The 144,179-nt window shown below is 34.1% G+C and overlaps 10 protein-coding genes and 2 pseudogenes across 10 annotated transcripts in view; 3 read left to right on the top strand and 9 right to left on the bottom strand.

The window, feature by feature from the left end:
• The window catches only part of LOC132607014 (uncharacterized), a 1,094-nt gene extending 911 nt beyond the window's left edge, over nt 1-183 (bottom strand). The window contains exon 1 of the mRNA XM_060320797.1: nt 1-183. This exon is cut by the window's left edge and continues 911 nt beyond it. The gene's annotated coding sequence lies outside the window, so the exon portion shown is untranslated.
• Nucleotides 184-14,645: 14,462 nt separating this feature from the next.
• Nucleotides 14,646-18,415, top strand: LOC132607012 (protein OCTOPUS-like). The gene is made up of 2 exons (XM_060320794.1): nt 14,646-16,804; nt 17,926-18,415. The coding sequence occupies exon 1, from the start codon at nt 14,934-14,936 to the stop codon at nt 16,794-16,796; it is 1,863 nt and encodes a 620-aa protein (XP_060176777.1). The 5' UTR covers nt 14,646-14,933; the 3' UTR covers nt 16,797-16,804; nt 17,926-18,415.
• Nucleotides 18,416-23,618: 5,203 nt separating this feature from the next.
• Nucleotides 23,619-25,247, bottom strand: LOC132607011 (uncharacterized). The gene is made up of 2 exons (XM_060320793.1): nt 24,783-25,247; nt 23,619-24,699 (listed from the first exon to the last, which is right to left on the bottom strand). Exons 1-2 carry the CDS (start codon nt 25,107-25,109, stop codon nt 24,256-24,258), a joined length of 771 nt encoding a protein of 256 aa, XP_060176776.1. The 5' UTR covers nt 25,110-25,247; the 3' UTR covers nt 23,619-24,255.
• A 10,546-nt stretch (nt 25,248-35,793) lies between these two features.
• Nucleotides 35,794-39,457, top strand: LOC132607008 (laccase-4-like). Its single transcript, XM_060320791.1, has 6 exons — nt 35,794-35,926; nt 36,927-37,078; nt 37,211-37,455; nt 37,594-37,722; nt 38,062-38,991; nt 39,111-39,457. Exons 1-6 carry the CDS (start codon nt 35,846-35,848, stop codon nt 39,239-39,241), a joined length of 1,668 nt encoding a protein of 555 aa, XP_060176774.1. The 5' UTR covers nt 35,794-35,845; the 3' UTR covers nt 39,242-39,457.
• Nucleotides 39,458-39,988: 531 nt separating this feature from the next.
• On the bottom strand, nt 39,989-46,118 carry LOC132607009 (sulfoquinovosyl transferase SQD2-like). The gene is made up of 11 exons (XM_060320792.1): nt 45,585-46,118; nt 43,930-43,996; nt 43,510-43,580; nt 43,211-43,328; nt 43,039-43,112; nt 42,792-42,847; nt 42,617-42,700; nt 42,355-42,442; nt 42,180-42,257; nt 41,945-42,001; nt 39,989-40,676 (listed from the first exon to the last, which is right to left on the bottom strand). Exons 1-11 carry the CDS (start codon nt 45,926-45,928, stop codon nt 40,187-40,189), a joined length of 1,527 nt encoding a protein of 508 aa, XP_060176775.1. The 5' UTR covers nt 45,929-46,118; the 3' UTR covers nt 39,989-40,186.
• A 21,261-nt stretch (nt 46,119-67,379) lies between these two features.
• Nucleotides 67,380-71,275, top strand: LOC132608251 (putative receptor-like protein kinase At3g47110). The gene is made up of 2 exons (XM_060322306.1): nt 67,380-70,038; nt 70,113-71,275. Exons 1-2 carry the CDS (start codon nt 67,380-67,382, stop codon nt 70,475-70,477), a joined length of 3,024 nt encoding a protein of 1,007 aa, XP_060178289.1. The 3' UTR covers nt 70,478-71,275.
• A 3,594-nt stretch (nt 71,276-74,869) lies between these two features.
• On the bottom strand, nt 74,870-78,142 carry LOC132607007 (E3 ubiquitin-protein ligase AIRP2). Its single transcript, XM_060320790.1, has 5 exons — nt 77,842-78,142; nt 76,987-77,137; nt 76,849-76,915; nt 76,236-76,470; nt 74,870-75,243 (listed from the first exon to the last, which is right to left on the bottom strand). The coding sequence occupies exons 1-5, from the start codon at nt 77,904-77,906 to the stop codon at nt 75,039-75,041; spliced, it is 723 nt and encodes a 240-aa protein (XP_060176773.1). The 5' UTR covers nt 77,907-78,142; the 3' UTR covers nt 74,870-75,038.
• Nucleotides 78,143-87,089: 8,947 nt separating this feature from the next.
• On the bottom strand, nt 87,090-92,028 carry LOC132608250 (probable disease resistance protein At1g61190; annotated as a pseudogene).
• A 6,480-nt stretch (nt 92,029-98,508) lies between these two features.
• Nucleotides 98,509-102,085, bottom strand: LOC132607006 (cis-prenyltransferase 4, chloroplastic-like). The gene is made up of 3 exons (XM_060320789.1): nt 101,593-102,085; nt 100,422-100,489; nt 98,509-99,282 (listed from the first exon to the last, which is right to left on the bottom strand). The coding sequence occupies exons 1-3, from the start codon at nt 101,998-102,000 to the stop codon at nt 98,835-98,837; spliced, it is 924 nt and encodes a 307-aa protein (XP_060176772.1). The 5' UTR covers nt 102,001-102,085; the 3' UTR covers nt 98,509-98,834.
• Nucleotides 102,086-113,752: 11,667 nt separating this feature from the next.
• LOC132608249 (uncharacterized) lies at nt 113,753-114,610 on the bottom strand. The gene has a single exon (XM_060322304.1). The coding sequence runs from the start codon at nt 114,608-114,610 to the stop codon at nt 113,753-113,755; it is 858 nt and encodes a 285-aa protein (XP_060178287.1).
• Nucleotides 114,611-114,727: 117 nt separating this feature from the next.
• LOC132607005 (cis-prenyltransferase 4, chloroplastic-like) lies at nt 114,728-121,736 on the bottom strand (annotated as a pseudogene).
• A 10,004-nt stretch (nt 121,737-131,740) lies between these two features.
• LOC132607004 (uncharacterized) lies at nt 131,741-136,186 on the bottom strand. Its single transcript, XM_060320788.1, has 7 exons — nt 136,043-136,186; nt 135,905-135,966; nt 133,981-134,114; nt 132,914-133,059; nt 132,672-132,743; nt 132,411-132,512; nt 131,741-132,328 (listed from the first exon to the last, which is right to left on the bottom strand). Exons 1-7 carry the CDS (start codon nt 136,101-136,103, stop codon nt 132,153-132,155), a joined length of 753 nt encoding a protein of 250 aa, XP_060176771.1. The 5' UTR covers nt 136,104-136,186; the 3' UTR covers nt 131,741-132,152.
• Nucleotides 136,187-144,179: the final 7,993 nt, after the last annotated feature.

Raw genomic sequence — 144,179 nt, 5'->3', positions numbered from 1 at the left:
GTTCTATCGCAATCTGAATTCCTACCAATTGTGAAGAGATTAAGTGGAAGGTTTCACCAGCAATTATAGTAATTCTGTAAATTAGATTTATCAAATTCTAGATGTGTGATGGCAAAGGGTTTTAGATTCTTTTTATTTCAAACAAAGAAGGAAAAAGAGTTTCTCTTGTTTTCTTCATGCAACAACATATGTTGTTTGTCCATATTTGGCCAATTATCCTTCATTTATCTTGTTTGTTCCATATTTGTCAAATTGTACATATTTCTGTTGGATACCTGCTATGTTGCCACTTCTCTTTAAGTTAAAAAATGAAAAGAAAGCACGAATAACTTGATTAATACATGTCAACAGCCATACGCTAATGCACGTGGATCCACTCAAATTTTTGGAGAGAAAAGGACCAAAATCATCCATAATGTTTGGGTTTGGATCAAAATCATACATATTCTTTCACATGGTGCACTAATAGTACATTATGTTTGCATAAGTGGTGCACTTTTAGTCACAATCCCAAATAAATTTAACGGAAAAAAACAAAACTGCCCCTGAACTTTTAGAAAAGGTATAAAAATACCCTTTATTCATCTATTTTGCTAAAACTACCCCTCAATTCAACTTTTTGAGAATTTATTCCCCTTGACTAACGGACAACACTAATTTTTTTTTAAAAAATAAATTAAATTGCACATGACATTTTATTACTGAAAAATTGATTTATTCTTTTAAAAAGAAATCTGAAAAATCGTTATTTGTAGAATAAGGAAAAATAATTTTTCAACATCCATTTCTTTAAAAAAACAAATGTAGTAAGCCTTTTATATATATATATATATATATATATAAAACAGAATTGGATTTTCATTAAAACATGTGGAATTTTTTTAAGTTTGGAAAAAAAAATTAACGGGTGGAAACCCCATTTCTTTTTTAGAAAATTCAATTTTTAAATCTGAAAAACTGATTGTTTTTTTAAGTAAAATGTGCAAAACTAATACTCCATAATTTTCTTCTAGATTTAAAAAAAGATAGTTTTCTGGTTTTTTTTTTAAACACAGTTTTTCCATAAAAAATTTAATTTTTTTCAGATTTTTATAAAAATCCAATTTTTCACATTTTGAAAAGAAAAAAAAATTAGTGTTGTCCGTTAGTCAAGGTTTTACTCGTTAAAAAAAAGTTTTCCAAATTTAAAAAAATTCCAAGGTTTCAGATTTCTTTTTAAAAGAATAAATCAATTTTTCAGTAATAAAATGTCATGTGCAATTTATTTATTTAAAAAAAATTAGTGTTGTCCGTTAGTCAAGGGGAATAAATTCTCAAAAAGTTGAATTGAGGGGTAGTTTTAGCAAAATAGATGAATAAAGGGTATTTTTATACCTTTTCTAAAAGTTCAGGGGCATTTTTGTTCTTTTCCGTTAATTTATTTGGGATTGTGATTAAAAGTGCACCACTTATGCAAACATAATGTACTATTAGTGCACCATGTGAAAGAATATGTATGATTTTGATCCAAACCCAAACATTATGGATGATTTTGGTCCTTTTCTCAATTTTTGGATCACATTTTATTTTCTTCTTTTAGAAGGAAATAGCCACCTTATTTTTAAGTTTAATTTTAACCATTGATTTGAACTCCTTCAGCAAATTAATCTACATTAAGCATAAGCTCCTTATATATTTACATGTTGCGAACTTGGTATAATAAGTACTTCCCTACTTGGTAGATAGGAGTATTCTTTACATATTGATTTGGACATCAACGGATAGTATTAGCCAATTGTTATATGGGATTGTCATTCACATTGGTCTTATTAGTACTTTTTGTTAATCAAGATTTTTATTAAAAAACTAAATGTTATTACAAACCAAGATTAGCCTAGGAAACATAGTTCCTATGATGTTTTTTTTTTCCAAACAGAGAAAACAAAGGGAGGAGGAGCAAGACGAGTCATTAGGCTCCCGAAAACATCTAGGCTACTCCCATTTTTAGCCAAAAGATCAGCAACTTCATTAGCCTTTCTGAACACGTGCTTCAGTGGTAGGTCTCCAGTTCTAGTCAATACGCATCTACAATCATCAACTAATTGCACTGGAGCGGGATTTATCATGTGCGCATCCGAAAGGTAGCGGCCGTGGATTCCTTGTTATCAAATGATAAAATCAATTATATTATAAACATGTTAATTAGCTCCTTGCAATCTGTTTCGATATCTAGATTCTAGGGGAAGAAGGTTTTTCCAGGGAAAGTTTCAGTCCATAAAACAGTGGTAGAGCTTTCATGAAATTGGTCGCGCATGTTTCAACTTGGTTTTAGAAGAAGCTAAATTTGTAAAATTATATAGAATGTGGCTATAACTTCAATGGAGACCCAGAAAATCAGCCATCCGTGCGCTACGCCTTTAAATTAGAGAGGTGGCCCAATTGTGATTAAGTGGACATGGTTTTTGCCTCGGAAAAACTGTAGGGAATTGCCCTTCTTTTGGGGTGGTCTTTAAATTTTGATGTCCTTAAGGAAAAACTAAAGTTATGCCGGAGGGGGCATAACTTTTCCTTAAGGAACTATGCCTTATAGGGCAGACTTTTAATAAAGGCATAACCAAAAGTATGCCTCATAAGGCAGAACTTTTCCTTAAGGCAAACTTTTAGTTATGCCTTAAGGAAAAGTTTCGCCTTATGGGGCATACTTTTAGTTATATTTTATGGGGCACACTTTTAGTTAAGGCATAACTAAAAGTATGCCCTATAAGGCGAAACTTTTCCTTAAGGCATAATTAAAAGTTTGCCTTGAAAAGTAAAAATAAAATAAAATATATATGTCTCAAGGCAAAGTCTGCCCCCTCCGGCATAACTTTAGTTTTTCCTTAAGGATTGTATGCCGGATCCGGCATACACTCCCCCCAGCCCTGCCTTGTAATTTTTTTATTTTATTTTATGCCTGAGCGGGGGTTCGAAACCAGAACTTCAGGTATCCAAGCGAAGGGCAAAACTTAAAGAACACAAATATGAGGGGCAAAATTTAAAGACCACCTCAAAAGAAGGGCAATCCGTGCAAAAAAATGAAAACTGCCTGACCATGAGAAACTTGTTAGGCCCATATTTTGGCTTAATGCAGCGAGCTTGCCATTCCGCCCAAACCATTGTCAAGCTAACCCAACAACTCATTCACTACAAAAAAAAAAAAAAAAAAAAAATTAGACCTTTTTGTTGTGACTAAAAGTCGCCACTAAAGGTCAACGAGAAAAATTCATATTGAACCTTCAAAAGATATCCCAAAACATGGATAATATGTGTATAATTAGTAAGTATACGTTGATTGAGCATTTAAAAAATAGCCCAAAACATGTATAATATGTGTATAATTAGTAAGTATACATTGATTATACATTTATTAAACACAAATTATACGACCCTAATACATTTTCTAAACACATACTGTTGGGATATATTGTATATAATAATGATACAGTTTCTATATAAGTATAATACATCTTCTATACAACAATGATGCAGTTTCTATACATATGCTGAAATTAGTTCAAGAAAGCTTACGAAATGAAATTATTTTAAAAAGGCTAAAAAATGTCCTTTAAGCCTCTGGGCCATCCGGTTCTCAATAGTTTGGGCCGGATTGTCATTTGTCTCTTTTTCCCTTTTTTCTGAATTCTGAAGTTTAATTTGCGAATGCAAAGCCCAACCAGGGAAGTGCTTATATTGGACACATTCTCTAATCCTACGTAACAGAAAAATATTTGGGGCAATTTGCAGGAATGTCCTTCGCTAGGGATGGTCTTTAATTTTTATCTCTCGCTTAATATTCTAAGGTCCTGGGTTTGAACCTAGGCTCAGTCAACAAAAAAAAAAAAAAAAAATTGCCTTAAGGCAAACTTTTACCCAAAATTAAGCCTTAAGCCAGAGGTTTGCAAAATTAAAATTCCAACAAAGGTTTTTTTTTTTTTCCCCAACTTATGCCTTGCGATTTTTTTTTAAATTTTTGACTGGGAGGGGGTTCAAACCCGAAACCAAGGGCTTTTAGCGAAGGACAAAAATTAAAGACCACCAATTTGAGGGACAAAAATTAAAGACCAGTCCTTTTGAGGGTATTTCGCGCAAAAAAAAATAAAAATATCTGCCCATTATTTTGTTATCGCAGTGAATAAATTCAACAACACTGGTATCCCACCATCTCGAAAAAGAAAGCTTTTCCAAATGAAAAGAACAAAAATATTTACCCTTACTTGTATAAAGCTTTTTTTTCTCTCACAAATGCTTTTGATCTCCAAGTCAAGTGGCCTCTACACTTTAGCTTGAGAAAGAAAAGTAAGAGTTTTGCTCTGTGCACATTATTAATTTTTTTCTTACAGTAAAAGGTTAAGTTAACCTACATTAATAGATAACTTTCGTATCGAGGATAACATGGTAATGTAAAAAATAGAGCAATTTATATTTATTATCATGTGTAAAATTACACTAATAGCGTCAAAATCATTTACACCAACAATATATATAATATAAACTCAGAACAGTAATTCTTAGGATCTGCCTTGGAACAATGAAAATCCTTAACAAGGTATGTATGCCTTTAATTTGACTGGCTTTACAACATGACAAACTCCGAATTCTTTCTTGGGATCCTTCACCTTATTACATGTATGGGTGTTTTACTTGGTTTTAGTCTATTATGATTGGGATCCCTACTAGTGGTGTCATAATTAGGCCTAATTTCATGATATTAGCCTACAACACAACCTTATGTAGAGCATCATTAATATAAACTATAAACTAGTCACCTCGTTATATCTATTTTGCTAGCACTAGGATTAGGATTGTGACAATGAAAAGGATAACTCAGTACACGAATAAATATTTCGTGTTCATGTAGGGGTCTGGAAAAGGCCACACCCTCAAAGGAGTGCATGTAATCTAACGTAGAAAGTCTATCCTGATGCGAGCATTAGTAGCGGACGACCCACGTCACTGATTATGACAATAAGAAAAGAAAAAAATTGCTAACCTACATCACAATGTTTATCGTCTTGAATCTGTCGAACAAACTTAAGTATATATAATGAACTAATCTACTATATAACATAGTATTAATTTACATCATATGTTGGTAATTCCCCGTACGTCTAGATGTACAAGCTGAACATACTTTTCATGAACCGTCGTTATAAAATCTAAAGAAATTTTACCATTGACATTTGACACCCATTATAAGCAACATCAAATGGGGGCATAAATTCCTCCAGGATACTAGAATAATGACTACATGACTTACCAAAACCTCCGTTGGTGTTTGTTTTTGTGCATATCTACCGGGGTCAATTGGTTTTGTAGTTTTTCATAAATTAGTTTTAGTTTTATGTATTCTTTACAAGAAATCTTCATTTTACACATAAGAAACTTGAAGAAAATCATTTTCTTTTATTCAAATTGTACGTGGTCATACAAGATCATTTCCTCTCTAACTAGCATGGCGGTGTATATGCTGGGCTGTCATTTAAAATCCTATATACGTACAAGTCCATAATACACAGTCCTGTTCTTGATTGTTAATTATTTGAGACGTGACGCTCAAAAAAGAAAAAAGAATTAGCTACAAAATTCGTCACTAAATGGCCTTAGCTTATAAAAAAAATTCGATAATCTATCGATAGTCCATCACTTAGTAAACAACAATTTTATTTATTTATTTAACAATAAAAGCTATTTATCGCTAATTCCAATTGTTTCTTAGTGTCGGCAATGGTGAAAGACTCCTGAAACTAAGAATTTTAGGTTCAAAGATGAAGGCTTTTTTTTTGTGTGTGTGTTAGGCTACCATTCGACAAGGTCACGTCCTATTGGTTGGTAGATTCTTCCTCACTGATTTATGCATATTTCTGTGCATGTGGGGTTGAAACAACTCTATTATTATGCTGTCCTTTTTTGCCTCCCCTTTTTATCTTTTAAATGATGGACTGCTCCTTCTTGCCATTTTTCATTCACCTCTCTTTATTTGTTTTATAAATTTAAGCAACTTAGTGGCAACCGAATTTTGACAAATATGATCAATCTAACAATTTCGATTACGTGTATTCTTAATCCTGAATAAAATGTAATAATACAAGACCTCAAACTTTAGATATGATATCACTTTAACTATGGTGATTAACTATATTTATTTCTCCTCAATTTACCATTTAACTATGATGTGTTATTGTAGTTTGATATAAACATTGAATTTGGATAAAACTAAGATTACCCGACCACAAAAAATATGGTCCAATATCTAAATATGGCAAGGGTAACAATAAAGACGAATTAGTATAATAATAAATTATGAAACACCATTATTCAACCTAATAATGAGTTCGACGAAATTTGTGGAAATTCCGATGCACGCCTGTCCAATTATTCCATCACTTTCTTATCCCATCCGAATCAAACTATAATATTATGTTAATATATTTCAAACCCTTCCAAAATTAGTGGGCAATTTTGGATCAACCTGACAGAATTAGTGCTATTGATTTTTCTTTTGGCTGAAATCTTCCATTAGATTCTGTGTTTATTACAATTTTCAATTTCCAAATATAATGTTTTTTTCAATTTCAATTAAATACTGTTCAAACACTTAGTGGGGAAATAATGTTTACATTCATACCCAAAAAAACTTATGTGGGATAGATGAAATACTTTCTCATTTAGCAAATTGAGTTTATGTATGCAAAAAGTTAGGGCCACGGAGCTCGTGACTTGATTAATCGATCGCAAAACAATCAAATTAGATTTGGAAATAAATGTTTTTTTCTTGATAAGACAATTGTAAATGATGAATTCCAGCTGCTAAATGGACAAAACCTAGTATGATGTTTACAAATGATGCGAATCTTTTTTCCTTAACATACCTAAAATTGCATGATTTCGTTTCGAAATTCCTTGTACTAAGCAGTTCAAGATTTTTTTTAATTTTTTTTTTTATTTCCCACTCGGTGTACCCGACTATATTCGGATTCGCGCCGCGTATGGCCCATTCGGGGAAAAGTGATCCATACCAAGAATTTTTCCATATTCAAGGCTAGAACCCGAAACCTCTAATTAAGGGAGGAGCAGCCCCATCCGCTACACCAAATCTTTTCATTAAGCAACATAATGCTCTGATTTGGACCAGAGCCAAATGGTAACAAGATACAAATATTATAGTTTTTCTGGGTTCAAATGGGCAGGTTGTGTTGTATTTGGGGATTAATATGGGCTAAATCATAAATTGGCGACTCGCCATATTATTTGGTGGAGATGAATTAGACCAAGATAAGCTAAACTTTGAGTCATGACTCAATCTGTCTAACTCTAATCATTTTTTCAATTTATTTACTTTTTCTTATTATTATTTATTAACTGATAAACTTTTTTCTTTGTTAGGACTAACATATAAAACGGAAAAGAGTTTTCTAAAAAAAATATTTTAATAAGTTATGTGTCATTTTGCACTTATATTTAAGCTCAAATTAAATCAATTTTCTCATGGGCTGACCCAAACAAACTCACCGTCGAAATATACCCAGCTCAACTCACTTCGGCGGTAGGACAGGTCATATTTTCATGGCTAATTTTATCACTCAGCTTTTTAATTAATAATTCAACCGGTATTTTTGCATTAGCTAATAATTTCAGTTAAATGATTATAATTAATCGCCATAATTAACACAAGTTGCATTTACACCCACTTAATTTCCCATGATTCCCTTCCATTAGCAGACGTCAAGATCAATTTAGGATGTCACTTTTGGCATCTTTTTGTTGTAATGTCATAGAATAAACAACAAGAAAAGAGAGCAGCTAAGACAGACAAATGTGAAAACTTTTTTGTGTCTATACAAATAATTTGTACTATTATTCTTCTGTAATAGAAAATGAAAAGAATTATGATGCATATGGTTGACGACAGAGATTCACTTTACGCTGCATGCATTCCATTATTATGTTATATGTACTAATAATAAGTTGATCCATACACCAACTTATACATTTTTAAAAATCAATACACACGTAAACTACTGTAAATCATGCACGCATTATTTATGTTATATGCATTTAATAGTGTTAATATTTTTTTTATACCAATAGTGAATTTTAATATGTGATTGCAAATTAGTTTATCATCTTTATCAGATTACCAATTATATATTGCATCCAGAGATTTACCTATAACTATGTTGACGACAGAGATTCACTTTACGCTGCATGCATTCCATTATTATGTTATATGTACTAATAATAAATTGATCCATACACCAACTTATACATTTTTAAAAACCAATACACACGTAAACTACTGTAAATCATGCACGCATTATTTATGTTATATGCATTTAATAGTGTTAATATTTTTTTTATACCAATAGTGAATTTTAATTTGTGATTGCAAATTAGTTTATCATCTTTATCAGATTACCAATTATATATTGCATCCAGAGATTAAACTATAACTATTGATCAGATTATGTAAATATTTTTTAAAACGCATTATAAAATAACTATCAAAACAAATTAGTTGATAAAACCTATTTTTTTACTACTTCATCCGTCCCAGTTAATGTGATACTCTTTATTTTTTAGTCCATACCATAAAATAATGATATCTTTTTATATTTAGTAACAATTTAATTTTGAAATGATTTGCAACCATGAAAATTCCTCCGACTTGTTTTACTAGCAATTGGTCATAGATTTTCGATCGGATTTTAAAAAAAAAATCTTCAAACACAAAAGACCATGAGATTTAATCAGATTGTGAAAATTTATCTTTAAAATATTTTCAAGTCCCAAAAACTGACTCAATCAGTTTCTGGGAGAAAATTTACTTCCACTTACAAAACTTCAATTTTTTTCCCAAGTAAAATATATGTCCAAACACAACTTCGAGTTCAAAAAATCACAACTTTGAAATTTTAAGTTTAAATTTTTAATTTTTAAATCTATAGCTAAATAGGAGCCTAGATTACAATTTTTTTATTTTTTATTTTTCTCTTAATTTCGTGATCAGTCAAACTACTTTATATAAATTGAGACGGAGAGAGTTTCTCCTATCGCAATTAAGGAGTGAGATCTTTGTCCTGTCTTCGAAAGATTTTAATTTGGGTTGGTGGAAATAAATTGTTTACAAAGTAGATTGGATTTAGCAGGTTTACTGGTCTATTTACTATTCCAAAAGCTGAAGGGCGACATATGAAATGTGTGCATGTCCCATCATCGTCATGGACTTTATCCGAGGCTGTCTAATTTCAGACTGTCTTTTGCCCCGCTATAAAATGTACGGATGTTGTTTAATATGGGTTAATACTTAAGTACTATTGTTGGTCCGTCTGTTATTGATATATTTTGATTTTAATTTTTATGATATCTGCCCTGCCTAAAGCAAAATCTTTATGAGAGGCCCTATAATGAGCATCATTGACAAAATAAGCAAGTAAATATAAGGAATGAAAAAAAAAAGAATTTGATTTTTTATATTAAAAAAACTGAATGAATTAATGAAATATTTATTTGCTACGATACTTGAGTGTTTGATTGCATCACAACTTAGATATAAGTAAGTGACTAACTAATGAATAGAGAAAAATAATTCTGCACAAAAGTAAAATAAGATTGACATAAAATTAGTTAGGTTAAATTTCCTCTGTCCCAATTATGTGACATCGCTCGACTAGGCACAAAGTTTAAAAAGAAAAGGAATACTTTTGAATTTGTGGTCTAAAACAAACTTTAAACATTTGTGTGGCTATAAATATTTTCATTAAGAGTTAAGGAGAATTTTAAAATTAAATTGTTTTTAGTTATAGAAAGATGACTCTTTTTTTGACAGAATAAAAAGAAAAATGTGTCACGTAAATTGAGATCGAAAGAGTAATAATTAGTGAGATGAAGAAATTAAGTTATTAAACATTAATATGAAAAAAAAGAAATAAATTCAATAATAAAAAATAATTTTATAAATTGTATAAGTACTATATATAGAGAAATAATAATTTTGGGGCCCTAATTTTTTTGGGCCTAAAGCAAGTGCTTCACAAGCTTTAGGGTCTAGCCGACACTGGCCCTAACATATTTGTCTTTTAATTAATCTTGATTTTTTTGCTTGTGAATAATTACAAATTTATCATGATTATCAATTATCTCATCTCTTAATTACTCATGTCTTATGTTACTATTACGCCATATTATATAGTACTATCTCTGTTTCAATTTATGTGATATACTTTTCTTTTAGTTATTTGTCCAAAAAAGAATGATATATTTCTATATTTAAAAATAATTTAACTTAAAAACTTACCCTTTTATCCTTAATGAAATGATTTACAATCACACAAATATCTATGACCTGTTTTAGACCACAAATTTCAAAAGTATTCATTTCTTTCTTAAACTTCGTGCATAGTCAAACTATATTACATAAATTGGGGCGGAGGGAGTAGTATAGTTCTAAAAATGGTCCAAATATAACATACTTCCTGCATAAAAGAGCCACAAACACTCAATTTAATCAATAGATTGTTAAATATGCTTATTTAGATAACACAAGGATTAAAATTGAAATTTATAGTAATAACCAAAAGAACTAAAAATATTATCATCCCTTGTTTAATCTTGTTTATTACTCCTAGAGGTGTACAAAGGAAACCGACAAACCGCACCAAATCGATAATCCGAATTAAACCGAGAAAAAAACCTGACTAGTGATTTGGTTTGGTTTTAAAAAAGAAAAACCCGACCACTATTGGTTTGGTTTGGTTTTAACTAAAAAAAAGTCAAATCGAATCAAACCAACCCGACATTACATTTTTAAATTTCAATTTTTTTATACATAAAAATATTTATTTATAATGTAATTTATAAATATTTTTTAAACTTTTTCATAATATTTTGTCTTTTAACATATTCTTTCACTTGGAATTAGAATTTTAAATGGTCCAATAAGTTTTATAGCTCATAGATCGTAGTAACTCAAATAAAACTCAATAAAAATCAAATCAATACTAATGCTAACAAAAAAAAAAAAAAATCTAACACTAGGAATGACAATAATGTTGTATATCTATTCTTTAGTTTTATATTGGTTTAGAAAATGAAAATACATAACTTAATTTTATTTTTTCTTTAATATATAGTCATGTAATTAGTACTTTTTATTTGTACTTATTTTAACATAACTTAGTACTTTTAGATTATGATCATTTTCTGTATGCCTTATAATTTAAACGTACTTATTATAGCGTGATTTAGTACTTTTAAATTATAATCATTTTATTTTATGCAATTTCATTACTTTTTTTTGTTGAATATTTTGGTACAAGGTCATCTCTCATCTCACATTTTGTGTTATTTTCTTAAAAAAATATCTTAATTAGATAGTTGTATCTTACTAGGACTAAAAAAATATTTGAAGTATAAGTTATATGTTTAGTATAAAGACTTTACTGGAAAAAAGCCGAAAAACCCGAAAAAATAAAGAAAACCCGAGGTTGAAAACCTGACTTTTGTTGGTTTGGTTTATAAATTTAAAAACCTGATGCAATTAATTTGGTTGGTCTTTAAAAAACCCGAAACCAACCCGGTTCATGTACACCCTACTCCGATATGGTTAATTCAGTACTGTTTGTCATTTCCCCCTGCTTTGGCACAGATTGTTGGGACAAACAAGTGTAACATAATAACCCACAAATGACATGAGAATTTGGTAGTACAAATTTACAGAATGCTGGAACTCAAAATGAGGTGTCAAACAAAAGGGTACACTTAAAAAGAGAAAACAAAAGGAAACTCCAAAACCAAGAAAAGAGAAAAAATTAGTATAGTATAGACAAAAGAAAAAGCAAAGAAAGCGAAAAGAGATGTGTTGGAGAGAAAACAAGTGAGACATTTCTCTATTACACATTCAGAAAGAGAAGAGAATAAAAAGAGAAAGAGAGAGGACTTAATTGTGTTGGCGTGATTTATTACTTTTGCTTTTTCCTCTCCAAAGGAATCTTTGAAAATCAAAAGCTTCTTCCCAAACACTAATAAAAGAAATCTTTCTATAATATTAAAAGAAAAAAAATAATACTCCCTCCGTTTCAATTTATGTGAACCCATTGGACTATGCACGACATTTAAAAAAGAGTGAAGATTTTTCAAACTTGTGGTATAAAATAAGTCTTGAATATTTGTATGACTGTAAATCACTTCATAAAGTGAATTTATTTTCAAATTAGGAAAGAGGTCATTCATTTTGGCATGAACTAAAAAGGAAATATGTTCACATAAATTGAAAAAGAGGGAGTAATATGTTTATTAGGAAAAGGACGTTTTTGACCCACGAAAGTAACATTAGGGACATTTTTTACCCAATTAGTAACGATATGAATATTTTCGGACCAAACTAAAATGAAGGATATTTTTATTTAATTTCGCATAAGTTAAAGTATTTTTAACCCTTTTCCGTTTTTTGTTAAAGGAAATCCATTCTACTCCTTGAAGTCATCTATTTGGATGAAAAGAAAAAGTGAAACTTTTGATTTGAGCACACATGTAGGCTTGTTTGGCAATATTTAGGCCCTTTAGTTTTAAAGTTTGTTAACTATTTCTCAAATATAGCAAAATTCTTCTTCTTTTATTTTTTTTATTTTTTTGCATAGAGTTAATTAGGAGTAAGACAAATTTAATGGACAGGATTTAACTGTAACTGAAATAATCTATGAGACGACATTAAAAGGGCACATTAAATAATGAAATTTATACTTATTAAATAGAGACAGAAAAAATCTTCTTCCGTGGAAAGCGTATGAGCATAGGCGATTAAATAAACAAAAGAGCATATGCGAGTATTCCTTCCCTCTTTATGTATTTTAATTTTTCTTCTTCTTAGTTTAGGAATTCTTTATAATTCCCTAAGTTCGTCCATTTACAAAAGAGAAAATGATAAATTTCACTCTGTAATACTCGTTTGTCCCAAAATATTTACAACATTTCATTTTTTAGAGTCAATTTTACAAATATTAATTACTATTTTAAGATGTATTTTTCATTATACGATATGAGAAAAATGTTAGTTAGTAATACTTTTCATATAGCTCTTAATTTTAACTTTAAAATAGTAAGTTAATCTAATATAATTTAACATTAAAGATTAATTAAAATAACTCTCGAGAAGTGAATGCGATCATACCAGTACGTAACTAGATCACATTGAAAAATTGAAGTTAAGCATGTTGGATGAGAGTAGTACTTGGATAGCTAATCTCCTAAGAAATCTTTGAGTTAACGGGAACTTAATGCGCGAACTGTTTTTTTTTTTAAACTCTCGAGAAGTAAAATGTTGATTATTTTGGAACAGATGGATTATTTGAAAATGAACAACTTTGACTTAATTATGCTTTGATCTAATATTATCATTATCGTTAGAAAAAAATCTCGTTTTACTTTTGATCTTTGAGTTTCAATTTAAGAGTAAGTTTATTATTCAAAAAAATTTCCTCGAAATCCATCATGATTCACTAATAAAACAGAAAAAACGGAGCACGAAATATAATATTGTAACGACAAGGCTACAAACGTTTGGTCAAACAAAATTATTAATTATAATATTTTGGACAAAAGATGAAAGAGTGTCCGTTGTGACTGTGAAGGAGGAAGAAGAGACAATATTTTTCATTCATTTTTTTTTTTTTTCTTAATACCTATATGGACCCTTAAACTTGACATGTTTTGTAAGATAGGCATATAAACTTACAAGGTGACCAGATAGACACTTAAACTTACTCAAAGTGTATTTTTCAAGTTTTCCAGTTGTTTTGAAAACAAAACTATATTTTTCAAACACTCACAATTTTCATGGCCAAACAAGCCCTAAATATATCACAAAATATTTTTTTTAAAATGCAAAAATAAGGCAAACGCATATACATGAGACTATAAATGTGCACTTAAACCAATAAATACTCGCTAATCGCAATTTTGCAGCTTTCAATTAACTCGGATTTTTTTTTTTACACTTGAATAATTAAAAACAATAACTTTAACCAATAAAAATCCTTAAAAAAAGAAATTTCAAATTAAGAAATTTCTTTTTTTTAAGAATTTTCTTCTCGGCTTTACAGTTTTCTTAATTTGAAATTTTTTTTTTTAAGGATTTTTATTGGTTAAAGTTATTGTTTTTTAATTATTCAAGTGTAAAAAAAAACCGAGTTAATTGAAAGCTGCAAAATTGCGATTAACGAGTATTTATTGGTTTAAGTGCACATTTATAGTCTCATGTATATGCGTTTGCCTTATTTTTGCATTTTAAAAAAAATATTTTGTGATATATTTAGGGCTTGTTTGGCCATGAAAATTGTGAGTGTTTGAAAAATATAGTTTTGTTTTCAAAACAACCGAAAAACTTGAAAAATACACTTTGAGTAAGTTTAAGTGTCTATCTGGTCACCTTGTAAGTTTATATGCCTATCTTACAAAACATGCCAAGTTTAAGGGTCTATCTAGATATTAAGCCTTTTTTTTTAATCTGGTATCCGATATTTATATTGAAACTCGAATATATCTGAATTCACGCCGCATCAAATTTAATTCAAGAGAAGTCCTTCTTTCAAAAATTTTTTAATACTCAAAGCTGGAACTATTTTTTCGTACCTCTGACTAAGAGAGAAGCCGCCCCCATCCAATTCACCGCATCTTTAGTGGTATTTCATTCTTCTTTTTCTCTGCTTTTCCCCTTCAATTCATTCCCTTCTTCTTTTCTGTCTCTACACTTTACCCACATTGTTAAGAAAATAAACCAAAACAAACCTTTCTCAAATTCTCTCAACTTCAACAACAAAAACTTGACAAATCACAATTGCCAAACAAACATTTTACTCTCTCTTTCACTTATAGAACATGAGCAAAGTAGTACCCATTGCACATTATTATTACTACCTGGTATGAATCCCACCACCACTACAACCGACCCAACACAACCACCACCTCCACCACTTCCACCACCACAACCACCTCGTTCTTCCTTCAGTTGTGACAAACACCCACATGAAGATTTCACTGGTTTTTGCCCTGAATGTCTCTTTGAACGCCTCACCACCTTAGATAATCCTTCCACTAACAACAACAACAACAATAACAACAACCCTTCTTCTTCTTCTCGTATCAAATCCCTTTTCTCCAAAACTAATCTCCCCCCTAGACCCACCACAAAACCCAGTTCTTTTTTCCCTGAACTTCGTCGTACTAAGTCATTTTCAGCTTCAAGAAACGAGGGGTTGAGCTTATTTGAGCCTCAACGTAAGTCTTGTGACGTTCGTGTTCGTAACACACTTTGGTCCTTGTTTTCTGAGACAAAAAACCCGCATCCTGAGGATAATAGTGGAGGCGGTTTTCTTGCTAATAATCCTGTTATCGAGTCTAAAGAAGAAGAAGAAGACGAACAAGTCAATGTGGTGGTGAATGAAATAACTGAAGAAATAACTGAAGAGTTTCAGTCCCCTTTGGAAAACAGTTCTGGCGGACAGGTCATCAGTTCAGAAATTGTGGAAGAAGAAGTGGTGAATGGTGATATATTAATGCCAATGAAAGATCATATAGATCTCGATTCCCAAGCGAAAAAGCCTTCAAGGGATTTGAAGGAAATTGCAGGAAGTTTCTTATCTGCAGCATCTGTTTTCAGCAAGAAATGGCATCACTGGAGACGAAAACAAAAGGCGAAAAAACGAAACAATTGTGAGAATTCATCTACATTGTCATTGGAAAAACCCACCATTTCAAGAAAATTCAGGGAAACACAGTCAGAGATTGCTGATTATGGGTTTGGAAGAAGGTCTTGCGATACTGAACCTCGATTTTCTCTCGATATTGGGAGGATTAGTATCGATGATCCGAGGTATTCTTTCGATGAGCCTCGAGCTTCTTGTGATGTGCATTTCATGGGAAGGAACATTCCTAGGGTGCCACCTATGGTTTCAGTGATAGAAGATGCACCAGTAGTTGCACAAGTTCAACGGGCTGATGACCAAATTCCGGTTGAAGAATCGCCTGTTTCAGCGAATTGTATTGGTGAGGAAACTGATTTGCCTGGAGGGTCTGCTCAAACTAGGGACTATTATTTGGATTCGTCTTCGAGGCGAAGGAAGAGTCTTGATAGATCTAACTCAATTAGGAAAACAGCTGCAGCTGTAGTGGCAGAAATTGATGAGATGAAAGCAGTGTCTAATGCTAAAGTTCAGCCTGAAAGGGATTTGAATTCGATTTCGGTTTCAAATCCCAATTCTTTAAGGGATGATTACTCAGAGACTTTTGAGTTGACAGGTTTTAAGGATAGTAGTGGTTCCGGGATTGGAAATGGGGAACGAAAAGGATCGAAAAAGTCAAAGAAGTGGGCTTGGAATATATGGGGTTTTATACATAAGAAAGGTAATGGAAACAAAGATGAGGAAGATGACAGGTATAGTAGATCGAACGGGGTGGAGAGGTCGTTTTCAGGATCTTGGAGAAATGGTGATTTAAGAGGGGGTCTTAATAGGAATATGTTTAGGAGTAATAGCAGTGTTAGTTGGAGAAACTCAACTAATATTGGTGGATCTTTTGGAACTGTGAGGAATCTTGGAATTGATACTAATGGTAATAGTAAAAAGAAAGATGATTTTGTGTTGGAGAGGAATCGGAGTGCAAGGTATTCGCCTAATCATGTAGATAACGGGTTCTTGCGGTTCCATTTTGCTCCTATGAGAGGCAGCCGGAGAGGTTTACCAGCTCAAAATAGGTCAAATGGGAGGAGCGTACTTCGCCTGTACTAAGATACGAGGTCCTTGGTGTTTCTTTCGTTTAAATGTTAATTTTGTCGCATTTGTTATTAAATCACTTGTGTCATTGTATTTTTTGTCATCAGAATGCTTCCTGGACTTATTCTAATATAGTGACATGAAAATGTCTTTTCTCTGTGATGTCTATCTGATTTTCTTTGTCATTTCATTCTCAATAAACCAGCTTTATGTCTTAGTTGGGTAGGATTATTGTATCTGTACATGCTTGTTTTGAAGTTGGTAATCTTTCTTCTTGTCTTTTACTTCTTTTTATTCCTTTTGCTGATTAAGTAAGTTAGTCAATTTTACCTCCTTAATTCCATGTTCCTTTTTGACAATAGTTCCAAAACGGAAAAATGGTGACTCAACTCTCATATTTAGCAGTATGACAGCTAAGGATCTGTAATCTCACTTGATTCCAGTTTCATGGTACTTCAGTTGTCTACTTATATTTGTCTTCTAATTAATTTTATGTTTGAATCTCTTCTCCACATATTTTTATCAGTCAGGAAAAGGCGATCTTGTCCTTGAAGATACGCCCATACTTGATGTTATTATATCTTGAAAACTTTTACTCTTATGAAAACCTGAGAATCCACCTTCATGAGTAAATCAACTATACTCAGATGTAAAATCTGATTTGACTGTCGTAACAATTACCTGATTTTACAAAAATTATCAGCTAACTTATTGAGATTCTGGGTACACGGAACTGCAAGCTATTTGGAGTTGTCGCATTGATCATTGCGATTCTGCCTAATACGAGTGTCGTACTTACTCAGTCTGTAGATTACCTTGATACCAGCCTTCCCTTTACAGTTGTGATTTCATGATTGTTGCTTGTTTGAGTTCATTATTGTGTGTTGGTCGTTGTTGATAACTCTTTGCAAGAGTAGTCCTTGTCAAGGAAACAAAACATAGTGGATCACCCACCCAAAAAAGAAAGAACAATTATGTGGTCGATCAAATGATCTGATAATTTTTTTGACTCTGTTACTTTCTAGGTAAAAGCAAAGTCACATAGGTGGTGTTCTTTTTGAAATGAAGTTTTATTGTTCCCTGTTTGTACCTCATTGGAACTGACCGTTGTTTTGTTTCCTCATTATATTTCCATTTAATCCAGGAATGCGATTTAAGGCTTTAGACGTACTGCAAGTCGCTCATCTTTCTTGGTAACAAGGGTGAGAATGAAGTCAGTCCTGTTGTTGGTTAGAAGCTCTGTCGTAATTCAGTCAGAGAAGGTTGGAAGAAATCCAGTTTCCCTTGGTTGTTCCTGGAGATCTGAACTTGCCGGAGAGCATTGGATGACAAAGAATCAGATTCCTTAGTTTGAAAAGACTGTTGTCTACACTGCTGAAGTTTCGAATAGAGACTGAGTAGAAATCCTGAATCTTTCTTCCTTCTACTGTAGCATTATACATAAACGTTTCACTCAATTGGTATATGTAGTGCAATCCCTTCATTGTTCAGAGGATATGAGTTTGGTCCGTTATATAGCTTTACAGCTTAATACTTGATTGGGGTCTGTATCTTTCGATGGGTTATTGGTTAAATGTAAAAGTGATAAATTGGTGTGGCAATGAAAAGTCTTACTAGTATTATTTGTCATCTTAGATGATCATTCTCTCTTGAACAGACTCTTCTGCCATGGTATCTTGTGTTTCCCAGCTATAGATAATGCCACTCCCGCATATGAGTTTTACAGCAGTATAGAATTGAACACTTTTAGAATTGAAAGACTTTTCTGTCTTGAAGAAACTGAAAGTTTTGCCGGGAGTTTCGAAGTTAATACACGACTTTGAGCCCAAGAGTGTGGCTTAGTGGTAGATGAATAAGGACAAAATCATGGGAAATCTTTATATCCTAGCGAAGATAAACGTCAGGTTATTTTTCTTTTTCTTTCTATTTATCTAAGCCTGGGTGAGAATTATTATCTGGTGCATGCATTGGTAGAAAGTAGCAAGTATTTGGTGAAATAGTTGAGGTGCGAACAAACTAGCCTATATATCACTGTTATCAGACTTTATGAATATTCTTTTACATATCTCGTCTGTGTTAAAAAAGAAAACGTTCCACATATGTATTAACCAAGCTTCAGTCTTTGAGAAGTTCCTTCAAATGATTCATCATATACTTACTGCAATCCTTCTTCTTTATTCTTGATGTCACCGTAGAGAAACTAGCCTAGACATCATTGTTATCGGACTTTATGCATGTTTTTTTACTTGTTTGATTTGTTCCAAAAAGAAAAAAAAAACTTGTTATTCGTGTATTAGCCAAGCTTCAGTCTCTAAGCGAAGTTCCTTCAAATGATTCATCATATACTTGCCACAATTCTCCTCCTTTAATCGTGAGTAGCGGTATGCTATCAGAATAAATTTCAAAGGGTTTTAAGTTGAGAGAATATGAAACTGAAGTATACAATTTATTCTTACACTAAGCACGCGACAATATAATAGTCTTGAATTAGGTAAATATCGTAATTACATTAGCTCTATGTTCATTTTTCAGAGAACATAAATGGACAAAGTAATGATTATATGTCACACAGTGAGGTGTTTTCCTCATCCTAATGGGAAATCAAAGGAATCAAAACGGCCCGCTCCAAATAATGTTCTAGCTGGGATACTCAAGTAAAAGTCTCAATGATCAAAGTATGCTTTTGCCATCAAAGTCAAAAAGTAACAAAATTAAAGAACAAATATTTTACTTCATGCCATCCTCATTTAATTCAATAGTCCGTAGTACTAAGTCTAAGAAAAGATGAAAAAAAAAGATGATGTAACAGGATAGGCTCGAAATCCTATGGAATGTCGACTTTTCAACCCATTAAAACCTCCTCTTTAGTGGAAATGGTTGGCAAAGATTTTCTTGAAAACATTAGGGATTTGCCTTCTCCTTTTCACCGGTCACTAGGGATATATTCATTCCGGATAAAAACGAGTCTCCACTAAATCATTTGCACACCTTTTAAAATAATGCGATTTCTACAAAAATAGATTATTTGATTTAACTACTCTTAATTAAATAAGTCTTGAGATTTGATCATCTAGCATTTACTAAGAGTAAATCTGAAAAGAAGATTAATTCTTTTTTGATTTAATAAGTGAACACTCTTTTTAACAAAAATAAAAGGGTCAAAGTAAACACTTTTTTTTAATCCGCAGGAAGTATGTTGTACTGTGTGGGGTCTGCATAACACATGGAAATCTTACTGCTATTTTCTTATATTTTTTTTATTATCAACAGGACTTCATTATAGTAAGTGATTTATGCGGCTACATCTAATTATTTACTCCCTCCATATCAATTAATTTGACGTAGTTTCCTTTTTGGTCCCTTCTAGAAAAAAAATATTCTGTCCGTCCCAATTTATGTGATATGTTTGACTGGATACAAAGTTTAAAAATAAGACTTTTGAAACTTGTGATTGCAGATGCATAAATTTTATTGAGTTAAATTCATGCAATATTTGGATTAAATCCATGATCATTGGGTTGAACAATTAATTTGGACTATACAATTAAATAAGTATTTATTAAATTCAAGCCCAATATCCATTTCATCTTGAGGCCCAAAACTCATGCTACCTATCAAGTAACATGGCATCCCAGTCAAATTCAAGACCAACAAAATGATGTGGCAATCCCGGTCAAATACAAGAAACAATAAAAAATCGCCAAGTGTCTAAAATGACATGTCTTGGTCAATCACAAGCAACCTTATTACATAGCATTTGTGATAAGCTTGATGAGTGAAATGAGCCAATCAGAATGAGGCAAGAGAGCTCATATACACTTGGGTTTTCCACTCCCTACAACTATAATAGGGGGTTGGGATTCAAGAAGCATCAGAGAAAGCATCAACAATATTACGTAGTTCTATCAACAACATTACGTAGTTCTTCAAAGGAGTGTTCAACGGAGTTCTGCCTGGAGATCAACCGAAACGATAAAGTACTACTCGACATTCCTAGCGATGGAAATACCTCTCTAGGAGGTCCAAATCATCCTGCAATTCGAGAATACGCTATCGAAGGCCCTCGAATCACGTAAAAGTTTAGGAGAGAAGAATCAAGAGGACAACAGAATTGTAATCACAAGATTCATCAATAAAATTACATTTTTCTTTTATTTTTTATTTCAGTTAATTTTCAATACTTGATAATTTGTTCGAACAGTGATCACAAGCCATAGATATTTATGTGGCTAGAAATCATCTCATTAAGGGTAAAATAGAGAGCTTTAAGTGAAATATTAGTAAAGATAAAAAGATGTCATTCATTTTTGAACCGACTAAAAAGAAATGTCACATATGGGACAGAGGAAGTATCATATTTTCTTATTTTAGAAAAAAAAATACTGTTTAATTTATCATGTTATGTTCAATGAGATGAATTATAATTACATAAATATTTATACCTTACCAGCCCAGCCAATAGAAATTCGCTCTTAGGAAGACTTTTACTCATAGGCAAGAATATTGTGAGAAAGATATAACTTTTTCTTATTTCTTTCAATTGTTTACAGGATGAATTATAATGTCTCAATTTTAGAATATAGACATACATTGATGAATATACCCAAGAGTGGTGGATTTACGAATATTATTGATTATTATATCATGAAAAAGTGTGTGAGTCACAACTTAATTATATTATTTTCCGTTGTTACGTAATGTCACACGTCAACAATGTGTATTAACATGTAAAAAGATTATGGAGTATTAACTAACTTGAGAATTGTTGCAATGAATTTGAATTCAAATTATACAGGATATAGATAGGTAAAGAGATGGAGATTTGATTATGTGTGAAGAAATGGAGGTAAAATAATTTGCTTTAGTTAGTTTTGAGTATTAGATAAGTTCTGAGGCAATTTGGTAGGGGTGACAACAGTTGACAAGGGGGTCATATGTGTAGCCAAATGTTTATGTATAATGACATACTCAGTGGTTTATGTCGGTGTGGCAAGTTTAACGAGGAATTGGAGCTTTGGGATAGGATGGAAAAATATGAGCAAAATATGGATTTGTTCACTTGTAGTTCCTTGATTCATTTGTGGGACGTTGAGGGGATTGAAAAGATCATTGAGAATGCTATTACTTGATGTAGTGGCATATAATGCATACTCAATGGCTGTTGTAAGGTTGGGAAGATTAAAGTGTTTTGAGGTGCAACAGCCGACGGACTGTGTGAGAATTGATATCTGAACAAGGCTTTAAATCTTTTGAGATATGAAAATGATGGAGGAAAAATGGATTCTTCGGCATATTCATCTAATTAGTAGGTTACACAGAGAAGGAAAACTGAAGTAACTTTATGCTGGATTTGATGTCAAAACAGGGAACTAAACTATATTCAGCTTACAATGACCTAACCAATGGCTTTGTCCAAGCTTCTAAAATTGAGGATGCAATCAGATTGTTTGGTGACATGAACGCTAAGAGTTGCTGACCCACTGTTGTCACCTATAATATACTGGTAGAGTTTTTACGAGATTTGGTGATTGTAGTGGTATCAGATATAGCTTGTTATAGGATGGTCCTTGCCAAAGCAAAAAACCAGACATGATCCTCAACGTGGTTGAGCCAAGTTGTTAGCAAAGGTTACAAACCTGATCTATAATTCATGACCTTTGCTCTCATGGCAAACTTCTGGATGTTTTATACCTGTTTCTGAACATGTGCAGTGGAACTGTAACCCGAATATCATCATTCATCACACCCTTATGGAGTGGTTTAATAAAACGAGAGATTTCAAAGGCTTAAGGAGTTTCATCTCTCATTTTAAGAGGCAGGCTTCAGCCAGATATCCTTTGTTACATATTATGCTTAACGGCCTTCGTTCTTGCCATAGAATGTCAGTCGCCGTTTTTTTTTTTAATTAAATGATGCCCTTAGCAGGAAGATCTTCCCAACTGCAGTCAGAGGGTATATACAGTTATTTATGTCAGTTAATTCCCAGACCAGGAAACCAATCCAACTATCGATGCATGGAATACACTTTGTAAGGCTATCAGATTAAAATAAAGAAGCTATCAGATGATTCTTTTTGCAAGTAAGAAGCTTTCAGGTTCTGGTTTTACTCTTTGTTCTTTATTAACCCAGGTTTGCTTTATCTGAAGTTGATATTGGGATTCACAATATAGTGAGAGAAACATTGTTTCTTGGTTGGAGGATTGCCATTTTATGCTTAGTATGAAGGGAAATTTGTCTGACAATACCACGATTCCTGCTTTAAACCGTGAGAGAAATCTCCTTTCACCTCAGGTGATTATATCATTAGATGCCGTGCTATATTGGTCGGAGTTATGCTGTAACTATCATGCATGGGTTTCTGTTATGTGCTTCTTGTTTTTCTAAAAACATTTACAAGTTCAAGAGAGCTAGTATCCTTGCAATTTTCATGTGTTTGAGAATTTTCCTGAAAGATTGGACTTTAAAGATGTTAAATTCACCAAGTCAGAGCACCAGATAATATGATTTCATGGGTACTGTATCTTGACTATAACTCCTCCCTCCTCCTAATAGGCTCATTTCCGCTTTTTTGTAGGAATGTCTGCTAAATATGTCGTAAAAGTTAATCTAAATGTGTAGTTAGGACAGGTACAGTAAAGGGGACACACAAATTTCATCAACAGTGTTAGACTTTTCATGTGAATGGCATATGATAATATAAAGGTACTGCAATTGTCTTTGGATTTCCTAATAACTGCATAATTTGGAAAACCAGAAACAGGCGGATTCAGGATTATAAGATTATGGGTTCCTACAACAATATCAAGTTAAGATACAATAATAACAGGACCAACGGACTGGGTTTCCGAGCTATGTATTCTAATATATTTAATGTACTTTTTAACACAAATACATGGTGTACGGAGAAGTTACTGGGTTCACATGAACCCGTAACTATTGCACTACATTTGCCCCTGCCAGAAAGTATCTGTCATCTAGATGACCTGATCATCGGTCTGATGGAATGGCATGTTTGACGTGCCGAAAAATGCCAAGGAGCTGATTATTTTTGTTTCCTTAAAGACATATGTACTCTGTTCTGAAATTTTCCCTTGGTTGATACTCTTGAGTGTTCTGAATAAGAATCTTTCCATAGCCTTTCCTCTTAGACTTGGGGATTCTTGAGGGATGGTGTGCTTCTCCAGATCACATCTACTATTTTTTTTTCATGTTAACACTGATAACTAAAGAAATGTAGTAGATCCAAATCTGGTGTCCTACAACTTCTGTAGTCTCTACAATTCAGCAGGTATCATTCCGTTGATGACATAAAGCATCCGATACATATCCAACTTTGGTGGCTGCAGTATTGTCACCAAACATGCATGATGCAAGATAAAAATTGGCATGATATATCAGCCTCAAGTAATGAGATTTTATTATGGGGTTATAACTCGTTCTACAATACTAGTGCTTTTCTGTAAAAGAGAGGATTTCACTTTTTGTCTTCTTTGGATTTCTGTTTTCCCTCCAGTCCTGTTCCTGATAAAACACTCTGCTCATAGATGACTTGAGAAAGCAAACACACCAAAATAATCCCAAGAACTGCACCTTTTCTCCAATCAGAAGGTGAAGAGATGAAAACATCTGCAATCCCAATTACTACAAGGCCTATAAATGCAAGGTAAACATTCCTTCTAGTCTTTGATCCAGCATTTTCTCTACTAAGTTGCTTAATCTTCTCCATCTCCTCCTTAGCTTTTGCTTTGTCCAGAGGTCGTCTTTGCCTTAAGCTCTTAAAGAAAAGCCATTCATTTCTTCCCTCCTCCATTTGGCCTTCAAATTCTTCCAACTTCTTTTCATTCTCTTCTATCTCCTGTTTGTTCAATCCTACTGATTCTTCAAAAACTTGCATTTGGTTCTCTATATTTCCCATTATCTGCTCAACAAAGAAACAAAAATAAAATAAAATAAACAACTGTGTTATTCAGATATTGAAATCCAATGTCTATATTAACAGACCCTTGCACCAGCTTCATCTAGTTCTTTGAGGGCATTTTCACCAATCTGGTCCATTTCAGTATTGGCTTGTTCAGCAAACTGTGTTAGATATGCAGATCTTTCATCTAAGTATTCGGTTAAACGAACTTTCTGTGTTTGAAGCAGAACAATTGTGGCAAGCAATTCTTGCTGACGGGTATCTCCTTTAGGTGTAGGATTATCTGAATCTGAATTTCTTGACTTGCATAAGGAAATGAAGGTCTTTTTCCTCTTAAAATGGCTTGTTTTATTAAAAGAAGCCTGTTGGTTAGGTGTCAAAGAGGAATGAATAGATTTTAGATGGATCATTCTTTGAAATTTGCACAAAATTTGGGTTAGGAAGAAGAGTGTGGAGAGCAAAAGATTAGTGGACAATGAGAGAGATGCAATGAAAGAACTTTGGAACCTCTGATTAAAACCACATTATCCATTTCATTTTTCTTTTTTTGAGAAAGAGAAGTGAATTGGTCATTATTTTTGGTGGTCCTTGTGGGCCTTAAAGAAATTTCAAGCTTATGCATTCCTCTTTCTTACATCCTTAATCTGAAAAGGAAAACTTTTTTTTTGGGGTTGCAAATATGTATGTTGCATAAAAAAGGGAGCTTAATTCAATAGGGTATTATATTGTATATATGCACTTGACAAATGAGAATAGTTTTATATCTTACTCTTTTTCTTTCAACTCCTATCAATAGTAGTATCCTTGGTAGTTTTATTTCACAATAAATGTTGTTTTCTTTAAGCTTTATTGTTGTTCTTGTTGGTAGGCCTCGAATGAGTGGAGCCAGTGATTTTAGAAATTCCAACAAAGTTTAGATCATTATAAGTGATGATTTGGTGTGTATGAAGAATCTTATTTTGGTTATGATAAATTATAGTATATCATAAAACCTTACTTGGGTTCAATTTTAATTAGGTCGACGCTAAATTTTTCCCATGATTATGAACTTCAGTCGGAATATTAGAGTAACGTAAATATTACTATGTCTAGTAGATAGCATAGCATTGCTCATTGTTTGTTTAATTCTCAAATGTAATGTTTTAAGTTTTTATCCAATTTACAAAATTTAAAATTGCTGTTAAGTTGGTGACTGGTCTGAAAACTAATCTCGCAAATTCGGACCGTCTTCTACTATTAAAAAAATAGGTGTTCAATAATTAATTAGAAAAATTACAAATTTTATTGTAGAAACTTTTTGAATATTATTTTACATGAGCATCTTTTACATACACTGGTTTCTATGAATGCGCGTTGCACATTAATATTTTAACATCGATATTTAGTTGATTATAATTGCACGTATATACACAGTTAATCAATAATTTGTCTTGAAGATTCATTTTTTATAATAATTATAATTATAATTTTAATTATTATTTGTTAACAAAATTTTGGGTTATTTGATAACAAAATTTTTCGCTTTCAACGTAGTTCCACTTAGATTACATAATAACTCAAAGTAATAGTTTCTTGTGTGCAATCAAGTTATCCGATATTGCAAAGGAAGAGTCCTGAACTAACTTAAACTTTTAAAAACAAAGTACATTACCGACTTAGTTGCTTAACACCGTAGGATTAGTTGATCTTTAATTCTTCTACCTTCCTCATAAATTCTTTTCGGTTGATGTCACAAATTAAAACCGTCCAATAACTAATAAACTAATATCTTCCTCTTCAAGTCCTCCTATTGAAATTAGCTCGATCGGAATCAATCTCGAATATACGGAAGAAGCAAAAGCGCATGATCATATTATTAAGGAAAAAAAAATAACTAACAAACATTGTATATAGTTCCACTAACTCTTTAAATTTAGAGCCGTATTTTAGTAGTTAGCGTCCCTTTACAATTCAATCTTTAAATCAACATATCTCCCTTTCAACTTCCAACCATGCCTACATACATATAAAGATTCTCAATTTAACATATAAAGACAACAACAACAACAACAACAACCCAGTGAAATCCCACAACGTGGGGTCTGGGGAGGGTAGAGTGTACGCAGACCTTACTCCTACCAAGGTAGGATGGCTGTTTCCGAGAGACCCTCGACTCAATAAAAACATAAAAAGAGGTCAGATACGGCTAAGAGATTCAAAGCGATATGGAAATGAAGTAACGCAAGCAACACAGATAACATAGAATAATCAAAGCACAGGAAATAACAGATAATAGCATAATAGCATAAATTAGAGCACAAGAAATTATACTACGATAATGCGACTATTAATAAGGCAGGGTAATGAGACTATCTACTAGCCTTCTACCCTAATATGGGTCCTCCAAACCCTCCTATCTAAGGTCATGTCCTCGGTAAGCTGTAACTGCGCCATGTCGTGTCAATTTAACATATAAAGAGTGAACAAAATATCAACCAACTTGCATATAAATAAAGCAAGATAAAAAAAATAAAAATTAAATAAAAAATTGTTATCTCCTCGGTGTATAAGTGGCTTTTACAATGAAAACTCTTCGTTTAGTATAAGGGATAAGGATAAATAATCTCGGGATTATATTTGAGATGAATTGATCCCATGTTTGGTTGGGATAAAATGGTGGTATAACTAATCCCGGGATTAGTTATCCAGGGATTGTAGTGTTATTTTATCCCTGTGAGATAGTGGAAGAACTAATCTCGGGATGACTAATCCCAGAATAAGTTATCCTGGGATAACTTGTTTCCAACCAAACGACCCCTAATATATAGAGATAATATGTGTTTGATGCGGGATTGACATGATATATTCAATAACACATGCAATTCGGTTGATTAATGTTAATTGAACACTACATCCCGTTAAAGTTTAAATGATCCTATTGTTAGTTGGTTTCAGGTTCCTACTATTTATTTATTAAATGTTACAATTATATCCAATGCGGAACTAACTTTTTTGACAAGTAATTAAATAGTTAAGGTATAAAAGTCGTTCAATATTTTGAAGGATATTTTGGTCGACCAACATTTATATTCATGCTTTAATAATAACTAGTCTCCGGAACGTGCGTGGCACGTTTATCCCAAAATCGTTAATATAGAATTTGTACATATTTTTTAAAGTTCTTTGAGCTATAAAATTGAAATCAAAACATATTAAAATGGTAACAACTTGTAAGCTGAAGTTAGAAAATATTGTAAAGCAGAATGCAGAAGATTTTAAATTTGATGACACAAACGATGCTTACCAATTTCTCATGCATGCCTAATGTTTACCAGTACTGTAACTCATGGGAAGTTCACTGTTTCCTTCGAGATGTACGGCAATCCAAGACTTAGGAGAGGTACCACATGTAGCATTTTATATTTGCCCTGTGAACAATGTTTAGACAAATTCAAAACGTTATCGGACATAAACATAAGAAAACACGGAAATAGTTAGCAGTAGAATTTTTTTAAATAAATAAACAATTGTCCTAGTGGTTTATGCTTTTCCAATTTGGTCTGGCTTTTGTATCTTTAAAATGGTATAGTCTGGAGGAATAGTTCACTTAGTTTCGGAAGAGAGCTTACTCGTCTTTTAAATTGAGGGATGCAGGGATGTGAAGGGGTGTTAATTCTGAAATGTCGTAAACTGAGGGCCGTTACTCGTTTAAAGAGCATACTAAGGAGGATAGATATGCAAGAGACTTAACTATTTATCTACAAGGAAATGCTTTTTTCACGATTTTGTGTTCATCAAGGGAAAAATGGTATACCAAATTTATTGCAGTATAATTTTATCATTAATTAATTGAAATATAAGTTTAATTCTTTACTTAAAAATCTGAGGGCTGTCAAGTTTAGCTAGTTGAACCTTCAGAGAACCAAATGTAGTACAATGCCATAAATATACAGAGAAAAAGGACTTGAATTTTGCTCTTTCTAATTCCCTACACTACTTTAACTTAATGATAAGATTGTAACCATTGTCTTTTCATTTGCTTTCATGTTTGACCGACCAGATTTTTCTGAACTCATAATAATGATAGGTATTGAGGAGACTTAATTGCATAATTATTAGTTGCGAATACTAATAGCAATGTGCCTACTTTAATATGTTGTTTTAATTTTATTTTTTAGTAATATGTGTAATTTCATCTTTGTACAAAAATGTTGCTATAGTAATTTTTGCTTGAAGGATAAAAAAAACCGTTTAACTTTTGAAAGGTATTATCGTAATCCAACTTCCAACTATGGGGCTTCTTCCACTTTTAGTATATTATGATAAGGCCAAACTCATTGACAAACACCTGTGGTCGTCCACTTCTTTCACTTGAGCACCTAAAGTCACCCTTATTCCATTTAGACACTTCAGGTGGGTCATTCCTATTCCACTTAGACACTTTTTACACCGTTATCGGAGCAAAACCAACACCAAAGGGGGCGCCACCTCATTGCACATCCAACCAGGCCAAAAGCCCCAATTTTTAATGGTCAAAACTCCACGAATTTACAAATTAGTGAATTTACAATTAAAATGAATTAGCACAATTTAATTGAGTTGGCACAATTTAAATGAGCTGGCACAATTTAATTGGCCACTTAATCCACCTAGATGATAGTTTACCTACCTATTGTATGCATAAGCTTTGGTTCAGATCGTTACGCTTCGTTATAAAAATTAGGTCACTTGACAATCGACGTAGATTCTCATCATTAGTTTCACTTGACAAAATCAACTAGATAAGTTTGTTAATGATACATCGAGTATATGCTAACTAAGTAAGCTAAGAACTATCAGTTAGTGTAGATTTTACGGCACAAAAATCTTAAACTATTATATTGGAATACCTAATCTAACGAAAATAGCCTAATTTTCACTTGATATTACGTACGTCGACAATGACGAATAAACCATCTCTCTTTTGTTTTCTTTCGTTTTTGATAATTCTTTTCACATTATACCAGAAATATACAAACATATATCAAGAAATTCTGTGATGTTAATTACCTTGTGAAAGTGCTCTATCCTACGTGAAAGTGAAACATAGTCTATCGTTTACTAGAGATCAATTATTCCTCGATTACTTTCTTTTTTATACAGACACAACCAGTTTCCTTCTTATAGTTCCTTTTTCTTTTGTGGTTCTTTTCCCTTTATTTTAAGAGGCAGGAGGGAGGTAGATATACAAGGTATGATACGTGTCACGCCCCGAATCATGGCCTGGGCGTAACACGGCATTCGGGCCTTGCTTGCATGTGTCCGAGCGAACCTCATGGCTTGCTTGTCAACATGGGCATCAAAACAATATAATCTATATGATGCAATTTAAATGAATCATGAAAATGTAATTTGCGGAATAAAGTGTTGAAATTATCTCATAGCATGAAATATCATGAAAACATAATAGTCTGCAAACATGAAAGCACAACTGACTCGGTGAACTAACATCTGTCTATGAAACCTCTAAAACATTTCTGAATACTAACTACCAGGACATGGCCTGGACTACCATAAACTGAATACTAATGCAGACTCTATGTTGAACCCCGAGAGAAGTGGGGCTCACCAATAAGCGGATAACTGAAGTGATCCTACTGCGCAGATGTATGCTCCTGAAAACCGATATCTGCACCATGAAGTGCAGGCCCTGAGCAAAAGGGACGTTAGTACATGGTGAATAGTACTAGTATGTAAAACCTGCTGAAATGAAGAACATGGCACAACATAGGTATAGGAGATGAACTGAAACTGAATGTAACTTGAACATGAGCATGAAACTTGAGTAAAGTCTGAAAACAGTAAATCAATGGAAATACATGTATGTAAAACTGCTTGTAACGTGGGGAACGCTATAGTGTAACCGACAACATGATTCTGGTACTTGCGTCCTACCAGCAGAGCACTCACACCCTGCTAGGGATATGAGATTTAAGTAATAATAAGCATGTAAGGATCCAAACTGCATAATGAAGGTGTTGCCTCCTTGCTGACAACCCTTATCCTACGGTGGCAACGTAGTTTCAGGCTATCTGAGCCTTCTCGGTTAACTAAGCAATTCCCAAAAACATGAACATGATATAGTTGGCTAAGAAGCCCATAATTTTCGTGAAATAACTTTTAAATAACTTGTAATCATGATTTTACGAAATAACTTGTAACATGGTTTCATGAAATATCTTGTAATATGGTTTCATCAGATAACTTGTCATAGTTGTCACACCCTAATCTTGATAGGGCATGATGGTCACCCGACCCCATACTCAAAGCCGAGCGAACCCCATTAGTTCTCGTTATGTTCATAACCTCACTGTACTCTTAAGTTACGAAATGAAATGCATAATGAAAACTTGTCAAAACCATTCTTTTCGTCGTTCTCAAATCAAGTAAGATCTGTAGTCATATGGAATTTGTAACATAATGCATAATGGTACGTCGGCTTGCAGAGCCGCTTACAAGACTGACATCCTATATATATGACTATGTCTGCAAAGTCTCTAACATGCTATATACCATAACGTAGATACTCTGACTCGGCAACACTCCGGAAAGAAATGGAGATCGTCAGTCCAGCTGGAACATCTCCCAGCAATATCCTCTACTCATCTGTATACACCTGCGTGGCATGAAACGCAGCCCCCGAAGAAAAGGGGGTCAGTACGGAATATGTACTGAGCATGTAAGGCATGAAATGCAATTAGGTAGATCATAACTGAAATAGAGATTCCAGGAGACAAGTATGATAATCAAGAAATCGCTGTACCTGTGCATTACAAAACAAAATCATGCATATCATTATCATATACCGTACCCGGACCATTATGAGACTCGGTGGATAAAATCATGTCATCATGTTAGCATACTATCATATCATCATGTATATATATACCGTACCCGGCCCTCTAGTGAGGGACTCGGTGAATAAAGTCATCATATGCCCTCCTGGCCGCCATAACATATCATCATCTCATCATATCATCATGTCATCATATATATATATATACCGTACCCGGCCCTCTAGTGAGGGACTCAGTGAATGATGCAGTGGCACTGTGCACGATAACATACCCGGCCCGGGACTCGGTGAAAGAAGTATTGACAGCATGCACGAGCAGAGTAGTGAGAAACCATATGCATATAAATCAATTTTTAGGACTCAATAGGTAAGTACACTAATCGACACTTGAAGGATCATAAACACGTTTCGAGTCAATCTGGGTTAGCGTAAGAAAGTTATGGACATTATTCACTACAGAAACCTCTACGAACGTTTCAAAGCAATCCGAGACCGCCTATGAAAGTTAGGGACATTAATCCTTATAGAACCCTTTTGGGAACAGAAACTCTTTATGCATTGCTCGTTATTCAATCATACAATAAGCTTGACTATACTAAGTATGCTCATGTCAAGAAGTGAATAAGAATCATAAACAAGCTCGGAATTAAAGAATATAGTTACCCCAAGGTGCGTGTCATACCTTACTTAGCTCTAGGACATGCCAAAAGAAAGAAAGGGTAAGCCTTACATACCTTGTCCGCTTCCTAAGCTAATCCGAACTTAAGTCTCGGCTTTCCCAAGATCTTTACCCTTTCACTTCTCAACTTGGTTAGGGTTGGTAAATTGCACAAATGAATGCTTTGCTTGCTCCAACAACTACTCCACGTTAATAAGGGCCTTCCAATTGGTTGAAATGCTAGAAGAAAATTATTTTTCTTGATCAATTTTTATGGCATCAATTTTGCTAGCCATGGCCGAATGCCTCTATATTTTTCTTGAAGTTTCTTGAATTGTGAAGATGATGAATATGCCTTGCTTTGGTCATCACTTATCTATATATATACATGGCTCCTACAAATATAAAGTGGACACATGCCCCCACTCATGGCTTGAGTTAATTGGCCAAGCCATGGGTGGGACCCACTTAAGCCACACGGCCATGGTGGCTTTCATGACCATTTTTTTATTTTTTCCCTTTTTACCCCTAGCCTTTCTCAATATTTCCATACCACTAATAACCAACTTGTGTATTAAAATAAAATCGGAAGGAAAATAATAGCCTTGCCCTTAACTTATCGCGATTATCTTGAAACATCCGAATGTACAAAATACGGGATATAACAATAGTCTTGCAAACATGTTCTTGATTCATGAGTAATAACAATAGTTCATAATTATATATATATATATATATATATATATATATATATATATATATATATATATATAATTGACTTGAAAACATGCTTGTAACTTGCTACATAAAATCATAAAGTTTCATATAAACATAATGAGAACACATGAGGAAGAATTCATGGATTAAGCTAGGGTTCCTAATAACCGTAATGGAAGATTAGGAATACAATAACGAATATAGATACAAAATTCATGTACATAAATACATAAATACGGGCTACCAATATGTTGGGTTTAATGCCCTAGGGTTTGAACTTCATGGATATCAAGAAACGGAGAATGGGGAAGAACGTAGAGATTCCCACATGTGGATGGAAGTTCTACATACCTTAATTGCTCCAAAACTTGAATTAGAGACTTGAGGTTTGAAAAAGATTTCCTAAATTTGATTCTTGAACCTTGAGATGGGTTTTCTTGAAAACCCTAGATTAGGAACAATAATTTCTTGCTTAGATTATTAGGATATATGTTAGAATTGAGTTGGAATAATTAGAATGGGCTTACCTTGGTGTTCTTGATGATGGAGGAGGGTAGGAGGTCGTTCTAGGGCTTGAAGGAATGAAAAATAATGATTTGAACTGATATGGACGAATATATACTGTTCTGAAAAATTAAATTTTTGGCCCAGTTAAATATTGGCCGTATTTTGAAATACGGTCCGTAATTTGAAATACGGACTGCACTGCGTCTCTTCAGTAAAATGGTCATAACTCTTTGTACAGATGTCCGTTTGACCCCCATAATATACTGTTGGAAAGGTATTTCAAAGCTATACAACTTTCATCAAGGAAGTTTTCCCAAATTCCAAATAAATTTTGAAATACGGGACGTATTTTGAAATACGATCCGTATTTAACCATATGACATCCAACTGCCAAATTCCAGAATGCTCAGAAATCCTTGATAACAATTTACGACTTGAATTACGGGCCGTATACTGAAATACGGTCACTGTTCATGGGCGTAAACCACCATCTTACAACTGAAGAGGAAATTTCCAATTCCCACATTCTTTATTTGGTTTTCTAAGTCTAGGATCATGGTCAAAGCTTAGGTTAAAGGTACGGGGTGTTACAATACGGGTTCAACTTAATTTAGTAGCATTGGTCTAAATTCCGTACATGTGTTAAAATATTCAGTAAATATGTATTGTTATTGTATTAACTTTTAAATACATGACTCAAATAATAAGTGAATTAAGTAACATGATGAGCCCATAAAATTTAAATCCTAATCCGCCATGGGATACGTATCTGAAGGGTGGGTAGAAGGAGCAAAGAGGGATGACAACTTATAAGCTAATGGGACCCATGGTTTGGGTTAATCTTAGCTTTGAAACAATGTATAATGTATCATATTCTGTGTAGGCTAGCTAATGGTAAGTGATCTAAACCATGAAAACAATGTAACAACTACATTTTACCACCTTTAGTAGGTACCAGATAGCTGTTAGCATCCAATTTTCAAAGTTAATTCGAACGTGTATTTTGTTTTTCTTTCTTTGGGTTGAGAAAATGATGATTTGCTAATTTAGTCATTTGAGATGATAACTAACAAATCAGGTTCAGGTATATTATTTTGTAAAATAAAACTTGTAGGGAACTTGAACAGGTCTCTATTATTCTTTCACTTTTAGCCTCTGTATTGTATATCATGATCTTCAAAAGAAGCTTTTGTATTAATACAATATGTTAATATGAAAAAAGTATTTTTCAAAGCTGCCTCATGCAAAGGACGAGGCCTATAGGCAAAGTCTCCACGTAAGGTATAACTCCTAGATCCTTTTTATAGAAAAAACAATTTTCTACTTTATAATTTTGTTGTCTTGCTGCTTACATTTTTTTTCTTTGTAAACATATTATATTCAAACTACGGGAAGAAAATAATATGCTCTATTATGGGAATTTTGTTATAATTAATTTCTCTGCCTCCACTCTTGTGTTATTACTCCCTTTCAGTGCTTAAAACACTGGCTTCATCTTTACTAAATCACTGATATTATTTGTGTTTCAAGTCTGCCGATACTAAGTCTAAAAAATTTCTTGCATTCTGTCGCGCGCGTTGTATCTCCTCGTTCTTCTTGAGATAAGATAAAAGACTAGATATGGCATCCAATCGGCAATCTTTAAATTGTTAGAGAGATAGCGTGCACTTTTATTTATTTAATCATACTATATATGTTTCAATAACTTGTCACAATATTATTTTCTATTTCGAATTTCAGAGAAAAAAAAAGACATATTGATAGAAAATACATTTTGGACATAAGTGAACCCCAAAACTATATTATGAGTTGATCAGAATTGTCCAAGATCATATAAAGAAATCAATCACATTTATAACCAATGTGGGACTCAACTACCCCCACACACCGAGGAACAAATATCTAGAGTGCGGACAAAACAATATGTGGGTCCAAAAAGATTAAAAAGATGAATTTTGAATCTAACTCAAATCGAAAGGTAGCTCATGAGATGATGAAGATTGTCCAAGAATCATTACAGAAATTAATCCAGTTTCATCCAAGGCAGCTCATGTTTCAGATGCATCAGAGATTACTTTTAGATATTCATTTATTTGGTTGCATTAAGATAAGTAATATAATCAATGAAGGAATTAATCAGGTACTGAAAAATGAATTTCTTTTTTAAGTTTAGAGTACACAAGAAAATACAGTCTCTCAACAGCTTAACATGGGGTCCACTTAATAAACTTTATGTAACATGCAAGAAATTGGCTAAGAGAAGTTTCATTGTTGCTGATGAAGTAGAAGGAGAGGAATCACCAATATCCATCATTACCTAACTAAAGAAAAATGACAGACCAGCAAATTAAATCAAAGGGCATTTTCACCTATATATACTTTGCGTTGGCAGGTCACAAATTCAGAATGCAGCAATTCTAAAACACATAATAGAACTATCAAAAGGCAAAATGGAGACTTGGCTTCGAATTTTCACCCTCTTGGCTTGCCTATATCCAGCTTTGGGCATTACTCGCCATTACAAGTTCAATGTAAGTAGTGCTAATAACTACTATTTCGTTTTTCTCTTATATATATATTTTAAAGCTAAGAAGCACCCTTGTGCTATAAAAGAACAATGAACATTTTTAGTCATGTTATTATAGCTTCAAGAGACAACCAACTTAATTAATAACGTATCGATACCATAAAGAAATCATTAAATTCTTCTTCTAATTAGGAAGTTTTGTCTTCCTCTTTTTATTCCGGTTCTTGGGGAAAAGAAGAGAAGATAATACTTCTAAAGTTTTTCTGCATTTCCATCCACAATTAAGGATTGAACTGTCAGAAAACGTTGCAGTAAGTACTCCCTCTGTTCTAATTTATGTTGCACTTTTCACTATCAGAGATTCAAACTGCATGAACTTTGACTAACATTTTAAGATGTATTTCTTCATCAAATTGATATGAGAAACGTTACAACTTATAGTACTTTTCATGTAATTTTCAAATATATAAATTTAATGTTAAAATATTGAGTTAGTCTAAATCAATTTAGCTTCAAAATTTAGTAAAATTGACTCTCGAAAAGTGAAAAATGTCACATAAATTAGAACAGAAGGAGTATTAATTTAGAAAAGTTCGAAAGGTTAAGTAGATGTCTTAAACGACAAGCCCATGCAAATAAGGTAAGAGTAAATTCCAATAAGCAACGTAGTTAGAATGAGAGGGGGAAAAAAATATTAAAATACGACATTGTTATAATAAAACAAATTGGTGGAAGCCAAGACATGCAGAAATCATTACTTTTAAGGCATCCGAAAGTGAAGCAAATGAGCCACTTTCCTATAAAAATGAACAAGTTATATTTTTCAATTTAACTTATATAAACCATTCATAGTAAGGAGATTAATAACTTGAAAAAATAACAAAAGTAGCTTGTTACAACATTTTTAATATAGTGGTCGCGAACAATTTGAATATATCTAAATTAAATCCTATAGTATATTGTTTTTCTCCGTTTCCTTAATTAGGATCTGGTTGGTGTTCCAGGTGGTAACGAGGAACATGAGTCGCCTATGTTCGAGCAAGCCCATTGTCACCGTTAATGGAAAGTTCCCAGGACCCACAATCTATGCTAGAGAAGATGATAGAGTGCTTATCAGAGTTGTTAACCATGTCAAATATAATGTCTCTATCCATTGGTAAGTTAAATAATTATAGATTTTTTACCATGCATGATGCAACGAACTACGTACCTTCATTCATTAGCTACCTTAAAAATCAAGATTTTCAAGGTATTCACAAATCCTGGATGCCCTTTGACTTAATTACAGGCATGGTATCAGACAACTTAGAAGTGGTTGGGCAGATGGTCCAGCATATATCACACAGTGTCCGATTCAACCAGGCCAAAGCTACATGTACAATTTCACAATTACCGGCCAAAGGGGTACACTCTTTTGGCATGCTCATATTTTGTGGCTAAGGGCTACTGTCCATGGTGCTATTGTCGTCCTGCCTAAACGTGGTGTGCCATATCCATTTCCCAAACCCAACCATGAAGCTGTGGTTGTTTTAGGTGAACATATATACTATTTCACTTATCAATAATTTGATAGTCAATATTTGATATCCACAACGTTCTCTTCGTTGAAAAATTAGATAATGAAGTAAGTTCAGCCAAGGGATAATTGAAAATTTTAATGATGTAATGCAGGTGAATGGTGGAAATCTGACACTGAAGCTGTGATCAACGAAGCTCTAAGTTCAGGATTAGCCCCTAATGTCTCCGACGCTCACACAATCAATGGTCATCCAGGACCTGTTTCCAATTGTCCGACCCAAGGTAATACTTATAGGTCTTTCCTTTAATTTATATGGCAGTGTTTGACGAGACACAAAATTGAAGCTGGAAATAAAGACTTTTGTCACATACTAAAGTATAATTATAATTAGAACTTGTCATCTTAAATATATCATGCATTTCTTGCGGATATCAGCATGTTATTTAGGCAAAATGAGAAGTTTAACTTTAAAGAGTCTTCAAATATAGAAAAGTGTCATTTTTCTAGACTTAAAAAAAGAATGTCATATACAATGTGATAGGGGGAGTATTATTTTGTCTAGATAGCTTGTGCTACATGATAGTACTACAAATTTGATTTTTGGACCATATATTATGCAGGTGGATACACATTAAGTGTTGCTCCTGGAAAAACATACATGTTACGAGTGATCAACGCTGGACTTAATGAAGAACTCTTCTTTAAAATTGCTGGCCACAAACTGACAGTAGTTGAAGTCGACGCCACTTACGTTAAACCCTTCAAAACCGACACAATTGTAGTATCCCCAGGCCAAACCACAAATGTTATAGTCAAAGCTGATAAAAGTTTCGGAAAATACATGGTTGCTGTTTCTCCCTTCATGGACGCCCCTATCGCGGTCGACAACGTGACAGCCACTGCCACGTTGCACTATTCGGGGGCACTAGGAAGTGCCCCCATGACCCTCACTTGGGCCCCACCCAAAAATGCCACTTCAATAGCCAACAATTTTCTCGATTCTCTTAGAAGCCTCAATTCGAAAAAATACCCTGCTAAAGTTCCAAAAAATGTAGATCATTCGTTGTTTTTCACGGTCGGACTCGGAGTCAATCCGTGTCCGTCCTGTAAACCGGCTAATGGAAGCCGAGTTGTCGCTAGTATAAATAATGTTACATTTGTAATGCCAACTACCGCACTTTTACAAGCGCATTTCTTTGGCATAAAAGGCGTATTCACAACGGATTTTCCAGCGAATCCGCCGTTCGTTTTCAACTATACGGGTACAGTACCACCTGCAAACTTGGCTACGACAAACGGTACCAGAGTTTATCGGTTGCCTTATAATGCAACAGTTCAATTAGTTATGCAGGATACTGGAATTATAGCCCCTGAGAACCATCCAATCCATTTGCATGGCTTCAATTTCTTTGTAGTTGGTAAAGGAGTAGGGAATTTCAATTCCAAAACGGACCCTAAGAATTTTAATCTTGTTGATCCTGTTGAAAGGAATACAATTGGTGTGCCTTCTGGAGGATGGGTCGCCATAAGATTCCGTGCAGACAATCCAGGTACGTCCTCTTCTTGAGATTAACTTCTACGCACTGACAGTGAAAAAGTTATTTCTACAAGCAGGTCACTTATAATGTAATTATTGATAATTTTATTTATTTTGTGCATGACGTTGCAGGAGTTTGGTTTATGCATTGCCATCTAGAGATACACACAACATGGGGATTGAAAATGGCTTTCCTTGTAGACAATGGAAAGGGTCCTAATGAGTCACTTTTGCCACCTCCAAAGGATCTACCAAAATGCTAAAATAATGGTGAAAATCAGTTAGAGTGCAAAAAAAGCTGCACCATCCAATTTGCGAAAGAAGAGTAGTGGGGCTTTTGTTGTATTCATTTTGTTGAGTGAAAAGTAGTGGGGAAACTTTGCTCAAGCAAACTTCAATAATTATATTTGTGTTGTATACACTTTTTGTTGTCGTTGTTCACAGTCGTTTGAGAAATGGATTGTTTCTTTTATCTCTTATTCTCTTGTTTTCGCTCCCAATATAGTTCACACAGCTTGACTGTTTCTCGATCATGAGTTTTTTTCCCGGGGCTTAAACCACCCAGTTTTTTTGCAATCCGCTCACTCGACTAATCTGAATTTGTATCTGAGTTTTTGCCTGACTTCAGTCACTGGATGCTATGAGTTACTTCATCTCTCCATTTCTAACATCTCCATTTATTTTACACGTGATTATAGCAAACGAAAGTCCTTTTCAAATTTCTGTCTTTTGATCTTTTCGCCCTTGTCCATTTAACATCCATGGAGAAAGCTTGTCTTCTGTACAGTGCCATATCCATACTGTAGATAACTTGGATAGAGATTCGTAACATCTCAAAGATTACCACTGGCGTACGCAAAACTTTACATAACTGGTGTCAGACTATTGTCACAATTCGTCTTGTAAGTGAGTTTACGTCTGAGACTCTGGTGTCGTTAAGCTCCCATTAGTTCTATTATCGAACTTCTTTCACATCAAGCTGGACTTTTGAGTTTAGAAGAAGATAATAGTAGCATACAATAGTTTCTTTATCATTTATATGACGCATGCAAGGGCTTTTCAGGTCAATATTTGCAAAGACATGACAACTGCAGCAGGAGACTATATTTGCTGGCCAATATTTTACATCATGTAAGCAATGAGAGAATTAAGCACCTTCCTAAGCATAAAAACTATACTATTACAAATAAATCTGAGAAATACATCACCTACAGTACTTCTGATGCCTGGAGCCTACGCTTGAACAACCATTGAAATGGTCTCGCCAACTGTGCTCTCTTCTTCCTCCAGAACCAAATGGCTGCATTATACTGCTCATTACGAATTTTTCTTGTGGCAGCCTTCCAATCATACTTCTCCATTTCTGCACGTGCAGCCCGGCCAATAGTTTCTCTCAATTCAGCATCGTGCAATAGTGGCTCCAGTTTGCTCAAGCAGTCGTCAAGATCCCCAGGATTAAACAGATATCCAGTTTTTCCCTGCTGATCATCAGGAATTATATCTGGAATTCCTCCAGCACGGGCAGCCAAAACAGGAAGTCCTGATGACATGGCCTCCAAAACGACGAATCCAAGTGTCTCAGACTCTGACGGCATAACGAAAATATCTCCACTGGCATATGCCTGAGAAAGCTCCTCCCCTAGTAACATACCTGTGAACACTACAGGCATGCCAGAGAACATTTTCTCCAACTCCTCCCTACAACAAGTGATGAAATGAATAATTTGGAGTTCAATCTTTTATAGGAACACTATATTACACCTCTTTTTGATGTAGGCAAAGAGGGGGTATATATTCTTATAAAATAGCAACGCATTCCGATGTCCACATTCTCAATCGATCAATACATTTGACAGTAGAGTATTCTCACACACCAATGATGTCCATTCGAGATGGGCTGCAGACAATGCATTTGAAGACAATTTAACTTCCAACACACATTTTTACTTATAAGATTTTCAGACACTTTTACTTCCATGATTTCCGTATCCAAGTCAGTGAGCACTTTTCGTTGAGAATTCCTTGTTCCCTTTTGTGTGAATGGCAGATTTCAGTGACGAAGAGAAAAGTCTTATTCTCTGTTCATTTGAAAGGGGAATGGATGTCTTGTTGAGAGTGATTATGGAAGAACCTTTTCATAGAGGAGAGTGATAGGCCGGTTTGAAAAGCAAGCTTGAAAATAAATGGAGAGGCCATTCATTCACAGAAGAACAAGTGGTCACTGATCACTCGTATTATATGATTTATCACACAGCCCATTATATCCAAATGACCCATGTCCCAATATTGGGGTTCAAATCCAATATTTTTTTTTGAAATGACAAAAAGAAGAAAAAACTATTGGATTTGTGCCCCAAGATTGGGACATAGGGTTTCAAATCCAATAGTTCTTGCCAAAGAGGTAGAAAATTTAATCTAGACAAAGGAGAGTTAATGTGATTTGACCTTAAGAGACCTCGAGTTCCAACATGGTAACAAATGAATGGTAATGTTTAACTAAGAAATGATAATGCTTAACTGATGAACTCTACCAATAATTCAGCAACTCCTACATGACAATTGGGATATAAATGTTGCTATTGTTTTAAATTCAGGATTCTGCTATAGTAAGACCTTACCTACTAAAGTAAAAGTCGATAAATGTTCAGTGGGATTATCAGGTAGCATAGTGTTTTCCTGATTTTTGTCTCTTATTCACCACAGAAGCTAAGCAAAATTTCTAGCAATACAGATCAAGAACAGTGAAATATAACTAGTGTCTAGTCATGACTCTTTTCACACAAGATCCTCACCGGTAATCTTCTTCATAGACTTGACAGCCTATTATTATCAGAAGAAAAAAAAAAGACAATCGACAGCTTATTATGCATGACACTAGATAAAAAAAATCTTTTACAGTGACATGCTGGTAAATGGTCCTGTTAAAATTCTGAAAGTCAAAAGGTAAAATTGCTACTGCAACTCACCTATATGGCCCATCTCCAATAAAAGCTATGCGAGCTTCTGGAAGTCTATCCATTAACCTGTTCCAAAGTCATGTTGAAATGTCAAGTGCAAGTTACCAGAACCTTCATTCAACTTCATAACCACTCAGTTTCATTGATACAACTTTTGCCCTTAATTTGAGGATCATTTACCTGGCCACACATTAGCCAAAAGTGCAAAGTCTTATTCTTTCTCATTAACAAAGAGAGGCAATACCTTTTGAGGAAATCCAAATTCTTCTCGACTCCAAGTCGTCCAACATGGACTATCAATGGTTTATCAGGTTCCCCGTTGCTGATCATGAAGAGCAAAAGGAGAAAGGAAAAAGAATTATCAATAAGCATTAAGGTTGTTTACAAAGTGGATGGATTCTTCGGCAGGAAGCTCCAACCTCAGTCTTAGTCGCATTTCATGAGATCGATACCGGGGGTGAAAGCTCTCAGAATCAACACCCTTATTCCACAGCCGTATTTTGTTAGCTGACAAATAAGCAAAAGAGAGGAACAGTCAGCAACTTTGAGCAGAGCATTAGCAGCTAAAAGAAGCCTAGTGGGAGTACGCATCTAAGACCAACAAAAACTGCTTTGACAGAACAGAGAAGACAATACTGTTTTTGCCTTTCCTAATTAGTAAAGTGCATTTCGGTCTTTTACCTGCTGTTACCCGATAAGCTTTCAGATCCTTCGCAATAGCAGCAGATGGCACCAGTGTAAGATCAGCAGCTCTATGTAGAAACTCTGATAAGCAGCAGTATGTCTTAATTAGTATACAGAGCTGGAGACCTGAGAGAGAATAGCTACTGCAGAAGAGAATGCTCTGCTAACATACTTATAACCATCCACATAGGTTGCACCAACCAACTAAAGGTATATCTAGGTATGTACCTGCAAAACAAGAACCAGGATCAGCGAAGAGCCCTTAATTAATATAAAGTGCTTGAAGAAGCCTCAGAAAACCCTTCATGTTACTCATCAGGAAGATCAACAGAGGAAAAGCCTTTGCTTCTTGAATCACGTAATTTACAGAAGCTATCAAATTCCCATCTGGAGACAAGATATTCAGAAGTGTGACTTACACAGGCACATGCGTGTGATAAGACATCACTATCGGCACACATAACAGTTTTGCAATGATAAGAGCACCAAATACCTAACAATAGGAAAAAAAATTAGAACCACCTTAAGCTCCTTGAAGCAACAAGACAAACATCACTGCACCACTGAAAGCAGGAGGAAAGAGCAACTCACCATTATACCAGGAGATGATGCATGTATGATGTCAGGTTTGAATCGTGCTACTTCTGAAATTATTCTTGGGCTGAGAGCGAGTGACAGCGGCACCTTTTGGTACCACGGCAAGGGAAAACTGCAAATAAAGTAAGCAAATTTTTCTTAAAGAACTAGCCAATTACCATACATGGAGAATATTTCATCGTCATGCACCCTTAAACATCACTGATTTTGCTAAGTTTGCGACAGACAGAATTGAGTGAATTTATAGAGTAAACGTGAAAAAGGAATATATGAAAGGAAGTATAATCTGCAACCTTCGTGATCCAATCAACTTTGCTCCATAAAACTCTTCAGGTACTCCTTCATGCGTTGTCACAACCATAACCTGTACGACAAAATTAACAGAGGATTATAAATGGCCAAACATCAGGTGTAAATCTTCAATTCTTAGCCCGTGTAGTCTATATGGCTAAGAAGCATTTATTACGGTTAGTCCCTATGAAAGACTGTTAGAATAACTGTTTCTAGGCATGTGCAGACAAAGCATATCAAAATTGCTTGAAATTAGTTCAGGGGAACAGAACTAGTAGAGGTCAAGATTGTAAAATTGATGTTATCAGCTCAAACATATCAATTTTGTTGCTCGACACATGGCATAGCAGTAAGTTAAGAAGATCAAAAGAACAACAACAGCTATCAGTAATCAACAACACTCTTGTCAGCAACGATTATACCTCGTCCCCCATTTCACGGAGATATCTTATAAAATTCTGGAACCGGTTCTTATAGCCGGATACATACCTGCACATTTCACAAAGGAAAATGGTGGTTATGACAAAATGTAAGCCCAATCGAGTAAAAATATAATTGTTGTAAGGTCTCGTTCAGATGATGCACATGAATTTTGATCAGAAGTCAAAACTAGGTCAGGATTTGTTTTTCTGGAAATCTCAACCTTTGTTCTCTAAATTTACTGATCAAAGCTGATTCCATAATCTACAATATTACGTCAACGGAGTCCCCAGCTAAGAACATCTCCGACTCCCAAAATTAAAGGATGACAGTGTTGCTTCTAAGTGCCACTGAGCAATAAAGACGGAAAATTGTAATAAAAGCGGGAATTCTTCTGAAGTGTATCTAAGGTTGAAAGGTGTCTGATTGGACAGAGCTTTATTTGTTTTGCGAGGCAGATATGAAATTGACATTCCCAAATACTACGAGGAACCATTAAAGAAGAATGCAGGAATAACAAAGACTTAAATGCAGCTCAGAATTATAAAAAAAAAAAAAAAAAAAAAAAAAGGTTCCAACACTGAAGTGGTAATGATTGTAAAAAAACAAGTTTTGAGATTGTGATTGACCATGCACATTGCTACAACTAATAAGCATATACGACTTCCCTTTAGTGAAGACATTTCATAGAATCATAGGTCTTTCCCTTAGGTCTAGGCTAAGCATTAACATAAATCCTTTCTTACAGGCTATTCAAGGTCTATTGGCTCCAATTCCATGTCTTTAGCACGAGAGATTTGTTCCAAAAGCATAAGTTGATCAAGTCTACATTCCATAGGATGAAAAAGAGAACTTATGCTAAGAATCATTATCTACTTTACAGATTCTGGCATATAACTGAAGATGTGAAGACCAAACAGATAACTTATGGAAAGTCAGTAAACACTTTTGACAGCAAAAGTTCCTTAAAAGTCTGGACAAGAATCAACAAAACCACATACCAAAGTAGATTGAATATATGATAAAATTGAATTCATTAAAATTAACATGAACGGAGTTCACATACATTAACAATAATGCTGCAAATTAACAGTGTATATAGGAAATGTCGCAAAAATACTCCTCAAATACAACTCATATAACACATTACCAAAGCTTTTAGTTACAGGAGAAACAAATTACTTATTCGTTATCACATAAGTAGTATACAACAATAACAACAACAACATATCCAGTGTAATCCCACAAGTGAAGTTTGGGGAGGGGAGGATGTACGCAGACCTTACCCCTACCTTTGCGAGATAGAGAGGTTGTTTCTAATAGACCCTCGGCTCAAAAGAAATGTAACCGACACAGGATTGTAAGAACAATGAGACAACAAATAAGTACAGGTTGGTGAAAAAAGAAACTACGCGATACCTAAATCATACAACTACAACACACAGCTACCGACTAACCTTCTACCCTAATCCTCGACCTCCATAAGTAACATCAGTCAGTATATATGAATAGGGAGAAAGAACTTAAACCTAATGGATCAATCAAACTTAATTCACCAAACAGAAAGAGCAAAAACCACAGTTTAGTGATTAACGCCAACAACATTGCAGTTTATGTCCAAATTATAAGATTATAAAAGTGGAGAAAAAAGACTCACGAAAAAGGAGAAGGTTCAACAAAGATAGCAATACGTCTAGGCTTTGAAGTTACTTCAGATTCAACCAAAAGAGAAGGACCCTCTTCTTCTTCTTCTCTATACTCTTTATCTCCCATTTTGGTAGCTGCAATTAAGGGTCTTTTCTTGAATTTCCCACTAATTGTGGGCCTTTCTTGCTGCAAAAAATTAACTTGTGTACATATTAAGCTAATGGGGTTTGTTCTTGAAGTACAAAAGTAAGAGAATTCATGAAAACTTGTGGCTACTGAAACAAAAGAAGTAGTAGATGAAGAGGAAGAAGAAGAGATAATACTAGGATTTATAAAGAGAGAAGAGGCGGTCATGGTGAGTTTTTTGGATAATGATTTGTTAAATATATTTGAATTTGATTAGCTGAGATGAGAAAGCAGACAAGTGTGGAGTTTTTAAAGAGAGACACCATGGAAGGGGGTAGTGGATATTCTTTTACACTATGAGTGAAATATGGAATAATTGGAGAGTATATGCCACAAATTTCACAAGGCGCTAATAAACATTATTGGTCCTCATTCATAGGGTCATTTTCATATTATTGAAGTTTTCAAGATTTGGCTGTTGCTTGCAAATGTGTTAAACATTTCTGCTGTGTTATAAGTTTTTGAACTTAGAGTTTTTAACACAAGAAACAGTGAAGAACCCGTTTGGCCTGGCTGAATTCAACTAAGAATCTGTTTGGATTTAGCTGAATTAAAAGCGCTTAAAAATACTTTTTTATTTTATACAAATATTATAAAAGAGCTTAAAAATTATTTTGGCTTAAAAACATCTAAAATAAAGGAAAATTTTCACAAATGACTATACTTTGGGGTTCTTTTAGGCATAGCTACACTTTTGCTAATTACATTTCGTACCTACATTAACATGCATTCAAATTCGGCTATTTTCCAATTCACCTGTATTTCAGTGTATTCAATTCGGTTGTATTCAAACAACATAAGTGCAAAAAAACATAGGGCTATTCAGTTGTATTCAAGTTCACTGTATTTATTTGTATACAAAAAGATCTCCTTCAAAATACTTGCGAAAAATACATAAGAAACACTGAATTTTACACTAAAAAAATAACGAATATACTAAAAAACATTAAGATCTGAGATACAAGAAATAAGATACACTCAGATCTGAGATACAAGCAATAAGATACGCTCAGATCTGAGATACAAGCAATAAAATACGCTCAGATAAAAAATACACCGCCGACAACGGCGACAATATGCTATAGCTATGTCGCCGCGTCTGCCCCTGCTTGTCGTCGTCTCTGTCGTCCAGTAAGGATCCAACCAGAAACCATTTCTTTCTATATATTCAACATAAATACAAATACATCTCAAGCAACAACAATGATGAATCTCCAGCCGACAACTTCCAAACTTTTGATATCCGGCAAACATGTCACCGAAGAATACACTAAGATCTGAGAAATACACTCAAATCCTCCGTGGAGGGCAGTACCAAGGCTGGCGGTTATAGTGGTACAGAGGCGAAAGTGGCGAAGATGGTGGGGGAGGAAGGGGCGGAAGTGCCGGGCGCGGTTGAAGAGGAGTGTTGCTGTATTAGTTATCTCGTGTAATTGAAACACAACATTTAGCTAGCAAATGTAATTAAAGTAAAGTGTAATTACTAAATGTAAATACCTCTTATATGTTCTCTACAGTCTACACCACATAAATTTCCCTAAAATAAGTCAATCCAAACAGACTCTATGTCCTTAAATTTATTTACAAAAAAAGTACTTCCTCGGTCTCGAAAAAGATTGTCTTGATTCATTACGAGGGTCAAATTGATCAAAATTGGGGTGAATTCAGACATAGAATTTTTAATTTAAAAATAAAACAAAAATTACATATTCAAAATCTGCATAAAAAGTACTATAAGTCACAATAGTTAACAATTCAAAATATTTAGAAAGTATTAGAAAACAATATGGTAAAAAAAGTCCAAATATTAACTAAGACATTATGTTTGGGATGGAGGAGTATAAAATTTAAATATACTTTTTACATAAAAATGACAAATACTGAAAATAAAATATCTATTTTTATCTCAAATTTTTTCCTAACAAATTGTAGAAATATGATGTTAGCGAAATGAAAAGGGATCAATCAGTCGGCTGCCTACACAGGATGTGGTCGCATTGTCCATACCCCCCCCCCCCCCCCCCACCCTCTCATGCAAAAGGACAACCAAGTTCATTACAACTACACCCCAAATATTTTATTTCTATTCTCTTAACAAAAAAGAAACATGAAGATTAGCTCCATTTTGCAACAGCACCTCTGATAATTACTCTCTCCGTTCACTTTTACTTATCAACTATGGACTTTGCACATTTCTTAAAAAGTAATAAATGAAGTGTGTAATTTACCATGAAACCCATATTAATTAGTGCATATTTTTAATGGACTTGAAAGACGATTTGGAAAGAGTAATTAATACTATGGGTAAAATAGGAAAAAAGAAATTATCGTCTCTTAAAATGCTAAAAGTGGTAAGTAAAAGTAAAAATTTATTTTTAATATACAGTCAGACCTCTCTATAACGGCAGCCGCATATAAAAGCACCTCTCTATAACAACCAATTTTTTTTTTCGGAACCCATTTTTTATGTTATATTTTACTTCTCTATAACAGCATTTCACCTATAACAGCAACAACCAACTTTATATAACAGCATTTCACCTATAACAGCAACAACCAACTTTATAACAGTATGCTCTTTGTAAAATTACCCCCCATATAACAACTATCTTCTTTTTTTGGTAATATAATAATTAACCATCTTTATAAAAATAGAATATCATGATTGTTATACCCTATTTTAACCGAAGCCAAAATAATTTACAACATTCGATAATTTCGGGGTTAATTAAAGTTAGGGAGTCGCCACCTAATTATTTATGGTGAATTAGGACGCCTAAAATTCATTAAAATTATTTTTTAAAGTTAACTCCTTTTTAAGGTCTACGAAACTTAAAATTCTAGGTAAGAGTTCAATTAGTCTAAAGGAAAGGTATTAGGCATCCTTTAAGACCCATTAATAATGATTAACCGACCGGACTTATGTTAATTAGTTAAGGTTAAAAATGTGGATGTGACTCTGTATCACAATCCTACAAGCTCAATTCTCTCTTAGTGCAGGTTCTTTATAGTGCCAACAAGAACTTAAATTTCTTAAAATCTCCAACTTGGGTCTCTCTATTTTGTCTTAACTGAATTGCAGAAAATCCATGGTCAAAGTGTCAATTAATTCACCCCCAATAAACAGCATTGTTGTGTGTATTCCTCTTTATGGACTCTTGGTCATTACTACTTGTCTAGTACCATAATAAGCAGAAGTGCTATTACTATAGATTACTTAAGTCTCTCATAGTTCAATTCAACCAACGAGAATTAGACAGAGCCTTACTACTGCCTCTTGTTGTTCATCTATCAGTCAAGTCTGAAAATGCTATGACTAAATAAAATCGATTGTTAGTTTTATTGTTCACCAAATACCACACAAGCAAATAGAGCAAACAACCCAACAAAACGGAACAAGTTAATGGAACATTTAGCTGAGTGTCAATGCTTTCTGTATAACCCATGCAGCCCGAACATGGAAGGGAAAACAGGGGTGTCACAGCAGCCTATGGCAAGTGGTAAGCTTAGGCCTTAAACACGTCAACTGTCTGTCTAAGAGACACGGCGATTCGTCACAGAGAGGACAGCAGCAATAAGCAACATTATCTCATGAATGTGGCAGCTAGGTTGTCGAGGCAACTCGAGGATATTTGGGATTCGAAATTCCCAGTTCATGCAAAGAAAGAGGATGAAAAGGATTAGAAAGAAAACCTGATTAAAGTAATTATGGAGGATAAAGAAGAAAGTTAAAGAACTTATGCCGAACAAATTCAAAAATATTACATTCACTATAACATCAACAATCTGAAGAAACAAGCAAATTCCAATATTGAACACAACCAGCTACAACAGATGTGAGAGGTGCAAAAACTTATGGGATATGATCGAATGAGAAATAGGTAGGAAAAATAGATAAGGGAAATGTATGCAAACAATTGAACTACCACGATAGACAAAGAAAGATGTATGCAAACAGTAGGCAAAATAAAGATATGCATTGTTACGATATAAAGAAAGATGTATGCAAACAGTAGGCAAAATAAAGATATGCAAACAGTGCACAAACCAACAGTTTTGTTTATCTGATAAGCAATCTCGACACGCTAAACTATTCTAATTCAAGCAGCCAAGCAGATAAGTATTGAAATTAACATAAACACCAGTGAAGAACCCAAACAGAGATGAAACTGGTCAAGATTGCCTAAAACTAAACCGTGACTCTGAGAGAATAGCGAAAACGAAGGAGAAGCGATATTCCTTTTTGTAAGTGCAATGAACTAAGGAAAATGCATTGACTCGAATGGAATTAGTCTTATACATACAAACAAATAATCTCCTTTATACCCAAGACTTATCATGAAGGAACCTGAACATAACAGTCCATTTCTGTCCCTGATTTTAACTAATACTTCAAACAGTCATGAAATAAAGGAGCAGGTTCATGATTTGCGAAAAAAAAAAGGGAATTTGGACAGCCATCATGTTTAACTACATATTCCGAACTGATCTATTCAAAACCAACATATAATCACAGAACCAAACAAAGACTGAAGCAAGAAAAGTAAATAAAGGGAAAGGATTGGAAGGTTGTTATTATTTTCTACACACTGACATTGCAAACAGCCTCATTTCTATGTCAAGCTTAAATTATGAACTATAGAAAATCTCCCCATACAAGATTACTTAATCACAGTTGAAATTAGCCCTGCTGAGGCATAATGCAATATCTGGTCACATTGACCCAGCTTAACACAGTTTAAACCAAATTAACACTTATATGATATAAGCTATCACTAGTTATATTAATATCTCCTTCTATTAGCCATCCATAAAGGTCTTAACTGCAAAAGGTCTGAGGTTTAAGCTCACTCTTCTCTCATAACGACCTAAATCAACCGAGCGTGTTGCTAATGTATTAACAACCACCAACAAGATTCATATTAATCTATCTAGTCATGAATGAGGAAAACTAAAACTATCAATATTAGCAGCTAACCACAGCAATGCTAAACCGAACCTAGTGCACTACTAATCCTTTGAATCTAAACTAAGTGCAAAGCTAAAGATTGCGCATAATTAAACCTACTCAAATGGAGCACATAAAGGATATGAAATGCTACCCTATTAAACTGCAAAACCCGAATTAAATTAAGACATGAACATACAAACATCATAAAAACCAAAACCAAAACCAAACTAACTAATCCTGAGCATGCATAATACTACAAGTCATAAACTGAGATTCAACCAACCGAAACAAACATGTGTGAACACATAACTACTTCGTAAGTATACCCGACAGTATAGGGATGGAAAAAAATGTTGATTTTTTAAAGAGATCAAGGTGGCTGAAAAAAAAAAAAGAACCCGAAAACAGAATCGAATTTGAACAAATCCCAAATTTAAAGTAGTGGTGGAAAGATAGAAATGTTGAGTGTGGTAAAGTATTCGGTGGTTCCAAAAACGCCCCCCTTCACTGAATACTTAAGAGTGATATTTATATGTGTAGTGACTAGGGTTTCGATTTTGGGCGGGATGTCGAAATTGAGTCGAAGTTTTTTTTGCTAATCTGAACGTTGGAGTCCTTTCACGTGCTTGCTTCAGATTTTTGCCCGAAGTGGACCGAAATCCTGTGGTCTTTTGAGGACCTGTTGTGTTCTGAAACGAGAAAAGGGATCCTCTGCCATTTCAACGACAGAACAAAGATGTGAGGACAAATTTTACTTGGAAATGGAAACGAGATTAGGTTTTTCTAGAAATGGAGAGGGAAGGAAGAGGAGTGAGGCGTGAAGAAGACGACAAGGTCGGCTGGGCTGTTCTTTTGTTCGTTTAGGGTTGAATAGATTTTAAAAGAATTGGGCCGGGTCGGGTGGAAGGCAAGTGTGGGCTGGTCGGGTGAGTTATTAAGGGGTAATGGGCTGATCGTTTGGGAATAATGTGGGCTGAAATTGTTGATCCTTCCTCTTCTATTTAATTATTTTTTGGGTTTCTAATTTAATAATTAGTACAATATATACTATGATAATTAGTGATTAATATGTAGAAAATAAAGGACTTGATAAAGTATAATTAATTTAACGAGCACAAAATCCGAAAATAAAATGATGAAGAACCATTTTGAAATTTGTGATAAAGTAATGCTAGTAATGTTGAAAATAAAAGTAACGATATTAATAGTAGTAGCAATAAAAATAATAGTGAAAATAAAGTGTTTAGCTCGTCAATAAATTTAGAAGCCCAAGGAAATACATTGGCATAATGGAGGGACGAAATTAGGTGTCAACAATGATTACCAATAATAAGTGTAGAGATTTTGACCAAATATTTGATCATTTAATACACTATTAAAATAAAAAAATATTATATGAATATATATATATATATATTTTCATCATTAAACGATTTTCTTTCGTTATACAAAGTGTGATTAAGCTTAGAATTTGGCATTAGATTTTATGCATCTTTTTTGCCTATAACAGCGAAATGTTATTTAAATGTCAATGCTGTTATAGGTGTATAACAATCATTCTCTATAACACCTGAAAATTTTCGAACCCAATGATACCGTTATAAAGAGGTTTGGCTGTAATGAACAAGTATAAGTGAACGGAGGGAGTACAATAATTTCGCATCAAACATTTTGCAATCTCCAAAAAAGGAAAGAAGAGAAAAGAAAAACATTTCAGTCTCTTCATCTTTCAACTATGATTGATATGCTGTTAATGCATTGGTCGTATTAATTAGTCAAGTCTATTATTGTTTCCATCTTTTTCTGATAACATGCGAAAATAATAATATAGCCTATCAAGATTGACATTTTTCAAAAGTATCATTCAAATCGTTTTAAATGTCTCTACCCCATCTAGTTAGGTTCGTTGAAAAATGAGCATTTTGTATCATGAGGTATATGCTTCTTTCTATAAATTCAGACAATCATTAATTCTTTGCTATTACAACTGTTTTAGAGCGCTTTCTTGTACTTGAAACTAACCTTTTCTGTAGCACGCAAAACCATGAAGATATCCACTTGAGTTTATAGTCAGGTTTTTTATATTTTTCCTCGTAACCGCGTTGAGGTCCGACTAATTCGAATTCGCATACTCCAACCCGAGATCTATGATAAAGGATGGAGGAAAATCCATCAACCACACTCTCAATTCAAAATCCCCCCCCCCCCCCCCCCCCCAACCAATTCGTTTAAACCAAATGCATTAGCCCATTATTGCCTTATTAAATCAGAGTTTATGGTTCATGTAGAATTTTATTTTATTTTACAAACACGATAAATGTTGATATAGTACGTAAAAGACCAACAAGGATTATGGTGTAGCGACTGGTACTATTCCATTATTAAATAGGAGGTCTCGAATTCGAGCTCCCTTGGGTGGTATCGAACACCGGATGAGAAACCAAAAAAAGATATAGTACATAAAAGAGTTGCCATATGGTATGTCAGTCAATATCTACAAATTAAAAGAACAAATTTAAACAAAAGATAGACGTTGGTTCTGTTAGAAAAATAGGTTTCAGAAGTAGGGACGCTTTGATAGAGTAATCTCTATCCTTAAGGAATTTAAACCTCCACTTAGTTAGTGAAGGAAGGGATGGTGGTAGAATTCCTTCAGGATTTTACAAAGCCTCTGAAATTCGAATTCGAGCAATTAATTCGAATTTTCCACAACAACAGAATGTTGTGATTTGTAGTTGAAGCAATAGAGAGGAGAACAGAAAGTCTGTAATTGTCCATCTATTTTGAAACAGTACCAAGTATTTGTTGGGTTTTAGTTAAGTTGAATGGGAAATATTTCTGAAAAGATGCAACTAAACTGAAAAGTGCACCTTTTCACTAAACCAGACCAATGGCTATATAAATCTGTTCAGTCCTTCAGATATTCCTTACGAATTTTCTAATTTCTCCTCTCTTCTTCTTCTTTCACATCATTAAAATTCTTGTGTGATTTACTGCCGTCGAGTGAGTTCGCCGTTCACCGGGGTTTGAGGTACCGCCACGCTGGTGAGTTAATTTGTTCTATCTTGGGAGGATATATTTCGTAACCTCGGGTACTTGAGGTGAATAATTTCCTTAAGGAAACACTGTGAATTCAGTGGGCTCGAATTTATTTTCCTTTCTTTTCAGATTATATTTTAGATTGTTTCCTCTCTTTCCAGATTCAGTTTTAAATTATTTTTTGAATACTGATTAACAACAGTCATAAGGAAATTAGTAATTTTATATATTATGTATTCTGTTAATCTACTAGAATCTCACTCTTTTGACAAAGAAGAAAGTAATTTTTTTATGAAATAAAAGTACTCTTTTCTGAGTTATAAAAGTATTCCTTCAGATTTAAAATTATTTTTTCTGTGATTTCTACCCCGGTTTTGGCGACTAAACCTTGATAACACTGGAGAAGAAAATTACTCATTTCAAGAAGAAGAAAGTTATTCTTTTCAGAAGAGGAAAAAGTACTATTTTCAGAGGAAAAAAAAACTTTTCAGAGATTAAAAAAAAAAGTACTATTTTCATAAGATAAAACAATACTCTTTTTGGAGACTAAAACCTTTATGGTTTTCTACTCCCCTGTTTGGAGATTAAAATCTGTGTGACTTTCCACTCCAAGTTACTATTCAGTTTTAAAAAGATAAAAACTTTACCGATTTAGTAACTTTTAACTGGCTTGAAGATATAAAATCTTCGCTGGTTGTTTATTCGGTTTGAAGATAAAAAAACCTCACCGTTTTATTAAATTTACTTGTGTATTCGGTTTGAAGATATAAAAACTTCGTCGTTTTATTAGAAGCAATATCGTGTTGTCTGCAATGATAAGACAACGAATCATATTAGATAAGAAGATTTCTTGGTGGCCAGATTCGCATGATTTATCTGTATCGTGAGAAATCTTTTCTTGATTGATGATTTTGGAATAAATATGATCGTTGAAAAGGGATCATGGATAACAAAGTTGTGTACAAAATTTCCACCCTTTTCATTCCATTATTGTCATGGAATTAGCTTTGCTCTGTCATTACAGTTTTAGGATGTATAATTCTTGTGAAAAAATGTGTCTTGGAAATTGACGGGGCTTGTCCTGTATGTTGCTAAGAATATAAGTGAAAAAAATCTTATGTGTGGCATCTAGAAAAGAAAATATAAGCAAGAATTAAACACATAGAGTGGGTACCTGAGTAAAGGTTGAAGCCCTCATATTGTTCTACACTTCTATTAGTGTAAAATGGTTTCACTGTTACAAAAGACGTAGTTAAATCTGAATTCAATGTGCGTCAATTGAAAGTTAAACCAACGAGAGGCACCTGTCCATGATTATTAAGAAAACTAGTTAACTTGACCGCGCTTCGCGCGGTAATTGAATACATCATTGAACTTTAAAATAGTAAAACGTTAAAATATCATGTAAAAACAAAAAATCTTAATGTTCTTTTTATCTTCAAATACTAAACAGATTAATATAGGTGAAACTATTCTCTATTTCTTTTATTTAAAAAAGCATTTAAAAGGACAAAAGAATCAAGAAAATATGATCTTTTTATGTGTATATATGGTTAAATACAATGTTTTTTTTACTGTGTACATTTGATATGTGCATATAAGTATTAAAAAAAAATTGTCGTATCATTAGAGATTAAATTTTAGAGCTTTCGGAATTTTATCTTCATTTAAAATTTAAAGAAAAAATTAAAGATAAAGACGAATGAAATTTACACTTTTCATTCTTTTTCCATCTTCCTTCCTTTCTTATGTCCTTATATAGCAGTTCATTTCTCGATTAAAAAATGGCTATTTTAAATTCATTCTCCTCTTCTTCCCTTATCTTCTTGTCTCCTTTAATAAACAACCACCTTTTGCTCTAAAATAATTTCATTAAATATATTAAAAATATTGTGAATTCCAAAATGTACATATTTCTCTTGAAAGTTACTCCTAAAAATTTAATGCGCACATCAAAAACACAAAGTAAAGAGAATCCGTAGGAGTTAATGTTTAGATAGAAATCTCCAGCTTCATGCTCTAGAAGTATCTTAACGTTTATTCACCTGAATTAATTTTAACATTAGAATCAGTAAAAAAAAAAAACATAGCCGAGAATAAAAAGATAGCAAGAAAATAAAAGAATATGAAAAAACAAAAGAAGAATAGTTAATTGAGAAATGATATAAGATGAGAGATAGGTGATTAAAAGGAGTTACAGAACTAAAATGACATAAATGTTTAACTCAATATAAAAACCACGATTGAAGAAAAATAATTCCGTTCCAAATTAATACAGCATTGATTATACATTAATTTCAAGAAATGGAGGAAGAAAGAAGTAGAAGGAGGAGAGTAATGGAGAGATTAAAGGAAACGATAAGTTATTGGTAATAACTCTTTAATTGAGCAATTGTAAAGAAATAGGAATATCTGCTTTTGAATATGCACCAAACTTCATTTTACAACATCTCTTTTAATACTCTTTTTCATTAATAAATTTGCTCAAGAAATGGATCTTACACTTCCCCTCTAATCTTTTTCCATTTACAAAAAATTAAAGATACATCCAAAAAAGGAATGAAGATATATTAGAACGCAAATTGGAAAAATAGTAGTCTAAAAAGAAGTAGGCCATACCTTGCTTCTGGTGGAGTAAAATGAATATTGCAATCTCCATATTGTCAGTGGTGTTAAAGTAACCATTTCATGCAAATATCATACGACAAAAAATGAAACATGAAAGAAATAATTCATATTACTATTATGTAAGAATTCAAATAATACAATACACGTACGTATATGTAAATTAAAACATTAAAATATTTAAATTGAAACACTATGTCTCCTGATTATGCTTATTGTTACCGGATGACTTGCATTTGTTTCATCAAAATAGCACATTGGGGAAGACTTCAAACATAAAGCAAAAGAAAAACACGAAGCAATAGGATATGATCAGATTCTCAATAAATTGGGACTGAAAACATGATATGAAACACCAATGAGCACTATCTTAATTAGTCGGTATTTATAATAGAACACTAAATGTGAATTTATGAGAATAGAGAAAAATGGGGAGGTGAAAAGGTATCTAACTGATATGCAATTGTAATGATCATTGAAATGTAATAAATAGGTTAATACAACGTGGGAGAGGTTTTTGGTAATTCAATTAGTTAGGAAATTATTGTGTTATTTTATATAGAGAAATGGAGGGGAAAATGTCAAAAAAAGGAGAAAAAAGAAAAATAGGAATGGTGGTCATAGAGAGGTGCCACATCACCTTATCTATGCCTAGCTTTATATTATATATAGATTCAGGGATAAGGATAATACAATTCCATCGCAATAAGTAGATTAGAATAAACAAAAACAAAGCAGTTGCCAAGAAGGAAGGGTGAAAATAAGGTTCTACTTCTTTACTTTGTTCATTCTTTAATGTTCTACTCTTTATGATTTATGAAATTCAGATTTTATAAATGTTAGGGTAGATATTTATTAGTTGATGATCTTAAAGTATATTTTACTTGCGTGCCATAAAATTAATAAGTTGGTATATGATATGGTAGCGTGCTCAAAGTGTGTAGAATATTATTTTCAAGGTAGTAAAACATGAATTAAGCTTACATTAATACTTGTAAGTATTTCTTGAGATCAAGAAAATAATATGTATATATTATTTTGGGTCAAAATAAATTTCTCTGGAAATCCTTTGTAAAATAAATTATTTTTGTTTTGGGTGTATGCTAAATTTTGAAATCTGTCCAGAATTATTTGTTACGATGAAGAAAAAAATCTTCTTTGATTCCTAGAAAGTCACTATCTTTGTAGTTATTGAGAATATATATATTGATAGAATATTTCACCACATGTGAAGAAAGGGATACGTGATGGAAAAAATGGAATATGTCTGACAAAATTGCCGCGGCAACTAAAAGCTAAATGGACAATAGACATTTTGTCCATACTTAGGTTAAAACTATCATCTCAATTAAGTATGTTGATAGTGGGTAATATATTTTTTATCTATTCCAAATGTGTCAGTGTGAAGGGTATTTTGACCATGTCGAATGAAAAATATATCATGCAATTTTTAGCAAAATTTGGTGACTTTATAACAAGTTTCTGCCTTACTTTTATATGGGTAATATAAGAATTTTCTGAATCTTTTTGATAAAATAGAAAGGTTGAATTATAGTTGGCAGAACCATAAAAAAAAAAAAAAAATGATGGCCTCATGCCCTAGTTGGCAGAACCATAAAAAGAAATGATGGCCTAAATGCTTTTAGCAATTGATTTAATTGTTCCAATTTGGCAAGTTGTTGTTTTGACATTTGAAACTGGAGAACTCTGTCACGTCATTCTTGCATATCATCTTGCAAATGAAATCACTCACGAGATAAGACACTTCAAAGGAATTGTTAAAACCACAAGCCACATTAGGTAATAAGAAAATTGTTTTATGTCGTACTTTGTCTTGTATAATTGCAGGATAATTGAAGTGGCTTGATGGAAATAAAAGTTGCGTGTTTTGTGATGCTTTCTGGAGGAAAAAAAATGTTTGGCACCAGTTAAGAATGATTGCTTAGCGTGAAGCTTGGTTAATAAGATTCTAACGTCAAAATATTTGAGGGCATTTTTTTTATATGCATGTTGACTTAGAATCATTAATGTGCATTTTGATTTGATGCTATGGAGAGAAATTCTTCATATGCCCTTTAATTTTGAGTTGCCCAAGAATAGAGTACTTAATTGTTCATTTTTTTGCACGGATTGCCCTTCTTTTGGGGTGGTCTTTAAATTTTGCCCCTCATATTTGTGGTCTTTATATTTTGCCCTTCGCTTGGATACCTGAGGTTCTGGGTTCGAACCCCCGCTCAGGCATAAAATAAAAAAATAATTTCGCAAGGCAGGGCTGGGGGGAGTGTATGCCGGATCCGGCATAAAGTCCTTACGGAAAAACTAAAGTTATGTCGGAGGGGGCATAACTTTTCCTCAAGGCATAGTTTAGTTATGCCTTATGGGGCAAAACTTTTCCTTAAGGAACTATGCCTTATGGGGCAGACTTTTAATTAAGGCATAACCAAAAGTATGCCCCATAAGGCATAACTTTTTCTTAAGGTATAGACTTTGCTTTATAAGGCAAACTTTTAGTTATGCCTTAAGGAAAAATTCCGCCTTATGTGGCATACTATAAAAGTTTGCCCATTAAAAGTATGCCCCCATCGGCATAAAATTGTGAAGGAATTACCAAAGTTATGTCGGACCCGGCATACTTATGCCAAGTCTGCCCATAAGGCATAAGTATGCCGGGTCCGGCATAAGTTTGGTAATTCCTTAACAAGTTTATGCCGGTGGGAGCATACTTTTAATGGGCAAACTTTTATGCCGGACCCGGCATAAACTTGTGAAGGAATTACCAAAGTTATGCCGGACTCGGAATACTTATGCCAAGTCTGCCCATAAGGCATAAGTATGCCGGGTCTGGCATAACTTTGGTAATTCCTTCACAAGTGTATGTCGATGGGGGCATAGTGAAATTTAAACTCTGCCTTGCGAATTTTTTTGTAAAATTTTGACTGTGTGGGGGTTCGAACCTGGAACTCATGAGGTTTAGCCGAAGGGCAAAATTTAAAGATTTTAAATATGAGGGACAAAATTTAAAGACCACCCCAAAAGAAGGGCAATTCGCAGAATTGCCCTTAATTATTTGAAATGTGGGGGCTTCCTGACTTATGATAAAGTCAATATTAAACTGAGTGTTTAATTTGGAATAACAAGAAATATGAAAAATGATGGCATTTTTGTATATTACAGCAAACGAACATAATCTTTAGTGAATTTTTGATGTGGTGGTCATTAAGATTAACTAGTACCAAATTGATAATTTGTTATATACTTGTTCAGAAAAGTTATGTTCTTTCATGAAAGGGTGTCATTAGAAAATATCGTGACTTTTCATGAAAATATGTGTCTATTGAAATACAATTATATGTATTGACATGGATGTTGGTGAAAGGCTACTCATTGTCTATTGTTTGATAATTATGACGTTCAATTAATCATTGATAAAATGAATATCTTGTTAATAAGTTCTTGTTTCCCTGTAGAACTTGTGGGGGGAAGCTATCCTTATGATTACCAAAATACTCAATCGAGTGCCTATAGAAAACACAATTTATTCCATATGAAAATGGAAAGCCAACTTGAATTACTTCAGAGTGTGGGGGTGTTTGGCTAAAGTGCAAGTTCCTAAACTTAATAGGATAAGAATTGAACCGAAAACTATTAATTGTGTTTTCGTACGATATGCCACCAATAGTAAAGGATATTGGTTTCTGGTTCACAAATCATAAAACTTCGATAGAATCAGAAAATGTTGACTTATTGACTATATTGTATTATGTCAACCCCACAATATATGTCCTTTGTGGTACTGACCTGGTATGTCTTTTGTGGTATTGATATGCTAGTTAGTGAAATATTCACATAACTCGTTCCGTCTTGGTAAGGACTAGTTGTTCGAACTACTAATTTGATGAGATTGATCGTATGTCTTTCATTATAGGCCGTGTTCATTAATTTCGTGAACGGATGTCACTTGAAAGGTTGTGACTTTTCATAATAAAATGTATATGTTGAGAGACAACTCTTTGAAAAGACAAGACGGTTCATTGAATGTAGAAATTCATTGGTTTATAAATCGAAGAACCAATTGATGATAATGATAAAAATCGGCAATAGCTTGAATTTTCACATTGGTGAATGTGCTATTAGTTGGATATTTGAAGAAGTAGACTTACAAGAAGTGGAATGGTTGAGAAATATATATATTCTTAAAAGGTTGTGGCCACAACTGATGTCAACCATCCACAAATATCATGATGTCACTTTAAGTGTAGTCAGTGGTCTGCGATATATCCTATTTTATAAGTCTTATTTTGCAGTATAATAAATATCCCACGGTTATTGAGGGGTATAATGATGCAATTGAATCATCGGGTTAGCCAAAATAAAATCCACAAGTGGATATGTTGTTACCATTGGTGGAGGAGAAATGTCTTGGAAGTCTTCCAAACAAACTTGTATCGCCTGCTCCACAATGTAGTCTAAGTTCATAGCTTTAGACATGATCGGTGAAGAAGCTGAATGCCTCCGAAATTTCTTGAAAGATTTTTCATTCTGGCCCAAACCATTGGTACCAATATGCATACATTGCTATAGCCAAGTAGCAATAGGAAGGGCAGGGAGCATTATGTATAATGGGAAATCTCGTCACATACGACGGAGACAAAATACCATTTGAAAACTACTCTCTAGTGGAGTTATCACTATTGACAATGTAAAGTCTAGAGATAACGTCACGGATCCGCTTACAAAAAGCTTAACTAGAGAAGTAGTTGAAAGATCATTGAAGGGAATGGGTTTAAGGCTTAGGACAAGTCATCATAGTGGTAACTCTGCCTAGCAGACTGGAGATTTCAAGAGCTAGGTTCAAAGAGATCAAACAAAGTTATGAATGACGGTTCGACATTGTCAAATAACTCAATCCATTCTCGTGATGAAGATAATGTTCAGGAACAAGGATACAACATTAAGGCTTTTTAACGAGTTAATAAAGCTTAAGTTGTTTAATGGTTTCTAAGTTTGGCAGGTATGACCAAATAGTGTATCTACGTGATGACACGTTTTAGAAATCACCTATGTGAGTGTGAAGTGTAAGCCGCTTCAAAGAGAATGATAGAAAAAACCCATTCTCTATACGCTCATGAAACCAGGCGGTGTTCATGGCTGAAACGAACACAACCGTGAGAATCATAGACGGTAAAGGGTTGATTGTGTGACATGTGGTTGTCTAGGTATACGCCAAACCTTGACGGTTCAAAGATATCAAATCTACCTATTGACCGAGTATATCCGACATATGTTCACTACGGAAAGTTCAAAGGGAAACCTACTTATCCAGATGCAATTAATCCTTGCTTGTAAATCACACACTTGTCCGTGCATTCCTTTTTCTTATAGTCATTCCCCATTCATGTGGGGGATTGTTGGGTTTTAGTTAAGTTGAATGGGAAATATTTCTGAAAAGAATGCAACTAAACTGAATAGTTGCAACTTTTGAGTTGCACCTTTTCACTAAATTAGACCAATGGCTATATAAATCTGTTCAATCCTTCAGATATTCCTTACGAATTTTCTGATTTCTCCTCTCTTCTTCTTCTTGCACATCATTATAATTCTTGTGTGATTTACTGCCGTCGAGTGAGTTCGCCGTTCACCAGGGTTTGAGGTACCGCTATGCTGGTGAGTTAATTTGTTCTATCTTGGGAGGATATATTTTATAATCTCGGGTACTTGAGGGGAATAATTTCCTTAAGGAAACACTGTGAATTCAGTGTGCTCGAATTTATTTTCCTTTCTTTTCAAATTATGTTTTAGATTGTTTCCTCTCTTTCCAGATTCAGTTTTAAATTATTTTCTGAATACAAATTAACAACAGTATTTATAATACCTTAGGAATCTATTTGCAACCGAAACATTTGTTCAAAGAGACTTTTCGTAATAGATACATCTTTTAGAGTGACTTTTTTTTTTTTCTGAAAAGAGTGACTTTTTACTCCGAAAAAAGTTACTTTCTTTTCTGTGAAAAGAGTGACTTTATTTTCTGAAAAAAATAATTTTCTTCCTTCTGAGCTAACCATCAACACTAACTAATATAACAGGTTTAGTGCTAAAATTAACCCCTTCATGTTACTTGGCTGGCATAACAATACACAAGCCAATTGGTAAAAGATTGTTAAAAATCTTACAGAAAATACTTGAACGCGAACCTTGTTGGAAAATACTTGATCACGAACCTTGCAGCAAAAAATTCTTCATAGCTTGAAGCATGTCAATTAAGATACTGTCCTTAAGGATATTTCACCTAGTATGGATGTATCCCTCGGGATTCAACAAGCTCTTATAGTACAAAATTAGGAGTCAAAACTAATAAAGATTTCACAAAGTAGAAAATCCAGCACAATATAATATAGAAGGAAGAATATGTTTTTATATATATCTCATGCTTTTCTGTCATCTACCTACAAAAGACAAAGATAATATATATAGTACTTGAATTGGACCTCTGTTACCTTTAGAACGTTTCAACTCTCAACATTAAAATATAATTAATAATAATAATAGCCATTATGGCTATTCAACTTACTGTTATCCATTAGTATTCAAAGCATTTACTTGTCTGTTACAGTTGCAAAACTTAAAAATTCAAAGATTAAGTCAAATAGTCTCTTAAGCATTAAAGCTGATATAATATTATAAAATAATTAGCCTATTAAAGAGTCATTAATATAGTATTAAAATGGTGAATAAAAATATTTCTTTTGTATTAAAGCCAATAAAACGTTAGAAATAGTCCTTATTATTTTTGAGATATTAAATAGAAAATAATATTTTTCTAACAATCCCCCATATATCTCAAAAATAATAAAATAAATAAAATAAGAAGTTTTGTTGGGTTTCACATATGAGTATCATGCGTCGAATCTAGTGTTTCGTAGATTATGAACCAGACCTAGATAAAACAAGATTAAACTTATAGAAAAATTGGTGAAGTTTAAAACTTCTATGAACTAAGAATCTTTTGTAAGCCTAGCGTGTTACTTTATCACATTATACTCGCACAATCTTTGTCGTTATCGCAGTTTTGCACTAAGAGGCCATGTGCGTGTCCTGGTATTCATGAGTGCTCTAGAAATCCGTCACAATTTCATAGGAGCGGCACCACTCCACACTAATATAGGTTCAATCATCAAGTGTATTCTGCAGAGCAATACACCACCTGTAAAGAATATGAATTGGATTAAGAGTTTAACTCAACCTCACTTTGTCTTGCAGTATTGCACTATATTCACACACCATAGGAAGATACATAATTTAATAGTGCACGTTTGATCAACTAATGACTTGTAATTACCCATATGAACCTAATTCATGGGATCTCCAATCACATAGGTTGAGTTATCATCATTGTTAATCTTCACAGATGACAAAAGTCTCATTCCCCTCGATGTTTCTTTTAGTCTTGTGAATGGGCCAAATTCACCTCAGACCTCACAAAATTCATGGAAATAATTTCATCTCACAACAACGTTGTTTTATCACTTTGTGTCTTAACCAACTCTATTTTATTGATAATTGAAAATTTTATTTTTCTCACACAGCTAATGCTGCTTGGCAACCACAATATGTAGTCATGTTGCTTTCATCTCAACCTTAATACTCACTAAGAGGTATCTCAGTCTCATGACCAGCCAACTTCAAACCATAAACTCATATTTCATTATGGTGTACTTGACTGATTTTCATATTATTACACCCCCACAATTAGTAAACTCATAATCACTTATGAATTTTGAGATCCACTTAGCATCATTGTACCCGTCTCTAGTACAACAAATATTAATTCATCATAATACTTTATCATCAGTCGCTTCTCTCCAGAATAATACACCAAGAGGGGAAATAACACCATAATATAATTTAGGATCACTATCAACAAGATAAGTATTAAAAATCTCCACCAAATTATTTTTCTATATTGTACTTTTTCTTTTCCAAAAATTCTCACTTTCAACATCATTTTGAACAACCAAACCACGAAAAATATTATCACTTTTAAAAAAAATTATTCTCTCAACATAACTCTAGTAAGAAAGCATAACTCCCACTTTTTCAAAAATTTAAGATAGGGAAATAATATTTTTATAACTCATAAAAAGTATTACAAATTTCTCATAACACATTTCACCTTATAAATAACAAGCTAATAATATAACTCACCCAAATAATTATGTAGAATTTACTCACCCTATGACATCATCAACAAATATTTGAAGAAATTACAAATATAACAAACTAATAATATAACCTCACTCAAGTAATTATGTAGAACCAAAGTCTAACACTTAATCTTTCACATTAGCCCCTAGATTCGCTTGAAAAATGACCACAATAATTATATTATCTGCTTACTTAAATTTATTTACTTAGCAGAATTATCATTTTTCCAAATCTTCTTCGACATATGAAAGCAACACAAACTTAACTTCCACTCAACTGTCTCATACTTATAGAAAAAGAAACATGTCAATATTCGGCTATTTCTTCACGCAATAATTGACCAAGCAGATAACTTTCATAACCTAATCTTTGTCACGTTTAGGGGTATAATGGCTTAATTAGCCAAACACAAAATCATAATTAATTTCATTGAAAATTTTATTATCGACTTTGGTCAATACACAACAATATGGTCGGAATACTTTTTCTTAAGATGTATGCCCAAAGGAAGAGGACTTCACTTTTTATATAGATGAAAATGTCTTCACTGTATGGCTGTGGAATCCCAACGCATATCTCTAGATAAATGCCAATAAAAGGCTAATAGTTAATACCATTAAAGAATAGATCTGATGAAGAGTAGGCATGTTGGGAGCAAATAATGGTTTCGACATAGTAATTGTCATAATGACAATTTAAAGAATTTAAGAATCAATAGTTAATGTTTATTACAAAAGTAACTGTAGATATTAGGAAATAATAGTAGTTCTTTTCGAGATATCATATTATTTTTCAACAATCCCCCTCATATCTCAAAAAGAATAATAAGGAATAGAATGAAATAAGAAATTTATGGTTTGAAGTTGGCTGGTAATACGACTAAGAGCCCATTTGGATTGGCTTATAAGTTGCTTATAAGCTGTTCAGCTTTTTTGAGTGTTTGGCTGACCAGCTTGAAGTCATTTTGTGCTTAAAATAAGCTCAAAAAAATAATTTGGCCCATTTGATTTAGCTTATCTAAAGCAGCTTATAAGCTGAAAACAGCTTATAAGCTAAAATAATAAGTTAGACTACTCAACTTATTTTTTTTAGCTTATAAGCTGTTTGCAGCTTATAGGCATAAACCCATCCAAACAGGCTCTAAGATACTTCTTAGTGAGTATTTAGGTTGAGATGAAACCAACGTGACTATATATTGTGGTTGCCAAGCAGCATTAGCTGTGTGAGAAAAATTAGACACTGTCCTTAAGGATATTTTACTCTCTATTCTTACGGAAAATTGAAAGAGTTAACTTAGTACAATCTGTCTAAATTTCAAGTACGCGTTTGCCAAAAATTGTATGTTAAACGTACTTTATAAGAGATAGATGAACTTGAGGTGATACATATTATAGTGTGCTGGGTTTTATTTCTGGTGAAATCTTTATTAGATTTTGGCTCCTAGTTTTGTACTAGAAGAGCTTGTTGAATCCTGAGGGATATACTCATACCGGGTGAAATATCCTTAAGATTGTTGAAAATCTTATGAAAAATACTTGAACACAATACTTGATCACGAACCTTGCAGCAGGAAATTCTTCATAGCTTGAGGCATGTCAACTAAGACACTGTCCTTAAGGATATTTCACCCAGTATGGGGGTATTCCCAGGATTCAACAAGCTCTTCTAGTACAAAACTAGGAGCTAAAAACTAATAAAGATTCAACAAGTTCTTCTAGTATAAAATTAGGAGCCAAAAACTAATAAAGATTTCACAAAGTAGAAAATCCAGCATAATATAATATAGAAGGAAGAATATGTTTTTATATATATCTCATGCTTTTCTGTCATCTACCTACAAAAGACAAAGATAATATATATAGTACTTGAATTGGACCTCTGTTACGTTTAGAACGTTTCAACTCTCAACATTAAAATATAATTAATAATAATAATAATAGCCATTATGGCTATTCAACTTCCTGTTAGCCAGTAGTATTCAAAGAATTTACTTGTCTGTTACAGTTGCAAAACTTAAAAATTCAAAGGCTAATAGCCTGTTTGGTCAAGCTTCTAAAATAAGTTTTTTTTTTTTTTTTTTTTTTTTAAAAGTACTTTTAAAAAAAATACTTTTGGCGAAAAACAGTTTGTGTTTGGCCAATTAATTAAAAAAACACTTTTGAACAACAATTAGTGTTTGGCCAAGCTTTTAAAAAGTGTTTCTATTTGTATTTTTCTCAAAAGTACTTTTAAAAAAAGTGTTTTTGGGCAAAAATAGTTTTTTTTAGCTTCTGCTACTCGCCAGAAGCACTTATTTTCTCCTAAAAGCTTGGTCAAACACCTCACTTTTTTTCAAATAAGCACTTATTGAAAAAATAAGTACTTTTGGAAGGAAAATAAGCTTGGCCAAACAGGCTATCAGTCAAATAGTCTCTTAAGCATTAAAGCTGATATAATATTATAAAATAATTATCCTATTAAAGAGTCATTAATATAGTATTAAAATGGTGAATAAAAATATTTCTTTTGTATTAAAGCCAATAAAAGGTTAGAAATAGTTCTTATTATTTTTGAGATATTAAATAGAAAACAATATTTTTCTAACAAAGTTTTCATCGCTCTCAGAGTCTATACGTAGTTATCCAACAAATTAGCATTTATACCTGTTAGTTGGAAGTGTCCTGAAAATAATTGTATGATCATTCAGATTCTTAGAAAAGGAAAGCTTACATTCTGATGTTTTGTACTTTCTCCTCTTACAAGCTAGAAATAGCAACTGGCTAGTCTCTTACTAGTAGCTTTTTTATACAAAATTCCAAGACAATGGGCAATTCCATATGGCTTTTGTTATACTTCCAGTACTCAATTATTGTTTTTTCCATTGCAATCTCAGGTTTGGAATCAACTGATCAACTAGCACTACTAGACTTCAAAAGCAGAATAAGTGAGGATCCACTCCATGTCGTGGCTTCTTGGAATGATCATTCTTCCCATTTCTGCAACTGGACAGGTGTAACATGCAGCCCTTCCATTGGAAGAGTTACATTTCTTGATTTGAGTTCACGAGAACTCGTTGGCACCATTCCGGCTTCCATTGGCAATCTCAGTTTCCTTACAGGTATTGATCTTGGAAACAATAGCTTTCGTGGTGAAATTCCTCAACGAATCGGTCTCTTACTGCAGCTGCAACATCTCAATCTCAGTTTCAATTATTTTAGTGGAAATATTCCTGCCAATTTAACTTACTGCAAGGAACTTAGAGTACTTGATCTACGATTTAATGATCTTGTTGGGAAAATTGTGGGTCAACTCAGTTCTCTTTCAAAGCTGTATTTGTTAAAATTGAAAAGGAACTCTTTCACAGGAGGCATCCCACGTTGGTTAGGAAACATTTCATCTTTAGAGTTCCTTGACATTTCCAGTAATAGTCTACAAGGACCAATACCTCAGGAACTTGGCCGTCTAACGAATTTGAAAGTATTTCATGTGAACTCGAATGAATTAACTGGTACAATCCCTTCATCGATTTTCAATATTTCTTCCATCTACTATTTCTCTGTTACTCAAAATCTACTGCATGGACAACTTCCAGCAGATGTAGGCCTTACTCTTCCAAACCTTGAAGTATTCGCTGGTGCTGTCAACAGCTTCACCGGACCTATTCCTGTCTCATTGGCGAATGCTTCTAAGCTTACCGTGATTGATATTTCCCAAAATAAACTTATTGGAGATGTGCCAACTAGTTTTGGAAAGTTGAAAAAGTTGGTTAGGCTCAACTTTGAGGCGAACAGACTAGGAGGGAGGGGAAGTTATGAGGGCTTGAAATTTCTTGATTTCCTAACCAATTGTACAAATCTGATGGTACTGAGTTTTGCAACCAATAACTTTAGGGGAGAAGTGCCTTACTCAATCACTAATCTTTCGACTGTACTTGAGATATTTTCTCTAGGTTACAATAGGTTACATGGTACTCTTCCTGCTGGAGTAGGCAACCTTATTAGTTTGACCCTACTAGGAATGGACGGAAACTATCTAAATGGCAGTGTTCCTGAAGCTATAGGTAAACTTGAATATCTGCAAGTTCTCTATTTGAACAAAAATGCATTTTCAGGGAAGATACCATCCTCTATTGGTAACTTGACATGGTTAACTAGTCTATACCTACAAGAAAATAGACTAGAAGGAAGCATACCTCCAGAGTTGGGGAAGTGTAAGATTTTGTCAACACTAAACCTTACTAAGAATAATCTTGTTGGCTCCATACCGGAAGAGGTTGCAGGACTATCTTCGCTTTCAGTTTCCTTATCATTGGCAAGTAACTCTTTAACGGGATCCTTGCCAAAAGAACTTGGTCAGTTGATAAATCTCGAGGAATTGGATGTTTCACACAACAAATTTTCTGGTGAGATTCCAAGCACTCTCAGCAATTGCCTCCGCTTAGAGCGTGTAAATATTAGTAATAATCTCTTTCAAGGAAGTATTCCTCAATCCTTTACAAATTTAAAAGGATTAGGTAAGATAGATTTTTCACGGAACAATTTGTCAGGAAAAGTACCAGAGTTTCTTGGAAAGCTTCCATATCTCAGAAAACTGGACCTTTCATTCAATGAACTTGAAGGTGGGGTGCCAAAAGAAGGGATCTTTGCAAATACAAGCGCAATTTCTATCAAAGGAAACAATAGACTTTGTGGAGGTGCTCCCAGCTTACAGTTGCCTAAATGCTCCAAAGCTACCAAGCACCTTCATTCAAGAGTGTCGCTGGCTATTATTGTTCCTGTTGCATTGTCAGTTTTGATGCTATGTTCCTGTGCTGCTTATTACAGCCTCAGCAACTCAAGAAAGGAACACCCTTGGAATGATGGGCAGCTAGCACAGATACCAAGAACTACGTATCGAGAAATACTTAGAGCAACGGATGGTTTCTCTGAGGATAACTTGGTAGGTGCAGGAAGTTTTGGTTCAGTATACAAAGCGCATTTCCATGGTGATGATAAAATAATGGCAGTCAAAGTGTTGAACCTACAACAAAGAGGGGCCTTGAGGAGCTTCCTAGATGAATGCAGAGCTTTGAGAAATATAAGACATCGTAATCTTCTCAGAATCAAGACTGCTTGTTCGAGCATTGATCGCCAAGGTAATGACTTCAAATGCCTAGTTTTTGAGTTCATGACTAATGGCAACCTACATGATTGGTTGCATCCAGAAAATGATGATCAGCAACACCAAACCAAGAGGCTGACCTTTATCCAAAGACTAAACATTGTCATAGATGTTGCATCTGCACTTGACTATCTCCACAATCACTGCCCAACACCAATAGTTCATTGTGATCTAAAGCCAAGCAACATACTCCTCGATGAAGATATGTCTGCCCATGTTGGTGACTTTGGATTAGCAACATTTCTCCTTGACACATCGAGCAATTCTTGGAGTCATCAGATTTCCGCAGCACTAAAGGGTTCTATAGGTTACATCCCAACAGGTATGATGTCACTAGTTTACGTTTTATAGAAAGATGATATAGCAGTCTGCAGAAATTGAGTTAGTGCGTTGCAGAGTACGGATCAGGTGGCCAAGCATCCGCACTTGGAGATGTTTACAGCTTTGGAATAGTGTTGCTGGAAGTGTTCATCTGCAGAAGACCAACTGACACGATTTTTAACGAGAGTCTAAATCTTCACAAGTATGTTTCAATGGCTTTGCCTGAACATGTCATGGAGATTGCAGACCCTGTAATGCTCTTGGCAGAGGAAGAACAAAACATCAATCAAGATCAAGCACGAAGAATAGAAGAATGTCTGGTCTGGGTTTTGGAAATCGGGCTTACATGTTCTGCATCATCACCCAGAGAGAGAACGCCAATAGACACTGTTTTGAGCAAACTTCAAGCAATCAAGGAGTCCTTCCTTTCAAGGAGATGATAATATGAACAAGACACAACTAGTTGACGGACTAATAACTGTTTAATTTTTCATGTATCCTATATTAAAGCCTTGTTCCGAATAAGAGAATGCTACACACTGAACTAGTAGTATGCCCAGAAATAGAATAGGGAAAAATTACATGCCAATACCTTTGGTTGATCTCGTTTACAAAATAGCCAGCAATGTATAGGTTTAGTATATTTATTACTTAAAATATACACATATTATACTTATACCATACATATTATATACATATACTATGTGTATATTATATATATACACATTACACGTATAATATGCATATCAGAGACGAGAGTCTTTCGAAAACAGTCTCCCTACCTTTCAAGGTGAGGTAAGGTCTGCGTACACTCTACCCTTCCTAGACCCCACATTGTGGGATTCCACTGGGTACGTTGTTGTTGTAGTGTATAGGTTTTGTATATTTGAGCTATTGCCGGTAATTAAGTTTGACTGAAGGGACATTAATGAAAGTATCCAATTAGAATATTGCAGTGGCTAATCATATGGGTTACCTATCCCTTTTCATTAAAGTTGTTCTCCTGTTATGGTGTTTGATAGAGTTTATCCCATTAATCTAAAGAAGTTTGTCAACATATCTAAATTATTCTGATTCAAAACAGGCAAAAAACAGCACAATCTGATTACAAAATCCTATTTGGAACTCTCAAACCCGAAACTCTATAGGCAAGTAGGATAAAATAAATTAACTAATAAATAAATATTCTCCACCGTTTTTCAGCTATTACCAACTTTATTTCACATGAGAAAGCTAAATAAAATGGGCACAATCTAATACCTGAATAATGAAGGCTCTGCGTCATTAAGCAGATCTAGGGTCATTGACATGCATATTTGCCATAAGCATAAGAGAAATTTAAAGTTTGATAATGAGCGTGCGTGAACGGGCTTATAACTTATGGCTTATAAGCATCAGCCATAAGTTAGGAATCCTAACTTTGACTTTGGTTTATTTTTATTATTTTGACTTAAAAATAAATGCTTAAAAGTCAAGATGAGTATAAAGACGGTAGAGTGATGATGTGGGTCCTGTGTTAACGCATTTACCAATCTACACACCAGTTTATTTGTTGGGCTAAATGATCCAAAGATACTCTTAATATGGTGTGATATTGTCCGCTTTGGGTCATGTCCGTACAGTTTTGTTTAAGTGAAACTTACATAAATAGCTACTTTTTATTGGCTTCTAAGTAGATATAACTATAAAATGCAAAATTACCAAGCGTAGCTACTTTTTTTAAAAAATGCGTGTATGTCTGTTTTTTTTGTTTTAAAATATAGAGAAATACAGTGAACAGTAAACACGCTCCAGTGAAATCAGGAGCTATTTACGGAACAGATTTTTTGAAATACAAGGAAATACAAAATCGGGTTGAGTAAAAATAGATTATATTTTTGAAACAGATTCTTCTTTTTCTTTTTAAATGGTAAGTTAAATTAAATCAACCATATTTCACGCAATGCAAGGTAAGGCTGCATACAATATACCCTTGTGGTCCGGCCCTTTCCCAGACCCCCGCATATAGAGAGAGCTTAGTGCACCGGACTGCCCTTTTTTCATATTTCACGCATTCCATAACAGCTCACAAATCTCTCTCAACTTTTATCACAATCAAAACTTTTTGAATTCAAAAACCACTAAATATCTGAAAACTTCCAAATATAGAAAAATATACGCTGGAATACAACAAAATATGGTTAATTGTTTAAGAAATATAAAGTTGTAGTATGCGTATATACAATGGAATACAATAAAATATATCAGAAACTATTTCATAAATTAAAAATACAAAATGCAGAAATATATTGAAATACAGCGAAATACAAAAATCGTGAAAAAAAAGTGGAGTAAAAATAGGCTCTACACCAAAAAAAAGATAAATACGTTGAAATACAACGAAATAATACAATCAAATATACTGAAAAATTATATATATTGTTTGTTGATACACAGAAATACACTGAAATATACTGAAACATTTTATCAAACACTTGGTGGGCATGAAGCTCCACAACTCTCATCAATGGTGTTTCTACAACAACAACCTATTCTCTTGCTCCTAGATGATGCTACAATATCATATTGCTATAATCAATACTATCTTTCATCACTCATAAGATAAACAACACCACATGATTAGCAAACATAAGAAGGATTCTCCTCTTATTTCGTCCTATCCATGGAGATTTAGCAAACGAATTGTTATGACTGAGCTTCGACCATTGGTTGGAGATCCTCCACTGCTTTTCTTGTTGCCACTGGTGTATTTTTGCTTGGAGTATCAATATCCGCCATTAAAATGGAGAGTTAGAGCTTGTTGAAGATACTCTAATAATGGTTGAAAATATTTTTTTTAAAAAAAATTGAATGAAAAGTGAAGCTAAAGACGATGAAATTTATGAACAATTGAAGAGAAATACAACAAATAACATAACGAAAATTAGTTACCTGTAGAGATTGGGTAACTGATAAGGAAGAAGAAGAAGAAGAAGAAGAAGAAGAAATCGTGCTAATTATGGTGAAAAATAATAGGAGTAAAATACGGTTGTGAATTGAAAATGTGAGAGAAAAATATTTTTTTTAAAAAAGATTGTGGGTAAGTGGGAGAGAGGTACCTTATTTTTAGGGAAATACATTGCAGTTACAAAAACAAGTTATAGATGGTAATTTGATAAATAATTAAGCTACCAAAAATAATTAAAAAAAAGGTAGCTATTACTAATAAATAAGTCTTAGAGGTAGTTATGGACTGTAAATTTTTCTTTGTTCAAAAGGCCTCACATCAAATCTCCCCCTCGAACTAAGAAGCTATGGGTAAAGGTCGTAAACCGGCCTATAGACTGGCAAAGGCACTAAGCCGGACCCCATGCCACACTCCGTCATCTTCATACTCGTCCCGCCAAACCATTGACTCTGATATCAGTTATTGGGCTAAACTGTCCAAAGATACTCTTAATACGGTGTGATATCGTCCACTTTGAGCCATGCCCCCAGGGTTTTCCCCAAAAGGCCAACACCTTATAAGTAGCTATTTTTTCTTTTCAGCTACCAATGTGGTACTTTGTTTGCAACACCCAACATTATTAACTTACTTGTAGCTTAGAGACATATACGAAAAAAAATAGTGAACTTTGGTGGTCGTAAATACTCTGTTAAGCCCATGAGATGATGTGGACGATGATTTGCATGTTCATTACTGCCACTTGTGGGATTATACTGGGTATTGTTGTTGTTGTTGTTGTTGTTGCAAATAAAGTCCTAAATTGACAGTTGAAAAGTAGGAAAAGAGCTACATATAGGATGTGAAGCCTTTTGGAAGGAACCGTGCGAGCCGAACCCCACTTTTACTTCAATGATTAGATCTCCATAAGAGTGGTATACAATAGTGCTACTCTACGTTCTCATCTTAACAACTCTTTAGATTAATACATTTTTCTGCTTGCATTTACCTTTGTGCCTGATGATCTGCAGGTGAAAAGAGAGGAGGATGGCGATTGATAGTGTAGTCATCTTTCAGCTTTTCTGCCTGCAAATACCATATAGCACTAGATTTGGTTCTACCTCTGTTTTTTTTTTAACCAAGCCAAAAAACGGTCTTATACAAGGAATACACCAAAAGGTAAAGAATCTACAAAAGATGATTTTCTACAAATTCCAACCAATCCTCTATACAACATAGAACTTTCTGTTTACACCAAAAGAAAATAAGGGAGAGGAGACTACTCCTCAACTGAGAAAAACTTGACTCTACTCCTTCAAAAGCTCTCTTGTTTCTCCACATCAATGCAATCGGAACCACGTTCCAAGCCCTTCGTCTTCTCCTTCTTCTCCCGCTTTCCAACTGACCATCAACTCTTTCACAATTCTTGGCATTGTCCAGGGAGTGCGGAACCACCGAAACATATCCCATCACAATCTCATGGTAAGCCCGCAATGTAGAAGAAGATGGTCCACATCCTCCCCGTCTCCTTGCACATGTAACACCAACCGACCGATGCAGACAACCTTCCACTTCCTAAAACTTTCTGCCATCAAAATCACCCCGTCTCTGCTGGATTGTAAATTTTTAAAATTGGTGCTGTGGACTTAGGTGGATTGGCTTCTCCTTTACTCTGTTCAGAAAATAGAGTTGCACATACATCTTTATAGAATATCTTCTTGCACTTGCTTGATAACCTGTCTGAACTACGATTTCTTACCTAGTTCAGTGTTACAGTTGACATTTTTGCTCCAACTGTTATCGATCATTCACGGAAATGTTAAAAGCATGAGAAAAGTTTCTTCTGGTCTTGTACATCAATCGAACTATATAGCCACAACAAAGCAGAAAGAAAGCAGGAAAACGAAAAAGGCAAATGAAATGCTTCCTTAAGAATGCGAAAAATATGGTGCACATATCTAGACTTGCTGGCAATGACCAACAAACTATACATATTTAACTGTTAAAAAAGAATTTATATACAAACAGAATGCCTTGTTTGTATGCACAACCTACCTAACCTATAGTATTCTTCATCACTAATGAGGCTGATAAGAGACAACTGTTGGATCCGGATAGACGACAGGCAATTTTTCGATGTACATGAGAAGCCTCTTCATATTTTCCCTTGTTATTGTGCACAAGTCTTTGATATCACATATGTTGGTGTATATCCAAAGTTCTCCAGAATCCACTCTTTTGAGACTATCTCGACAGAAAGGGCACGACTGAGATCGGGCACGCCTACAGCAACCACCAACATTGTTAGTTTATTCGAGTAGACAAGCTAATATAGAACATCAAAAATAGGAAAATTGTTTGCAGATGCAATGCAAGGGTCCTATTAGTAGAGCATAACAATAATTCTCCTGTTTTCCCTTCTGAATCCTCTGTTAATAAGCCCCAAGAAGGAGAACTTTCAGAGACCAATCAAAGAACAAATTCTCTTCACACCTAAGATTAAGACTTTGCACTGCAGGAAAATCTACCTTACTAGCTATGTTGCTCCGGCTCTCGAAAAGATGTTGTCGCACCCGTGATCCTCAAAAGATGCAATACTTTTGGAGGATCTGATACGCACATCTTTGAAGAGTACGAGGAACATAGCTTTACCAGAATCACCCTTTAAGACAAGCAGAATCGAATCAACAGACCACTTTGTCTCACCAAGAAATTCTTCAAGAGATGCTTTACCAATTTTACCTTGTTAATATAATTGCAGAACTTAGCCAGAAGCATATCAAGCCATGTGGTATTTAACCAAAGTGCAATTGTAAAACCCTTTTATACTTGTCCAAAATACTGCTAAAAGTAGGTACTTGATTTATTTATTTAAAACAAAAAAAAAAAAATCTTCAAAATGGCGCAGTCGGACCACAAAATCTTATGGGTGACAAAATTTGTGAGCATCTGCATACATTATATATCGTCCATCACTAAAGGCAGGTACATCAAGTAAGAGTATATTCAATCCACATGCTCAATCTACAAAGAAATTATGCAATGATTTGGCAGTTACACTAATTCAGAACCCAAAGCTTCCTGAACGATTAATTTTTATTTTTAGTTCCTTCCCTCGGAATACATAACATTGTATGCAGGGTGTTAGCTACACGCGAAGTCAAAAAGCAACAGAATCACAAAGATTGTTTAACATACTACTTTCTAAATAAAATACATCAGGCATGAAGTAACAGAAAGGTGGGAAATCTAACAAATTACAGAAGTTGGCTCACCAGTTTCTATAACACTTCATGCACAAAGAGTGATTGCAGGATGGTAAGACAACCTTCGTATCCATCTCCATGCAGATACCACATTCCTCCTCCCTCTCTATTTCGATTTCAGAAAGCTTACCTTTGTTCATCTCATCACCTTTTTTGAATTTGGTTGCGCATATCTCTCTCTGCTTCCTCTCATCAATTTCAGTGATTCCCCTTTGAAGTTGCAACAAAGAGGGAAATATCACACCTGTTCAATGACAACTCAATTCAATGAACTTCACACTTCTAAAAACTAAAGAAATTGAAATACCTTAGGACATATAAAACATACCCTCCGCCCAAAATATGTGTCACTTTTCGCTTCTCAAGAGTTAAAAGTATATAAACTTTGACCAACATTTTAAGATGTAATTTTTTACCATATTGATATGAGAAGAATTGCAACTTACAACTTATTGTACTTTTCGTATAGTTTTGAATATCTAAATCTTAAGTTTAAATTATTGAATCAATCTAATCCAATTTAGCTCAGAAAATTAGTCCAAATGACTCTCTGAAGAGAAACGTGACAACTATTTTAGGACAGAGGGAGTATAAAATAAGTAATTTGAGGAGACTAAATTACCATAGAACTGTTTTATACTAGCTTTTCTCTCATGAATATACATGCTTGTCTTACCATCCTCATAAGCCTGCAATAAACATCATAAGGAAGCTTTCGTGACCATGAGAGACGACGCAACAAGAAAAATGGGAAAATTACCTTATAAATAAGGATTCTAAGCAATCCTAGAGCACCAGCAAAGTGACAGTCAGTCCATTGGACAAGAAACAGAAAAAATTGAGCACAGGGACTGTATGATAGTCTCATCTGAAGGCTAGCGCCATCATATTCTCTTGGATAATCTGAAGCCCTGTATATCTCAAGAAAACCAGTCATGTCAAAATCTGCCAATTTTTTTTTTAATCGGAACAATCAAACAAAAAGGGCACAAAATTCTTATTTTCAGCTAACGGGGCGGAGGCAGAATTTCCATCTAAGGGGTTTTCATAATCTACCACATATACATAAAATAATTGGCCTTGTATTCCAGTGTGATTTTCTAGGGAAGGGGTCCAAAAGAACCTTTTTTTGCAAAACGGGCACAAAATTCTTATTTTCAGGGGAGGGCGTAACAGAAGATGCACAAAATACAAAATGGTTTTGCCTGCAATTCTAGTTTGCAGAAAATATCAACTAAAATACCAGTAGTACAAATGATGAATGTTCTTAACAATTAGATTTCAGAAGAATCAAGCTATGGGTCCCTGCTACTCTTATCCAATTAGTACTATCAACTTGTTTTCTATACTCCAGTTTATTATTGTGGATTTATTAGGAGAGCTAGTTCCAAAATTAGGAAGAATATGACAAGAAAAACCATACAGAGAAGAAATCAAGAAATCACTCCATGATCAGGCAAAATAATTCTGATTTTCCAGATTGATAAGAGGGGGATGGAAGAATAAAAGAAGGGTGTTAAATTGTTTAAATTAACACCTTTTGTCTGATTAGAAGAAAAAAAAATCAGGTATTATCAAGCAGATAGAAAAGGAGCAAGAATCAAAGAAGACATACAGAGTATTGGCATGTTGAATATCAGCTTCAAGTGCTTTAAGTGAATCTTTAAAAGACTTCCTCATCACCCTATCTTTAATTCCAATATTCCCATTCAACAACAACAACAACAACAAAAAAAAAAAAAAAAAAAAAAATCTAACACACTTGCAATAAATATCTCCAAGAAAGAAAAAAAAACAGAGTCTTGTAGGACTATGTTATGTTCTGTTTTGAGTGCAGAAACACGGGGAGCAAAAGTGTGAAGCGTTTTATTTGATGATCAAATATTGTTTTGTTTGGGAAAAGAATTCTGGAAAGTACTATTCGATCGACCTGATGGTGGGGGTTAGTTGGAGGGGGTGGGATTGGTGGGTCCCACAGACGCTGCTTATTACTCAAAAACTTTGGCTTGTACGGCACGCTTCTTCCACACTTGCTTAGAAGGAGTATATACAAATTATGTAGTGTGATAGGTTTTTGCGGAGAGTTTTCAAATCAAGAGCAACTAATTTAGCGATAATGAAGAATTTTGTTTAAAAAAATAAAAAAAGAGTCTGAAGTGTTATATGTGAAGACGAACTTTTAACCATATTTTCAAGATTCCTGCGGCTGCATTTTTAAAAATAAAAATAAAATATTCTTTAAACTATTTTTAACCAATAATAATTTTATGAAGATTAATTATGTGAAGAATACGGATCAAGTTTTATCAAGAAAATTCAGGCCAAAAGGGGAGATTTGTTAGGGTTTTGCCCTGATTTTCTTATCATATTTGAGTTTTACTTTTCGGAAGGAAAGTCAAAGTATAACCATAATCCTTTTACTTTTCCTGAAAAAAAAATATAATTCTTTTGCATATTTGGCTAGTCATTTAGAGAGTTTTGCTTAAGGGGAGACTTATTCTCCCAATAGCTTTAGAATAGGTTTTATATTAGTTTTATCATATGTAGGTCAATTAGTCAAATTCATATCATATTATCAAATCTTTTTATAGTTTTTCATTATTGTTTGATTCATTGTCATTCAAGGTTTGCAATCGATAGCTTCTGCATGACGTTATATTATTTCAATCCCAACACATAGCTCAATCCCGATGCCAAGTGCATAGACATTCAATTTTAACGTTGTAATTTAATTTGTGCTTACTTTTTTTTTTTTTGGTGCATTTACTTCGGGTACTGTGTCTAAATTAATCTTGATAAAGTTTTTAAATTAATCTTGATAAAGTCTAACTTCAAATATCTGTCTGAAGTTTTATATAGTTGAACTTCAATAATATATGTCATTTTTACATGACTTCACCATTATATGACTAGAGTTCAAATTAAAACAATCTAAGTCAAGCAAAAATAACTTACAAAAATAACTAAAATTTAAACATTTATATTAACTAAAATTTAAACATTTTTATCTGAAATTGAGATAAAAATGGATGAATTTGTCAGTGGCACTAGCGCTGTCACCCCGACTTGTGAACTTTGCACAGTATGGGGGCTTTAGTGTTGCAACATTTGTTATAAGGATGTCATGAAGTGTGTATGGATGTTGAAGCAGCCATACGTGGAAGTACGCAATTTGTGTTGAAACAAGACAAGTATTCATGTAGCATAGGAAGAATCATGTACATGAACAAACGGCTCATAATGAAAGGGAGGACCATAAGCCACCGACATGAAAACGATGAAGAGACGGTTGCGGAATCAGAATTTAATTAAGGGGATTCAAGAATATAAAGATGTAGATAAATGAAGAAGTTAAAGGGGTTCAACATCTATTATATATATATAAAATAATTTTCACCTTCTACATATACTGAATTGTTTTTTGCGAAGGGGACTTTTTCACTACAATTACATACATACAATAGATGGTCATGAGATCTGAAAAATAAAATTAGAATGGATTGACAGCCTTCCCTTCTTTAGTAAGGTTCGAAAGTAGTCTAAGTAACATCACCACAACATTCTTAACCAAATCAATTTAAAAAAAAAAAAAACCATGTGAAGAGGTCTTAACGTGTTCTTCCTTTCAATATGACAAGTGTCACCTTCTTCTCCTGCTACGCCAACATCTGTCTCTTCTTTCTAAGGAGGGAACAACAAATTAAAGTCTAGCATGGGACAACGGTTTAATTAAGAGCCCGTTTGGATTGGCTTATAAGTTGCTCATAAGTTGCTTATAAGCTGTTTTCAGTTTTTTTGAGTGTTTGGCTGGCCAGCTTAAAGTTATTTTGTGCTTAAAATAAGCTCAAAAAAATAATTAAACCCATTTGACTTAGCTTATCTAAAGCAGCTTATAAGCTGAAAACAACTTATAAGACAAAAAAAATAAGTTAGACTACCCCAACTTATTTTTTTTAGCTTATAAGCTGTTTGCAGCTTATAGGCATAAGCCCATCCAAACAGGCTCTAAATGTTATTCCCCCGGTTTTATTTTTGTTTGATTATCTTTTTATTGAACGTATATAGATTTTTTTATAAACAATGTCAATATTTAAATAAATTATAATGAAAAGTAATAAAATTTTATATATTTACATTTAATATTTTTATTTTACTTATTATTTATATATAAATTTTATAAAAAAAGTTTGACGAAGCGGCGTTCTGTTGCATTGGATGGGGCAAAGTGTAGCTCCTCCTCCATTTTTCAAAAAGAAGAATACATCTTATATTTTTTAATGGGAAATTTTATAATTATACAATAATGATATTTTAAAAAGTTTTTTAAAAAAAATTAATCATACAAATACTATGGCATGTTAAAAATTACAAAAATAAGAGTTTTCCTTTCTTTATTATATTTTATGTCGAGTATAACAAGCAAAGTAAATGGAGGGATTACTTTTTTGTTTTTGTTTATAGCATCATTAGATTAGATATAGAGTTTTAAAATATAAAACCAACTTCTTTTATATAACAAAAATATCGTTAAAACTCGTGATGTGGAATATGTCAAAAAATTATTTAATAAAGCTAGTCATTTTACACATGAAATGGAAAGTTCAAAGTAATACGATTTTTTAAGGGGAAAAAAGTATTATGATTTTTAAATATAAAGAGAGTTGGGAACATATAAAAACAAAAAAAGTGCGATATACAATGAAACAAAATGATTATTACTTGCTAAACAGGTAAAGTTACAAATTCTATTTTCTTGTTTTTCTCACCCTGGAGACAAGTGTAACTCACTCCAAATGTTAGGCAAATGTCTTTTCATTTTCTAAGACCTAACAGTAATTGCTTGTATCGTACTTGAAAAATCTAATTAGAATTCCTTGTTGACTAAAAGTCAAAATGTGTACTTAATTGTCGGTGAAATGTTTCTTTCCAGCATAAGATTATAAGATAAGGCTCATAAATCCCCGGCTCACAAACGCACAGCAAGAACTAAATCTAATAGTACAATTTATTTATTTATTTATTGTAGGAAAATAATGTGTCCCTCTCTTATGTGCTAACTAGATGGCTTAGCACGGGCTCAACACTTCAGATTATAGTGTATCTATGTAAATATAGTTGTGTTTAGATAGTGATAATATATATATGTGTGTACTATATTCAAAATACGATTAATATAACATTGTAGTTTGTACTCTGTATCTAAAACTTTATTTTATTCGTGTTTGCTTCGAAAATTTATTAATATTTTTTAAAAGAGAAGACTTATTTAAAAGAAAACTATTTTTCTCTCTTTGAGATAAAATAATAGCAATATTTAAGCATCAGTTGACACTTTCAATTTTAATTCGATTAATTTAAAAGTGTAAAATACTTATTATTTTTTATCAAATTTTGATTTGGATAATTCTAATTCAAATTATTAAATTAATTTTACATGTTTGAAACGAAACAAAGTAGAAATTAATTTTCTATTTAAACGAAACAAAGTAGAAATTCTCGGTTTACCCCATTTTACTTGTCATGTTGTCTTTTGCATGGTTTTTTAAGGAAACGTGAATTAGAAATATAATTTAACTAATTTACCTTATTCATTATTGATCTTCATTTGATATTAATCTCTTTTCACATTTATTAGAGTAAGAATAAAAATAAAAAAGTAATTAAATTGTATCTTATTTTTTAAATATATATATATATATATTTTAAGTATATTTATTTTAGTAAACATAACAAATAAATGACATAGCGGAATAGCAAATACAACAATTAAATATTTTGAAGAAAAGTAATAATATGAGGTTAATGTTTTTTGCTGTGCAATAATTTCATTTGCTCTCACTAATAGGTTAATATGCATGTGACAATGAATTCATTATTATTGACTTGATGGGGATACTTTGAGAATTACATGAATATTGTTTGATTTTTTAGTATATGGGGTGTACATTTTTTTTTTTGACGTTGCCTTTTTTCTTTCTTTTTTAATATTGGGTCCATCTTTTTTTTTCAAGAGTTTGGAGAGGGTGGAGTCCACTTTTTTTTCATGAGTTTGGGGAGGGTGGGGTCCAGTTTTTTTTTTTTTTTAAGAGTGACTGTCGACGAAGCATGGGTAAACCGATGCTTCTATATAATAGAAAAATAGAAATATAATAAAGTATTTTCTAAGCATTTGGTTTTTAACATCGTTTGTTTTATTAATATGGGATTCAATTTTATTTTTTTAATATTGCTTGATTCTGTTAATATAGGATCTACTTTTTTTTTCCTGTGAGTTTAGATGTGGTGGGTTCCACTTTTTTTTTTTTTTTTTAATACTGGTTGGTGTTTAATATGAGGCTCATAATTTTTTTTAACATTGTTTGTTTTTTTAATATGGGATTCACTTTTTTTTTTTAATATTGCTTGATTTTGTTAATATGGGGTCCATTTTTTTTTCCCGTGAGTTTGGATGTGGTGGGTTCCACTTTTTTTTTTTAATACTGGTTGGTGTTTAATATGGGACCCATATTTTTTTTTAATATTAGTTGTTGTTTAATATATATGGGGCCCACAATTTTTTTTGCTTGATTCTGTTAATATGAGTTCAATTTTTTTTTCCCGTGAGTTTGGATGTGGTGGGTTCTACTTTTTTTTCTTCTCCCTTTTTTTTAATACTGGTTGGTGTTTAATATGGGGCCCACATTTTTTTTTTAACATTGTTTGTTTTTTAATATGAGATTCACTTTTTTTTTAATATTCCTTGATTTTGTTAATATGGGGTCCACTTTTTTTTTCCCGTGAGTTTGGATGTGGTGGGTTTCACTTTTTTTTTTAATACTGGTTGGTGTTTAATATGGGGCCCACAATGTTTTTTAATATTAGTTGTTGTTTAATATATATGGGGCCCACAATTTTTTTTTACTTGATTCTGTTAATATGGGGTTCACTTTTTTTTTCCCGGGAGTTTGGATGTGGTGGGTTCCACTTTTTTTTCTTCTCCCTTTTTTTATTACTTGTTGGTGTTTAATATGGGACCCACAATTTTTTTTTAATATGAGATTTACTTTTTTTTTAATATTGCTTGATTTTGTTAATATGGGGTCCGCTTTTTTTTTAATACTGGTTGGTGTTTAATATGGGGCCCACATTTTTTTTATGGGCCTGTTTAATATGGGGCCCAAATTTTTTTTATAGGGCCCACAATTTTTTTTTTAACATTGTTTGTTTTTTTAATATGGGATTCACCTTTTTTTTAATATTGCTTGATTTTATTAATATGGGGTCCACTTTTTTTTTCTCATGAGTTTGGATATGGTGGGTTTCACTTTTATTTTTTAATACTGGTTGATGTTTAATATGAGGCTCACAATTTTTTTTTTAATATTAGTTGTTGTTTAATATATATGATGCCCACATTTTTTTTATGGGCCTGTTTAATATGGGGCCCAATTTTTTTTTTTTTTTGGATGACGACGGATGACGAAAAGGGACACCAACTGATGCTTCTATATAGTACGACGACGGATGACGAAAAGGGGCACCAACTGGTGCTTCTATATAGTAGTAAAAACATTAATAAAGGAAGAACAAATTAGAAGGAAAGTCGAATCTATAGCTACATAGAACAAGTTTTTTGAGTAAATTCAGTTGGACCACCGGGCTTAGATAGTTAGATGTTAGTTTCTTTTTTTTTTACAACATTTATCAAATTATGAAGATAATTCCTATTTTTGATTTATCTACTTATTTTTTAGGTGAGGAAAATCTTAAAATGGGATTCCGAATCCCAAACATACTCATGTGTCTCAACCTGGCTGCTGCCTTGTCATGTAGCTAAAAATAAATAAAACGGCTTTAATTTATATATACGTATGGACACTCTTAATAATATTTAAATAATTTGTAATTTAATTGATTATTTGAGTCGAGGGTCTATCGAAAACAACTTCTCTGCCTGTCAAGGTAGGAATAAGATATGCGCACACTTTACCCTCCTCAGACCTCCAGTTGTAAGATTACACTGAATATGTTGTTGTTGTAATTTAATTGTTCATAGACATTTTTACTCTACTTTTTGAAATGATTATATCAGATTTGGTAAACTTAATTTCAAATAAAACGTATCAAGCAGAATAGAAAAAGACAGAATGAGGAGACGTGAATCAGATCCCAACAATGGGGATGGGGCCGGGAACGTTACGTTAGCCGCCGATGTCCCCATTTCTTTGTTAATTCTCTATGGCTCATTCTAGATTTAGCTATAATTTTTTCTCTTTTAATTTTTCATTCGGTGTTAGTTATTTATATTAAAGCCCAATTAAATAAAAAATTGTGCATTTCAGGTCTCATTTACGAGGATATCACTCTCAACAGAATTTTTTTCATATTCAGGAGCTCGTCCTGAAAATTTCCCTCCAACACTTTATCATTTTCAATTACGTAGATTTATGACTTTTTTTTTTATTGACCATTCATATATTAAATAGTATTTGTAAAATAAATAAATATTTTCAATTGTGCACCATATATTAGTTTTTATATAAGAAATCATATACTATCTAATAAAAAAAAGTCTCTATAGTACAATACCTAAGTTATAATCCCTGCATTTCTAACTCCCATTTTATAATCTCTGCACTTCTAACTCCCATATTATAATCCCAACATTTTTTACTCCCATATTATTATCCTATGTTAGATTTTTCGCATTATAATTCGTATGTTAATAATTCATGCATTATAATCTATGAATAACTTACTTCCAAACAAAATCGCCCCTTAGAGATAAATTTGATTAAGCGGTAAAAATATTTAAGCCGTACAGTCTATCAGCCAACTACAAGGTGGAAAATATTATATTAACCCCAACTTTTTTCATTTGGTGGTCCATGGTAGATATTGTCAACTTGATTACACTGCATGTACTAATTTTTGCTCGTCTCCAATCCAGAAGCAACATCATTGAGCCGACCATCTTCACTAAAGAAGAAAAAAAATAAAGCAATATAACTAATGATGTATAGCATCATTTTTTAATTAATAATGTCTATTTTTTAATGGATTACACTATCATTTAATTAGTAGTCGGACCAAATATGATTGGTTGTGTATGACAATGACATAACAACTTAATTTAGAGAAACATTCAACTTCAGTATCCGTGAAGTAATGAACAACCCATTTCTTGGGCAACTAACCTATCTAAAGTTGATGGTTTTTAAGAAACTACTGAAAAGATAATATAATTACTTTTGCATTTTTCATTCCTCTTGTTGATATATCATGAGATGAAAACTACAAAAAAATCGTTCAATGCTTAAACATTTACATGTTGTTCTTATAAAAATCAAGTGTAGTTGTTTACATTAGAACCCCACGAGGTGATCGTTTAATTCTAGCTCTAGGTACATAAATTATCTCAAGAGACTCGTAATGGGTTAGCCAGTTCACTTGTACAAAAGATGAAAAAAATAACTCTTGCCACTTAAATTAATAAAAATTACTTTTTTATAACCGAGAAATTCACAAGGAACAATGACACATGATATTTGGTGGATAATGACTTTGCTCACCTACAGTAAAGTTCAAATTGTGACATACATCTAATCCACATGAGTTGCGCCAGTACCTCTAGACTAAAGCCATGGGTATAATAGTGTACTTTAAAAAGGAATTAGTTACTTCTTTTGAAAGAGTAAGGAATTACTTAAGTAAGTTGACCCTTTTATCCAATAAATTGAGAACTGCGGGGTGGCCTTTAAACTAAAGTAGTTGGACAATATCCCTATAAACACCTTTTAAAATTTCACCTCTAGGTGCTAAGAGGCTAAATCTAAATTTAAAGTTTATGGATTCTAAATTTTGGTATATGATCTATAGCTCATTTTAGGTACTAGATTCGCAATTAAACATTTACACAAATTCAATGAATTTCCTAATACAAAATTTATTGAGTTTGGCCGAACCTATACCTAATTATCGTAGCTCTTCCCCTAGAGGTGGCCCTTTATGAGCAATTTAAGGGACTAAAAATGGCAGCAAATTGTTGAAGTTAAGGATTTGGTATCGGAATGCTTATATACCAGGCTAAGGAAGTATGTCATGAAAGGAAGAGGATCATGCAGTTAATCTTGGAGTGCTTCTACTTGTTAGTTTCTGCATCTCACTAATTATGTGTCAATTGTTCCTCATCGACTAAAGAAAGAAAAGTTAATGGGTTTATAGGCTAGACTAGTCTTTGTTGACCTCTCTCTTTTGATCTATAACACTCATTGAATGAAGAGAAATTTGCATAAATAGCTACCTTTTATAAGCTTCTAATAATATATAGCTATAAGTTTGGTAATTACAAACGCTAGCTACCTTTAATGTCCCAGCGCCTGTATTTCATCGTTTTGAAATACAGCAAAATACAAATGTCCTAGCGACCGTATTTCAGCGTTTTGAAATGCAGCGAAATACAAAAATCATGAAACACAGACCGTAGCTACCTTTTATGTTGTTTCGACTGTATTTCCGTGTCTTTAAATACATGTATCGAGTGGACTAAATCTTTTAAATACACGAACGAGTTGTGTATTTCATTGTATTTATATACTGATAATCCTTTTGTTTTGGCTGTATTTCAATGTATTTGGATATATTATTCAGTTGTATCAACCTTATCCCATGTCACGTGTATTTGACTGAGCTGTACATTTTATTGTATTTATATATTGACCGGTGTCTGTTCTCCGTCCCCTAATTATCTATTTTCCATAACTAGATTCTCCATTTATCACAATCATTCATCACATGATATGCAAAAAAGAATTTTATTTTGATTAGGGTCTTTAATCAAAATGCATCAAATTATCCACGCATTTTCAGACAAGGAATTAAGATTCGCTTGAGAAACTGAAACGACACCTGCATTATTCCCCTTATTATGGCAGACTTTGAGTTCAGAGTGATACTTTGGGAACATCTGAGACTAGCTAGGCACGAGATTTGTGAGATCCTTTTAACAGTGAGACGATTACCACTAGCTTCCACCATCACCAGCTTCAGACTCGTCACCATCACTAGTTTCTTTTGTTCGTGGAAACAGAGATTGTTAAAGAACAGAGATGAACAGCTTAGTAAGTTCAATTACTTGAAAGATTAGTGAGTACACTGATGATTTATTTTTGTAATGGGAAATATTTGGGCAAGTAAAAGAAAGTTGCTTAACTATCTGAGTGTTACTATTTACAAGTGAAAAGGAAAAGATAGCTGTATTAATGTATCACAAGTATAGTGAGTTATGCAGCGGCACAAGACAAACCTTCAAATTAAAGATCTTCTGTATCGCTTTATTGAAGATCATCTTTCACCTCAGCTTTTCTGATTGTTTTTTCTACAAACAGCCATTCCAGACTTGGCGTACTCACAGATTCCAGGACAAATATCTTCATTTTAGGGCAGTGACAAATCTCCACTTTGCTAAGAAATGGAAATTCTAAAAGATGCGTAGTCAGAAAAAAGTGCCTGAGATTCGGTATCTTGATAAGCTCCAGGTTCTGGCTCATTAGTCATTTTTTCTCGTATTCCTCTTTTGTGATCACTTCTTCAATTGATGAAAGTATCTTATCTTTAGTATTCGGAGATTCAGAACCCCTTGGACCACTGATGAGGACATCAAGTTTCTCAAATTGCCAACCCACTTATCTCCAATTTTTCATGTGTGCTGAAGAAGCCAGTTGGAAGTTGGTAAGAGCATAAAGCAGTTATGCTGCAGCATTATTGAGTTTTAACTGTTCTAGGTTGGGACAAGAAAACTGAAAATTTTGAAGGCCTTGCATTTTTATAAGGAATGAAAACTCAATATATCTTCAATTACAACTAGGAAAAAAACAAAACCATATCTTATCCTGTAACATGAAGTAAATAACTAAAACACGAAAGGATGGAATTAGAACTAACATGATTTTCAAAATTTTAATTCTTAAAAACACTGCAATTACAAACTTAAAAGAACAAGTTCTATGATACATCGTAGCAGACACATACCTTTTCATCAAAAAGAGGACTTGCGTCCGTGGAAGAGCTGCTTTTGTTGGGTGTAGGCCAGTAATTCTCGAACTGAGGTAAGTCGATGAAGTGCGTGATTTGTAACTGAGGGAATTCAATGCCCTCAACAATGTCATTGCAAAAGTGAGTGAGGCATTTCAGAAATTCAAGGTGCATCTCATATAAATTGGGAACTTGATTACTTGGACCATCTTCCCTTCCGGTTCGATATATGTCCTCCGAGAGATTTCCTCATCATCAGGGAAAGATATTGTCAGGTCTTCAAGTTTTGACGAACTCCCAGAGAAGGACAGACGAAAGAGGTACTGTAGCTATCACACTCTCTTACGTCTTGTCTTTCGAGTTTGGAAACAGAATACTATTCTGACAGCAGATCCGCAATAAATTCGTCATTGAGAACAGACCCTTTATAACAAGCCGTCCAAGTTTCACAAAGAACACTCTGCTTATTCCTCATTCCAAAACCCTAACATAATTAGATCAGTCAATTTTCCTATCTCCGCTGGCAGCAACTTCAAATGAGAATCTCTAATGCTGAGAATTTCTACAGTGACAAGTTCGCCAATGTCGGATATGTCATTTAACCTTAAATTAATCAGAAATGGCATCCTCAGATTTGACAACAACCTAACCGGTGCTAGAAAAAGCAAAATGGGCTACCCATATCTGGCCACCTCAGACTTAAGACATTGAGTTTACTCATTCCAACAAAAAAGTCATCCTGTAATTTGAATGGCTTTTAAGAGTGTTAACATTAGAAACTCAACCTTGGGAACAATATTGCTTTAGTACAAAGCTCATCAAGTCATTTTGCTACAACTGAAATGTGAGTGTATTGTTCGTAAGCAGTTATTCTTGGAAGCTCTTCAGAGTTTACATCATGACTAACCATAAAGACATGCTTGCCCACAGACGCAATTGATATAGCCACGTCATGAACCACATCATGCATTTTGACATAATCTTCGAGGAAGCCTTCGGATAACAAGAAACGATCTTCGAATGCTTCTAACAGATGACAAACCCTTTTTCTTGCTTCTTCTAAATTTTCAATTTCTGAAAAGATGCCAAGCCCCATTCCCATATCTAAGTAATTCTTTAGGACAAAATATTACTATCTTCCTCGAACAAGGAACAAAGCAAAAAAAGGTACCGAACATCATCACTTTCCAAGCAATTATAGCTTAGCTTCAGAGATTGATAAACTTTTGTGTGCACTCCTGGGATATTTTTTGATGCAGATCTTTGTAATTGTTTAAGGGCATCCTCCCGTGAAGTCTTGCTTTTACACTTTAGCACTCCTGCAATCGTAATAATTGCAAGCGCCAATCCTTTGCATTCTTTCGCAACATCTTTTGCTGTGTAAGAAAGAATGTTAACTGAATTAGCAGCTTTCTGCCTAAAAAGAATCCATGTCTCATTTTCAGATAAGGTTCCAACTTCCATGATCTTTTGAGCCTCCATTGTTTCATAAACATTTGGAGACGCGTTGTCAATGTCACTTTGCACCGATGGTTGTGATTGCGATCACTGGGAATTCCTAGTCTCTTTAGATCAAAAGCCTCCCAAACATCATCCAAGATTACAAAGACGACATGGTCCTGACCCGTTAAACTTGACCACAGCTAATCTCCACGACTCCACAAATTGTCCCCTTCTAATCTCAAACCCATTCCTCCAGCGATCTCAACCTGAATTCTTTTCAAGTCTGGTTTCTGAGTGACAGTTACTATGACAACCTCATCGAACAACCTTTCTTGTTTCATCCTTTGTCAGATTTTCTCAACCAGTGCTGTCTTTCCAACAACTTCCATACCACATATCCCAATTATAATAACACTATCCTCTCTCAAAGCTTCCATGGCCTCTTCCTCTTTCAATTTTCTGGATTCAAACTCCTAGTCATTATTACTAGGTATAGCTTCAATTTTGATTGCAGGTGGTGCAGGATAGGAGACAGCATACTCTGTTCCTTCAGTTTGAATATCGATCACATCCGGTTCAATTCTCTTAGCTCTCCTGCTCAGCAAGGATCGTGACTTCAAGTTTGGACACCAACCATAGAAGCAACCCCTTTCAACCTCAATTCTACCTCGCATTACACCTGCCACATCTGCAGTAGTCGCATTAAAATTAGTTATCCAAGCTTCAACATTGGGTGAAATGACTTTTAAGTTTCTCCCGGCACCTCCACTCCTAGCTGCACTCCAATTCAAGTTTGTAAAGTCTGTAGCAAACAAATATAAGACTCAAAGTTTGTGACTGTAAAATTACATAAATTTTTAACTACTTGTGAATTGTAATATGTATGAAAACTTGTTTGTAAATATTTGATCGAGAATAGTTATTGGTATCTCCGAAATAGAAAGCACAAAAATTAGGTCAAGTTGGGCGGGTTAGATAATGACTCATTTAATGATTCAGCCTATTTTTTTTTATGACATGGGAACCCGCAGCCGCTACCCTTCGGGTGCGCACAGGGTAAACCCAGCTTCTATGCAATAGCTCGCAAACCATACAGAAGAGGTAACCCGCACTAGGCAAGCCCGGTGCAACGAGCTCGGCCTAGAAGGCAAATTCCCTACTGTCGTAGGCAGGGGGTTTCGAACTTGAGAACTTCATTATGAAAGCCCCATGCTCAACCAACTGAGCCACCCTTGTGGGTTGATTCAACTCATTTTGACCTGCCTAAGTTCACCCAAACCGTCCTTTTTCCACCCCTAAAGGGTACTAATATAGCGGTTCTATTTCGTATGAATCTTAATTTTCATGTGTATCAAGATTCCCTTTTAGTAGCTTGTTTAACTTGCAATTTACAAATAAGAAATCTCACCTAATAACAAATAATCAAATCAACATAATTAGTCGTCAGGGTGTAAACATTCTTAACAACTTCAAGGCTCGGAACTGCCTTCAGGCTACAGTTTGCAGCCCAACATGTTTTCATAATGCACAAAAAAAAAAAAAAAAAAAAAGTGTGGGCCAAGTGGATGGGGTAACACAATCAGCATTCAGGTAAGCAATAAAAACGGAGCGGCCAGATGCCCAGGCTTCAAAAAAGTTGAGATGTTTCTTGCTACCTGAAGTCATAAGGCTTGTGCAAGAAAGGCAAGCTTTTGGAGGATCCGACACAAACACGTCCGTATTTTTTAAGAGTCCGAGCAATATAGCAAGTGCGAAAATCCACTAAAAGTTTCAACAAACATTAAATTCTTAATCCAATTTCAAAAGTACAATGAGTTAAGTCCGAACGTTAAAAATTGAACTCATAAGGTTTGCAAAAGATCCTCTCTTCTACCAATCAACCATCATTACACTGTATATAGCATTAGATGTATCACTTGCTCACACTATGACATCAAATGCATCAAGAAATTGCAACTCTCATTAAGTTAGGAAATGTTTATTACTTGATAAAAAAAATTAAAAAAAAATTGAGGAAATGTAAAAGGGAACTAGACATAAACTAAGGAAAAATGATATTAAGAGCCTGTTTGGATGGACTTATTTATGCCTGTAAGCTGCAAACAGCTTATAAGCTGTTTTAGATAAGCTAAGTCAAATGGGCCCAATTATTTTTTTTAACTTATTTTAAGCACAAAATGACTTTAAGCTGGTCAGCCAAACACTCAAAAAAATTGAAAAAAACTTATAAGCAACTTATAAGCCAATCCAAACGGGCTCTAAGTAGCTTATCTTCCCTCATTTCCAGTCTATACCAGTTGTTTGTGACCATCCCAGATGCTTGGCGGTCAGGTGTATGAGATACCATATTTACCACCTTAGTAGCAAGTCATCTTGCCTCATGTGGAGTCCGGAACCAAAATGCCCCCAAAAATGCCATTTTGAATCAAAATACCTCAACAAAAAAAATGTTACAAAAGTACCTTTAGCGCAGTAAAATACTGCGCTATAGCACTTCACGGAGACGGAGCCGTTAAGTGCTATAGCGCAGTATTTCACTGCGCTATGCAAATGCTTCTCTCACCTATAGCGCAGTAAAATACTGCGCTATAGGACCCAACTAAAACCCCGTCGGGTTCCACCACTGGTCCCTCCAGTGGCAAAAAAAAATTGAAAAACGCCATTGGAGGCGATACCAAGGTGGTCCCCACATCCAAAAACGACATTTTCTATTAAATTTCGTCCGGAAAGTTTAGATTCTCGGTATATTCAAGTCAAGGAGCAAGATTCTAAGCTCGAATTTTGGAAAAAAGAGGCATACAACTCGATTAAAATAACTCTACAAAAAATCTTCGATTAAGGTTTTCTACTATGAACTTTTGTTATTATTTTGTTATATACATTATATTCTAAGCATGCTTAACATTTAATCCTTACTATTTTCCAAAAAAGTTCTTGTTCGGACTAGGCAGTGGCTTTTGCCACTATTCCGATTTTTGTTTTTGTTTAATTCATTATTTGTTAAATGTTTATGAATTGTTAATTTGTTAAATGTTTATGAATTGTTAATTTGTTATATGTTTATGAGTTGTTAATTTGTTAATTATTTATGAATTGTTAATGAATTATTATTTTGTTAATTGATTATGAATTTATTAGTTGTTAAATATTGTTTATGAATTGAAAGAAGTTGATTGGTAATGAATTATTATGTTGTTAACACTTTGTTTGGATGATTGTTATGTATTGTTTTGACATTTATCGTATTGTGTTGTATTGTATAGGACCAAATCAGTGGTTACATAAAATAGGACCTTTCGTCGTTACATAACAATAAAATTAAAGTAACAATCAAAGCAAACATTTTATTTAAACTAACAATATAATATAATACAATAGGTAACAACCATCCAAACAAGTTGTAAATGATTATGAAATGTTAATCTATATAATTTTAAAAGCGTGAATATATATGTTAAATAAAAAAAGATTATCTTAAAAAGAATAGTTAAAGTTCTTTTTTTCATAAATACATAAGCTAACGAAAAAAATGTAAAGTTTGTAGGAAAATATGTGGTCGACGAATATACTCTTTTAGTTTAATTTTATCGTAGTTGTGTTGGCTATTTGGTCAACTAAAAATATATCACATATTCAAAATAGAGTTCCAAACAAATATTACTGCTGAATTTCGATTCCCAAACTAATTAACTTAACAAGTTTTTGCCATCACATAATTCAAAAGTAATTAACTTAAAAATCTTTGTCATCACATATGTGTCCTTACTATCACAAATTAAATTTACTGCATATCCCATGTTAATTATTCACAAGATATAATACTACATAATTCACATATTCCCTACAAATTATTAATTAGTTAATATAATTTATCTTTCATTTCAAGAATAATGACTAATTTAGTTTGTACAGACCGGACTCTTTCATGGATCTGAATGTTCCCCCTGCGCCCGATGCTCACCCGGGGCCCGCTGTTCACCCCGGCCCGCTGATAGATTAGTATTGTCTTTGCAAGACAATCATAGGTCAGAGTTATTATGGGCCGGTACTATAGGGATATCTACTAGGCTCCGTCCCCGTAGGCTGTAGAGAGCTTGGGCTCTTTTACGCGAGCACCCCCCACACCCTCGCGTGTTGGAGATATTGTCTCGGGGCGGCATCTACCGTTGCGTGTCCGTTGGTCGGGTACAGCATGATTGGGCGCTCATCACGGCCATGGTTGAGCGGTGGAGGCCAGAGACACATACTTTCCATATTCGCACTGGTGAGGCCACGATTACACTTCAGGATGTGGAGGTCCTCTTTGGATTGTGGGTAGATGGAGAGCCACTACACACTCGGTACGAGCCTCCTCCTGGTCAGACATGGGAGAAAGAGTTGACTAGGCTCACCCACTTCGTGCCTGATGCCGAGGGCCAGATTTCGGGACAGAGTCGGGTTAAGATTAGTGCACTCTGCACTTATTTGGAGGGTCTGGATCCGGTTGACGACGGCACCCCGCAGGACGATGTTGATCGTCATGCCCGTTTGTACCTGCTTATTATATCCGGGGGCATCTTGTTCCCGAACTCATCGGGTGCTTTTGTCAGCTTACGTTATTTAGTTTTCTTGGAGCATCTGGACCGCCTGGGAGACTACAGCTGGGGTGGTGCTGTTTTGGCGTATCTTTACAGATGCCTGTGCCGAGCGTCTGTTGGTGTTGTCAGAGATGTGTGTGGATTTTTCGCTCTTCTCCACGTAATATTTTAAGTGTGCCTTCCTTTAATGTAGACAAACCTCTTGAAATGACGACTTAAAAATCGTATTTTCTAATATCGCTTACAGTTATGGGCGTGGGAGAGGATGCTGCCTTTTCAGCCCGTACCTAGGCATCACCTCTAGATTGACATGCCTTATGCGAGGAGGTGGACAGTTGGTTTTGATCGGGATGTGGATACGCACCACAGTATTCTTCCATTCCGGGACTAGCTTGATCACATGACGGATAATGAGGTAAAACTACTTAAATTTACATTAATAATTTAATTAAACGTCTTTTCTACTTGGTGATCACTGGTTTGTATTTATATGTTATGCAACTATTTATATGGATGCCGTACGCTGCTATATTAGATGGTTTGCCGCCCTTCTGTAGAGCAGGTCAGGGGTTTGGAGGTCGCGGTGTCCATTGATACACCTGGACATTGTAGAGGATCACATGCCCGAGTGTGTCTTACGACAGTTTGGGCATACACAGAGTATACCCCTTGATGTCCGTCATGAGCTCCGACACTACCAGCGGGACGATCGGGCTGCCGTTGATGATGATTTTCTAGCTTTCATGGATGTCCAGCTCCACCATTGGGAGAACAGGTTGGGCACTTTAGCGGTGGTCGGTCATTTGACTCCCATTGAGCATTACATGCGCTGGTATCATCAGATCACACGCCGATTGATTGGCAACCCAGCTTTGCGTCCCCCTAGGGATGTAGGATACTCAGCACTCGCGGGGCAGTACGAGGCATTAGTAAGTTTATCGTATTTAGATTTATTTAATTGCATTAATTGTTACGTTTTAAAAATAAGCTTTTTTTTTTTCTGTTAAACACAAATGCAGCTGGTGGCCGTACAGCATTTACGCATCTTGGGGTTAGAGCATATGCCTTACCCTGGGCTTGCGGGGCTTGTCGCGGAGATGGTACGACAAGCAGGCGAGATTAGGCGCAGGGAGGAGCCTGTTCCTGAGGCTGAGTATCAGGCAGCGCCAGGAGGAGGACCGGGTGCTCCCAGAGGAGGAGGCCGTGCTGGCAGAGGACGCCGTGCTGCCGGAGGACGCCGTGCGTGTAGAGGACGCGGCGCTGCTACTAGAGGACCTGGTGGTGGAGGACACCATCTGGTAGATGAGGCGGATGAGGCCGATCCCATTCCAGAGGGCGTTCACCGTCTAGTCCATCCGCAGTCGTTCCAGGCCGGTGGCAGCTCACCTGGGGACTCACCTACGTTTACGCTGGCGCTCTTACTTGCTGAGATACCCGGGTTTTCATCACAGCCGAGCCAGAATGCATACATGGAGGAGCGTGATAACGTTGATTGGGCGGCGTTACGCGCTTCATTAGCTGATGAGCGGCCTGTGAGGAATTTAGAGGGAGCCAGGATTCTTGACTTCGATGAGTTTTTGATCCCGGTTAGTATTTAAAATACTTATTTGTTCCTTTAAAATTATTTATTTTAAATATATATATATATATATATATATATATATATATATATATATATATATATATATATATATATGTTACTCATTATTTAGTAATATTTTATATTTTAGGATTCGGCGCCAGCGGGTCCACCAGAGCCACCCACTCAGGTGTTTTCTCATGGGTCTACCGAGCCAGCGGTGTCTTCCCATATGACTACTGAGCCACAGGTAAGCTTTTTATTAAAATTTGTTTTATTCAATATAAGGTGAATATTTAATATACGTATTTGATTATTTAAAGTACTTATTTTAAATATGTATGTTAGTTATTATTTCGTTTTTTTTTTCATATTTTAGGATTCGGCGCCAGTGGGTCCACAGGAGCTACCCATTCAGGAGCATTCTCATCAGCCTGCCGAGGCAGAGGTGTCTTCTCATGAGACTACTGAGGCGCATGTAAGTTTTTTACTTAAAACTAATTTTATTCAATATAAGGTAAATATTTATTTAATTTTTATAACCTTTACTTGGACTTCAAACAACATCTCGTCCAGGAGACTACCTCATATTCACCACCACACCCATCTCAGGAGCCTACAAACCCATCTCAGGAGCCTACTCAAGCGCCCGTTGACACACAGGTTTGATTAAATAAATAACGTTAATGTATTCAATATAAATAAGAAATGGTACTAATTATTATATATTTTTACATTCATCCTTCGGCGCCCGCGGTGGCAACTCCTGTCGAGGAAGAGGTCGAGTTTCCAGACCTAGCTCAGCCTGAGGTTCTGAGCGTGCCAACGGGATTAGATCCCAAGAAAAAACACGTTCTAGTTAAGGGCGCAAGGGCTAGGGGAAGAGGAGATGATCATAACTTGGAGCGCCCGGTTATTAAGAGGAAAAAGGGCGATGAAGACGATGGCGAGGGTGGTGGGGATGGTATGAGCCTTAGGCCTAGGGATAGTCTCCGGCATACTACATGTGGGACCCATCCTTGATAGTGTATATACATTAGTGTTGTACAATTTATCGTAAATATTATATATTTTTTTGCATATTTATAAATATTATCTTAGTCTTTATTATTGTTTATAGTTTCACATCCTAAATTGATAATAAAAAAATGTGACACATTCGAAATAAAGTTAAGCATTAATTTAAAAATAAGACGAAACCCTAAAAGATAAATAACTTAAAGCTAATGACTACAAGTCTTCAAATAAAAAAGGATTTCGAGCACTTTTCAACCACTAAAACGACAATCCAAAGTATTGCGTATTCTTGATGTGTTGAGCCTATTTTATTAATTGTACAAATATAACTAGAGTTCTATATAAAATATTGAAGCTCCGGAATCTCAAAGCATGCTTAATATACGGCTAAACTACGTAAAAAAGATAAATTACGTAAAAAGGAGTGAAAATGTAATGTTTTGGAAAATGGCGGAGTCCTAAAGCGCAGTATTTTACTGCGCTATAGGTGAGAGAAACATTTGTATAGCGCAGTAAAATACTGCGCTATAGCACTTAACGGCTCCGTCTCCGTGAAGTGCAATAGCGCAGTATTTTACTACGCTAAAGGTACTTTTGTAACATATTTTTTTGTTGGGGTATTTTGGTTCAAAATGATTTTTTTGGGGGCATTTTAGTTCCGGACTCCCTCATGTGCTTGTTGGAGACATGATAGAGCTCTAATTGGCTACTAGATGAAATGTCTCACAGCTGTCAATTTGCAGGATCATGAGAGACGTGCAACCCAATGGACGAGAAAAATCCAAACCACAAAAGGTTTGCTTTGATTACTCTCAGAAAAATTCCAGGCCATATAAGTTTTCTTTGATGACTCTTCTTAGCTTATTAACATCAAACAAGTTGGGTATTCACCTATAGTAATATCTCAACATCACTTCAATCCAGGTGCTCAATGATAAATGAATAGTGGACTTCTCAAAATTACCGGCTGCTCTTGAGCTAGTTTGCTCGGATCCTCTAAAAATGTTGTTGCATCCGTATTGGATCTTAGAAAATGCATTATAGGATCCAACACGGGTGCGTCATTAAATTTGGAGAATCCGAGCAACATAGCTCTAAGTGTCCTGTAGTTGAATGGAAGAACTTGTCTTATTCCAATAGGTAAGCAATGTATAAATACATTACATTGGGCGCTAATTAAGAAAAGAAATAAAGAAGGATTCCCATAAATCTGCTACCTAAATACAGAGGCAGATTCCGAATATCAAAAGGATGGGTGCACTAATATGAAAAGGCGGATCTAGAATTTACATTAATTTGACATGATTAACCTATAGGTTCTTACCATTAACTCATTACACTTTTGAAATTATGGGTTTAAATTTAAATTGCTTTACAATTTTAGTGATTTTCATATAAATATCTTACTCCACATCGAAATCCGATAATGTTGGGATCAGTTGAACCGGTTGACAATATGTTACATCGTCCACTGCTACTAGGTTTAATATAGACATTTGATTTAATTACACAAAATTTTACGGTGTTAGTAGAATAGAGATTTTCAGTCAAAGTTGGGATTTTCAAAGAATAAATCAAACAAATAAAGAAGGAAAAAGAAAAAAAATACTCCCTGGGTCAATTCTAGAAAAAGAAAGAAAAAAATAACAAGACATGCATGGAATTTGAACCATCAATTTCACTTGTAGAGGTGCACCCACTATTTATTGCACCATAGAACACTTTGAGTTTGGGTGATACATATATATTGAAGTAATTTTGTACAAATATGACATTTCTATATATATGATCTAGGGAGAGGGGTATGGGTTCAGGTGAACCCATAGCCTCTGCCTAAATATGGCTATGTAGATTACTAAGAATAAAGTCTATATACATTTGTAACATACCCCAAACTTGTTTCTCAGAAGAACTGGCCTTCAACTGTCTTAATAAGATTTGTTCAGCCTCACAGTTAATCCAAAAGTTGAAGGCATAAAGCTAAGAACTCTGTCCACCATAGCGCCTCTGCCTTTGCTGAAAGGAACATAAAGCCTCCAAAAATTCGGCTTCTCCAAAATCAGGCCATTGTGAAAGAGAAAAGAAGAGTTCAGAGTAGGCCAACTGCCAGAGTAAGAAATTGCTAAGTCTTAGCTCCCCACTGGTCCTTATAAGTAAATCAGGACATGGGAAATCAATACAGTTTGTTTGTAATTCCTGCTCTACTAGGAGACTATTAATGTCTTGTGGTTCGATAATGCCATCCTTCACTTTTTGACCAATGGTTTGACAAGCTTGTACAACATCATACTGTCCACTATAGTTAACTGCAAGAACGAGGTGAAGTCGTGAATTTCCCTCAGTAGTCTTTGCAGCTTTATCTATTAAGTCCTGCAATGACTTGGGGAGCTTGCTGGAGTCTCCAATTATAGACATTCGAATCCCTGCTCTGTAGAAATCCAATAAAGCATATAAGGGAACTCCTTAGACCGTACAGAGTCAATAAAAATACCACAAAGTAAAAGCTCTAAGAAGAAAAAGAGGAGAGGTTATGCAAATATGTATATTTTGACAGTAGAGCAAATCAGATTTGGTTCCAATGAAATTGCAGTTATAAACATAATGAGCGTCTTAAGTCAAAGTTGTCGGTCAACCAGTCTAGCACGTTAAGCATTCATCTTGACAGTAACTTCAGCTAATTAATGATCTTACCAAAGCAATTGCACTAATAAAAGTCAGTTTTCAATCAGCCAGTCTTAACATGTTAAGTATTCGTCTCGACAACTAATTAATGATCTTAAAAAAGCAATAATATTGGGCTTTTGGCTGCTTGTGACTTGTGAGATAATACTGCAAATTGTAGTATAGCACATAACAAGAATTACTAAAGCCATAGCCTTATAAATCAAGCTTTGTGTACTAAGTGGTCATTTGGTTCACGGACTAGTTATATGATACTATTATAATGCAATGATGCTATGCATTGGAATAATAATGTAGGGTTTGTTATGCGGTGAAAAGTAATTTGGAGATTGTTTTGTCGGAATTGTATTGTTTTGTCGGAATTGTCTGCTTTAAGAGCATTTTCGTCTCAAGACATTTTTATCTTGCTAATACATTTTGATTGGTCCACATTCTATCACACATAAAATAAAAGAACCATGCAATTTGAGCAGAACTTTATACCGGAAGCAAATGTATTAGTTATGCAAGATTTCAACTAGTAATCAAGAGTTTTATGTTGCGAACCGAACGTTGTATGAGTTATAATGGAGAAATGTCTATTGGGATTAGTTCCCGTTATGCGTTATAGCATAGCATTAACAAACACATCGTTCGCGAGTGTTGACAAAAGACAACCTCAATTCAATATAAAAAAATACTACGAACATTTAGAGAACAGAGGTGAATTCAGGGTTTCAATTTTATGGGTTTTGACGTCAGAACTCTTTTTGCTAACTAGGTTCAAGATAGTTTATATATCACAAGTAGAAGATTTGGGTCTGCCAAACACGTATAAATTTGGGTAAATCCTCCCTTGTTAGAGAAACATAATTAAGAACGTTGATCAAGTGATAGGAAGTTTACCTGGCAAACTCTTCAAGTTCATTTGTCAGTCCTCTTTCGAACAAGCCCATCAAATAATCAACTTCCACCTATAACATAATCAACACAAAAGAAAAAAGATCAACAGCTAACACAAACAAAACCCAATATCACTAAGGGTGTGTTTGGTATGAAGGAAAACGTTTTCCCAGAAAATGTTTTCTTGGAAAACAAGTGCTTTCTTAATTAATTGGTACCCGTTTGGCCATGAGAATTTTTCACTTTTTCCAGGAATTTTTTATTTTATTTGGAAATCAGCGTTTAGCCATGAAAATTCCAAATACAACTTGAAGTTGTATTTGAAATTTGGAAAACACTTGTTTTCACTATCAGTCAGTATTATCAAAAGCGAAAGGCGCAAAAAAGTTCTAAGGTCAGTTGGGGCTTCAAGCACAAAGCGCAAATAAAGTGTGAGCTTTAATGAAAAAAGACGCAATGGTGCAAAATACAAATATATATATCTATGTTTAGCAGAGGCGGAGCCAGGATCCGAAGCTTATGGGTTCGGGGTTCAAATTCTTTAAAGTTATTGAGTTATTAATTAATTATTTGTACATATTTGACAAAAATTTTAATACAAATATATGGTTCGGACAAAAGCTACTGGGTTCGGCTGAATCCGCACCCAAAGGGCTGGCTCCGCCCCTGATGTTTAGTCCAAGACAAATAATAATAAGGATGAATAACAAATATGTGGACAAATAAACTGTAATAGCATTACGATAAAGTGAATTATCAATTATCTAGTGTCACCTCTTCGAGAGAGGCTCATTGACAAGGAAAAATATGTCTTATAGCTTTGATGATGACACTGAAGCGCACATAAAGCGAGGCAAAGCGCAACGCTCAACATGTTTTGAGCCTCGCTTCAGGGCAACACATTCAAACAACCAAATATTATCTGCAAAAACTATAACCAAACACAACTCCATCTTCAAATCCAACTTCAAAATTTAAAATAAAGTGAAAAAATAATAGGTTTTCATGACCAAACGCCTGACTTATTTTCTAGCGGTTGTTAAGTAAGCAAGAAAATGTTTTCCCTACAGGGAAGTCATATTTTTCAAAATATTTTGATATAGGAAAATTGAAAAAAGTACCAAACACACCCCAACACAACATTTAAAAAAGGGAACTTAGAGAGAGACATTACTTTAGGACGAGACCAATTCTCGGCGGAAAAGGCAAAGACAGTAAGAGCATTAATTCCCCATTTACAACACAACTCAACAAGTTTCCTAAGTGATCGAATACCCGCTTCATAACCTAATGCAACTGGCAATCCTTTCATTCTTGCCCACCTTCTATTCCCATCCATTATAACTGCCACGTGTTTTGGCATTAATTCTTTATTAAGTTCTGGAGGTAACGATACTTCCTCACTGTCAATCTTGCTAATTGCGGCGGCGTTTTGGGCAGAGCCATTAATATGTAAGGGTCTTTTTGTTGTAAAATTAGGGGAGATTAGAGGGTTAGTTACTATTATTGGTTTTGGTTGTTGGGAGTTAATTAATCGGGTGGGTGAAAGGAAGATTTGTTGGAGTTGAAGTGCCAAGGCCATTTTTGTCAAGGCCAAAAAAGGGCTATTTCTCGCAAAGTTTTAGATTTGGAGTTTGGAGGGAGATATGATATCTAAACTTAGGAGCGGCTTCGCTCCATTTAAATATGCTACAGTTTGTGAATTTTAAAGGTTAAGATTTAATTTGATTTTTTTCTCTATTATTGTGATTAAATTTTATTAGCGAAAAATTGAAAGAAATAAAAACAGAAAGCTAAAAAAATGATACTGTCACAACTCATGTCCCTTTCACAGGAAAGGAAAAAATCATTTCTTATCTCTTTATTTTCTGTTAGTTATTCTATGGATTGTTTATTTTAATAAAGGGAAAAGGATCAAATATACTTCTCTACTTTAGTTTAATAGTTAAATATACCCTCCGTTAGTCAAAGTAGATAAATATACCTCTTCCGTTAAGAAAATACACAAATATATCCCTCAGTTAATAGAATCCCCAATTCCACCATTAATTACCCGATTTAACTTTAAAAAACTCATGCCCAACCCATCCCAACCCGCAAATTAAATTCTTTCCACGCAAATATACCCACCACCACTGCAACCGACCCAACACAACCATCACCACCATTTCCACCACCACCGCCACCTATGTACATAGATCATTTAACCACGCATGCTTTTCCAACATCAAGAAATGTTTATTAAAAATATAGTATTATCATGAACAATAAAACACCACATGGACAAAGACATTCAATAAAATGATCAACAGAAGGGATGAAACTGTGGGCGAAAATTGGAATTTACGTGGACAATTGAGGATAGTACAAAATTTCCAGCCCTTGCATTAATTTTTTAATCAGATATTATGGAATTTTTTTGATTCAGAGATGAATTCATAAACATGATAATGGAAAATTTCCAAAACAAAAGGACAAATTCATGTCTAACGGGAAAAGAAGTTCATACACTTATCACTCATCAGCAAAATGACGAATTTTATCACAGACAAATCTAGGAAATTGAATCTTTCCACTATGCATCTGAAAGATAACATGACAGGTCTAAGAGGATTATAAATACTACACCAGATTGAAGAGCAACATAAGTTGCCATTTAGCACATCAGAGATCCAAAGGAAGGAAAAGGACGAAATATGATCAACCAAATGGGGGAGTACTAAACAATGATGGCTATAGTGGTGGTGGTTGTGTTGGGTCGGTTGTAGTGGCGGTGGGTATATTTGGATGAAAAGAATTTAATTTGCAGGTAAGGACAGGTCGGACATGGGTTTTTTTAAAGTTAAATCGGGTAATTAATGGTGGAATTGGGGATTCTATCAATTGAGGGGTATATTTGTGTACTTTCTTAACGGAAGGAGTATATTTATCTACTTTGACTAACGGAAGGGGTATATTTATCTATTTTGACTAACAGAGGGTATATTTAACTATTAAACTAAAATAGAGGGGTATATTTGACCCTTTTCCCTTTAATAAACAATGATTAGAAATGAGACAAACAATTAGTAATAGATACAATGTAGATAGCGGGTAGGGGTGTTTATGGGTCGGTTTGGATCGGTTTTGGGTTAAAATCAAAATCAAACCAATTTAGTCGGTTTTAAAATTATTAAAATCAAACCAAACCAAATAGATTACATATCCATCAGTATGGTTCAGTTTGGGTCGGTTTTTCGATTTTTAAGAAAATTAATGGTATTTCTCTCTTTCATGTTTTTTTTTTCCTACAATTAGAAGAGAATTTTCTATCATTTTCCAACTTATAATCTATTATTACCATTTGGGGTAGCTATAGTTTCTTGCATTATGAAAAAAATGTCTTAGGATTTATGGTTTAAATTAAGTGAATAAAATTTATAAGAAATACAAAAAAAAATCTCGTTAAATCTCATATAGTTGTTTCTTTGAATAAATGAGTTTGAATTCATAGATTTCTTTTTTAAAATCAGCATAAAGTTGATTAGCCTATTAGAGATAAAATAATCTTTTGCTTAAAAATTATATAAATTATTTAAAAGTATTTATAAAAACCAATATATTGTACATATATAATTATAAAAAATATGTATAAAATTTGTCGGTTTGGTTCGATTTTTTCTTCGGTTCGCTTTTAGTAAAACAAAACCAAACCAACCAAATATTATCAGTTTTTAAAAATTCAAAGCCAAACCAAACCTAACCTAAGTAAATATCAGTTTATTCAATCGGTTTGATTTTGATTTTCTGTTTCGATCGGTTTTTATCCAAACTGTGAACACCCCTAATAGCGGGTATCATCGACACTTAAATTTGACACATTTTAATTTGTGTAGATACTTAAACTTATGAGTGTTCTTATTGACCACTTTGAGTCGTTTGGTAGGAGGTATTAGAAAAAATAATGATGCATTAGTTTTATGCTGCATTAGTTTTATGTATTATTAATATCTTGTTTGGTACACCTTTTCAACCTATGCATAACTAAAGCAAGTATTAGTTACACATTCTGTTTGGTATTATCCTATGTATAACTAATACATAGTAAACTATGGTATTAGCAATGCAAGTGTTGTTAATGCATGCATAAGCATGATTAAGGACAAAATTGCCCTCAAAGTCCCTCACATAATACAACATGAAGGACATTTTTGTAAACAATCAATTTTTTAAAAAAGGATTACACAATGCATGTTATTTCTAATACAACAAACTAAACACTAAATAAGAAATAATGTCAGCATCACTAATACCAGTCTAACTAATAACAACATTACTAATACACTCTATTCAGCACTATTCTTATACACTCTATCAAACGATTTAATTACAGGAAACAAAAATTCATTCCAATGATCTCTAGCGACTTACAGGAAACAAAAATTCATTCCAATGATCTCTTTATTTTCCGTTAGTTATTTTATCAATTGATAACTTTAATAAATAATGATTATTTTCTATTTTTAAAACAATGAAATTTCTTTTTATGGCACATAAATTATTTATTCAAACTCAAAATAAGAAAAAAGCAACCCCTTCCTAAATAAGTGTAATCTCCTGATGATTAGAGTTAGCACAAATTTTTATTTAGACACCTAAATTTAGTTGACCATTTACACTACCCAAAATTTATATCAATTAGCGGAGGCGAATCTCTAGGTAAATAACTTCACTTTTAATTAAGTGCACTAAAACTTTTATAGCATGAATTTTAGATAATATATCGAGTTTAATCGGATTACCATGAATTCAGTGACTTTTTTTAATGCATAAATTTCCCCACTGCCAGTTAGGCACTTTCTCGTGGCAAAATGTTCACTCTCTTGGGGCACATAGAGCAGCTCAAAATGGTTATATTTAACCTCTTTTCTCTCTCTCTCTCTCTTTTTCGGCAGTGTTTAAGAAAAATTTCTTCTTTCTTTCTCTGGCCATGTGAACTTCCTCTCTCAATAAAAAAAAATCTTCAAAGCTTAAAAGGAAATTAAACTTGGGTCTAAACAATTTTCGTGGAACTCCAATTTTTGATAGTACATAATTTTAAAAAGGAAAATAAAAAAAAACGGGTGTGGTGGAGAAGATGCACAAAGTGAGGAAGTAATTCAGTTAATCATGTGGAAGGGATTGGGCAAATGGGTACAAATAAGACAAGGGGAAAGAGGAAGTTTCTTTCTTTCTTATTCAATTTTTGTTTTCTTTCTGAATTTTTTATTGGGTGTAAATTAAGATTATTTTTTTTTTCATTCGGAGAATGCTATTCTTGTTTTGTTTAGTACACCGATTCTAGAACAGTTTTCCCTTTTTCTTTTTTACTTAAAATTCATTGTTTAAAAGTAATTTTGGACACAAATGACACATGTCCTCACAATTCGACACTTTAAGCGATTGAATACAAACACCTTATATTTTTGGCTGATTTTTATCTAAAGAGCGTTTTGATTGGTATTTCAAGTAGTGTAAGTGATAAACAGAAACACACATAAATTTAGGTGTATAAATGAAAATTGTGTCAACTTTAAATGTCTCTCTGTGTATACAACCTTTATTTTGTGTTTTTTTTAATTATTACTTTATCATTAACGGGAACAATTTAACAATAATAATAGAGAATAAATAAAAAAGATCTCCCGTAAAGGAGAGGGTTGAGGCAAGGAGACCCCATGCCCCACTCGTATTTGTTCTAGTGATGAAGTACTTGTCTAGAGGACTAAAACTAATGAACGGTCAGTGGATTAATAGATTTTAAATATCACCCTATGTGTCAGCATAGTCAGCTAATGATTTAGTGATCTTCTGTAAAGGACAGGAGCAGCCTGTTAGAAGAGTTATGGAGGCATCCATGTAGCAGCTAGATGGAGGGCAATTGTCTATTATACTTGGAGGGCTAGGAATTGGAAAAATTTTAAACATCAAATTGTTCATACTGAGATGGCTTTGACACTGATAAAGAAGGAACTTATAGAGAGATTGCACCTGCTTAAGCATAGGAGAAAAGTTCATAGTTGTAATAGATTGAGGCTATTCTGTAATTAGTTTCTTCTGCCGCAGGCCTAATTTTTCCTCACAGCACCCTTCCTAGAGTTATGAGATTAGATACTCCCTTAGGTATGGTATTTGTTGGTTCTCTTTGTTGGTATGGTAATTTTTCCCGTTGATCACTAACAAAAAAATAAAAAAGATCTCATCCTTTAAGAGTTCCCACGAACACATTGTATGACCAGAGACCGAAGGAAGAGAGGGACGAGCACATGTACGAAGAGTTTCTTTCTGGACCGGAGGAATGTCTGGACCAAAGAGAGGGAAGATCCTCATTTGGTCCGGTTTCTCCATAGCCGAGTCGATCGTGGCCGTTGGTCCGTTTGAATCGTGGTCGTAGGTCCGGGAGATCCGTTGCGCGATTGCCACGCGTCGATAACGTCCTGCCATATTTAACTGTCAATCGTACAGGTGTCAGACCGTACGACCCACCTAATCCAACCTAATCCATTTTAGAGTTTTTCTTTATTTTTTAGGACCTCATGTTGTATGAAGCCCATGGAGCAATACTATAAATAGGGGTCATTGCCCTACTTTGGGGGGGTTGACTTCTTGAATTCTATAATACTTGTAATAGCAAATATATACAAATCCTCCCTATCTCAATATCAAATTTGGTCCGGATTCATTGTGTTCATCTCTTAAATCTGTTCAATCAAGCAATACTCATATATTATTCGATACATAAATCTATAACGAATCTCTGATCATTATTACTTTCTTCATACCATATCCATATATATCTTTTTCTGCTTAATAGATTGAAGCTTAACCACGTATCCTATACCTATTCACAAATTTAATTGATTATTCAAATTCAGGGTAAACACACATGTCAATAATTTAAACATGTATTGATAATTAATGGAGCAAGAAAATTTTAATGTAGCCGAGCCCCTCCCCTAAGGACTTGTACTTGCTGATAAGAAACAAATGGCTGTGAGGAACTCCTGATCTAGTGTGTTTTCCTTTTACCCACATTTTTCTAGCGGTTTAATACATAATTTTTTGTTCCTTGATTTTTTATGTACCAAAAGTCCAAAACCATAGGTGAGCTACAAATTGACAAGGTCATCTATCATTTATTGACTTCTTCCTCTTTTTCTACTTATGTATCAATATATTATCTCGTTTTTCCTAATTTTTAAATTACTATTTACGATAATTTATCCTTTTATGCTGCCCAATGTGTATAAAAAGAAGCACGATCAAAAAATAAAAAAATAAGTACTTTTGGACTCCTGGAAGCTTGGCTATAAATATCCTTAATCTCATAAAACATGATGAAGAAACAAAATTTTAAGAAAATAACAATTTTTGCTCCCTGAATTATAGTGTTATTTTTGTGTATAAATGATTTTAGATTATATGATTTTGCAACTAATATCTTTTTTGAATTTTTCACTAGAAAAGCTTGAAGTTTCTTCATAATTATTATCTACGAAACTTTTGAAACTTCTATCATTTTTCATGGTGAATTTCTTTTACCGTCTTCATCGCTAACTGGAGCTAAATTAACTTTATATAATTTAGTATCAAGTTTGATGTGGGCAAGTGTTTTGGTTGTATATTAATGAGAATTATTTCTTTTCTACTAATTAGTAAAAAAAAATGACACAAAGATTGAAAAATATAATGTCGTGTGCATTTTCAAATTCATTATCTTGGCATATAATTCCGTTATGGCTTTTTTCTTTTTCAGGAAGCAGTTTTATGTTATCTTTTAAGTAATTATCTCAAACACAAATTTTACTATAATTTATCTGGCTTTTAAAATTTTGGTACATATTGACAAGGCACTAAACGTAACGTGTGTGCTTTAGAAACTAGTTCATAGATAAAAACAAATTCGAAGGTGCCGGAAAAAGAAGGTGACAAAATTTGTATGAAGCTCTTATATTGACTAATCAAACAATTGCAATAATGGAAGTGTCTGTCTATTGCTTTCAGAACAGTAGGAATTAATCACTATTGCTTTCAACCAGGTTGCTGTTCCAAGAAGAAAACCTCACAAGTCGCAACTACCTGGAAAAAAAGGGGATTTCTACACAACGTGTGGCTACAAAAAAAAAAAAAAAAATAATAAAAAAAAAATTGGGAGCCCACTTTCCCCAAACTATCCGATTTGAACTCCATAAGCAGTGTATTATCAAATTCTAGCCACCGAATAAAACACTTCACCACCTATGGTTGGTTCACGGAAAATCGAAAAATTGAACGTATTAAAAAAAAACAACACTTTTTCGGTTTGTTTTTTTTACCGATATATATATATATATATATATTTACCTTGTGTTTGTCTTTATAGTAATCCAATTAGTTACCTTTACTTTCTAGTTTGATTTGTAGCCTTTATTTGATAATTCTAAGAAGCATTTCATGTTCAAAATAACTTGCCTTTGAATCATTTAATTATCCATCATAATTTAATATCGTCAAAATATATTGATAAATCACAACTCTTAATTTTTTACAAAAAAAATAATTCATGGTAAGAAGTTCTATTAATATCATTTGGCTGAAATGGCTAAATTCTTGAACAATGCATATCGAGTAGGCTGCATATTTAACTTGATTACATGTATAATTTCTTCTGCCCTTAGAGAGTAATTGATTAGGTAGTGTTATGTTGGATCCAACATGTTCTTGAAAATATATTGTCATATATTTAAAAAGAAAAGTAAAAAAAAAAAGTTGAATTAATCGAAAAAACAACAAAAATCAAAGAGATAAAAAATCCATTTAATTGACTAGGTCTGATTCCGGTATTTGAAAAATCGACTTAATCGGTTTAGGTCTCGTTTGTCCATGAGAAATATTCACTTTTTTCCGGAATATTTTTTCACTTTTTTCACTTTATGGTGTTTGGCCATAAAAATTCCAAATACAATTTGAAGTTGTATTTGGAATTTGGAAAACAGCCAAAACTTGTTTTTCACTTTTTCCCCCCACTTTTTTCACTTTTCCCCCCCACTTTTTTCACTTTTAATACATTCAAATAACCAATTATTCTTTGCAAAAACTATAACCAAACACAATTCCATCTTCAACTCCAACTCCAAAATACCAAATAAAGTGAAAAATATTTGGTTTTCAAGGCCAAACGCCTACTTAGTTTCCTTTTAGAGGAAAACCGTTCCAAACCTAACCATCTTTAAAGTGTATACTCCCTCCGCCCCAATTTATGTGATACATTTCACTTTTCGAGAGTCGATTTGACTAAATTTTGAAGCTAAATTGGATTATAGTAACTCAATATTTTAAGATTAAAATTTATATATTTGAAAACTAAATGAAAAGTACTATAAGTGGCAACTTTTCTCATATTAATTTGGTACATCTCAAAATATTGGTCAAAGTTCATGCAGTTTGAATCTCGGGAAGCGAAAAATATCACATAAATTGGGACTGAGGGAGTATATCATTACATGTATCACTTGCTCAATCTATTTTCCAAAAGTAGCGCATTTTTTGGAGGATCCGACACGGGGGCGGCAACATTTTTGGAGAGCCCGAACAACATAAGTCACGGCTGTCCATTTGTAGGATCACGAGAGATGTGTAACCCAATGGGTGAGAAAGATCCAGACCAGAAAGGTTTTCTTTGACTACTCTCAGAAAAATCCAGGCCATAAAAGTATTCTTTAACTACTCTCCTTAGCTAATTCACATGAAACTAGCTAGGTGGGTATTCTCATGAACCTATAGTAATACTGTAAGAAAGTAATAATCTGCTTGCATTAATCTTTGTCAACATGTGTATATATACAAAGATCCTAGGCTATAATGAAGGTAACTAAATATACACCTAACCATAATGGTAACTAAATATTCTTCTAATATATTTACATCAATAAAAATGGTAACTAAATATTTACATAATATTCTAACACACCCCCATAGTCGAAGCGGGAGGTTTGTGAACGCTTAGGTTGTCGCGAAAATCTTCAAATAGAACCAAGGGAAGACCTTTAGTAAATATGTCCGCGATCTGATAGCGCGATGGGACATGTAGGACACGTACATGACCACGAGCAACTTGTTCACGGACGAAGCGAATATCCATCTCGATATGCTTAGTGCATTGATGTTTAACAGGATTGCCAGATAGATATATGGCACTAACATTATCACAGTACACCAACGTAGCCTTTCGTATTAGACAATGAAGTTCTAGAAGCAGATTGCGTAGCCAACAAGACTCAGCAACAACATTGGCTACCCCTCGATATTCGGCCTCCGCACTAGATCGAGACATGGTGGCCTGCGCTTGGTGGACCAAGAAATGAGATTATCACCAAAAAATACACAATAACCAGAAGTCGAACGCCTGGTATCCGGACAACCACCCCAATCTGCATCCGTATACGAAATGAGAGTGGTGGGTTTAGATGGATAAAGATGCAAGCTATGATCAAGGGTGCCCTTAATATAGCGCACAATACGTTTGAGAGCATTCATGTGGACCTCCATCGGGTTATGCATGAATAGACAAATCTGTTGCACAACATACGAAATGTCTGGTCTCGTGAACGTGAGATATTGCAGTGCACCTGCCAGGCTGCGATAAGTGAAGGATCCTTAAATGGTGAGGTAGAGGTGGCACTTAACTTCGGTTTAGTGTCAACTGGCATGGCACTTGGCCTACAAGACGACATGCTAGCTCGTTCTATGATCTCTTCGGCGTACTTCTTTTGAGATAAAAATAAACCACCTGCATGACGAGTAATTGCTATTCCCAAGAAATAACTGAGTGGTCCTAAATCCTTCATAGCAAATTCAGAGTTGAGAAGTGTTATGACAGACTTGCGAAAATCATCAGAGGAGGTAGTTAAGATGATATCATCCACATACAAAAGAAGATACGCCATATCAATACCTTTTCGGTAGATGAACAGAGAATGATCAGACTTGCTGTGGGTGAAACCAATACTAGAAACATAGTCAGCAAATCTTTTGTACCAGGCCTGGGGAGATTGCTTGAGGCTATATAAGGACTTCTTTAGTAAGAAGACATAGTCAGGATGTGTAGGGTCGCGGAAACCCACGGGTTGATGCATGTAGACAGTTTCCTCGAGTTCACCATGTGAGAATGCATTTTTCACATCAAGTTGGTGAATAGGCCAAGCATTAAAGAGAGCTAGATTGAGAACAGTGTGGATGGTCGCCGGTTTCACCACTGGCTAAAAGTATCACCACAATCCACGCCAACTTGTTGAGTTTTGCCATCACCTACAAGTCGGGCTTTATGCCTCTCAAAGGAACCGTTAGAGTGTTCTTTATGTCTAAAAATCCACATAGACCGAATAACATGCACATTAGGTGGGCGAGGCACTAACTCCTACGTCTTATTTTTAATAAGAGCTTTATATTCATCTTCCATAGCCATTTTCCAATTCGGGTCACGTAAGGCAGACACGGGGTTACGAGGAAGGGGAGATTTGGATGCATGAGTGATGAAGCTGTATTTTGGGTTAGGCTTGACAATACCATGTTGACTCCTAGTGATCGATTTTTGGACTGGGAGAGGACAGTGGACGGTGGCAGACGGGGGCTGGACAGTGGGGCTGGCGGTAGCAGTTGAGGGTGAGGCAGATGTGGCCGTGGGTGGTGGGCTGCTAGGACCAGTGGGCAACGTAGTATGGTCGCTGCAATGTGGGATGTTTTGCGAGGCTAAATGGTGGATTACATAAGGAGAGGGTCCATTGTCCAGAAAATCATAATGGTGACGATCTAAGGGAGTATGTAGCTTAGCAAAAGGAAATTGGGTTTCATCGAACACGACATGACGACTTATGATGATTTTCTTGGATGATAAATCATAACATTTGTAACCACGATGATGGGATGGATAGCCTAAGAACAGACATGTGGTGGAACGGGCTTGAAACTTGTTAATGGTATTAGATGGGAATATGGGGTAACATAGGCAACCGAACACCCGAAGATGAGAATAGGATGGGTCTTTGTGATAGAGTACTTTGAGAGGAGATTGATAGGCTAATCCTTTATGAGGAAGAATGTTGAAGAGGTAGGTGGCCATTTGTAATGCATGATGCCAAAAAGAAGGAGGTAAAAACGCATGAGTGAGTAAAGTACGAACCATGTTGTTTATTGTTTGAATTTTTTCTTTCGGCCTTTCTATTTTGTGATGAGGTATGAGGACAGGAGAGGCGAAAAGACAAGCCATTAGATTTACAAAACTCCCAGAATGGACCGTTATCAAATTCCCTACCATTATCACATTGAATATTCTTTATTTCCCGTTCAAATTGAGTGCGAATGAAATTTCGAAAGACTAAGAAAGTGGGTAACGTTTGAGACTTAGTTGACAAGGGAAATGTCCACAAAAAATTAGAGTAATCATCCAAGAACAAAACATAATATTTGTGGCCCGAAGAGCTCAAAACGGGAGATGTCCGAAGATCACTATGGATAATATCAAATGGCATACATGTTTGTGAATGAGATGCAACAAATGGCAATTTAATCTGTTTTCCAAGAGTGCAGGAATGACAAACATGAGACTCAATCGGTCCATTACATTTAATAAATTTATTTTGCCTAAGGGAGTCGAAAACAGGTGCTCCCGGATGACCCAAGCGATCATGCCATATCGATGAAGTTAAAGCTGCAAAAGACGATGGTGGTGTGGTGGTGATGGGATAAAGCTCGCCCCGACTATCACATCTCATTAGACGCATCCCCGTCCGGTAATCCTTCATAGAAAAACCAAAAGAATCAAATTCAACAGAAACTGAGTTATCTATGGTGAATTTTCGAACTGAGACTAGGTTCTTGATAAGATGAGGAACATGAAGAACATTTTTTAAGGCTAAAGGTGGATTGGAGAGAGCTAAGTTGGTATGATCATAACCACGAATTGGAATTGAATGACCATTTCCGACAATTATACCACGATTATTGCTCAAATTAAAATAAGATGAGAGGTTACCTTGCGCGGATGTCATATGAGAAGTGGCTGCGGTATCCATGTACCAATTTGCATCCGGAGGAGTGAGCCTAAGTGTGTGCATTGCTGCCTCGATGTCGGTTGGAGTGGGCTGAACGTCGGTAGAGTAAGCTTGTGGTGGACGTGGCCCAAGTATGCCAGCCTGCCTCTGTTGAGTGTTGGTCTGTGTCCATGGAGTAGTTGGATACGGACAAGGAGGCACAGGACACGGCATATAGGGCCACTGCCATTGCTGTGCATTCCCCATCCAAGGTTGCTGCCACTGTTGCTGCTGGTCGTGGTGCTGCTGCTAGTTGCCGCGTCCACCATCGAAACCACCACTGTTTCGATTGTTGCTGCCCCTATAGCCACCACCTATGCCACAGTTCTTTCCACTATTGTTGCTGCGGTTTTGATGCCTTTTACCATCGTTATTCTGACTGTTTGGGTGGTTATTTCCAGAAGAGGGATTATCATCGTAATCCCGAGCAATCATGGCATTAGCGGATCCCGTGGCAAGCTGTTTGGTGAAGCCTGTTTCTTCGAGAATGAGCATGGAACGGGCTTGATAGAAGAGAGGAAGAGGATTGCTTTGACGGATGAGTGTACCCACCCCCTTATAGGCGTCAGTGACTCTAGCTACCATTTGAAGGACGAGCCGGTTGTTGGAGACTAGAGCACCGATGTTCTTGAGTTGATCGGATAGAATCGTGAGTCGTTGACAATATGCGGAAGCATTAGGGAAGTCCTCCATATTAGTGTGAGAAAATTCATGCTCAAGAGTGATGGCTCGAGAATTTTTGTTATCTTGGAATATGTCACGCAGCCTATTCCAAGCTTCCATGGCCGTGGAGTCGGGTTCAAGGATAGTATGCAATAGGTCAGTAGAGATGGTAGCATAAATCCATTGAAAAACCGTGGCATCAAGAGTCGACCATAACTCTTTTTCAGCATCGATTTTGGGCACCTTTTCTTTCCCGGACTCCGGTGGAATGATATGGTGGAGGACTCTGTGGGACTTGGCGTGGATTTTGAAGAGTTCCGCCCATGTCCCATATTGGACGTTTTCCATCTCAAGAGTAATGGAGATGTGATTTTTGATGTTAGAGACAGCCAAAGCTGGGTGGAAGAAGGACTTGGTGGAGTCAGATGAGGAGGAATCAGTCATGGTGGCTGATTGTAGGAGAAAGATGATGATGTTGACGCAGAGATGGAGGAAGAGAGAGGAGCAGAATCGTGCCCTAGTCTGATACCATGTAAGAAGGTAATAATCTGCTTGCATTAATCTTTGTCAACATGCTATAATGAAGGTAACTAAATATACACCTAACCATAATGGGTAACTAAATATTCTTCTAATATATTTACATCAATAAAGATGGTAACTAAATATTTACATAATATTCTAACAAATACCTCAACATCACTTCAATCCAGGTAACCAATGATAATAAATAATGAGACTTTCCAAAAAGTAACGGCTGCTCTTAAGCTATGTTTGCTCGGATCCTCCAAAAATGCAGTTGCATCGGTGTAGGATCCTCCAAAAAAGATCCGAGCAACATAGCTCTTAAGTACCTGAAACTTGTTTCTCATAAGAACAGACCTTCAACGATCTCAATAAGGCTTTTCAGCCTCACAGTTAAATCAGAAAGTTCATGGCATAAAGCTTAGGAACTCTGTCCACCGTAGCGCCTCTGCCTTTGCTGAAATGAACATAAAGCCTCCAAAAATTCAGCTTCTCCAAAATCAGGCCAATGTGAATGTGAAAAGAACAGTTCAGCATAGGCCAACTGCCAGAGTAAGAAATTGCTAAGTCTTAGCTCCCCACTAGTCCTTATAAGTAAATCAGGACATGGGAAATCGATACAGTTCGTTTGTAACTCCTGCTCCACTAGCAACCTATTAATGTCTTCGGGTTCAATAATGCCATCCTTCGCTTTCTGAGCAATGGTTTGACAAGCTTGTACAACATCATGTTGTCCACTATAGTTAAGTGCAAGAACAAGGTGAAGTCGTGAATTGTCCACTATAGATAAGAACAGTTTTATCTATTAAGTCCTGCAATGATTTGGGGAGCTTACTGGAGTCACCAATTATAGATATTCGAATCCCTGCTCTGTAGAAACCCAAGAAAGCGGAGTCATTCATATCAATCATAATACTTCAAAGTCAAAGCAATAAGAAGAAGAAAACGAGGAGAGGTTATGCAAATATGTATGTTTTGGCAGTGAAATCAGAATTGGTACCAATGAAGTTGCAAGCTATAAACATAACGACCATCTTAAGTCAAAGTTGTCAATTAATCAGTCATAACACGTTAAGCTCGTCTCGATAGTAATTTCAGTTAATTAATGATCTTAATAAAGCAATTTCACTAATACAAGTTCCAGTTTTTGATCAACCAGTGTTAACATGTTAAGCATCGTCTTGACGGTAATTTCAAACTAATTAATGATGTTAGCAAAGCAATAATACTGGGATTTTGGCTATTGGTGCCTTGTGAGGCAATACTACAAAATTGTAGTATAGCATTCAACAAGAATTACTAAAGCCATAGCCTTATAAACCATGCTTTGTGTACTAGTAAGTGGTCGTTTGGTTGATGTACTAGTTATATAATACTTTGATGATACTATGACGTTATGCAATGGAATAATAATATAGGGATTGTTATGCGTAAACGTGTCAACCGGTTCCGTGTAACCGGTTTTAACCGGTAACCGGACCGGTTAAACCGGAACCGGAACCGGAACCGGAACCGGAACCGGAACCGGAACCGGTATAACCGGTTAACCGGTTCCGGTTCCAAAATTTTTTTAACCGGAACCGGTTAAACCGGTTAAAATAAAATAAAAAATATAAAAAAATAGTAACGAGCCGTTGGGCCTCGCGGACCGTTGGCAACGGTCCATTTGCAAAAATGGCCGTTGCCAAACGGTCATTTTCTTAATTTTTGGCCCCCAAATTATTTATTTTTAACACTTTAACCCCTCCCCTACCCCTATATAAACCCTTCTTCATTTTCATTTCAATTCACTCTTCTTCATCTTTCTCTCAAATCTCAATCTCTCAATTATAGTTACTTTGCAATAATTAGCCACAAAGTCTTATTATAGTTTCAACTTTCAATTATTAATTTTGCAATTATAATATAGTTGGTGGAGTTGGTGATTTTGCAACAATCCGAAGTAGCTTTGGTGGATTTGCAATTCTAGCCGTCTTCGCTTTGTTGGAAATTAATCCGGCAATTTGGTACCTTCATTCCAACTCTGTCTTTAATTTTTGCAATTTAATTCTAGCAATTTATTTTTCGAAATTTAATTTACGCAATTTAATTCTAGCAATTTATTTTTTGAAATTTAATTTACGCAATTTAATTCTAGCAATTTAATTTGTTGTAATTTATTTTCTTGTGATTTATTTGATTGTGATTTAAATTATTTCTATTTAATAATGTCAAAGAGATTAAGACGTGGTGCCGGTAGTAGTAGTCGTACTGTTAGGGGTGCGCTTAATGAGGAAACATTTGTGGAAGAAAAACCTAATTTAGGTATTGATGTTGGTGGAAATAATCCACTTTTAGGTCATGAGGCAATGCAACAACATTTTACCGACACTTTTAATGAAGACTTAGATGATGATGATGATGATGAAACACAACCCCCCGAAAATCCCATAGGAGATACAGGTCCTGCACAATCACATACACAAGACAAACCGCCTAGAACTCGTAGGCCAACAGCTAAAGTTTGGAAATTTATGACTAAGGATAGGGAAAATCAATCAGTTACATGTACCCTATGTGGACAAGTATTTAGTTTTAAGCAAGGAACTGGTAAGGATGGTGGAACGGGTACACTAAATGCTCATATGAGAACCAAACATATGGATGTTTGGGGAGAGCAAACGGGTTCAAATGTGGGGGGGATTCAAATGACGATAGACCCACGAACCGGTAGAAATTTTAAGTATGACAAGAAAAAAGAACGCGTAGAAATAGCTAAAATGGTAGCTTATGATTGTTTACCATTTTCCTTTCCCTCGGGTTTAGGGTTTGTTACTTACATTCAACGTTGTTATAACCCGTTATTTGAGGGTATTCCTAGAAGTACTTGTAGAGCCGATGTTATAGATTTGTTTAAAAAATATAGATTTTATTTGCGTCATGTATTTAATTCTTTAAATTGTAATGTTTGTCTTACCGCTGATTTGAGTCTTAGTATTAACCATTTAGATTTCTTTGCTATTACATGTCATTGGGTTGATGACAACTGGGTTATGCAAAAAAGAATTATAGCTTTTTTATACGACGAAGGAAAAGGTCGTCACGATGGAAAATATTTAGCCGATTCAATGTCTACTATAATGAGATTTTTTAACATTTATAGAAAAACACTTTGTATTGCTTTAGATAATGCTTCTAATAATACAAAGGCAATTGGTCTTTTAAAAAGAGAAATAAACCCTCCTCTAAGAAATATTTTTCATGTAAGATGTAGTTGTCACATTTTAAATTTAATTGTTAAAGATGGTCTTATGCATTTTGATGATTCTGTTCAAAAAGTTAGAAATGTTGTTGCGTTTCTTTTTTGTAATGCTAATAGGGGAAGAATTAGAGATTTTAAGAATGCTTGTGTGGAAAATAACCTTAGACCTAGGAAAATTCAAGTAGAAATTGAGACTAGGTGGAACTACACTTACATTATGCTACAACAAGCATATGAGTATAGGATTCCCATACAACAAGTTCACAACAAATATAATATTGATAGTGAGGATTGGTTAACTTATAGGCATTGGGAAGATGTTAAAGAATGTATTGAACTCTTAGAAATTTTTTATAATGCAACTCTTGCTTTTTCTAGACAATTCTATCCCACGGTAACCGGAATTTTAGCCTACTTAGCGGAAATAGCTAGAGTTTTACAAGAGTATAAATATAAACCCGATTATCAAGTGGCTATTTTTGAAATGATAATCAAATTTAAAAAGTATTTTTTTCCCATTCCAACTTTATTTATATTGGGTTCCCTTTTAAATCCTTGTTTAAAAGTGTCTTATACTAAAAATTTGGTTAGTCAAATTTATACATTTTTAGAAATTGAAGAGGGAGTTCAACCATCTTTAGCTGAAGCCGATCTCGCTATTGATGATGAGTTTATAAAAGTTTTTACTCATTATTCTAGTTTGGAAGAACGTGCTACACCAGTTGCTCCACGCCCTACTACTTCTCATAGTAGCAAAAAGGGCTTATCGGGTTTAAAAGTTTTACATTCACAGCCTACTTCTTCTTCTACTGCAAACTTTGATGAATTTAACTTTTATTTGATGCAGCCAAATGTGGATATCAGCCAACTGGATGAGGTGGACGTCTTAGCATGGTGGAAGAAGTACAAGGCAAGCTATCCGATACTTTCAAGAATGGCTCGAGATATCCTTACGGTTCAAGTATCAACCGTGGCTTCGGAGAGCGCATTTAGCCAAGGAAGACAGTAAATTGGAGACCATAGACATTCATTATCCGGCTTTAGCTTGCAAGTACTAGTGTGCATTCGAGATTGGATTAGATCGGAGCGACGCAACCAAAACTCAGAAGCGGAGCAAGGCGAAGAGGAAGAAATTGAAGATTTGATAGCTAGTGGACCGGACCAAATGGAAGACTTTGAAGATATTTCCATGACCGAATATGATGTGGGGAAAATTAACGAAATGGTTCAAAATTGGTGATTTTATTATTTTACTATTTTTGTATAACTCATGTATTATTTGCAAGTTAAAAAAAAATACAACTTGCAAATAAATGTTATCCAAGAATGAATAAAATATATGGCTCATTGAGCTTTCTTCTATTTACTTGTGTTCATATTTTTACTTTTATTAAGTTAGGAATATACCTAAAATATACTAAGAATATACTTATAAATATATTAAGTTATATAGTATACTTAAACATATATAAGTATATATAGTATATATAGAAAAAATAGTATATATAGTATATAAGTATATATAGAAAAAATAGTATAAGTATATAATAAATAGATATTTAATATTTAAGCATAAGTATATTAAATATTAATAACTATATATTAAGTATATATAGATATTACATATACATACAAGTTAAGTATATTAAGTAAGTTAGTAGTAATTATAGTACTATAAAGTTTAATATTATATTTTGTACATTCAAATAAATTATAGTATAAATTTAGAATAGATTAGAAGTAATATTAAATTATATATAGTAGTAGATTACAAAAAGTTATAATATATAACATTAATATAGTATATTTATTAATAAGTATAATATTAGTATTTGTAGTTATTTTTAAATTTTAATAAATATTTAATAAATTGTTTTTATATATTAATGTAGAAGATATGTAATAATAATTTAAGTTTAACAAAATTAGCTACTATATAGTATAGTACATATTTGTATAATTAAGTATACATATTTAGTATATATTAAGTTATATATATATAGAAAATAGTAATTATAAGTTAACATAAGTTATATAATAATATATAGTATAGTATATATATTAAGTTATACATATATTTAGTATATATATTAAGTTATACATATATATAGTATATATATTAAGTTATACATATATTTAGTATATATATTAAGTTATACATATATATAGTATATATATTAAGTTATACATATATATAAGTATATAGAGTATATAGTACATATAGTATATATATATATATATTAAGTTACATATATATAAGTATATGTAAGTTATACATATATATATGTGTACGAAAAGCACTATTCTGTATTGCTGACTTGCTGTTAGGCTGTTAGTCAGTAAATATTTAAACTTTAATTATAAAATTGTATAACATATGTAAATATACCTACAATATACAAATAAATACTATAATATATATATATAATACAAAAAATAAAAAAAAATAAAAATTTAACGAATCCAAACCGGACCGGTTCCGGTTTGGATCTTAAAACCGGTTAACCGGAACCGGTTAGGCGGTTCCGGTTTTGGAACCGGAACCGGCCGGTTTCCTAACCGGTTTCGGTTGGAACCGGTTGACAGGTATAGTTATGCGGTGTTTTTTTGTTGTCATGTCAAAAAGGAGTGTTCCTCATTGGTTTGCAAAATATTTTCCTTTTTGTAAAGTTACTTTACATCTGTTAATTATTTAGTAATTTGTTTTGTCTTACATTTAAAGGAGTCAAACTAACCGTTAGAGGCTTTCTGAAAGATTAAGCTTTACACTTTAAATAGTCAAACTAGTCGTAGCCGACTATTATTCGTTTGAACAACACCTATAAATACACGGTATTTTGAAGAACTGAATACGAATTTCCCTAATTCCTTTCTTTTCCTCCTATTTCTTCTAAGCTGAGTTTTCTTTGTTAAGATTTTGTAGTTTCTGTTTTTACTTGATAACTGGACGAGGTTATTGAATACTAGAGATATGCCTAATGACATATACAAATAATGAGCGAAATATTTTTAAGAACAGTGTCCCACACGCCTCAAGCTAAATATTATTCTCCATATTACTATATTTCTAACAATTACTACAAACATTTAGAGAAACAGAAGTATGTTGGTGAACTAATAGCGGGATTACCTCGCAAAATCTTCGAGTTCATTTTTCAGTCCTCTTTCGAACAAGCCCATCAGAAGATCAACTTCCAGCTATAACACAAAAGGAAAAAGATCAACAATGACAAATACAAACAAAACCCAATATCACTAACCCATTAACTTAAAAGAAGGAAGTCATAGACTTTACTTTAGGACGTGACCAATTCTCCGAAGAAAAAGCAAACACAGTAAGAACACTAATTCCCCAATCGCCACACAGCTCAACAAGTTTCCTAACAGCTCGAATACCCGCTTCATATCCTAATGCAACTGGAAACCCTCTCATCTTAGCCCACCTTCTATTCCCATCCATTATAACTGCAACATGTTTCGGCATTAATTCTCGCCTTAGTGGTGCAGGCAACAACACTTCCTTAGCCTCACTATTAATGTTGCTAATGGCGGCGTTGACAGGTGGATGAATAGACGGTTTTGTTGTTACATTAAGGGAGATTAGAGGGTTACTTATTATTGGTTTTGGTTGGGAACTAATTAGTCGTGTGGGGGAAAGGAAGATTTGACTTTGTTGGAGCTGAAGTAAGAACACCATTTTTTGTGAAAGGCCAAAAGGTGTCTTTTTCTAGGAACTTTTTCAAGATTTGGAGTTTGGACGGAGATGATTTTTTTAAGACTTGTATTGCTGATAACAAACGAACGGCTGTGAGAAACTCTTTGGTTATATAGTGTCGGTTTCTTTTTTTCCCACATTTTTTCTGGCGGTTTAATACCTAACTCTAGGGTGTGTAAAGATCGGATTAATTGAACCGAAAAAAATGTTATTCGTTCTCGGTATTGAGTTATTGGATTACGTTTTTTAAACGGTTTTGTGAATTTTCTTATTTGACTATCGGTTCGATTTCCGATTTTTAGGTTTTAGTTAAAGGTTAAATTGATAATCCAATAAGATCATATTAAAATTTAATTATAGTTTTATCCTTATTTATATAATACTAGCTTTAAATTTTAAATACAAACCTTATTTTCTAAATTCTTACTTTCGTTTTAGGATCAGGAAGGCAGCAGGTGACACTTAGTTCTCCCAAACTAGGGCTCTCGCCTCTCTCGAGCAAATTAAATTTTCTTTGGTGATAGTGTTGTTCATGATTTGACAAATTAACTTGACATGGTAAATAAGTAGTGAGAGCTTCTCAAGACTCTTGCTAATTATAATATGAAATATTTTTACGCGTGAGCAAAATATCTTATCATTCTCTAGTGCTCTCACAATTTAGTCAAAACAAGAAAGAGGAAAAAATATAGAAGAGCATTTTTTTATCGGTTAAAACAAATCGTTAAGAATCGCAAATCGGTTAACCGAAAATTGATCAAAAATATTTTATTGATTTGATTATCAATTTACCATGTTTACAAATTGATAAACCGAACCAATACGCACGCCTACCTAACACTTAATTGTTCCTTGATATTTGTGTACCAACTGACCAAAACAATAATGTAATCTACAAACCGACAAGTTTGTCAGTTGTGTACCTACTTCATTTTTTTTTATTTTCTTTATGTATCAACTACCTCATTTTAACTAAACAAAATTAATTACTAAATTTATGAATTTATCCTTCAATGCCACTCATTTGTATAAAAATGCCTAATATCTATATATAGTAAAGGTCAATCTAACTTTTTGTAGTACTTAGTTAGAATTCTTGGTTACATTACAACTAAGGTTGCTAACTATAGGTTTTCTCTTCCAAATTTATCCCTATATTTGTCCTTTATTGTTTCCTCTAATATGGGGTATTTTAGAAATATTAAGGCACTTCTAAGCCTTTTTTTATAATAGAAAATCCCTTAGGCTAACTTTTTGAAGGTGATGACATGTACTATAACTTCTTCATATGACTTATTTTTGCTCCTACTTTATTTCTTTATTATTTAAGGTGTCTCACCCAATTTTGGTAAATTTAGAAAATTTTAAGGTCCTCTTAAAACGCTTAAGAAATTTGAATTGTGATGATATCAATTAAAAAAAAACACGTCACTATGCATAATTTGAATGAGAGAATACACCACATTTGCAGTTACCTTAGTTAAAACATGTATTGCACAAAAAAATTGAAATTTCTCTAATTAACAGCTCTTTAATTGTTCAGTATGAAACTTTGAAAATTTAATAGATAAAATTGGTCTTAATTTGGATTAGATATTGTTACCTAATTTTTTGAAAGAAAATGTTATATTGGATATATGCTGTTAAAAATTAAGAGACTTTATGTATTTGTTTGAAGGTTAAAAAAAAAAAAAGGTGGTCAAAAGTAAGGACAAAAAAAGAATTTTTGTTCAATTTTCAAATATTTTTATGCAATTTAAATATATGGGAAGACTTTAGTTTGTAAAAAATATCGAACTAATCTTTTAATAATTTAATGTCATAAAGAGTGGGGGAAAAATAAAAAAAATAAAAATTACAATTGTAATTTTTAATCTTGATTTTGGGCCCGTGCTAGAGTTTGCAGAAAAAATCAAACTAATATTTCAATAACTTAATGACACAAGGAAGCGGGAAAAAACTAAAAAGTAATTACAAAATTTAACTTTTAATCTTAATTTTGGGCCCGGACTTAGCACGGGCCAAATGCCCACTAGTATCATAAATAATGATGAAGAAAGCAAAATTTTGAGAAATAACATTTTTGTCCCTGAATTATAATGTTAGTTTGGTTTATAAATGATTTCACATTTTATGGTTTTACTACTATGTTTTGGATTTTTCACTAAGAAAAGCTTTTAATTTTATCATAATTAATTAACTACTAACCTTCTGAAACGTCTATAATTTCTCAGGGTGAATACTTTTTTCCATCTTCCATCCCTAATTAGAGCAAAATCAACTTTATATGATTTAATTTCAAGTTTGATGTAGGGAAGAATCTTGCGAGAAGTATATTTCATTTTGACATTTTCTACTAATTAATAAGAAATTTACTCAGAGATTGAAAAATGTAATGATCACATAAATTTGCTTGTAGCTTGAGGCGGGTCGTTAATTAATGACATCGTCCTTAAAGATATTTCACCCGGTATAAATATATCCTTCAAAATTTACCAAATTCTTATAATAGCAAATAAGAGCGTGCAGTCGATTAGAAAGAGAGAAGAAAAATATATTCTGGATTATTGTCCTTCTAATAGGAACAGGCCAAATTCTTATAATAGCAAATAAGAGCATGCAGTCGATTAGACAGAGAGAAGAAAAATATATTCTGGATTATTGTCCTTCTAATAGGAACAGTTCTATGAAGCGTCATATTCAGTAATGTTACACTGATTAAATGATCGAACGTTGACCGACTACTACAACGGTAATGATTATGATATCATGACCATTACTTGATTCTTTACGAACTCATTTTAGTTTTGTAATTTTTTTACCAGAGATTTTCATTTTTTTCACATAAGAGATTTGAAAAAGACATTTTCTTCTATTCAAATTGTAAAAAATCAAGAGATCTTATTTCCTCGAGTGAAGATACGTTTAACATCAAAGGAATTTATATGGACATAGTTTGATAAGCATGAATTTGGACTTTTTTAGGTAAACTCAAAAGAACAAAAATAATTTTTTGCAAATTGAATCGGGTCTCTCGTATATTCAGCCCCCGCATGGGTAGTGGGGCAACTAGCATGTTCTGCTGCATTTCTAACAATTGGTAACAAAATTACACTGATGAAGCTCACTGAGATTACCCAAGAGTCTGATGCTGCCTGTTGAAGGAAAACAGTCAAGATCTACACGACACATTTTGATTATGTAATATTTCTCCGTCCCAATTAGGTTTAGACTTTTAACTGGACACAAAACTTTAAAAAGAATGAAGATTTTTTAAATTTGTAATCTGAAACAAGTCTTATATAATTATATGGTTATAAATCATCTCATCAGAGTAAAATGATAGTCTAAATATTAGAAGGTAACCTTCTTTCCAAAACAGATAAAAAAGAAAGTACGTTCATATAAATTGGGACTAAGAGGGTAATGAAAAGACTATAAGTTTTTCAAACAAGCTTCATTTAAAAACGTTGTTGTATTATATATATATATATTGACTAATTAAGGTAAGCTTAACGCCAACATTCTTACTAACCTCGATTCTACCAACATATTTAGATAACAGAGTGGCAGCAGTCCTTAATTAACTCCAGAATCGGGTTGATTTCTCAATGGTCACTCGAGGCGGACTCAAGATTTGAACACGACGGGGGCACCTTTGCTTTTAAACATGCTAACTATTAGTGTTAAAATTCGGCGTGCAACTCTTTAAAACTTAATGATTATAATAACTTATCAGCAAAACTTTAATAATATTGATTTTTCTTATGACATAGGAACCCGCAACAACTAATTATTATTGATTATCATCAATTTGATTTTAATATAATAAATATACGTCATTCATCGTGCTTAAACTTGACTCGGCTTTATATTCTGCACAACAAAAATAAGTTTTTTTTTGTTTTGTTTTTTTAAAGTAGGTAGCTTAAACTTGACTAGGCTTTATATTCTTAACAACAAAAATAATTTATTTTTTTAAAAAAAAAAAAAGAAGAAGAAAAGGCAGGTAAATTTCTTTGCAAAATAGGTGCTAAGAGGAGACACTTGTTTTAAGCCTATTTTAAACTTCAAAATTCTCATTTTTTTCTCAAAGAAAACAAAGTCACTGGTCATTTTTTAAACATATATTTAATGTAGGTAATAAAAGATTATTACTAAATGGACTCCTAAGTGGAAGTACTAGAAACTAAGTTGAATTAGAATAAATAAAAAGAAAAAGAAAAGCATAGCAAAGAAGCTGCAGTTGAGTTTAATCAAAAAAAGAAAAATAAAAAGAAAAACATAGAAAAGATGCTATAGTGTGGTATCGAATCCAGGTTACTTGGATGCTAAATCTTATGGCCATGAAATTAGCGCACCCAGTTGAACCTTCTATCTTTCAGGGGTCACGAAATATATTTAAGGGGGTCCTTTATATATAAATACAGATATATATACATAGTTTTTCCCGAGGCTTGAGGGGGCACGTGCCACCCCAACCCCAACGTAGGTCCGCCGCTGCACTCTACTGGTTCCTCTTCTGTTACCACTTCATTTTTTTCCTGATCAATGGTTAAGTGAAAATGAGCAATGAGTAAAAGAAGCCCATTGCAAGACGCAAGTACGGAGTCTGTACTTTAATTTCCTCTGAAACTTCCTCGAAATTTCGAAATTTAATCCTGAAAGCTACCCACAGTTATGGATGCTTAACCTACGCATCAAATCATACACTGCGACATATAAAATGATACGGATGAAGTGATGAATTGCTAAATTTTGAACATTTTGTTTTTTATTTTAAACATTTTTATTACGTGGGGAGTTCTCCAAACATATCTTATTCTAATTTCTATCCACACCCAAAAAAAATTAAAATATTTTTGTGGTAGACAGTTTTTGCATTTTCATTTCTCTAAGGATTGGGGGTGTGGGGCTTGAGAGATGGGAACAATAATATATGGGAAGATAAATTAGATACCTATGGAAAAAATAAGGGACAACTACGTATATATATTTTAAGGAGAAATATTTATGAAACGTGACGATAGTTTTATATTTACAAAACATAACATTACAAACCCTATACAAAACATGTTTTTTTAATATATATATATATATATATATATATTTTATTATTATTTTATTTTATTTTTTTAAAAAAATATTTTTTAATTTTTTTAAAATTATTTTTAAATATTTGTATGAAATGTGTATATCTCGCTCAAGGCTTAAAAAGTTCGCTCAAAATTTAGTGAATGAAAACGGTATGAAAAATGTATGAAATGTGTATATCTCGTTCAAGGCTTAAAAAATCCGCTCAAAATTATGTGTATGAAAACACTATGAAATTTGTATCTAGCTCAAGTCTTAAAATTTCGCTCATATTTTCGTATATAAAGTTCATGTTAGATTTCTGTAAATTAATACAACTACAACAACATTGTATACAACTTTGATACAACATTTAAGACTTAAAATAATCGCTCAAATTTTTGTGTATGAAATGTGTATATCTTGCTCAAGGCTTAAAAAGTTCGCTCAAATTTTATGTATGAAGAACGTATGAAATGTGTATATCTCGATCAAGGCTTAAACATTAAGCTCAAAATTTTACGCATGAGAATGGTATGAAATGTGTATATCTCGCTCAAGACTTAGAATTTCATTCACATTTTTCGTATATAAAGTTCATATTAGGTTTCTGGAAAATTAATACAACTACAACAACATCGTAACAACTTTCATACAATATTCAAGGCTTAAAGTTTTCGCTCACAATTTTGTGTATGAAAATTATATTAAAAATTTTGCTCACATATACACATTTCATACATGTTTCATACAACTTTCATACACAAAAAATTGAGCTAATTTTTTAAGCCTTTGAGCAAAACAAAAATATATATATATTTAAAAAAAAAATATATTCTCTCGAAAAAAAATAAAAAAACGAAAAATATATGGAAATCCGTCATGTTTCGTAATATATTGTAGACACGTAATTTTGACCCTCCTCGTGTGTTTCACTTTATAGTGTTTAAATATTTCTTTTAATTTTAATTTTAATTTTTGACGTGTCAATTTTATTCTATTTTTATTTAGTAGGCTTATTTCCGAAAATCAAAAAGAACAAAAATATTTACTATTTTAGAGTATAAGTTTTGTGTTTTAAAGAAAGAAATATTACAAAAATGTGCTTTATAGGTTTTAATTTTGCTTGGCCAGTCATTTATTTTAAGCTTATTTTTTTTAGTTATCTAGAATTAGTTATTAAATATTTTTTGTGTTTTATAGTAAAAAAAAAAGAAAAAAAAGAGCAATTAGGATTATACCACATCATCACAAAATGACAAAGTTTGATAACAAACCTTATCACAAAAGGGGAGGGGTTCACGTTTTTTTTTAGGGAAATATTATTGTTAGGGGTGGGGCCCACACAATGAAGAAAAATGAAAAAAAAGGGTGAACACGTGACTAAAGGAAAATGCACACAGCACACACAATACATGATGGATAGGGAGCATCTTTTCTATTAGATAGCACACAAAAATAGAAGGAGTAGGAGGGCCCACCTTTTTATTTTTGTTTTGTTTTATTTTTTATTTTAAGAATATATACACAATCACACGGCTAGATAAGAAGAGGGGGTCAACTTTTCAATAAGAAAAAATATAGGGACCCACAGTAAAACTGTGGGGGATTTATTATTTTATATAGGAAGGCACAGAGAAAGTGAAAGGTCAAAAAAAAAAAAAGACCCTAAAAAGAAGACCAAGATCAATATTCAGCCGGACCTTCATAAAGAAAAAAGGAAAAACCCTACCTGAAAGCGAGTTCTTTTTTTTGCTAAAAAAAACATGGAGCAGCTTTAAGTTTTCTGTAGGGAACTAGAGCAGCCCCAAAACAAAAAAACAAAAACCAAAAAAAAAAAAACAACAAAACCTTCTTCCCCAATTTTCTAAAACACAATAAATGGGTTGGATAGTCTTTGGAGGTTGAGGTTTCAAAGTTCCGTTGATATTTCGAGCTCGCGGGTCCGAAGAGTTAATTTTATTAATTTGGAAATCAGTAGATTGTTATTTTTTAGTAAGAGATTTACGAAGAGGTAGCCAACGAATCTTTCTTGTAGTTTATTTGATGATCTTGTCTTGAATAATACGTGAGAGGATCTATTATGTCCTTATTTAAGTTATTTTGATCTTATATGATTTTGCTGAATGGAGTTTCTAAGTTTAATGATTTAGAGCAATGTTGTATTAACAAACAATAACAAGAGTTCTTGCCAGTTCACTTTTTCTTTTAAGATGGGGTTTTGAATGTATGTGCATGTGGAAGCCATAAAAACTAGATTGAATTTTAAAAAATCATAAGTATATCTTTGGTTTAGAGAAAAAAAATTTATAAATCATATGATTTTTTTTAGAGGGTTTTAGTTACGTCCTTTTAAATGTGGATCTGAATTTTCATCATCAGTTATGCTATTTTTTACTGAACATGATTAGTTGGAGTACTTCACTAGATTTTTATTCGGTTCAGGCTGAACTTGAGTATTTAATTGGCTAACATAGATTAAGCTTTATCAAGAACTTAGTAGTCTAATGGTAAAGTGGTCTAAGGTTGAAAACTCTGAATGTTAACGTGGAAAGTCTCATATGCTTAGGTATCTAATTAATTTCATCGTCATTTTGTTGAAAAAAAATCATGTTTTAAATTACAGTTTTATTTAATGATGAGTTCTTTCATGTTTTGAGTATTTAACTATCTTCGTGGATTTCCTTGCGGCTTGTCTAATCATGTGTAATATTTGATCACTTGTTATTGTATTGAGAGGTTTATTTTCAAGCACAAATGGATATACTTTGGGCCTAAACCATTTTTTTAAAGCCCGAATTAGTTATTAAGTGGTGAGATGAGCGAGACGAGATGCGAATTATTTCAAATTTCGTTGCTATTGGAAAGAAAAGAGTGGTAAAACTCATTGTAAGGGAGCGAGATGAGTCGCAAATTTATTCAAAACCCGTTGTTGAAAGAGTGAAAATTAATAATAACCAAATAATTTTAAGTCTCGGATTTTAGAGACAAATAATTGCCTTTAACGCTAGACGAGCTTTAGGCACGTTTCAAGACGTTTATTTCGATTAAGAATGCGGTTATGCATCTTATTTCGAGACGTTTTTTTTATAACTCAAGGATGCGATTACGCACCTTGGCCGAACTCGTTTTAATAATTAATTTTGTTTCGAATAAGAATGCAGTTATGCATCTTACTTTGAGACGCTTAAAAGATTCGGAATGCGGTTACGCATCCGATTTAAGACCAATAAATGTTCAACAATAAAAGTACGAGCAAATCAAGGCTCAGATACATAATATGTTCAAAGATTAATTTAAGCTAAGTATAAGCTGATAAAGCGACCGTGCTAGAACCACAGGACTCGGGGAATGCCTAACACCTTCTCCCCGGTCAACAGAATTCCTTACCCGGTCTTCTGTTTTCGCGGACCATAATAAAATAGTCATTTTCTTTTGATTAGGGATTCATAAGGTGGCTTGGAACACCAAAACTCAATTCCAAGTGACGACTCTATAAAATAACTAATCCATACTCAAAACCGTCACTTCAATTGGAAAAACTCTTTAATAATAAAAACCGACGTACTTGCGCGTTTATAGCGCAGGGGCGCAAAAAAGGGGTGTGACATATATCATTATATTTTGTAAATAAGGAAAACTATCATCACTTTTCGTAAATATTTTTCCATAACATGTATATATATATATATATATATATATATATATATATATATATATATATATATATATATATAGTTTTCCCAAAAAAAAAATAATGATGTAAAGGGCAGGCGAGTTTGCTGTGTAGACCTTCTAAATATTCACACTTATCGATTAGGACATACTACTTAGGGAAGTACTCTTTACGTTTTTAGCTTCCGATTATATGATACCAAAAGAAAGACGTCAAAATACAGAAAGTGGTAAGAAATTTCCGAGATCTAGACTACTCCATGTGACAATATCCAATTTGCTAAAAATCATTTGACATAAGGTCTTTTCATGACCCTATATATGCATATAAAATTGATTACCCTTGCATTGCATATCAAAATCTGAAGTATCAGTATATTATTTGGCAAGAACTCCTCTTTCCATTTTCCATGGTGTCATCAACCATAGCTGTTCGATTTGTTTTCGGAGTAGCCTTCTTCGTATATCTGCTGCTTCAACGAGCATGTTCTCCCTATTGAATTTTAATATATCATTTTGTCGATTCATTCGACATCATGGTAAATTGTTTTCAGCTCTCCTATCAAAAGTTGGTACAGTCATTTTTTGATTGATTAGTTACGATGTAAGCTTGTAATTTGTAAAACTAGAGGACACTTTGGTCGCATTACGATTCTTGATACAAGAATCACCACGAATATCCATTATCTCTTCCATTTAAAAGTTCTGAATTTTTTAATCGATTAATTTTTTATTCACCAAATCTTGTCTTCTCCCCTTTTTTTATGAGTTCCCAAAAACATGTGCTAGCAACTTATAGTAAAAGGATAACTAATTATGCATAGGTTATAGTTAAACATAGATCTTTGTGCAGAATAATTTATAATACACAGATAGTCATGCGATAATAACACATAATTTGTTAAGAAGAAATCTCAATAAAAAAAGACAGGCAATCCGGTGCACTAAGTTTCGGCTATCATGGGGTCCGAGGAAGGATTGAACCACAAGGATCTATTATACGCAGTCTTACCCTAAACACGACTCGAACCCGGGACCTCCTAATCACATGGCGGCAACTTTACCCGTTACACCAAGACTCCCCTTCCTAGAAATTGCAATACATATCAAGAATTAATCAGTTTCGTTTTGGTATTGTTAATATACCAAAATCATAGTGTATTAGTATGAAAAGTTTTATGCCTGAAACCGAATGTAGCATTTATATAATTTTTTTCTTATACGGCAAATCGAGTTACCCTTAATCCTAATACTCAGAATCCTGTTATTTTTTTCAGGATAAGAGGGATTTTTCAAATATATCCGATCGACTGTTAAGATACAAATGTTGCATTGCTAAAACGCATGGAGGAAAAAAAAAACTATTGCTGTTGAATGCATATGAAAATTTCTGCTCAAGATGCAATACTTCTCAGTTCTCACAAGCAAAAAAATACATCAAATGAGTCATTACTAGGCTGTGTTATAAATCGTCATAGGACTTTCCTCTATACTTGGGTAGCTTCATGTGTCCCGAAAAGAAAATAAAAGATCCTCATTAAGATCCGGGTACTTCAATTAACATTAAGAACTTTTCATACTGGACGAGTATTTGGGGGAGTGGAGTGTGTATTGCAGAACATGTGCGAGCCCCATCTAATGGAAGAATAACACGTGAAGATATGGCAAAGGGTACTAGACCCCTGTGCCTTCACCGTGGGGGTAACCAGCACAAAGTTAAACCTCAGTTATAGCTCTAAAACTCACTTAAACGTATCTTATACCGCTTCAATGGAACTCGTTTCTTTGCGCTTAATACAATACACACGGGATCCCAAATGGTTTACTTCAAGACCGGCCTTTTCACATCCTGTGAAAAACAGTGACTCGTCTTCTTTCCCTATCCTACGTCTCCAGCTCATTAAAAATGTTGGCCGAGGCAATGAGCATATGTCTGAGTCATAAGTTTTGATAAACCAGGTTAATTAGTGCTGTCTAAGGTTAAAAGGTAAGCTCTACAAAATGTATATACTTACCCTTTCCTTCACTAGTACCGGGACATGCTTCATTAAGTTTTGGCTTGTAGGATTTCAAGAGAACGCATAGTGTCTTTACCAAGTTATCATATTGTTTAACATCTGCAAGTAGCAAATGAACAAGAAAAGTTGATAAATTAAGGGGAAGGTTAGAAGCTACACACAAGAATTACAAGCTTACACATACAAGATAACAGCAAGCGATAGTAAGGTAAACATGTCTCGTACAGGATCATAGGAAGTCCGAGCAGAACTACTTACACAGTAAGATATCACTTGCAATTATGAGGTCCCAATCAGGATCGGCTACTGGAAACACATCTCCCCATGAATCTGAAAAGGAATGTCAATTTATTTTTCAAAAGTTTTCTCAAGAAAGTATAATTCGTAGATCAGAATGGAAGTTACTTGTTTATGGTATGAAGTTCTCTCTCTCAGGAAGGATTTTCATCGCAGTTATACAAAAAGTAATAAGAATAGACTTCATGGGGAAAAGAACTAACGCCTTATGTGAGGAAGGACAGGTGAAACGCCATTTGCCCGGCAATTATGTGCTATGTTCTCTTCAATATCTGGATCATCATAGTCCGATGTTGTAATATCAAGTTGAAATGATTTTCTCAAGAAGATGGCCAAAGCTCCAGTTCCACTGTGACGAACTCAAAAGTTAGCACAAGGAAAAGTCACCAGTTGATGTTTATAACATAACGTAATTCTTCTTTTCCACTTTCCTCTTTTCACATTAGATAGACATGAGCCAAGAGGACAGAAGTAAAAGCAAACAAATAGAACTCCTTCAGATCATAGCATAACACATACAAATGAGATTGCCAACTAATTAACAAAAAAAATGAAAAACAAATCTGGAACTAAATATTAATGAAGGTCAAACATCTCACATAGACACACTTCACAAATCAGAACCACAGACACTTCTAAAACATGCATGTAACAGAACTCTCCCAACAGAGCAGTGACTGCTCAAACCGTACATTTTATTCAATTCACAAACTGTTTTCTTTTCACACCGGGATCCTGCTTCATCTCGATTGTACTATTGGAAACATATACAAGGAGTTCTCTATTTCCTAGTATGAAGAAGTGCTTTTATTGAAGTTCTCTATTACTTTGCGAAACTTTGCATTATAACTGAAAGGATCTTAGACAGAAAAGCACTCTTGTAAACATTGGCTAAAGATGAAAATACAAGCTATGTTGCTTGGACTCTTCAAAAAATGGCGACGGGTGCGTGTCGGAACCTCCAAAAGTAGTGCAATTTTGGAGATCCAACATGGCTGCGGCATCAGTTTTGGAGAGTCCGAGCAACATAGAATACAAGTCACTGGAAATTGTTAATATGACAGTCATTAACGAAAACACTATGTGATATTGAAAAGGAAGTTTGTTTATTCTCAAATTTATATGGAACATTTCAACCGAATTGCAGCAAGGTCCCTTGCACCGTGAAGTTGCATTGGCCAAGCTAAGACCATTTAGCAGAGAAAATACTGAAGAAGGTCCGACCTTTTGCGACGACAGGACAACATATTAAATGCTTTTAAGGTATTACCTGCCTAGCTCAATTATGCGACGCCCTCTAAAATAGGACGTATTTAACACAAGCCATTCTGCAAATGCAAATGTCCCAGGCCAAAGTAAATTAGCATTCATCTGGTGAAAAGAAAACTCTTGGATGAGCAACTCCTGTGGACAAGACAAAGTGTATTAGTTTCCATACTGATCAAAGCAATAAACAACATACTAGATATACTTCAGACTCATTTACTTTGCAATAAAGAGAAGAAAACAGCTGCGTTGTTATAAATCCTGAAAACCTAATTTTTTTTAATTTTTTTTTATGACATGGGAACCCGCAGCCGCTACACTTCGGGTGCGCACAGAGTAAACCCAGCTCCTGTGCAATAGCTCGCAAACCACACAGGGAAACCTAGTTTATTCCCCTTAACTTCTGATTAGTGAAGATTTGGTCAATACACTGAATGCTGATATCAGTAACAATCTCAAACTACCTGGAAGATGGTAGGAATGTGCCAAAAATATAATACCAATGCCATATAAGACCAACCCCCCCCCCCCCCCACCCCCACCCCCACCCACACACACACATCCACCACGGAAAACAGAAGAAAGGAATTCTTCCAGGTAATTGTCCAAGTGAACTATAGATAAATTTGGAAAGATCCATTAGATCATTTCTTCATTGCAACTACCAACCATGATATTATGTTTAAACCTACAACTAGAGTCGATAAGCAGCATACAACTAAAATTTTCAATGCATAAAACAAAAAAGAGCACATCTCATGTCCTCAAGTATGCACACAGTAAAGAATGACAAGATGAAATCAGTAAGTTAACAGATATACAAACATCAATCATCACCTAAGTCCACGGGTGCAAATAGTGCAGCTAGGTTAAGGCAAGGGGGTTCAATTAAATCCCCTTCACCAAAAATTTACACTGTGCAAATAGCGCAGAAACAAAATTTTTTGGTTATATATATAATGTTGAATCCGCTTGACATAAGAAAAGGTTCTAGTGTAGTGACAAAAGGGGTTCAACAATGACTTATTCTGGTATATTTCTATAAAACCCTTATAAATTCCTACCTCCGCCAAGACACCAGAAATGAACCTTTACGACATTTATTCCTGTTAGGATAAATGTCGTATGCATTTACTGCTTAGAACAAATCCACAAACCAATTAATATTCAGAAAGAGGAGTGTCAATCCATTACTATAATGTCGAAAATTTGATTTCGAATAGGTTATTATTCTGGTATTATCTCACTTCAGCAATGACAATATCAACTAAAGGAACCATCTTTCCTTCTCAAAGAGTATCAACACTGCAAATGGAATTTCCACATCTATAAAACAACTGGCATCTAAAGTTTTTGAATACTCCTCTTATTCAGCTCTTGAATTTTAATGGTAATAAGTACTCTCTCCACTTCAGCTTGTTTGTCTTACTTTCCGTTTTTAATCTGTCTAAAAAAGAATATCACTTTCTATATTTAGTAACTCTTTACACCCAAAAAGAATACTCTTTCTATATTTAGTAAGTTGATAGTTCAAACATCACATGGCAAGTTCAAACCACAAGATTGAAAAGACATTTTAGTATATTACACACATCTTTAATTTAGGACCACAAGATTCAAAAGTATCATTTTATTTCTTAAAATTTGTTCCCGGTCAAACTAAGACACTTAAATTGGGAACGAGGGAGTATATAATATACTTAAACCCACAAGATTCAAAGGGTATTTTGATACACTACACAAATCTTTAGTTTAAGACTGTAAGATTCAAAATCATTCTTTATTTTCTTAAACTCTGTGTCGAGTCAAACTAATACAAACAAATTGAGACAGAGAGAATAATACTTAAGTACTAAACAATTGCTGGAAACCCAAAATAATAAATTATTTTAACTGGATTATTTCTTGAAAATATGATTGAAACTCACCATTTCAGGGAACTGGTGCTTCCTCTCCACAAGATTTTGCTGAGTTTCGGTGTTCTCTTCATCTACAGAAAAACCCAAATCTCTTTTAACTCAAACAGATAATTTAAAAATATTGTTAAGGAAGAGTAAAAAGAGTACCAGATGAGTTGCTGTCACTGCCACCAAACAGGGATGAAGGAGAAAACAGAGCTGTATCCATTACTGTCAACTGGAAAATTTTAGGGGAAAGAGGACAAACTTGATTTATTAGTATCAGATCTAGCCCTATACTTTCTGTAAATTACAAATTATCCCCCCTTTCCCCAATAAGTTTTTTAAAATGTTTATTTTATTTTATTTTATTTTGGTCAAAAAAAGTTTACTTTGAGTTGTAGCAATTTGTGAATTAGCCGAATTGTGTTAGAAGTTACGCTCTTTAATTTAGTATCGGAATAATATTTGTTTGGCCAAATTATTCCAAACAAAATGCCTTTAGGTGTTGCATTAGAAATAGAGCTTAATTTATTTTACAATTAATATTATTTGAAAAAGAAAAAAGATTTTAATTAGTTAATAAGGACTCAAATCAAAATTTTATTTAATAAAACTTTGTTTGTAACAGTACTCATGAATGACTTCATGTATTACACTCAAGCAGGGGCGAATTTATAGCTAAAATATAGGGCACGTGAACTCATGTTCTCACTATTAAATTATATAAATTAGATATTTTACGTATATATATATATATATATATATATATATTCTTTAAAAATGGTATAATATTATCCGTTGGTACTCAGGCTTTTAAGAAGGCTAAATGGTACCTGTAAGGTGATAAGTGTATAATATAATACTATGAGTTGGTTAAAGGATATGATAGAAAATGGATTATCACCTAGATGCACGCTTAAGATTGACGTGCAAAAGACATATAACTCAGTGGATTTTTCTTGAACAAGTGTTATGAGGATTGTACTTTCCAGCCAAATTTATTTTATTAACTGGATAATGACTTGCCTCCGCACCGTCTCATATTCAGTTATCATTAATGGCAAACTTCGATTGAGACAAGGAAATTCAATTTCTTCATTCCTATTTGTATTAGCTATGGAATATAAAGTAGATCACTGAGGATGATGGCTATAGGACTAGGATTCAAATACCATCCAAAGTGTGCCAAAATAAAAATTATTCAACAAGGTTTTGCTGAAATCTCTTGTTATTCTGCAAGGGAAAAATGAGATATGTTTGTCAGATGTTATACAACAACTTTCATTCCTCCTCTAGTGCATCTCATTTGATTGCTATTTACTAATCCCAATAAGAGTTATGTGTACTTTGGTTGTCTTAAGCATGTATGCAACAACAAATCTTAGAGCTACTTGGTTTCTCGAGTGGTGAGTGTGTTATTAATCTGTATTTGGAAAAACAAACTGAAACAGAATGTGAAAAAATTTCAGAAAGCGAAAAACAAAAACTGAAAAATAAGAATATAATCTGAAAATATATTTAAGAATCAAATCAAGCTCACTGAATGCAGAGTGTGTCCCTAAGGAAATTATTCCCCTAATGTACCCGAGGTTGTTGTGGAATATATCCTCCCAGGATAGAACGATTTACTCACCGGTGTATCGGTACATAAAACTCCGGCGAACTGCGAACCACTCGACGGCAGTAAAACACACAGAAAGTTTAAGAGAGTGCAAGAAGTTTAGAAATTCGTTTTTTTTTTAAAATTTAATTCAGGAAAGAGAACGGGTCAGGTGCGCGGATTCGGTCATGATTTGAATAATTAATTAATAATTAATTAATTAAATAAATTTGGTCAAAAAAAATTATTAATCAACCAAATCTGAATCCGAGCCAAGCGAGCGACGACGACGGCACGAGGCTTGCCTTCCTCTCAACCCTTTAACAACTAGAAGGAATGCTTCTATATTTAAGTACAAGGGTTTTTCTTTCCACTACCTATGTGGGAGAAATGCTTCTTTTATAAAGCAAAAGGGAACAATTCATTTTCCCTCCGCATTTCTTCCCTCTATTTCCCGTTCAATCAATCATTAATCCTCACCCTCCTTCCAAAAACATGTCCACTTTATTTTTTCTATCTACATCTATATATGGTTCCACAATATTTTGAACAAAAGTACCTATCCATATTATTTCGCGATGATGAGAAACTAAAAGGCAAAACAAGATATTAACGTTTGAAGAATAAGCGCAATACATTCAAGGTTTCCCACATAAAGTGCGACAAATTGGTCATTGGTAGCGAATGAATAATAAAACCAAATAATAATTTCATCAAAGTCCATTGCCCTCGATGTTAAGAATGGACTCCATGATGACTTGTCCTATACCTTGACCTCATTCCCTTTGATGATCTTTCAACTGACTCTCTAGATAGGCCTTTTGTGAAAGGATCCGACACGTTATCTCTTGACTTTACGTAGTCAATAATGATAACACCACTAGAGAGTAGTTGCCTAACAGTATTGTGTCTTCGTCGTATGTGACGAGATTTCCTGTTCCACGTAACGCTCTCTGCCCTACCTATTGCCGCTTGGCTATCACAATGTATACATATCGATGTCAAAGGTTAAAATTTCGGAGCCATTCAGCTTCTTCATCGGCCTTGTCTAAAGCTATAAATTCAGATTCCATTATAGAGCGGGTGATACATGTCTGTTTGGATGATTTCCAAGACACTGCTCCTCCACCAATGGTGTAAATATATCCACTTGTGCATTTAACTTCAGATGATCCAGTGATCCAATTTGCATCACTATAGCCCTCAATTACAGCGCGATATTTATTATAGTGCAAGGCATAGTTTTAGCTGTGTTTTAAATACCCCAGAACTCGTTTCATTGTCATCCAATAAGTTTGATTGAGATTGCTTGTGAACCGACTCAGCTTACTAATAGCACAAGCTATATCTGATAGTGTACAATTCATGATACACATCAAACTTCTCAAAACTTGTGCATAGTCCAATTGCGAATCACTTTCACCTTTATTCTTTGAAGTGCAAAACTTACATCAATTGGAGTCTTTGCTACATTGAAATTAAAATACTTGAACTTGTCAAGTACCCTTTCAATATAATGAGACTGTGATAATGCTAGACCTTGTGGAGTTCTATGAATCCTAATTCCTAAGATCAAATCAGCAACTCGTAAGTCTTTCATGTCAAATTTGCTAGCAAGCATACGCTTAGCAGCATTTACGTCGGCAATATCTCTACTCATTATCAACATGTCATCAACATATAAACAAACAATCACTTCATTATTTGGAGTGTTTTTAATGTAAACACATTTGTCGCACTCATTGATCTTAAATCCATTTGCCAACATTGTTTGGTCAAATTTTGCATGCCGTTGTTTGGGTTCTAGTTTTAGTCCATAAAGCGACTTAAAAAGTTTGCACACTTTCCTCTCTTTACCAGGAACCACGAAACCTTCAGGTTGTTCCATGTAAATTTCTTCCTCCAAGTCTCCATTTAAGAAAGCTGTCTTAACATTCATTTGATGGATTTGAAGACCATATACTGCCGCTAGTGCTATTAACACCCGAATGGATGTTATCCTTGTAACCGGCGAGTATGTGTCAAAATAATCAAGACCTTCTTTTTGTCTATAGCCTTTAACAACAAGTCTTGTCTTATATTTGTCAATAGTGCCATCAGCTTTCCTTTTAACAACAAGTCTTGCCTTTCATTTTTCATTTTCCTTTTAAAAATCCATATCAATATTTGCCTTATATTTATTTTATTAACTGGATCATGACCTGCCTCGGCACCGTCTCGTATTTAGTTATCATTAATGGCAAACTTCGATTGAGACAAGGAAATTCAATTTCTTCATTCCTGTTTGTATGAGCTATGGAATATTTTAGTATATCCGTGAGGATGATGGCTACAGAACTAGGATTCAAATACAATTCAAAGTGTGCCAAAATAAGGATTATTCAACTAGGTTTTGCTAAAATCTCTTGTTATTCTGTAAAGAAGAAATGATATATGTTTGTTAGATGCTATACAACAACTTTCAATCCTCCTCTAGGGGATCGCGTTTGATTGCAATTTACTAATCCCAATAAGAGTTATGTTCACTTGATCCGGGTCATGATTTGGATAATTAATTAATAAATAATTAAATAAATTTGGTCCAAAAATCCAAATCCAAATCCGAGTTAAGGGACAACAACAACGGCGTGAGGCTTGCCTTCTTCTCAATCCTTCAACAACTAGAAAGAATGCTTCTATATTTAACTACAAGGACTTTTCTTTCCACTACCTATGTGGGAGAAATGCTTCTTTCATAAAGCAAAAAGGAAAAATTCATTTCCCTTCACATATCTTCCCTCCATTTCCCATTCGACCAATCTTTAAAACCCAACAGAGTGGGGAGCTCCCATTTAAGTATATTGGTACGCCTCTAAGTTCAAAGAGATTATCAATCACGCAATATCAACCCCAGCTAGAAAAGATGCTTGGAAGAATCACTAGTTGGACCACTAAATTCCTACTTATGCTAGAAGGGATAGACTAGTTAAGAGCGTTCTTTTTTCTATTCATACCTTATGAAGCTTTTGTGCTTCCTAAAAAGTATTAAACATATTATCTCAACTTGTAGAAGGTTTGGATATGGGATCAAATAAATCATTATTGCTTTGGAAAATATTGTGTCAGCTAAATCAGTTGGAGGTGTGAGCTTTACTGATGTGAAGGTATGGAACAAGACTGCTATATGCTAATAGTTCTTGATTTTATGCAAAAATATGGATGAATTATGAGTCATTTGAGTACATGCTTACTATTGAAAGGGAAATCTCATATGGGAAGCTAATTACAAGCAAGCTTCATGGTGTTTGCAGAAAATTATCAAGGCAAAAGATTACTTGATACAGGCTGGTACTATATCTGATTTACTGGCAATTGACAAGTTCTCTATTAAGGAGATCTATCAAAAACTAAGAGACAACTATAAAGATATATGTCCCCTGGAGAAAATTATTTATAACAATTTTGTTGTCGCAAATTAAACAGAATTTTTATTTTAATGTTGAATGCCACGGAATAAAACAGTATGCTAATTAACGTCAGAGTGGCAGTTGGAAAATAATTTGAGCCACAACCTGTCCAATGTGCAACTTGGAGAATGAAAGCATACTACCCTTGTTCTTTTTTAATGTGAAACTACTGCTGACATATGGAAAAATTAAGATGCTATAATGGATGGGTATAGCAAGACATGCAAAGAAGTGGACTGGTGAAATAACTTGGACTATGACATATTTTGATAAGAAGAGTTTCATAGCGGATCGGAACTGTTCAGATTGGTATTAGCTGTAAGGATATTCGGGCAAGATTTGGCAGGAAAGAAATGCAAGGATATTCGGGCAAGAATAAGGGTGTTCCAATACCATCACAAAGTTAATTGTCCAGGGTGTGTTTCATAGAAGTAGCAAGAGGCCACATTTAGTTAGGCCACTGTTGAATCTTTATTTCTATCCGTGAATAACTATGGATGAAGTGATTAGTTACTGGTAGGTATTGATCTGGAAAATGGGATCTTCTGTCCTATTCTCAGTGTTTGTTTTGATTTCTTTTGAGCTGTAATTTTTTTCATTTTGGTCATAAAATTTTCCAATTATCAAAAAGATAAATTAAATGAGGTAGGGGGGAAATAGTTTATGAAAAATCCTTATTAAAAGCAGATAAAAATATAGGGGGAGATATAATATAGCATGTCTTGAGCATAGTCAGGGGCAGAGCCGGGGGGTCATATTGAACCCCCTTTGTTGAGAAATTATACTTCATAATATAGCTGTTGAATCCTCTTGACATAAGAAGTTTTGTTTTTTGAATCCCGTGTTGGAATTTATGGCTCCGTCACTGTGTGGTCTTCTAACGAAAGTCCAATCTTTTCTAAAGAGTATGCTACAGTATTTTCCTCCAAATACTCAAGTTTAATTGATCTCCAAAATATTCAGTTCCCCATATATATATATATATATATATATATATATAAAGGGACATGCTACAAGTATATGCACAGACCTTTAATCCAGCTAAGAAGTTTCTCGTGGGAACTAATAGTGGTATATTGATACGAAGTTATTCCCTACAGAATTTATTCTCTATATCACAATTGTGTAAATATATGGCTAACTTTTATGTCTTCCTGACTAATGTTTCTGCTTTAATTTAAGGAAGTCTTTTTGTGTGAATCCTGTTAAGACATAAAAGAACCATCATAAAAGTATTCAGTCTTGTTGAGGGATTTCATTTTCCATATCCACTCTAGATTATCTAGAGAAGTATCCACTGTTTGTGAGATTTCCAATAGAATAAGTCTCCTTTTTGATCCATTTGAATATATGTCATTCTTTTATAGCCAAACAAATGTTATGATATGCTTAAAATTACAAATTTCAAGAATATTGTAATTACAGAAATACTTATGGCATATTTAAAAATCACAAATTTCTCTAATTCAGTTCTTTCACAAATCACATAAATTGGAACAAAAGGAGTAATGTCTATCTTACAAGTTAGGAAATTTCATTTGATTATGTGATTTGACTTTCATGTCTTCTTTCATTTCTATTTAGAGGTTTGAATGAGATAAAAATCATGAATATTTGGGCGAAGTTAAGAAAAACTGAATATTTGAAGCTAGAAGATAATAAAGAGATTTGAAAGTTGAAATCGTATTTGAATATTGATTTCAATTGGAAGAAAAATTGAAAATTCTTAAGTGATCAACCATTATTTCACTTGCCTAAATTAACTTTCAAAACTTAAATTATTTATTTGAAGCAAAAGTAAAAAGTCAATCACACATCACCTGTATGACAATTTCTTTTATTCGATCTTTCGTAGTCCAACTAATTTAAATTAGTGTCGGAAAGTCTCGCTTTTGGAGATAAAGCACTTTTTTGATCATGATTATGCTATTTTAAAGCTTGAAACAGAAAGATCTTATTAATAATGGAGAAATACTTATCGCACCACAATTTTTAATGGTTTGATGTTCAAGTTACACGTGTTATTGTCTTTGTATACGATAAAAATCGAATATATGTTAGGCCGGTAAGACCGGTGACCGAGGGAAGAAAGAAATCAACACGGGTATGGAGACTTACTTTCTGGATCGGGGGAGTGCTCGAGCCGAGGAAAGGGAAGAACATCGTTTGGTCCGATTTTCCCATAGCCGAGTTGATCATGGCCGTTCTTCCGTTTGATCGTGGCCGTTAGTCCGTTTGATCGTGGCCGTTTGTCCGGGAGATCTGTTGCGCGATTGCCATGCGTCGATAACGTCTTGCCATGGTTAACTGCCAATCGTACGGGTGTCAGACCGTACGATCAACCTAATCCAACCTAATCTATTTCAGAGTTTTTCTTTATTTTTTAGAAACACTTGTTGTATGAAACCTATGGGGCAATACTATAAAAGGGGTCATTGCCCCACTTTTAAGGGGTTGGCTTCCTCATACCAACAACATTTTTGTAATAGCAAGATATATAAAATTTCTCTCTCTAACATTTGATTTTGGCTCGGGTCATCGTGTTCATCTTTTAAATCTGCTTGATCAAACAATATTCATATATTATTAGATACAAAGTCTATAGTAAACCACCGATTATCAGTTGCTTCTTCATAGCATATTCATATATTTCTTTCCTCTATCAAATAGATTAAGGCACAACCACATATCCTATACTTCACTCATAAATTCAATTGATTATCCAAATTCGGGGTAAACAGTTTGGCGCCCATCGTGGGACTAGGATAATAGTGGTCTTTGATCTTGATCTCTATCTTACCCGTCAAAATCAAAAACATCTTCTGTTCGTCTCTGAAAAAACGGACCAAATGGCTAACAGTGGGCAATCTGGTCACGTCAACAACAACGAGATCGTGGCCGAAAATGAAGGCAGCGGGCCACGAGGATTACCGAACCCCGCTGACCCTAACCCCGTTAATTTGAGGGAGGGCCTCAACCATTAAAACACCGTGGACCAGGAGAATGGCGCCCGGCCAGCCACTGACCCCTTAAATACCCACAATTCAATTACTTTGTCCCGGACATAGGGCCGAAAAGAACCTGATACCCCGAATGATAATATTGACTTACATTTAATTTTTGAAATGTTGCAGGAACAGAGAGCGACGATTGCTAAACAGGGAATCGCAATAGCCCAGTTGCAAAACGGAAGAGATAAAATGACCTCGGAGGAGGCGAAGGGTGTTGCTGAACCCAGAAGAGATGAGGCACGGAT

Source organism: Lycium barbarum, chromosome 8, assembly GCF_019175385.1.
Source record: "Lycium barbarum isolate Lr01 chromosome 8, ASM1917538v2, whole genome shotgun sequence".
In the NCBI taxonomy this organism is placed as follows: domain Eukaryota; kingdom Viridiplantae; phylum Streptophyta; class Magnoliopsida; order Solanales; family Solanaceae; genus Lycium; species Lycium barbarum.
Note: the sequence above shows the minus strand (reverse complement) of the source record. Positions and strands in the feature narration are given on the sequence as shown.

Coding starts and splice junctions, on each gene's coding strand:
- LOC132607012 (XM_060320794.1), top strand. CDS start 14,934: ATGAATCCCACCACCACTACAACCGACCCAACACAACCACCACCTCCA.
- LOC132607011 (XM_060320793.1), bottom strand. CDS start 25,109: ATGATCCATCTAAAATCTATTCATTCCTCTTTGACACCTAACCAACAG. Junction 24,700..24,782: donor TAGATGAAGCTGGTGCAAGG/GTCTGTTAATAT, acceptor TTTGTTGAGCAG/ATAATGGGAAATATAGAGAA.
- LOC132607008 (XM_060320791.1), top strand. CDS start 35,846: ATGGAGACTTGGCTTCGAATTTTCACCCTCTTGGCTTGCCTATATCCA. Junction 37,079..37,210: donor TATAATGTCTCTATCCATTG/GTAAGTTAAATA, acceptor ACTTAATTACAG/GCATGGTATCAGACAACTTA. Junction 37,723..38,061: donor TTCCAATTGTCCGACCCAAG/GTAATACTTATA, acceptor TATATTATGCAG/GTGGATACACATTAAGTGTT.
- LOC132607009 (XM_060320792.1), bottom strand. CDS start 45,928: ATGACCGCCTCTTCTCTCTTTATAAATCCTAGTATTATCTCTTCTTCT. Junction 43,581..43,929: donor TCCGTGAAATGGGGGACGAG/GTATAATCGTTG, acceptor TTTGTCGTACAG/GTTATGGTTGTGACAACGCA. Junction 42,258..42,354: donor GAAATGCGACTAAGACTGAG/GTTGGAGCTTCC, acceptor CTTCATGATCAG/CAACGGGGAACCTGATAAAC.
- LOC132608251 (XM_060322306.1), top strand. CDS start 67,380: ATGGGCAATTCCATATGGCTTTTGTTATACTTCCAGTACTCAATTATT. Junction 70,039..70,112: donor TATAGGTTACATCCCAACAG/GTATGATGTCAC, acceptor AGTGCGTTGCAG/AGTACGGATCAGGTGGCCAA.
- LOC132607007 (XM_060320790.1), bottom strand. CDS start 77,906: ATGAGGAAGTCTTTTAAAGATTCACTTAAAGCACTTGAAGCTGATATT. Junction 77,138..77,841: donor ATTCAACATGCCAATACTCT/GTATGTCTTCTT, acceptor TGAGATATACAG/GGCTTCAGATTATCCAAGAG. Junction 75,244..76,235: donor ATGAAGTGTTATAGAAACTG/GTGAGCCAACTT, acceptor TGGTTGCTGTAG/GCGTGCCCGATCTCAGTCGT.
- LOC132607006 (XM_060320789.1), bottom strand. CDS start 102,000: ATGGCCTTGGCACTTCAACTCCAACAAATCTTCCTTTCACCCACCCGA. Junction 100,490..101,592: donor AGAATTGGTCTCGTCCTAAA/GTAATGTCTCTC, acceptor ATTATGTTATAG/GTGGAAGTTGATTATTTGAT. Junction 99,283..100,421: donor GAACTTGAAGAGTTTGCCAG/GTAAACTTCCTA, acceptor GGATTTCTACAG/AGCAGGGATTCGAATGTCTA.
- LOC132608249 (XM_060322304.1), bottom strand. CDS start 114,610: ATGACTGATTCCTCCTCATCTGACTCCACCAAGTCCTTCTTCCACCCA.
- LOC132607004 (XM_060320788.1), bottom strand. CDS start 136,103: ATGGATACAGCTCTGTTTTCTCCTTCATCCCTGTTTGGTGGCAGTGAC. Junction 134,115..135,904: donor AGCACCAGTTCCCTGAAATG/GTGAGTTTCAAT, acceptor TCTTGTCCACAG/GAGTTGCTCATCCAAGAGTT. Junction 132,513..132,671: donor TGCAAGTGATATCTTACTGT/GTAAGTAGTTCT, acceptor TGCTACTTGCAG/ATGTTAAACAATATGATAAC.